Source organism: Barbus barbus (genome assembly GCF_936440315.1).
Source record: "Barbus barbus genome assembly, chromosome: 26".
Lineage (NCBI taxonomy): Eukaryota > Metazoa > Chordata > Actinopteri > Cypriniformes > Cyprinidae > Barbus > Barbus barbus.
The window spans coordinates 11,542,568-11,686,746 of NC_136754.1; the positions used below are offsets into that span (position 1 = coordinate 11,542,568).

At 37.7% G+C, this 144,179-nt stretch overlaps 1 protein-coding gene across 1 annotated transcript; it reads left to right on the plus strand.

The window, feature by feature from the left end:
• Positions 1-27,673: 27,673 nt before the first annotated feature.
• Positions 27,674-96,436, plus strand: LOC306845617 (BMP/retinoic acid-inducible neural-specific protein 3-like; the record flags this gene model as incomplete). The annotated part of the gene is made up of 7 exons (XM_079378522.1): positions 27,674-27,945; positions 36,285-36,475; positions 37,865-38,046; positions 47,474-47,579; positions 51,932-52,168; positions 93,274-93,496; positions 95,317-96,436. 7 exons carry the CDS (start codon positions 27,674-27,676, stop codon positions 96,434-96,436), a joined length of 2,331 nt encoding a protein of 776 aa, XP_079234648.1.
• Positions 96,437-144,179: the final 47,743 nt, after the last annotated feature.

The window sequence follows — 144,179 nt, forward strand, 5'->3', positions numbered from 1 at the left end:
TCTCTCTCATGCAAATGGACACTCCATCAGCTGTGTTTCCTGTGAGATGCAGGTTCATGAGCGGCAAGCAGGGTGAGCCCTCTAGTACTCAATTCTGTCTGAAATGGAAATCACTTTGTGAAAAAAACACACCAGTCGGTGCATCAAATATTGCAGAAATTGCTTAGCTGGTTGTTATCTGTATTTCCTGTTTGACATTTGAGAGAAACTATTGCTTTTTCCTCTTTCTGTCTCCACAGGAACAGCATGGTAGCACAAACACTATGCATTCTCCACTGAAATTTTTTGTTTATCTGATTTAAAGCAATACCCCCCATTAGAACCAGCCTTATGGTGTATAGAAATAGCCCGCTCACTCTTCATATACTACGCTGTAGTTGTCCCATAAGCCCAATTGGCAATTGTGTATTAGTTTTCAGTAGGTTGAATACTGGCTGAGGTGGGGTGAAATGATGTAGAGGGCCAATATTGAGGTATGGACTTCTCCATTGCTCCAGGGCACACTGTCAGCAGCATTATTCTCCTCCTTCCTTGTGCACTTTAGTCGATTCCCTCACCCCGACTGCTGAACACGCTCTTCCGCTGCACATAATTAAAGACCCAAACTTCAATCTACCATTTACTGGTATAAATTCACTCACTGGCCACAAAGTCTTCTGCAGCAATTTGCTAAACAAGGCGGTGTAGCTATTTGCAGTGTAGTTTGTCCTATTGGCCATCATTGCATTTCTGTTCATTTTTTAAAACAGGTTCAAACAAAACAATACAAAAAAACAAAAAACAAAACAAAACATTAAAAGGGCACTGGTAAAGCAAAGCGAAAAAAAAATCTAAATTCACTGACTGGCCACAAAGTCTCTTGCAGCAATTTGTGACCCTGGACCACAAAACCAGTCATAAGGTCATTTATACATCACCTGAAAGCGGAATAAATAAGCTTTCCATTGATTTATGGTTTGTTAGGATAGGACAATATTTGGCCGAGATGTAACTATTTGAAAATCTAAAAAATATTGAGAAATTAAGAAATTAATAAGGTACTTCGCATATTTGCAATGCATATTCATCAAAAATTAAATTTTGATATATTTACGGTAAGAAATTTACAAAATATATTCACGGAACATGATCTTTACTTAATATCCTTATAATTTTTGGCATAAAAGAAAAATTGGTAATTTTGACCAATACAATGTATTGTTGGCTATTGCTACAAATATACCCCTGCTACTTATGACTGGTTTTGTGGTCCAGGGTCACATTTGTTAAACAAGGTGGCGCAGCTATATGCATGTTTTCCCTATTGGCCATCATTACATTTCTGTGTATTTTTAAAACAGGTTTAAACAAAACAAAACTAAAGCAAATAAAACATTAAAAGGGCACTGGTAAAGCAATGTTTTAATTATAAATATTTCATAATAAAATATTATTAAATGTAACTTAATATGAATAATATTGATAATAAATAGAGTTACATGATATTTACGCAGCAAACTATCCAATACCATTTCTGTGTCATGGTAAGAACACAGTCATTTTTCATAAGAGAAACTTTAAAAAATAGAGAGGGTAAGAAATAGGAGACAGACACTAGTATGGGGGTCTGGATTATATTTGTGTTCAGCTCATCCAGTTAGCATCTGCTAGTCTTGGCTTTGCTCTTTGGCATGCAGTTTGTCAGAACTGTACAAGGCCCCCATGGCACACTGGGCAGAGATGATAAAATGTGTGTCTGAGAGCCAATCGGGCCATGAAGTGTGAACTGAAATGCACTGAAGAGGGTGTCAGCAGAGTTTCTGAGTGTTCTCTCAACACAAAACAAGACCACGTTTATGCAAATGTATAATTCCCAAATCTGAAAACCTTGGAAAATTTTGCAGAATCACAAACAGGCATAGCAGAGCTCACATTATATTCTTACAACAAGACCATTATAGGCATAATACATTATACAGTAATGGTACCACTACTTCATAGTGCAAGTCAGAAACTATTTCCGTCATTTGGGCTGTGTCAGCAGGGTTGAAATTGGTCCCTAATGGCTTGGCTATATTAGGGCAAATGCCCACCTCAACTATGTGCCAAAATCAACTACCATGGGTCCTTGGCACCGCATCATTTTGGATTGTTCTAGATGGAAAGTCTTTCCAATGTTTTCTTCCTTTCCTAACCCCAACCTTTGGGGGAAGTCGTGGCCTAATGGTTAGAGAGTCGGACTCGTAATCGAAAGGTTGCGGGTTCGAGTCCCCGGCCGGCAGGGATTGTAGGTGCGGGGAGTGAATGTCCAGCGCTCTCTCCACCCTCAATACCACGACTGAGGTGCCCTTGAGCAAGGCACCGAACCCCCAACTGCTCCCTGGGCGCTGCAGCATGGCTGCCCACTGCTCCGGGTGTGTGTTCACGGTGTGTGTGTGTGTGTGTGTGTGTGCATTTGTTCACTACTCACTGCTGTGTGTGTGCACTTGGATGGGTTAAACGCAGAGCACCAATTTCGAGTATGGGTCACCATACTTGACAATACGTCACGACTTACTTTAACAGAATGTCTAGTTTGATTGTTTCCCTTAGCAACTTGACATTTCATCCATATTAGATTTGTGAAGCATTCAGTCCTGAAACCCCAAAGAGAATAGCATTATATTTTCACAAATGCAGTGACAAGTTTTCTTACTTATTTCTCTTGGTACATATACATATATATGATTACATCCACTTCCATATCGCTCTGTCTTGCATAAACAAAATAAAGAAAAAAAAATCAGATGTTGTTGTTGTTATAGTACAGATATGCCCTAATTTCTCTTCTCTTTTTTAAGTTTTGAGGGGCAGAGGGTAAAGTGGCTTATGATGTATGGAGGCATGAAAGCCAGCTGCCAATATGCAAAATGGGTTGGATGTCATTATCTTTTGAGGACTAGTGATGTGAGAACTGCCAGTACGAGCTGGGAAATGGTCCATCATTCAGCCGAGTGCTCTTCCACCCCCTCAAACATCATTGCGTGCTGGTTTCTCCTTTGCATGCAGGGACCTCTTCGCTGTTTTGGCATGACGAGCAAACAGAGAGTATAGAAACAAAGCTCTGATGAGTCTACCGCCTGTCTGGAGAATTAAATATTTGGGAGGATGCATGGAAAATAACGCCCACTGATTTGTGGGTGTAACTGAATGTTAGCTGATCAGCAAACTGGAGGAGTTAACACAATAAACACAACTACAAAGACACCAATTTACATACACACTAGTGCACTCAAAAATTAAAATTCTGTTATGACTCTCTCACAAGTCATTCCGTACGCTGCTATTTTTGTTTTGTGGAACACAAAAAGAGAAGTTTCACTCTGTTTTCCTTACAACAACAGTGATCATAACTGTCAAGCTCCAAAAAGTAAAAAAAAAGTAGTAGTCCCATGTGAATCAGTAGTACCATAGTTTGCGTCATTAACAGACTGAAATCATCTAAAATGATTTGAATTCAGATGAGACAAGCAGTAAGGGCTGCTTTAATAGTACTGTTATGCTGTTTTATGCTTTGACATGATCACTATGACCTATTGTTATATGAAAAACCAATGCATGAAATTCACATAACAGCATATGGGGTTGGAATGGCATGAGGATTAAAAGAGTAAATGATGAAATTATCTTTCTTGGGTGAACTATTCCTATATGCATCACCATTTTGGACTAATCAAAGGTTTTTTTAGGGTTTCAGACACAATGGAACGGTTTTGGCCTGCGGAGTTGTCTGTGGATCCTGTGGACTAAGCAGCACTGGCTGTTGGCCCTCTGAACCGATGCAATTTAACAGTGTGCGTGTATTGAGCCAACATCGTAATATTGCAGTTAAAAGGTTTCCAGACCTGTGAATTATGAGTTAGAAGACATCCTGCATACGTGCATGGATTTAGAAAAGGCGCAAACACCAAACATCCTACACAATGCACACTTCCAGTACAACACATGTATTTACAGCCCATCCAGTACATTAGACTGGTTTTCTATAGTTGTCGATTGTTTCAAAGAATAGTCTGGGTTCAATACAAGTTAAGCTCCATTGACAGACTACAACAAAAGCTAATTTAGATTTTTCCTGCTATTTTCTGGGTTACTATGAGGCACTTACAATAGAAATGAATGGGGCCAAACTGTAAACATTAAAATACTCACTGTTTCAACAGTATAGCCACAAGGCAAAATTATTATGTGTTAACATGATTTTTGAAAAAAATCTGTATTTCTGTATATAGTTATATGCCATTTTAGAACCTAAAATTATCCCCGTGCCAAAAAAAACTTTACAGCTCAAATAACCCTAGTGAAAAATAAATATATTAAAATGTATTTGAAATACATTTATTTCATTTTTTATTTAATCAATACATTTATTACATTAATTTCAAGCACTCTACAAAGACATCTACATATTTATATACTTAATAAAGATATCCTGCAATTGCACTTTTAGTATATAAAGTGGTGTAATTAAAGTCTGCTAAATTGAAACAACTAATTTTGTTCTTAATGCATTTTAAATGTGTGGACGTAGTGCTGAAATTAGCATTGTGCACAAGTAGTACACCAAATAAAGTTGAATTATAATTTTTATATCAGTAAGATATGAAAGCAATATGTTAAGATATGTTAATATAAAGACACATATATTAAGCAATATGTCAATAAATATGAACTATACTTAGTATGAAATAAATGTATTTTAAATATATTACTTTTTTACTAGAAATGATGCACTTTACATCAAATGTGACCCTGAACCACAAAACCAGTCATAAGTAACACAGGTATATTTGTAGCAATAGCCAGCAATACATTGTATGGGTCAAAATGATCGATTTTTATTTTATGCCAAAAATCATTAGGATATTAAGTAAAGTTCATGTTCCATTAAGATATTTTGTAAATGCCCTACTGTAAATATATCAAAACTTTATTTTTGATTAGTAACATGCATTGCTAAGAACTTCATTTGGACAACTTTAAAGGCAATTTTCTCAGTATTTTGATTTTTTGCACCCTCAGATTCCAGATTTTCAAATAGTTGTATCTCAGCCAAATATTGTCCTATCCTAACAAACCATACATCAAAGCTTATTTATTCAGCGTTCGGAACATGTATAAATCTTAATTTAAAAAAAACAAACTGACTCTTATGATTGGTTTTGTGGTCCAGGGTCACAAATTATGAGCTTCTTCTTTTTAAATACTTCAATTGGCCCTGTTCACTTCAATGTAAGGACCTCACCATAACTTCAATATTTTATTATTTATACAATATTTACCAAAAAAAAAAAAGAAACCCAAAGCTCTAATTTGTTACCCATCACATACCATAGCCTACATGTCCAAATGAATGGATTCTGGTTGATCTACAGTGCATTCTCGTTTTCTGATCTACAGTCACCAATATCTGTCACGTACTGAAATCTATGTTAGCAGCTAAAGTGCTGTTCCATGATGCATACTTCACAGCTCCTTCGGTCATTAATGTTCATTGACCCTGATGGAACGATCCCCATGCAACAGAAAAAGCATTTATCCATAAACCCTCTGAAAGCCGAAAGTGCTACGCCCTCCACTCATTACAGAGCGAGAAGCCAAATAACCACTTTATTCCACTGGTCAGGGTAACGATTTTTCTATGCCAGCACAATTGTTGTTTTATGCTCCAGGACAGCTAGCCAAATGCATTCACATGGTCTACTATAAAAAAACAATACAAATGTAGAATAAATCCGCCCTTCCAGACTTGCAAATACATTCATTCACGCTATAACTGCACATTAACCGATGATATCTGAGATGCAAAGTGCTGTTGATAAACCGACCTCTCTTTGACGCTTTTGCCGTTAACCCTGGCATGCCTGCGAGGGAGATGGAAGTACAGCACCACCTATCCCTCATAAACATCAGTCACCGCATCCTCCAGAGGAATTAGCTTTCCACTGCCAGTTTTCCCCTGCGGGTACATAGTGATTTCACTGGAAAGCATGAGTGGAGAGTGGATGTTGTGCTTAGAGTGATCAAAACTGACCAGTTTAATCTTTCTAATCCATCTAGTCCTGTCAATCATCTTCTCTGACTTTCATACTTTTGACTTACGCAGTGCGCCTACGGTGTGCCCTGCGCTTGGTTGTGTGAGAAATGAGATCTGTGGTGATAGAAGTTCTGATGACAGTGGCTTTAGGCTGCTTTAAAGAAACGTACCACAGAACTGACACAGAAAAGAGTTCAGGTCGACTTTCTTTATACGTAATACAGACTGTGTGAAACTCTGCCAAATTTCATATTCCCACAGCATTGCCAATGATAGTTTGCTCGATAGACGTATTTCACCCCTGCTGCAGCTGTGCCAACAAATGATCTCAGAATTACATTCGGTGATTTACTCCGAGCTGCACCTTGGCAAACTGACTCCTTGGTCTCAGACGGACTGCCCACAGTCCAGTCACTGACCGTCTGATGCATATTGACACAAAAATGGGAAGCGTTGGTTGAAATGCCAGTTACAGTCTGAAAAAAACAACTCATAACTTTAGGTAGTTAAACTACAGTCAGTACTTAACAAGACCGGAGATTTTTACATTTTCTAACATAACTCAAGATAATTGTATGCAGAAAAAAAAGTGTTAGCTTTGCCTTTAATACTATGACAATTTTGGAAAACAATTATATAATATAACAGCACAATTTTTGTATTAAGTATATACCATAATATTTATTAATGATATTAATTAACATTATTTTTATTATTCTTTTAATTTTGTGCTATCTTGTGCTTTTATTTTGAGCTGTACGGGGTTTTTTTCTGTTTCCATTTAAACATAATTTTTTTTTTTTATTTACTTAAATATTTCTAAGCAGCTTAAATTTATTTGTATTTCAGGTTTATTTTTAGTAATTTAGTACTTCAACTTCAACTTATTTTATTTCAGTTTGCTTGCAAGGCAACATACATTTTCATCTAAGAGTTTTATTTTATTTATATTGTAGTTATATTTCAAACATTATAAATGGACCATAAATGGGCCATTACAATTTAGGAAGGGGTTCCCTAGCAATAGAATCTTCATTCATTCAAGTCATTGATAGTCAGAATAAAATGCAATTAGGACCAGGCTTTATGCCGATAAAGGTTTAGCTGTTGGATACTGGCCGACTCTTAACTACACTAGTGTTACATTCCCTGATAAGCAAGGTGAAAAATGTAGTCAGCGCAGCTGCGCCTACCACTTTAGGCCATTGGAATAGCCTCATAGACTCAAGCTAGGATAATAACATCAGCTCTTATTAAAGCTCCAAATGTAAATACACATTTGACATAAATGTCCTGAAGGACTATAACATCACAGAGTAAATCCAAAAGTGTGACACAAACTTGGCAAATTGATCAGATGCTTTCTTACTGTACACAATCTGTAGATTATGTCTAATCACTGACTATTTAGTGATGTGATTGCAAAAAAAAATAATAATAATAAAAAAAAAAACTGCATGAAAATTATGAAAAAAAAAAAAAAAGATATATTTACTAGCTTTCTGGCCTACATTTGAATATCCCCATATTGAATTGTGACACTAAAAGAGTTTGTTCAACAAAAACCTTTTATACTTATAAGCCAGATGTTGTCTTAGATCATTATTATGTGCAGAGGGAGGTTTAGGCAATAAGACTTGATAACATAACAGGCAGGGGAGAATTGTCTGATGTTTCCTCTAGATGATTGATTCATCAACTCTTTCTCACTTTCATCTCTGAGCAAGTTGGAACTTTGCATTTCAGCAATTCTAATGTTACTGCCTACTTAGGATAAATTGTTGTTGTATTCCCCATTTGCAAGTCACTTTGGATAAGTGTTTGCTAAATGAATAAATGCATATATAAATGATGATTGATGATTGATGGCGCACAAGTTTCAATGCAAACGCTGGAATCAAACCCCACTGGCCTGAGCTAATGCATCACTGCCAAAAAACAGAATGGTGTAGTGAATTAATATTCATTAAATTATGTTTCTAAAAAGTATTTACACATTCCACATTTCCAATACAGTGTTGGGAACTAACAAAGTAGCATTTTTCAGTAATGGGACAGTAACTATTGCTGTTTTCCCATTTTGTATTGTTAATAGAATGTTCAAAAGTACAATATTTATTTAAAATAGCAAACCATTATACATGTAGTTACTGTCACTTTTGATCTATTTAATTTACCAGAGCTAAATAAAAGTATTAATTTATTTTAAATATATATATTTGCATATTATGTATATACATACATACAATTTGTATATTTTGAGTTTTCATTTTAATTTTAGTTGTAAGTTTTAGCAATTTGATTGTGTTTTTGTAATTTTTATTAGTTTTTGTATGTTAAATGTTTATATGTAGATTTTTAATCATTGTTATTTCAGCTTTAGTTTAAGTAATTTAGTATTTCAACTTCACTTATTTTTATTTCAGGTGATTTTTATTTATTTATTTTGCATTTTAGGCTTTTAATCTAATAATTATATTTTATTCTCTTTTAATTAATGAAAACTACTTTTAAGAAGATTATGACTTATTACTTTTTAAAATGTCATTGCTTTGCTATTAATTTAATTATTTTAAATTATCAGCATCTTATGAATTTGTTTTACAGCTAAACAACACTCTGGAGCGTGGGGTTAGGATAAGATATAATTCAGATCCACAAACCTTTTAAAATATTTCACGGATTGGTAACCAACATAATATATGAGGTACACTGATATATAATTTATAATCAAATTAAGAGCAGACTGTATGGTGAGCAGTAATTGTGCGTACAAGTAGTCATGCTGAACAAACCAGGGATACCAATTTTCTTCATAATGGATTTTCAATTATAATTGTAAGAATCAGTTTAATAAAATGTTGTGGCTTCTAGCTTGAATGGAAAAGCAGAATAGTTTTATTACACAGTGGTATATTTATAGCTTAAGAATAACCAAGCTTCTAAATATCACATCTGTGCATTCACGTTAGCAATCGCTCTGTATATTCACTTTGGGTTTTTAGCCCTCTGTGATTCTGATTCAATCAGTGAAAGCCCAATAAACAGGGTCATGGGTCAAATTCTTTCCAGAACAATCTTTAGGGGAGGTTTTATCTGCTGCTGGAGGGTAATGGACCTCTTACAGCTCTGTGGTAGATTTATTGACTATCTGAGGACCCCGATGCCCCTGATCAGTCGCTGCACACTACATCTGTCTTTGCTCATTATCACACATGCATATGGAGCTTTGCAATCACCCTGCGCCTGCCAAAGTCCATTACCCACAAACCAATTACTCGGGCTCAATCACAAGCGAGATAACAGACAATTCGCATATACACACATGATCAATGACATACATAAGGAATAAGCTGAGTGTGCTCACACACTTAAATGTAGTGTATATTGTTTTGTGCGTGTCAACAGAATAGCTGAAGGTCAGAAGGTGTGTTTGTATTACCGTTTTACATCGATCCCCTCTTTCCTTTCATCCTTTCGTCTTTCCATCTCCTCTTCCTAGATCAAGAGTTCAAATGCTACAGAGACTATACTCGACAAACAGCAGCATTCTACAAAATAGAAATGCGCTGTTTTCAGCGATTCAAGTATGTAACAGTAAACTGAAAAGAAAAAGCACAATGCTTGAATTGAGAGAACAAGCACACTGATGTTATGACAGTCTCTACCCGAAGACATGACTCCGATAGAGCAGTGGTTATTTAAATGTGCAAAGCTTTCTAACACATTAGGTTAAATTATGGCCGTGTTATCTGGGTGTGATAAACCAACCTGTATGTTCCCATAACTGAAAAAAAAGATTCATTTGGAGAGTGTTAAGATACTAATTACATTTGTTACAATTAATAAACAGCTACAATTTTCTGGTTGACTGGACACAATTTAGAATTCCTCCATTGACAGAGGCACTGCTGTGAATTTATGATTAGAGTATGTGGAAGTTACTGTTGCTTAAATTAAGACTACAAGAACACATCTTCTGGAAAGCACACTCTGAAAAATATGAAAAATTTTCATACCAATGCGATGCATTAAATTATATAAAATTCCAAGACTTATCTGCAACAGCAGGGTCCAAAAGCAAGAGACCACTAGTAAACATTAATCCTTTTATTTTTTAATTGAATATAAATTTGAGTGAAAAGTACGGTAGCACAGCTGTGCACAACATAACGAAATCTCCACAACACAAAGGAAACAAGATGCAACACAAACGAAACAAGCCGCAACCCAATGAAATCTCCACAACACAACGAAATTAGCTCAACAAAACAGAAACAAGCTGCAACACAACAAAATTAGCATAACACAATGAAATTAGCTCAACACAACGGAAACAAGCCGCAACACAATGAAATTAGCTCAACAAAACAGAAAGCAGCTGCAACACAACGAAATTAGCACAACAGAACGGAATTAGCTCAACAAAACAGAAACAAGCTGCAACACAACAAAATTAGCACAACACAGCAAAAGTAGCTCAACAAAACGGAAACAAGCCGCAACACAATGAAATTAGCACAACACAAAGGAAACAAGCTGCAACACAATGAAATCTCCACAACACAATGAAATTAGCTCAACAAAACAGATACAAGCCGCAACACAACAAAATTAGCACAACACAAAGGAAACAAGCTGCAACACAATGAAATCTCCACAACACAATGAAATTAGCTCAACAAAACAGAAAAAAGCTGCAACACAACGAAATTAGCTCAACAAAACAGAAACAAGCTGAAACACAATGAAATTAGCTCAACAAAACAGAAACAAGCTGTAACACGACGAAATCTCCACAACACAACGAAATTAGCTCAACAAAACAGAAACAAGCTGTAACACGACGAAATCTCCACAACACAACGAAATTAGCTCAACAAAACAGAAACAAGCTGTAACACAACGAAATTAGCACAACACAGCAAAAGTAGCTCAACACAATGGAAACAAGCCGCAACACAATGAAATTAGCACAACAAAACAAGCTGCAACACAACGAAATTAGCACAACACAAAGGAAACAAGCCGCAACACAACGAAATCTCCACAACATAACAAAATTAGCTCAACAAAACAGAAAAAAGCTGTAACACAACAAAATCTCCACAACACAAAGAAATTAGCTCAACAAAACAGAAACAAGCTGCAACACAACGGAATCTCCACAACACAACGAAATTAGCTCAACACAACTAAATTAGCACAACACAACGAAATTAGCTCAGTACAACGGAAACAAGCAGCAACACAACGAAATTAGCACAACACAACGAAAGTAGCTCAATACAACGGAAACAAGCCGCAACACAACGAAATTAGCACAACACAATGAAAGTAGCTCAATACAACGGAAACAAGCAGCAACACAACGAAATTAGCACAACACAACGAAAGTAGCTCAATACAACGGAAACAAGCCGCAACACAACGAAATTAGCTCAACACAATGAAATTAGCTCAACAAAACAGAAACAAGCTGTACCACAACGAAATTAGCTCAACAAAACAGAAACAAGCTGCAACACAACGAAATCTCCACAACACAAAGAAATTAGCTCAACACAACGAAATTAGCTCAGTACAACGGAAACAAGCCGCAACACAACGAAATTAGCTCAACACAATGAAATTAGTTCAACAAAACAGAAACAAGCTGTAACACAACGAAATTAGCTCAACAAAACAGAAACAAGCTGCAACACAACGAAATCTCCACAACACAAAGAAATTAGCTCAACACAACAAAATTAGCTCAATACAACGGAAACAAGCCGCAACACAACGAAATTAGCACAACACAACGAAATTAGCTCAACCTAACGGAAGTAGCTCAGTACAACGGAAACAAGCCGCAACACAACGAAATTAGCACAACACAACGAAAGTAGCTCAATACAATGGAAACAAGCAGCAACACAACGAAATTAGCACAACACAACAAAAGTAGCTCAATACAACGGAAACAAGCAGCAACACAACGAAATTAGCACAACACAACGAAAGTAGCTCAATACAACGGAAACAAGCAGCAACACAACGAAATTAGCACAGCACAACGAAAGTAGCTCAATACAACGGAAACAAGCAGCAACACAACGAAATTAGCACAACACAACAAAAGTAGCTCAATACAACGGAAACAAGCCGCAACACAACGAAATTAGCTCAACACAATGAAATTAGCTCAACAAAACGGAAACAAGCCGCAACACAACGAAATTAGCACAACACAACGAAAGTAGCTCAATACAACGGAAACAAGCAGCAACACAACGAAATTAGCACAGCACAACGAAAGTAGCTCAATACAACGGAAACAAGCAGCAACACAACGAAATTAGCACAACACAACAAAAGTAGCTCAATACAACGGAAACAAGCCGCAACACAACGAAATTAGCTCAACACAATGAAATTAGCTCAACAAAACGGAAACAAGCCGCAACACAACGAAATTAGCACAACACAACGAAAGTAGCTCAATACAACGGAAACAAGCAGCAACACAACGAAATTAGCACAACACAATGAAAGTAGCTCAATACAACGGAAACAAGCTGCAACACAACGAAATTAGCACAACACAACGAAAGTAGCTCAATACAACGGAAACAAGCCGCAACACAACGAAATTAGCTCAACACAATGAAATTAGCTCAACAAAACAGAAACAAGCTGTACCACAACGAAATTAGCTCAACAAAACAGAAACAAGCTGCAACACAACGAAATCTCCACAACACAAAGAAATTAGCTCAACACAACGAAATTAGCTCAGTACAACGGAAACAAGCCGCAACACAACGAAATTAGCTCAACACAATGAAATTAGTTCAACAAAACAGAAACAAGCTGTAACACAACGAAATTAGCTCAACAAAACAGAAACAAGCTGCAACACAACGAAATCTCCACAACACAAAGAAATTAGCTCAACACAACAAAATTAGCTCAATACAACGGAAACAAGCCGCAACACAACGAAATTAGCACAACACAACGAAATTAGCTCAACCTAACGGAAGTAGCTCAGTACAACGGAAACAAGCCGCAACACAACGAAATTAGCACAACACAACGAAAGTAGCTCAATACAATGGAAACAAGCAGCAACACAACGAAATTAGCACAACACAACAAAAGTAGCTCAATACAACGGAAACAAGCAGCAACACAACGAAATTAGCACAACACAACGAAAGTAGCTCAATACAACGGAAACAAGCAGCAACACAACGAAATTAGCACAACACAACGAAAGTAGCTCAATACAACGGAAACAAGCCGCAACACAACGAAATTAGCTCAACACAATGAAATTAGCTCAACAAAACAGAAACAAGCTGTACCACAACGAAATTAGCTCAACAAAACAGAAACAAGCTGCAACACAACGAAATCTCCACAACACAAAGAAATTAGCTCAACACAACGAAATTAGCTCAGTACAACGGAAACAAGCCGCAACACAACGAAATTAGCTCAACACAATGAAATTAGTTCAACAAAACAGAAACAAGCTGTAACACAACGAAATTAGCTCAACAAAACAGAAACAAGCTGCAACACAACGAAATCTCCACAACACAAAGAAATTAGCTCAACACAACAAAATTAGCTCAATACAACGGAAACAAGCCGCAACACAACGAAATTAGCACAACACAACGAAATTAGCTCAACCTAACGGAAGTAGCTCAGTACAACGGAAACAAGCCGCAACACAACGAAATTAGCACAACACAACGAAAGTAGCTCAATACAATGGAAACAAGCAGCAACACAACGAAATTAGCACAACACAACAAAAGTAGCTCAATACAACGGAAACAAGCAGCAACACAACGAAATTAGCACAACACAACGAAAGTAGCTCAATACAACGGAAACAAGCAGCAACACAACGAAATTAGCACAGCACAACGAAAGTAGCTCAATACAACGGAAACAAGCAGCAACACAACGAAATTAGCACAACACAACAAAAGTAGCTCAATACAACGGAAACAAGCCGCAACACAACGAAATTAGCTCAACACAATGAAATTAGCTCAACAAAACGGAAACAAGCCGCAACACAACGAAATTAGCACAACACAACGAAAGTAGCTCAATACAACGGAAACAAGCAGCAACACAACGAAATTAGCACAGCACAACGAAAGTAGCTCAATACAACGGAAACAAGCAGCAACACAACGAAATTAGCACAACACAACAAAAGTAGCTCAATACAACGGAAACAAGCCGCAACACAACGAAATTAGCTCAACACAATGAAATTAGCTCAACAAAACGGAAACAAGCCGCAACACAACGAAATTAGCACAACACAACGAAAGTAGCTCAATACAACGGAAACAAGCAGCAACACAACGAAATTAGCACAACACAATGAAAGTAGCTCAATACAACGGAAACAAGCTGCAACACAACGAAATTAGCACAACACAACGAAAGTAGCTCAATACAACGGAAACAAGCCGCAACACAACGAAATTAGCTCAACACAATGAAATTAGCTCAACAAAACAGAAACAAGCTGTACCACAACGAAATTAGCTCAACAAAACAGAAACAAGCTGCAACACAACGAAATCTCCACAACACAAAGAAATTAGCTCAACACAACGAAATTAGCTCAGTACAACGGAAACAAGCCGCAACACAACGAAATTAGCTCAACACAATGAAATTAGTTCAACAAAACAGAAACAAGCTGTAACACAACGAAATTAGCTCAACAAAACAGAAACAAGCTGCAACACAACGAAATCTCCACAACACAAAGAAATTAGCTCAACACAACAAAATTAGCTCAATACAACGGAAACAAGCCGCAACACAACGAAATTAGCACAACACAACGAAATTAGCTCAACCTAACGGAAGTAGCTCAGTACAACGGAAACAAGCCGCAACACAACGAAATTAGCACAACACAACGAAAGTAGCTCAATACAATGGAAACAAGCAGCAACACAACGAAATTAGCACAACACAACAAAAGTAGCTCAATACAACGGAAACAAGCAGCAACACAACGAAATTAGCACAACACAACGAAAGTAGCTCAATACAACGGAAACAAGCAGCAACACAACGAAATTAGCACAGCACAACGAAAGTAGCTCAATACAACGGAAACAAGCAGCAACACAACGAAATTAGCACAACACAACAAAAGTAGCTCAATACAACGGAAACAAGCCGCAACACAACGAAATTAGCTCAACACAATGAAATTAGCTCAACAAAACGGAAACAAGCCGCAACACAACGAAATTAGCACAACACAACGAAAGTAGCTCAATACAACGGAAACAAGCAGCAACACAACGAAATTAGCACAGCACAACGAAAGTAGCTCAATACAACGGAAACAAGCAGCAACACAACGAAATTAGCACAACACAACAAAAGTAGCTCAATACAACGGAAACAAGCCGCAACACAACGAAATTAGCTCAACACAATGAAATTAGCTCAACAAAACGGAAACAAGCCGCAACACAACGAAATTAGCACAACACAACGAAAGTAGCTCAATACAACGGAAACAAGCAGCAACACAACGAAATTAGCACAACACAATGAAAGTAGCTCAATACAACGGAAACAAGCTGCAACACAACGAAATTAGCACAACACAACGAAAGTAGCTCAATACAACGGAAACAAGCTGCAACACAACGAAATTAGCACAACACAATGAAATTAGCTCAACACAAAGGAAACAAGCCGCAACACAACGAAATCTCCACAACATAAAAAAATTAGCTCAACAAAACAGAAAAAAGCTGTAACACAACAAAATCTCCACAACACAAAGAAATTAGCTCAACAAAACAGAAACAAGCTGCAACACAACGGAATCTCCACAACACAACGAAATTAGCTCAACACAACGAAATTAGCACAACACAACGAAATTAGCTCAGTACAACGGAAACAAGCCGCAACACAACGAAATTAGCACAACACAATGAAATTAGCTCAACAAAACAGAAAAAAGCTGCAACGCAACGAAATTAGCTCAACAAAACAGAAACAAGCTGAAACACAATGAAATTTCCACAACACAACGAAATTAGCTCAACAAAACAGAAACAAGCTGCAACACAACGAAATTGGCACAACACAGCAAAAGTAGCTCAACACAATGGAAACAAGCCGCAACACAATGAAATTAGCTCAACAAAACAAGCTGCAACACAACAAAATTAGCACAACACAAAGGAAACAAGCCGCAACACAACGAAATCTCCACAACATAACAAAATTAGCTCAACAAAACAGAAAAAAGCTGTAACACAACAAAATCTCCACAACACAAAGAAATTAGCTCAACAAAACAGAAACAAGCTGCAACACAACGGAATCTCCACAACACAACGAAATTAGCTCAACACAACGAAATTAGCACAACACAACGAAATTAGCTCAGTACAACGGAAACAAGCCGCATCACAACGAAATTAGCACAACACAACGAACGTAGCTCAATACAACGGAAACAAGCCGCAACACAATGAAATTACCACAACACAATGAAAGTAGCTCAATACAACGGAAACAAGCAGCAACACAACGAAATTAGCACAACACAACGAAAGTAACTCAATACAACGGAAACAAGCCGCAACACAACGACATTAGCTCAACACAATGAAATTAGCTCAACAAAACAGAAACAAGCTGCAACACAACGAAATCTCCACAACACAAAGAAATTAGCTCAACACAACGAAATTAGCTCAGTACAACGGAAACAAGCCGCAACACAACGAAATTAGCTCAACACAATGAAATTAGCTCAACAAAACAGAAACAAGCTGTAACACAACGAAATTAGCTCAACAAAACAGAAACAAGCTGCAACAAAACGAAATCTCCACAACACAAAGAAATTAGCTCAACACAACAAAATTAGCTCAGTACAACGGAAACAAGCCGCAACACAACGAAATTAGCACAACACAACGAAATTAGTTCAACCTAACGGAAGTAGCTCAGTACAACGGAAACAAGCCGCAACACAACGAAATTAGCACAACACAACGGAAGTAGCTCAACACAACGAAATCTCCACAACACAATGAAATTAGCTCAACAAAACAGAAACAAGCTGCAACACAACGAAATGATCACAACACAACGAAATTAGCACAACACAAAGGAAACAAGCTGCAACACAACGAATTCTCCACAACATTAGCTCAACACAACAGAAACATGCTGCAACACAATGAAATTAGCACAACACAAAGGAAACAAGCCACAACAAAGAAATTAGCAAAACACAAAGGAAAGAAGCTGCAACAAAACAAAATTAGTACAACACAAGGAAATTAGCTCAACACAATGAAATTAGTCCTATGCGTTCATTGTTTTGTGGAGATTTTGTTGTGTTGTGCACTACTGGGCCACCGTAGAAAAGTGACATAAACATTAAGAGCAAAAAGCTTCTTGTGCTTCAATTAAACCAGTTAAGGAGAGGTCAGAAAGATCAGATATTTGCTTATTAGTAACATAAATAGTTCAGAATCTGAAATTAATTTGACATGAAAATGTTGTTTTCTTTACATTTTGGTCTACCCTGTTACCTTGAAGAACTATTTCTACCTGATATAACCCAAATAAATTATTTTTGCTGGTATAAATTAATGTACTTAGATTGATTTTGCAATATTAAATAATATATTTGACTTGAATTAAACCAGTTAATTTGTAGAGGATGTTGCCACTTTTAGGTTACTTTTGTTTTCAATGTAAAGGCCCGTTCACACCAAGGACAACAACTATATTGTTAAAGATTTAGTTTTAAAATCATTCTACACCACAACTATAATGATAACAGCACAGAGGAATGACATCATTGGAATCATTTTCATAACAATTTAGTTTTTCAGCTAATGATTGATAAAAACATTTAATCATTTTATCAAAACAGCCAATCAGAAACCACATTGCTTTGAAGAGCATGAGCATTTAAAGCAGCAGATGACAAAACTGCAGCCTGTGGTTATAATAAACAAAATGTCATCATGGATGCTGATATAATTAGCATAATACCTATCTTTATAGTTATATTTTTGGTGTGAACAGTCCTGTTTAAAATTTATTTCCAGGTTTGAATCAGATTTTGAATCCTAGATTTCCGCTGTTGTCTCAGACTCCAACTGTATATTATACAAAATGATTTGGAGCGTGTCACGTTTAATTGACACAGTTGCCATGGCTTCATGTTTAAATTAGATGAGTTTTGCAGCCCAAACTAATGTGACATAAATTGCATGCCTCCTTTAAAACTACAACAAGCCTGCTTTTCAATTAACAACAATTTTTTCTCCTCCAGGAAGATGTTTATTATCGCTATTTTTCAGGAAACGTCCAACAGAGGTGCAAATATTAATAAGGCAGAGATAAAACATTTAGATCACACATTTTTCCTAATGTGGTCATTCCTCAAAACACTTGAGGACCTGTGGCGTATATAATCATGATTCGTGCACTTGTGGTAATTGGTTACCCATATGAGGTGACCATGGCAACGATGCTGGAATGTGTCCTGTGTGAGTTGTCCTCTGTGTGTTCAGTGTTTCTAAAGCTCATCGTCTCATTAGCAGTGAGAATGTTTTATAGGTGTGTGGGAGGTCTGTTTGCACAGGGACACGCTTTCCCCTCAATTACTAAATGAGTTTGCACAGGCTTTGGCAAGAAACTCCTGAAAACTCTGCGAGAACCCGGCAGTAAGAGTGCTAGGACATATTTAAGGATGAGGCATGGAGCTAATAGTATCAGAGCAATATGCAGATGTGTTTTTATGGAGCGTTATTAATCTAATAAACAGCCAGGGTAATTATCTTGAGTGCGAGTAGGTGTGTGTGTGTGTGTGTGTGTGTGTGTGTGTGTGTGAACGGTGTTTTTTAAAGTGTGATGTATAAGCAATTACACCCAGTAGAAGGCTGAAATGTGTTTATGGTGATACAACATCTGGACAGTCAGGTATTAAAGGGATAGTTCACCTAAAAATAAAAATTCTGTCATCATTAACTCACCCTTTAGTTGTTCCAAACCAGTTTGAGTTTCTTTCTTCTGTTGAGCACAAAAGAAGATATTTTGAAGAATGTTGTAACCAAACAGTTGACAGTAGCCACTGTCATCCGTAGTATGGAAAAAAAATATACTATGGATGTCAATGGCTACTGTCAACTGTTTGATTACCAACATTTTGAAAATATCTTATTTTGTGCTCACTAGAAGAAAGAAAGTCATACAGGTTTGGAACAAGTGGAGTATGCAAATGATTACAAAATTTTAAATTTTAGGCAAGTTATCAATCGCTTTAAGAGATCACCGTTCCCCGTGTGCGCAGATCTTTGCACTTGCACAGTATGAACCTGTTGAGCTGTGGAACTCGAGTCTGGTTTTGATGGAAATGTTGCTGTTTTTAATTATCTAGCACAGGTATAGTAAATAAGACATTGATGAGTCTTAATTTTCCATATGTTATTGTGCCTAATTCTGAAATAAACGCCAGTGATTGTGGCTGTTTGCTTTGACTCCTCATGTGAATGTTTTCCCTCTGTTGCCATTGGAGAACATCTGCTTATATTATTTCGCAAACAATGCAATTTATTAATCTGCCATAATGTCATAACACCTGCTGTAAAAGAAGCTTGCAGAATTTGAAAATCACACACATTGCACAGTATGATATATATTAGTGCATGAGACTGTTTGCTAGACCATCACAAGCACATACATAGAGAGACATTTAAAACCCCTCTGTGACAAGGTATTGTTGAAATTGCTTTCACATTAATGCTCTTCCACGCCCGCATAATTGTTTCACTAATTAACTTGCCATGCTTGCATGTTTTAATTAAACACATTTTCAGGATTTATGCCCTTTCATTTATTTATCTCCCATCTTACAAAATGGTGACCTGGGGCATATTTTTTGGTGAATTAAATGCGGTTTAATTATTTTCACAGGGTGAAATTTTTCATAAACATTCATACTTGGAGGTTTGTGGAGCTCAACTTTACTAAAAGTCTCTTGCATGCTTCTTTTTTGTTGCTTTGTCTATGACGCTCACATTCTGGCAGATCAAATGCAGTAAACAAGACAGATGCAATAACCGTGATGCAAGAATTTCAAGATAGAAATGCTCTTGTTTCAAAGGTTGGCTGTCTTTATGTGGGGAAAAAAAATAATAATTTACACCCTGAGGTCTTACTCTTTGGTTATTTCTTTTGAAAGAGTAGGAAATGTAGTTTGGGTCAGCTGGCCTTGGTTTTAATGTGGCGGAAACTGCTGTTTTACGGTTACCAGCAAAGTAAAACTCAAAACAAACAATAAATGCATAAGTGAAATCAGACAAATGTTATGAGCACAGATGCATGATGGGTTATTAGTAGTGGTTGCAAATCAAAGTATTCGTATTACTATACCTCATACTACTACTACTACTACTGTTTCTAGGCAAAATGTTATGTATTTAATGCCATACAAATCATGTGGCATAAAGAGAATCATAATAAAAGCTGTTCTTTTGAACTTTATATCATAGATTGTCTATAAAAAATATATTTTTTCTATACTATAACTAATATTCAGTTATAGTATTTTTTCTATACTCTAACTATATTCAAATAAGTAATAAAAAAAAAAAAAAACATTTTAAATTGTAATGATATTTTACAATCTTTCTGTTTTTCCTGTATTTTTGGCCAAATAAATGCAGTCTTAGTGAACATAAGAGACTTCTTTCAACTTTTGAACGGTAGTGTACCTATCTAGTCATATAATTCATATTTCCCTCTCATATTATAAGGCATCTAAACTAAAATGATTTGCAGCAGCAGCGGTAGGAAATTCACAGTATACATTTTTGCTTACGTTTGGATTTCTGTAATGGGACTGCAGGCACTCATGATGGTAAGAGTAAGGCAGGTGTTGTGGATTACTGAGTAGGTGTACCCGAGTTCAATAGGACAGCCGGCCTATTGCTGCTTCCTCTGTACACTCAGGCTAAGTAAAAGTCCACAGCTGGACCGCACTACATTTCTTGCTTTACTTTGAATAATGGATGAGAACACAGAATACTGGAGAACCAACCTAAATCCTCAACAGGTCTTCCTTGTTTTCAGGCTTACTATAAAATTGACAATATTGGGGTTTTGAATGCTTTCAGAGCCATGTAAACAGATGTTAAATCAACTTTAAATCAGGAAGAGTTTGGAGCGGCTATGTGAATGATTTCATCTGGGCCTTGTTACAGTGTCATGCGAAAGTTTGGGAACCCCTTGCAGAATCTGTGAAAATGTGGATAATTTGACCAAAATAAGAGAGATCATACAAAATGCATGTTATTTTTTATTTAGTACTGTCCTGAGTAAGATATTTTCCATAAAAGATGTTTACATATAGTCCACAAGACAAAAAAATAGCTGAAATTATTAAAATAACCACATTCAAAAGTTTGGGAACCCTTGGTTCTTAATACTGTGTGTGGTTACCTGGATGATCTACGACTGTTTTTTTGTTTTGTGATGGTTGTTCATGAGTCCCTTGTTTGTTCTGAACAGTTAAACTGAGCACTGTTCTTCAGAAAAATCCTCCAGGTCCTGCAGAATCTTCAGTTTTCCAGCATCTTTTGCATATTTTAACCCTTTCCAGCAGTAACTGTATGATTTTGAGATCCACCTTTTCACGCTGAGGATGATTGAGGGACTCAAACACAACAATTAAAAAAGGTTCAAACATTCACTGATGCTCCTGAAGGAAACACGATGCATTAAGAGCCGGGGGGTGAAAACTTTTGAACAGGATGAAGATGTCCAAATTTTTCTTATTTTGTTGAAATATCATATTTTTCCATTTAGTACTGCCCTTCTGACATGACAGAAGATACTTGCATGTTTCCTGGAAGACAAATGAAGTACAATTTACCTTGATCTTCAAATTCAAAAAGTTTTCACCCCCGGCTCTTAATGCATCATGTTTCCTTCTGGAGCATCAGTGAATGTTTGAACCTTTTTTAATTGTTGTGTTTGAGTCCCTCAATCATCCTCAGCGTGAAAAGGTGGATCTCAAAATCATACAGTTACTGCTGGAAAGGGTTAAAATATGCAAAAGATGCTGGAAAACTGAAGATTCTACAGGACCTGCAGGATTTTTCTGAAGAACAGTGCTCAGTTTAACTGTTCAGAACAAACAAGGGACTCATGAACAACCATCACAAAACAAAAAAACAGTCGTAGATCATCCAGGTAACCACACACAGTATTAAGAACCAAGGGTTCCCAAACTTTTGAATGTGGTTATTTTAATAATTTCAGCTATTTTTTTGTCTTGTGGACTATATGTAAACATCTTTTATGGAAAATATCATATTCCATTGCCACACACATACAGAAAGAGTATGAATGATAGAACTTAGATGCTTTGGAAGTATCACACTATTCTTTAGAATTTGGTGAGGAATTATGTGATGCAAGTATGTGTCCACTATGCTCTGTCTTCATTGTGTTTATGAGTTTTTTTGTTTGTTTGTTTATTTGGTGTTTTTTTTTTTTTTTTTGGTCATAAGAAATTGAAATGGCTACACCTTACAGAAAGTACTGTAGAATTGCCATCTGAATTGAAATGCCAAGGAATTTACTGAATTGCAATTCAAAGAAATGCATCCTGGGAAATTAGTGTTCTACCAATTTCTACCGATTACACCTATTTATATAATCGGTCTATTGTCCTTTCGTTCTGTAAGGTCTATAAACCTTATAATTTTCAAATGTTTCAAATGTATAATTTTCATTGTCAAGCCAACATTTTAACTATTTTGTTATTTTTATTTTTTTAGCTAAACAGTTAATTAAACAGTGAATCTATCTATCTATCTATCTATCTATCTATCTATCTATCTATCTATCTATCTATCTATCTATCTATCTATCTATCTATCTATCTATCTATCTATCTATTAACTTGCCTGAAAGACATGTATTTTTGCACATCACTACTTTAATACTGTCTTGATAGGGATTATTTTTTCTGTTCTGGCAGGTGGAAATTGCAGCTGTATATGGTATGAGTATGTTATTTGTTAAATATCTGCATAGTGTTTTACATGAAACAGCACAATAAAGCTCCAGGAAAGTTCAGATAACTCTTCTTGAATATCATGATAATTGCTCTCAAAATTGCTCTGAATTTTTCAACATTCTTTTCTTTTCAACGCATTTTCAAAAATGCTGTCATTACTATTCACCCATGTCATTCCAAATCTGTATCACTTTATTTTTTTCTGTGGAACACATGAGAAAGAAAGACATACAAGTTTGGGATGAAGTGAGGGTGAGTAAGTAATGACTAATTTTCACTTTTAGGTGAACTATACTCTTTAAGCAAGAAACGTAATCAGGTTGTTTCAAAGGAATGCACCAGTAAGTCTACTACTTTGGATGAAAGTTCCAAATAAATAACCATCTACTTTAAACACATTTTACACACAAGTTATTTTAATTGCCACATGCAACAAAGCAACAGCCTCAGCGGAGCTTCCGAGATGCTTCATAAAGTACAGTACATTAAAACCACAGAAGCTGCAGGTGCGTTATTCTACGAAAATAATGAAGTGTGATGAACAAGCATAGCAGGTTACCAAAATACTAGCAGGTGCACAGCATGAGTCATAGGATCTTTTATAAACATTGTTAAGAATGTTGAAAAATTCTGAGCAATTTTGACAGCAATTATCATGATATTCAAGAAGAGCTATCCCAAATTTCCTGGAGCTTTATTGTGTTGTTTCATGTAAAACACTGCAGCTATTTAACAAATAACATACAGCTGCAATTTCCACCTGCCAAACAGAAAAAAAAAAAAAAATCCCTATCAAGACAGTATTAAAGTAGTGATGTGCAAAAATACATGTCTTTCGGGCAAGTTAATTAATTTAGATAGATAGATAGATAGATAGATAGATAGATAGATAGATAGATAGATAGATAGATAGATAGATAGATAGATAGATAGATAGATAGATAGATAGATAGATAGATAGATAGATAGATAGATAGATAGATTTCTCTTCTGACTAGTCCTTGTTGTGAGTAGATTGTTTTGTGTTCTGTGCTCGTGTTGTGCTCTGGTGTTACACTCACATCTATTTGTCTGTACCCCAGGACGCGTAGAGAGAGAAGGACTGCTGCTCTCTGCCTCGCTCCACTCTCAGGTGGTTGGTCCTGTGTGAGCACTGGGTCTTGGGCATTGATCAGCTTGTTGGGTCCGCATCTCACTGCCAACTGTAGCTGGATTACCCCAGAGACTTGCTCGCTATTTTTGTTACAGTTTTTTTGTTTTGTTCACCTTTGGAGAATAAACCTACTGTTTGCATCTAATCCTCTGCCTTTGAGTCCCCTGTTCTCCTCGTCTCGTCATAGATAGATAGAACTGCGTTTGTGTTCTACAGGACAAAAAGTCACAGATTTGTAACAACATGAGGAGGAGTACATTTTCATTATTAGGTGATCTATTTCTGAGGACAAAATCTGCAAGAAAATTACAGCCTCCTTTTGCAATTCACTGTTCTCAGGGCTTGTTTATCCCTCAAAATCACAAAAAGCTGCGGTATCAGCATGTCCTCAAGCCAGTTCCTAAAACCACTACATAATCATTATTTGATCAATTAGATCTAAAGCCTTCAGGTGAACCTCAGGCCCTGCAATGCTGATTTCTGAACAAGTGTGCTCTGCAGAAAACTCAAGTGTTGTGGACATGTGATGTGTTCTCGGTGTCCCTATTGCCCTATGCTAAATTCTAGATGCTAGCATCTGCCTTCTCTCCTGTGTGGGAAGGGTCAATATAAAGACACCTAAATTATGCAAGGCGCGCATGAAAATGTCAGGGCTAAATTCAGTATTTCTTCCATTGTCTCCCTGGCATTTCAGTGTTTTATGCATTTTATAATTAGGTAGAGGCTCCAGAGGGAATGGAGAGGAATAAGACCGTGCATCGCTATAGCTGTCTGGGGTGTCACTACTCAGACCCTGGGTTTATTTGAAAGGCAGATTTCAAATGTGAAGCCAGTCGAGGTATTTGCGAATAAAAGAATGACCATACCTGTGTCCATCTGTTGTTGTTACTTAAACAGTATGTAATTGGTGTGTGTAATACAGCTAGCTGAAAGTTGCCCAGTTTCAACTGTGGCAATGATAGCATGTGACTGATTTAGCAATAGAATCTAAGCCATGCTGCTAAAGTGACAAGAAGGATATGTCATAATTCATAAGAAGATGGAGGGAAATAAGTAAATATATAAACCAATATATACTGTATATACAAAGACAGACAGACAGACAGACAGATAGACAGATAGATAGACATATAGATAGATAGATAGATAGATAGATAGATAGATAGATAGATAGATAGATAGATAGATAGATAGATAGATAGATAGATAGATAGATGTAAACCGACTTTATCACACACATTTAGACTTGACATGCAATGGCTAAAATCACATAAATACTTTTATCACCAACAATATTTGTGCAAAGTGCATAATTATCAAGCATAAAGCATTTTGGAAGTTGCAGTGAGCAAAGCATTCTATGAATGATAAAGGCCTGACAAAATTTTAGATGAAGCTGTTACTCTAATTTTGACAAATAGCTTGGCATTTACCTCTCTCAGAGAGCAGTTAAAACTAGACTTGAGTAAAAATGCATGCTGTAATGAATGTATTCTGTGTACAGATGTTGTTCATCATGTACTACTCTTATTTGCTCGCACTGTTAATTTAATTCATTATGGTTTGACATTTGCCATTTTTAATGTACAGTAAAATATGGGCGTATTTTTAGTGTAAAATACTTTCGATTTTTATTCTGTTGCTACATTTAAAGGTTTATCAATTTAATGAAAGAAATGAATTATTAAAAATAAATAAATAAATTGAATCTCCTGTAATTTGAATAATCAGAATCAGAATCAGAAAGAGCTTTATTGCCAAGTGTGTTTGCACACACAAGGAATTTGTCTTGGTGTTATGAGCTTCCAGTACAGAAAGTACAAACATAGTGCAGACAACATATAATTAAGGTGATAAAGAACGCTAATGAAGAGAATATACAATAATTAAGAATAACAATAGTAATAAAAATAAAAATATACAGAAAAGAGACATGACCATAGACAGAACTGTGAATGTGCATGTGTCCTATGTACAGATGAAGGTTTGATGAGTTATTTACAGATGTACAGTACCGGGGTGTGTTATGTGTTGTTCAGGTGGGATACGGCCTGGGGGAAAAAACTGTTCTTGTGTCTGGCTGTTCTGGTGCTCAGTGATCTGTAGCGCCGGCCAGAGGGCAACAGTACAAAGAGAGAGTGAGCTGGGTGTGAGGGGTCCAGAGTGACTTTCTTAGCCCTTTTCCTCACTCTGGAGGTGTAAAGTTCTTGGAGGCTGGGCAGAGGGGCACCGATAATTCTCTCAGCAGTCCTAACTCAAAGTAAATCAAAGTAATTATAGCATAACCAATTTAACATTTTAAATTAATATTTAATTAATATTTTATTTTAATTGACTGACAACACTAATATGAAGTAGTAACAGTAATATTAACAATAAATACATAGCAATAAAATACTAATATTGTATTTTCCTTTACAGAAACTGCAAGAGTTGGCCACATTATTACAAGACGAAGAAGAAGAAAATGAAACGGAAAAGAAAGACAATGAGATAAATTGCTAGAAAGAACAAAGAAACAAAATGATGAAAGAAAAAAAAAAGACGAAAAAGAAATGCAATAGCACAGAATTAGATATATCAAGATGCGGCCATGAGAGGATTGCAGAGAATAAAACAAAGGAGATGAGAGAAAAAAATTGAAGAGTAGAAGAAATACATTTTGCTGGAGGAATGGACATAATTACATTTTGTATATTAGAACTACACGACTGAATGAGGAAATAAGATGTTCTTTTAGGAAGAAATAGGGAAAAAAAACATGGGGAAATCATCTCTGGGTGACCTGATGTCCATTCCTAGTTTAATGAATTGTGCTGAAGAAGGCTATGCTGGGTAAATGGAACTTATTACTGTACATACCACGAGGTCCTATATACACTCTATATGGTTATGGGCTGTTTTGAGACCAGTTTTATATTTCATACTATCTGTTCGCCTCTAATTGCCTTTTTTTTTTAAAAATACCAATAGTCCCTTGCTGCAGTCAGAAACGAGCTCAATGTAGTTCATACATCATTAAGAATCCAAACCTGCAGTTAGTCCTTTAGAAAATTCATTTTCAGCACGCATTTGAAGAAGAGTTATAAAGGAATGTCAGGGAATGGAACTAATAATTTAACATTGTATCATATATGTGTATAATACAGCCAGCTGTGTTCACTATACTTCACTGTGGTCTCTTTTTAAAAGACTAAACTTTTGCTTCAGGATCCTAAATTGAACACACACCAAATAAATTGTTATGTAAATGTTCATCATCAAAGCCTTACTGTTCATCTTCTCTTCCTGTGTGTTCAGGTCAAAGTGATTGGCAGAAGAATGCTGGCGCCAGGTGCCCAGGGGCAGGATGGCGTTGTGTTGGCAGAGAGCTACGGTTGTTAGATGGTTCCTCTTGATGCTCCTGTGGCACTGGGCACCTCTGGGCCCACTGAGCTGGTTTCTGGCTCTGGCTGAGCGTCTGGACCAGAAGACCTCACCGTTCTCTTCTATATCTGGCCGGAGCAGCGGCCAGCTGGACTGGCTCCTGTCTGATAAAGGGCCCTTCCATCGCTGTCCAGAATACACCGAGTTCAAAGAACGCTTCCAACAAGGCTTCTCCACACGCTACAAAATCTACAGGTTTGTGCTGTGATGATTATATTATTAGATGAAAATACTGGATGGATATTCAAAATTGACTTGTGACCGAAATCGGGTCCCACGACAGATTCTGAGAAAACGTGTGAAAATTGATATAAAATTAACTCAGATTCAATAAAAAACTCTGAATCCATTCTTCTCAGATTCACTACTGGCAGACTTACTGTTTCTTGGCTTTCTGGGGCAATAGTAATGAACATCAGCAGAACAGTACTTTAGTCTTTTACACTACCATCCAAAAGTTTTGGTTTGACAATGTTTTTGACCATTGGAACTCTTATGCTCACCATTTATTTGATAAAAAATACAGTAAAAAGTAATATTGTGAAATATTATGATTTTAAAAACTGTTTCTTAAAAATAAGATTTTCTTTTGACAAAGAATTAGTTGCATGGAAAGTATTTGTGTGTAAATTGCAGCGGTGCATAAATGATTCTAAATGTACAAATCAAATTTACTCAGAATCCAAGCCATTTCTGACACAGATTTTCATTTTCCATGAATTATTTTTCATTACTTCTCTGCATGTGGGCAGAGAAAATCATGTAAAACAGTGAGATTGCTCATATTAAATGTTAGCTTGCAGAATCAGAAGGGGGAAAAAATCAGCAGAACATGGTAAAAGAGATTAAATGCACTTGACTACACTTAGTTCTAGGCGAAAACTCCATAAACTAGAAATATTTTGTGAATGAACGTTATGGATTTGGCAGCAACCAGAGGTGCTTTCTGCAGAATAGTGTGGGTGCAGATTTCGTGCAGACAAACTGACCTTTCGTCAGTCATGTGACAGATCGAATAAACCACAGTGAGAAGTTCTGAAAACAACATAGCAGGAGAAAATGAAAAAATACTGACGGTTCAGTTGAGATGAGGCATGGATTTGTTTAATCTGATGCAGTCCATGGTGTTGATATTGTTGGTGAGTGGAGAGGTGCAGTCACGTGACAGAAAAGGGCCATCGCACATACAGCAAAGACTTCATTCTATCTGATACTGCCTGCAGTTACTAAAAAAAAAACAAGACAATGGACCGACACAATGTTTACATTGTCCATTTACATTGATCCATAAATGATGATGTCCTTGCAAAGGATCCCCTTCTTAAAATTTAAAGACAGTAATAATACATTTATTTACATGTGTACTGTGGAAAAATAAAAATGATGTGTACAAAAACACACTACTGCTGTTCAAGAGTTTGTGGTCAGTAATATTTATTACCATTACTTGCATTAAATTCAATTGGATGCATTAAATTGCTCAAAAGTAAAGGCATTTATAATGTTATAAAAAAAATTACTTCAAATTTACTTTATATTTATCTTATATAGATAAATATAAATATAAAAGATATTTACTTTTATAATCTTATTATATCTTATACTTTATATTCATCCAAGAATCCAGAAAAAATTATAGCAGCACAACTGTGTTCAGCACTGATAATACTAATAAATGTTTCTTGAGCACGAAAGCAGCATATTAGAATTTTTATGTATTGCTGTATTTTATAATTAATAAATGCAGCCTTGTTGAGCATAATAGACATCATTCTCATTTTTTTTATTTTCATTTTTAGTTACCAACCCAGAACTTTTGAATGGTAATGTAAAATTATGACTGCCAATAAATTATTTGTTTTCATAAATGTATTCATACAGTTCGAAAACCCCTGCACCACACTACACTAGTGAAGTGAAGTGACATACAGCCATACATACACTATCTAGTGTGGTCTTATTTTCTATGTTCCCTCAGATTCAAACCTGTGACCTTGGCGTTGATATCGCCATGCACAGCAACACTCATCATTATTCTGAAAAGTGCAACACATCAGTAGCAACACGGTGGTGATTATTCAGCTGTTGACCTGTTTTAATTACAAGCACCCGGCATCACATCATTCATTCAGTACAGTGCATTTTAAATATCGATCGCTACAAATTCATTCCGCTCCATATCAAAGACACACACACAACAGGAGGAAAGGTGTGTTTGGTGCATTACTGTGGCTGACCTCAGATCCGCCAGGGGAGTTTGGCCTTTTTGCCTGCTTCCTTTGTCCCCCACTGGCGCGTAGCCAACTCTGTCCAACTCTCTCTGCTCGTCGAATTCAGAACCCAGCATGCCTACAGCAGCTGGGCAGAGAAAGGCCCACGGAACTGTGATGGACTCAATGAGGGGGAGACGAGCCTCTGCCAGCGCGGTTTGAAAGGCTGTCCTGCAAGCCAAAGAGTCTGTGTGGGTGTTTGGGTGTTTGGGTGTAGGCGAGTCTTCTGTATGTGCCTCACAGTTCAGAGGCATTGTGTAAACAGCATCACTGACCTCACACTGCAAAGACGGGGCTTCAGCTGGTCACTGCATTCGCCCTTTTTGATATGATAACAGATCAGGATTTCCAGAAAGAGAAACTGGGTTGCACATCACAAGAGGAGAACACCAGCAGGCACTGTACCTTTTACTGCTTCCTTGGGCACAGCTCCCCTCTGGGGGTTAACACTGCACCAAAGGATCCCCGGCAGAATGAATTCTATGGTCTTTAGTCATACTGCCAGCTCCGATGGGGATTTTTCTGTTGTGAATGGAGAGATATGTGCGCTTGCATTAGTTTTCTTTGTTCCGAGGCTTTAGGAGCAGTTGACATTTACATTCAGAAGTTATTCGATATGGAAGCATTTGTGAGCTCAATAAAAATAAATACCTGATCAAAACACAGATATCTGTTTAAAAGAGACAACTTGCATAAGTAACGTTTTTAGCTTCAGTCATTGTAGTAATGCTTTATTACTCATTTAGCATGGTTAATTTATGGTAATACTTGAGAATTATGTTCTTTAACATTTGTTCATTTATTATGTATCATGAACTAACAATGAAAAAATACAGCATTTATTAGTTCATTCTGTTTTATACATATACTAATTAATTTTATACTAATTAAAATAAGTTGTATAAATTAGTATGAGTTCATGGGTTATGAATGAACATGAATGACTAATATTATGTTTAGAAATGAACATTAATTTAGATAAATGAATGATGCAAAGTTTATATTAGCTGTATAGTATGTTCATATCACCCATCTGTATATCATACTGATAGTATTTAAAAACTTGTAAATTATGTCCATAGTACTACTGCCTTATCTGTATATTCTGTACATATGTAACATATTGTAGCCACTGTATATCCTGTACCTCTGCTTATTGCACTTCTGGTTAGATGCTAACTGCATTTCGTTGCCCTGTACCTTACATGTGCAATGACAATAAAGTTGAATCTAATCTAATCTAATCTAATTACACAATGCACTAACAAATTGAACCCGTTGTTCAATATTACCTAATTTATTCAACAAGCATAATTGTCCAGTATGTGGATTACTGAATATTTGGCTGTTCATGTGATGGCCATGTAAATAAGTCTACATTATTATTATTATTATTAATATTATTATTAATACTATTTTATAAATTATTCATATACATTTTTGATTATTAATATTATTATTTTTTTTTTATTTATTTAGTACTATCAGTACTATTTATTTAGCTGTAAAACCTTATTTGACAAGGAAAAAAATATAAAATGTACCTTTAAGAGATTGGAGTAAAGAATACTACTACAAGAAATATATTTATGATTATGGAAGAACCATGACGCACTACTCTACCCATGTGGAGCCTTGGGATGATGTAGTAGCTCCCATTCGTGCTATTATCTGTGGACCATCACACCAATGGTGCTGCACAAGGTGACGGCAGAGACGACCAGCGGGGAGCTGCTCCATAGGGATTTAGTAACCTGGTAGCAGCTGGTTTCCAAAGGCAACGAGTATCTGCAAAAGAAATCAAACATGAAGATATGTGTAAACTATAAGCAATTGAGACAGAAAGTAATTTAATATTTTCATGGGAAACACAAGAGATGAATTGTGTCATGCAGGTGACGCTGGTCCACAATGTAGAATTAATAAGCCAAATGGATGGAAAACTCGGAGATGCTTGTGTGGAATTATAATGGGGGGAAAAGCCATACAGGGGGTTGAAAAGAATCGCTTTTGTGTTCCGTTGACTTGATGTAATTTACCACTTCAATCACTCACCAAAGGATATTTCAGAATCATTTGATAAACATTGCCTGAGCTTCCACAGATTGAGTCAAATTTCATTCTTCATGTTGATGTTTGCAGTGCAAGGTTTTTGCTGAGCAGTTTCATTTTGTTTTTGCATTGTGTAGTTCTGGTTTTTGCTGAAAGCATGATTTTGTCATTTCTTATTTGCTTAACTTTGGCAACTAATCCTTCTTTAAAAATCTATAGTTGAAGCTGCTTTCGCAATACAATACAGCCCCTGGTGGGAGGTTTTCCTAAGCTTATTTTCTAGATGATGCCCTAAAAAAAAGCAGCATGTGCCAATGTTTTAGTTCACTAAACAGAAACCTTTGAAGTTTTGCATGAAACAGAGGGTTTAAAGAGAAAAATAAAAAAAGACAGAATGGGACATTCAGACAGATTGTGACATTTTAAGCTTTTGGCTGAATAGGTGAACAAACTGTTTAGACTGATTCAATCACCATCTGTTGAAAACGTGGCACCTTTTCATTTCAGGTTTATTTTCAGAAGTCAGAAATAGTTGAGACAAGCTTTGGACATACTTGTGTAAAGCCTGTTTCTTATTTGTAAGAAGTCTAAATGCACACTGGACCTATAGTTGCCATAAAGTCGATATCAGCTGTAATTCCATGCAGATTCCACGCTGAAAATGTGAAAATGTGTTGTTGTTATTACCTCAAGTAAAGTTAGTATTTCTACCTGACCTGACACTAAATTACTTTCACTTGTGTAATTTAGTATAGTCAGGTTGATTTAGTCATATTAAATAATATTTCTGATTCTAATAAAAGTGGTAAATTAAAATGTAACCACATGAAGCATATTTTAGATTATCTGACAAAACATTTTTTTTAACGGTGAAGGGAAAACACTATCTGAAATCTGCAATGCAATTTAAGAGGAAGTGAACAAGAGTAAAACATTGGACATTTCTGTGAAGGGTTCAGTAAATATCTCAGTGTCTGCAGTTGAGAAGGGAGGCGATATATCATACTTACAGTACTTTAGTTGACAAGAAGTTCCTATTTTATTTTATAGATACAAAAGTCCAGATGCACAGGGAACAAATATTTCTCAGAATCTCTGAGAGCCTGATAGTCTGTCACTCCAATCAAATTCATGTCAGTTCTGATCTGATTTCATACTGAGGTAAAGTATGAAGGTCATTAGCGTGAACATGATGTCCATGGAATTGAATGTCCAGCCACTGCAGGCAAAGAAGGCTGTAAAGGGATACAGCCTTAAAAATCACTGAAATGTTCTGTGAGGAACCCAAAAATGGTTATTCTGCCGCATTGCTCAGAAAACAGTGTAATTAACCTAGAAATACACATTCTGTCATTGACTCGCCAATGTTGCTCTAAACCAATATGACTTTCTTTGTACAAGGAGCAAAAGATTAATCTTTAGTCAAATATCCTGGCAATTATTTGCATATAATGAAAGTGAATGAGGACTAGGGTTATATAGCTCCAATTTGTCAAAGACACCATAAAACTATCATAAAAGTGATCCATACTGCTCTATAATCCAAGTCTTCTGCAGTCATTAGATAGCTTTATGAGAAATTTAAGTCGTTATTCACTGAAAATCTTGACATCCATTCTCACTGGCTTGTTCATAAGAAAAAGACTGATTCATGAGCTAATCAGTTATTTAGAAACGTAATCAATCATTTGATCCCACTGGAGGATCATCAGTGAACAACTAAAATGTCAGTCTGTTCCTCACAGCTTCAAATGAGTTTGAATATAAAGCATGAGCCATGTAAGATGTTAAATTCCCAAGAATTGTTCACTTTCATTATATGGAAAAGAATCATGATATTCTCAAAACAGAATTCATCTTCCATGAGCAAAAAAAAAAAAAAAAAAACTGTTTTAGAACAAGAAGGGAATGAACAAAAAATATGAAATTATTTTAATTTTGGGGTGAACCACCCAACATACTCTCATAACTATTTTATATTTTGGTGTTTGAATTTTGTCATCTCATTCGTTCATTTTTGTTTGATCTGCTTAACGTCTACTGTCAGTGTCTTAAATGTTAACTGTATGCACTAAGGGTCTGAGAGTAACGCAATTTTAATTCTCTGTATGTATGTGTCGTACATGTGGAAGAATTGACAATAAAGCAGACTTGACTTGACTTGACTTAAGCCCCACTGAGGCTTAGGTTCAGGGGTGAACCTTCATGTTTGCTTTTTTCAAGCTAATTCATATGAATTTGCCAAAACAAAATTAGTTACACATGAGATCTGTTTGGTACGGAGACCCTAAGAGCTCATGGTGGTGAAAAAAATTCGGGGTGGGAGGAAAAAATATTTTTAAAATCTTTTGCGTTCCCTCGCAAAACTTTGCATTATCTCGTAAAGATGTTTGCTTTGCGCGAGAACGCAAAGTTTTGCGAGGGAACGCAAAAGATTTGAAAAATATTTTTTCCTCCCACCCCGAATTTTTTTCACCCACCCCGAAATCTTTCCACCACCATGAGCTCTAAGGGGCTCCGTAGTTTGGAACTATCACTTCCACCCTTAAGCTCCCTCTCTTAAACCACCATTCCCAAAAACAAATCTTCCCAATTGTCATCACACAGCAACTTTCAATGTGTTCTTATGACATTTAAATATAGTTATTCCTGAAATTTCAGGAATTTGTATTTTCTATTAAAACTGGAAGACCTAAAGGCACCAAACTAGAAAAATCTACGTAATTAGAGCATTTAGCACCGTGCTCCTGGTAAGTAATCAAGATTCAAATTTCAATGTAAAATCAGAGCATCTGCTACTTGACTCTGAAAACAAAAAGGTAATAGTGCACAACACAATACTTCATTGCTCAATTTAAGGCAAAAAAAAAAAAACGACTTCAAAACAGCACATTAATGGCTACTTGACAAGTAATATATTTTGTTCTAGAAAATAATTTAAGGTTCTCCTTGAGGAAATGTTTAACTGTCTCAAATTAGCGAGGAAGTGTTGTGAAGCACCTATTATTGTGCTGAGCACAAACACGGCTGCAGAATGCACCGCCAGCACAGGTTCACAGGGGAAAAGAAAGAGACTCTAATTGCTATTCAGATTTCCCCTCCTTCATTCACCAAACTCTGCATAGCACTAACCACCATCCAGGAGGAATTTTAAAGTAGTAACAATGACTTTGCTATTCAGTCCACCACTGAGCAGAGGACAGAGCCTTCATTATATGCATCCGATAAAAGCTTGCATTTAATGAGTGAAAAGTTTGAGAGGTGAAGACCTATTTTCATAGAGCGCACCTGCCATCCTCCACTTGATTGGCAGGCTCATACAAACGGGCCAGAAGACCCAGTTTCAATCCAGCAGAACGAGGTGTTGCAGATCAGCAGTTCTCTCTTTCGTGTGTGTCTGTGTGTGTGTGTGTGCTATACAGATGCAGCCTGTAAGTTAAAACTCAATGCAGAAACCAGCTGAAAAGACTAAAGTTACCACTTACTATTGGCTGACAGGTACGATATAAACAAAAATACAACAAGTTAAATTACGATGAGTCTATGCAATGATACCCAGGTGCGGTGGCCCCCTAGTCAGGGAGTATTAAAAAGTTGAGCGTTTAGGGTGATAGTGTCTCACTCCCCAGCAGAGTTCCAGGTGCTATCAGCTGGTGCTAAAGCCCTTTAATTAAGACCATCTATCATTATTAGCTTATGGTCGGACAGCCACTGCTTTCGTTAATTAACTCTTAGAGATTCTCACAAACCGTATTAAGCCCAATAGGAGATTCCTTTGGGTAGTGTCTTCACAGAAGCATAAGCTTTGTTCTATGTACATAACCCCAGGAAAACAGTGACTGGGACTGTTATTGGTTTTATGAAATGCATATACGGTAGATACATAGAGTGTTCTGAATGATATATATGTAGAAATGATGTCAGAGTTACAAAAGCTGTCAAAAGTTGCATCATGTAAGCTGTATTGTGTTTATGGACCCGAATCATGTTCGCCCTGCACTACAATGAGATGCATCAATATTCAGCACCATGCAATATTTATGCACGCTTAGCCTTATTTTCTGCTGATATCAGCATTTTATTTTGCCCTCGCACCTTGCACACACATATAGATGTGCGGTTTTCTGTTCTACCAATGACCGATGAAGCATAATGGGTTCTGAAATCCGCTACGTGCATTAAAGCACTTACTGTGTTTGTTTTGTCTCGCAGGGAGTTTAGTCACTGGAAAGTGAACAGCTTGGTGACAGAGAAGAGAGACTTTTTCAAAGCCCCGCTGCCTTTGGCACCCGAGTTTTTACGCAACCTCAGACTTCTGGGGAGAAGGCCGAGCCTTCAGCAGATCCATGAAAATTTGATCAAGAAATATGGCACTCATTTCTTGGTATCAGCCACATTGGGAGGTAAGCCAATATTTCATTATATTGATGCTAAAGGTGAATTTGAAAACGTTTTAACAAGAAATTTTGGTAACATATTCTGTAAAACTTGTATATGGGTAGTTTTAATCAACATCATGATTAGAGTTCAAAATACATATGAATGTAAAAGAGAAAGCATTTATGTCTGGTCATCAGGTCTTTTACCTTTCTTTTTCTGGTTCATTTAAAATGGCCCTGTGGTGTGACAAATGATTTTTTAGGTGCAACTATTCCATGTACTTTCTTAATATTAGCTCATAAAAGCTACAGGCATAGTAAAAGGATGAGCAAAATTTTGTTTAAAATGTTTCATCAACTGCCCATATACAATACATCTATTTACAAGGCATGTTATACTGTTTTTATAAACAATTGTGAGCACAGTAATATGCAATGCAATGTATTATATAACTCCCATGTAAAAGTCACACCTTTAAAGCATCTTAAAACACAATATATTGTATATTGTCTTAAATAATGTTTTAATGTATTATACTCTTTAAATGTATTCATGTATTATAGTAGCAATTTACAAGAACATACTGAGGTATACTAAAAGTCATGATAACACATTAAGAATTCAGTGCATTAAAGGCTTCCGAGTTTCCAGCTTTAAAAAAATAAAAAAATAAAATAAAATAAAGGCACAGATTTACTATCCATACACTGAGTCTGACATACTTGGCATAAGTTTAGCCATTATCAGACAGTATTTTTCTCTTCTCCCTCTGGCACCCACATAATAAGGCAGCACATCCCAGTGGTGATTCAAACCTTTCAATGTGTCTCTAGCAAAATGTTGCACGTTACCGACACTAATTATGATGTAATTTATTGGTGGATGTATGAAGTGAAGCCGCAGAACTTCAGAGACAGGGGAGACAAATGAAGTGGTAAAGCTACAATGAATGCTGGTAATTAACGACTCAAAGCAAAGGAAATGGGGGGGCCGTGCTATTGCTTGCATACTAATCAGACTGAAATGAATAACACCACTCAAGCTCAAGGTACAGGAGATGCTCCTCAACCCAGACAACAATATTTATCTGGATTTCAGGCTTAGACTCAGATCAAAAATAGCATTAACTATAAAAAAAATCTAAAATTGATCTTCAGAAGAAATCTGTGGTTTTAACAATCTCCCCTTGGGATAAACTCTCTTTCGTGTGTGCCCTTCTCCTTCCTTCAAAATCATTTTTGCTTCTCTGCCTTAACTTCTGTGATTCATATTTAACAAATCCTTGAACAACTTGAAAGGTATATGTTAGTACACTTTGACAGTACAACCAGAACTCACTGTCATTTTGATGAACATTGTCTTCGGACATATTTTCTTCTCATGGGTTGGTTTCTGCATGTATCTTTCCTAAGGAGAGGAGTCACTCACGATCTTCTTGGACAAACAGAAGCTGAGCAAAAAGTCAGAGGGCAACGGAAACAGTTCCATGGTCTCCCTAGAAATCTTGCACCAGTTGGCGGCATCATACTTCACAGACAGAGAGAGCACCCTGCGAAGACTCCACCACCTGCAGATCGCTACATCTGCCATCAAGGTAACAGTCGACACGACTTCTTCCTGTTTGATCCAGCCTAGACTTATTGGAAAAAATTTGTCTGTAGACACATTTCTGCAAAATTATATTATGCTGCTTCTTGCTAAAATGTTCAGTTGGTGGCACTGAAAGTGCGTCTAATATTCTCCAAAACAAATGATTGTGAACCTGGCAACGTGAATTTTGTTGTACATATCAGGGCAAAATATTGGAAATAAAACGTCTGGTGAAAGGGGCTAGCAGATTAATGCTTTATCGCACTTGAAAATAGCGTACCACCTATACTAAACCTAATGCTAACAAAATCAAATGAGAGATTTGCCATGCCATTTTAGCTTGCTTCAACAATATTTGAGTTGTTTTATGGAGTGTTGCAACTCTAGACTCATAATACCGAGCGCTCCACATTGCAAGTGCAATGCTGTACCAGGTGAGCTAATGAGCAGTTTTACTGCATCAGAAAAGCTATATATACTGTATGGAACAAGTTATGTGCTGCAAATATTTTTTTCATTAATTGATAATCTGCCCCTGTAATCATAATTTGTGTATAAAAGAAATAAATGTAACAATTTACTTTAAAGCCTTTATGTATAATGCATAATAAAATGAGTTAATGCATTAATTATGCCTTGTAATGCAGCTTAAAATGCATTGCACATTATAATGCATCTCCTGAATAATTGTAATTTATTGTTACAGTATGCATTTTAAATTCTGATAATTATTTAAGACAAGAAATAATGTATTACAATGCACATTATGAATAAATATAATGCATTATACCCTTTAATAACCTTTTATAGTGCATTATACATAAAGCCTTTTGTGTTACTGAAATAAAAGTTGTTGGTGTTTTACTGCCACTGGTAATGCATTGAGAATATGCAATGCACCTATAATACTTTTTTTTGTTTTTGCACAAAAAAGCAGGTAAAGGTAGGTTTTTTTTCCAATCAACTTCTTAATACCAGCTATTAATTCAAATCTGTGTATTTTAAAAGTTTTCCTGTCCTCTGTTGTTTCTCTTTGCATGCTGATTGCAGATTATCAATTTGATTTGTACGAACTTTTACTGTTCTAGGCGTTTGAGATGTATGTTTGTTGCCATGGTAAATCTTCAGCAATTAAGGTCGCGATGACTTTTCCATGATGTGTCAAGTGGCTCTCGGTCTTACTCACAGCTGCTGAGTGGGTGTAGAAATACTGGTGACAGCAACATCATGATTCCTTCAGAGGGAGCTCTGCATGAAATTATGCTGCTGAACTAAGACAAATATCATTGACTTTCAATCAAGATAAGCACCTGCTTTTATACAATTACAGTTTTATACAATATATATTTCTGTTGGGGTAGGAGATACTTTTGCAAATTCCCTTAAAGCATATTTCTCGCTAAAAGATTCTAATATGTTTTGTATTTATGTACCGCCTTTTTAAACACTTAAGACTGCTTTACAGGATAAGCAAGAAAAAAGTGATGACAAAATGATCTTTTGTTAATTTGTTTATAAGTTTTTGCTTAGTATTTATGAACTACTAATTACATCAACACATTTTGTTTTATCACAATCGATCCAAAGCCCACTCACAATGTCGCAAAAGCTGATCATGCAATATTCCTGATGCACTATACTGTGATTGTCTTTTATCAGTCACGCTAATGCTGGCTAGTCAAAATTAAAATATGCCATTTTCAAAGCTCTGTCAAAGTCAGACATTCTACACTCTGCATTTATTCCTGTGACGAAGAGTTTCAGCCTCAAAAATATAAAAGTGTGTGAAATGAAATCAAGATGACACAGGAATAGGAGCGGTGGCTCTGTTGGAAGATAATGACTTTCTCTTTGGGCTACGATGTGCTTTTCATTAGCCTGAGCTTTCCATGTACAACATCGGCAGAGAAGTTCAATTGAACACGTACGATTTCATTTCAATATGACCACGGACATAGAGAGTAATCTGCATTTATATGCAGCAAATATGCACTTGATGTGAAGCTCTTTGGATCGGGATTACAAAATACATCACACTATTCAAATTAGCATAAATGTACAATTTTGTAAACATTATAAAATATCCTGCTTGCGCATGAGAAAAGTGTCCATGGTAACAATAAAAGGCACTTTGTGACAGACAGACCTCATCAAATCATACCGGTGAAATTGTTTTGGTGTACACCTCTGAAGTGCTTTCAGAGAGCCCTCTAGCATCGCTTTAGGGAGCAGTCTGTCCTGCCAGGTGTGTTTGTCAGGGGAGAGCTAATGAGACGTTACGGGGCTATAGGGCCCACCTTTGACTGCTTTCTTCCTGCACCCTGTGTGCAAATCAGCCTGATGAATTGGGCACCACAGCAGAAGTGGGTTATAGCGGGCTCATCAGTAATGCCATAAAGGATGATCAATTACACCCTCTGCTCAGAAACGAAGAGTTAAAGCACACCAGGAAGCAGCTTCTGGGGGACATCACTTTGCCTTTGTGTAATCAGATACCACTTAAGACCAAAAATAGCCTGAGATCCCAAGGCAGGTTTAGCAGTAATCACATTTTGCAAGAACAAACAGTCTTGAGATTAGCTGGTCTTCATGGATCAACAAGACTCTGTTGGCTCAACGGTAACATTTACACTGATTTGGAGATTCAATATCACCATTTCATAAAGTTAACCGCTCAGTCCAGATCTACAACTAGACATGAAGGACTCTCGCCCCTCTCTGTAATATAACCATTTGTCATAATGACATACTATTAACAGTCACCTCTGTGTAGGACACGGAGTTACCGCCAAAGCTACGGCAGAGTACATGAGGCGCAAATAATTGTAAAGATCATGTTAAAAGACTAGGTACATGTCATTAAAGGTGACACTTCTTTAAACATGTAAGGACATCTACTTGTCCAAAGGGTACTTGAGTGAAAATCAAAGACAATATAACATTACACAGAATCAATGCAAAACATACAAAAGTACTAGCATTTTTTCTGAATACCATGCAGAAGAGGCTAATTTTTGTTAAAATGCCAGAACTGAGTCATGCATGGTTCTGTTAACCCATATGCACCAATAGTAAAATAATCTGATAGTGTTTCCTGCACTACAAATCAGCAATACTGCAACTGTAAACATCAAACCTACAGCACAAAACACAGTGTAATTCAAACAATAAAAAATGACCCAGGTTACGTATGTAACCCAGGTTCCCTGAAGGGAACGAGAGCTGCGTCCTAAGACGCTATGGGAACGCCATCAGCGTGACCGACGCTCTGAATATTATCTACAACCAGTCTAATGGATGGGCGAGGCGTCACGGGCGGGGTGACGGCACGACCAGGAAGTATATAAGCACATGTGGCGGAGTCGGCGTCAGCTTCAAGTCATGAAGCAAGCGCGGGCAGGGATGCCGGAAGTGTGGCTCGGGACGCAGCTCTCGTTCCCTTCAGGGAACCTGGGTTACATACGTAACCTGGGTCGTTCCCTTCCAGGAACGTCGAGCTGCGTCCGAAGACGCTATGGGAACGCCATACCAACGCTGCCAGACTGACAAGTCCCTGCCTGGTGTCAGGCTGAGAGGACGGAAGAGCCTGGAGTGGCTCTGATGTCAAGATTATAGAACCGGGCAAACGTCAGGGGCGTGGACCATCCCGCAGTGTTGCAGATGTCTTGGACTGAGACACCTGCCCAGAAGGCCTTGGTGGCCACCACACCTCGCGTTGAGTGCGCTCTGACTCCCGACAGCGGGGGACGCTCAGAGGCCTCGTACACCAGATTGATGGCATCCACTATCCACCTACTAAGAGTGGGCTTCGTAACAGGAAGACCCCTCTTAGGCAGACCAAAGCACTCGAGCAGTTGGTCCGTCTTTCTCCACAGGGCAGCTCTGTGGATGTATGCGTCCAGTGCTCGCACTGGACACATACAGTTGTGCCTTTCCTGGTCGGGCTCCCTGAACCGCGCGGAGAGCTCGAGAGCGAACGAGGCCGCAAAACCTCGCCAACGCTCGTCACGTCAACCTCCTCGGAGGAAGAGAGACGAAGCGTTGAGCCCTCGTCTCGGGGGGGAAGAGTACCGCTTCCAAACCGAGAGATGGGGCGTCAGATCTGGAGGATACGGGAGGAGATAGGGACATGCCCGTCTGACTCTCGCCAGCCAGATCAGCCTTTTTTTTTTTTTTTTTTTTTGCGAGCCCCGCGAGACCGGCTTTATTTGTGCTTGTGCAAACACTGGAGCTTACAAAGCTCATCGACATCTTTCACATCCACCTCCTCGGAGGAAGACAAGTGGGGCGTCGAGCCCTCTCTCTGGGGAAGAGAACCGCTTCCGAGCACAGAGAGCGGGCGCTGGATCTGATGATCCATATGCGAGCCCCACGAGCGCAGCCACCGCTTTGCCTCGGCAAAACGGGACCGACACCGCGTGGAGAGCTCGCTTTTCTTTACTGGGGCGACAGAGGCGGCGAAACCTCCTGAACGCTCGTCACATCAACCTCCTCAGAGGAAGAAGGACGAAGCGTCGAGCCCTCGTCTCTGGGGGAAGAGACCGCTTCCGCACCGAGAGACGGGGCGCCAGATCTGGCGGATGCGGGAGGAGATAGGGACATGCCCGTCTCACTCTCGCCAGCCAGATCAGCCTGCGAGCCCCAAGAGTGCAGCCGCCGCTCTGCCTCGGCAAAAACGGGACCAGCACCCAGGCAGACCACGCAACGATTGTGTGTGTGTCCCCACTCGTAATGTAGCGAGGGCAGGGACTAACACACAACCTGAAACGCGATCTGAAATCGCCCACTGTCTCAGCCTTAGATTTAGGCATCTCCTTATTTTTTTTTTGGACAGACAACACTAAATAAGACTCACAAGACAGAAATCAGACTGACAACACACAGAACGCTTGCTGAATGACAAAAAGCTGACGCCGGCTCCGCCGCACGTGCTTATATACTTCCTGGTCGTGACGTCACCCTGCCCGTGACGCCTCGCCCATCCATTAGACTGGTTGTAGATAATATTCAGAGCGTCGGTCACGCTGATGGCATTCCCATAGCGTCTTCGAACGCAGCTCGACGTTCCTGGAAGGGAAACTAATGACTATTATACACCGGCACAGTGAGACGAGTTGAATTCCAGAAAAAATAATAATAATATCTCTTAAGCAGATCTTTTTAGTGAATCAAAAACATAGAGCATAACCAGTTTGCTATATGATTAAACAAATGGCTTTAAGCTGATTCTTTTTTTAAAGAAAAGAAAAGAAAAGAAAAGAAAAGAAAAGAAAAGAAAAGAAAAGAAAAGAAAAGAAAAGAAAAGACAAGAAAAGAAAATAAAAAACATACAGTGTGACCGGTTTACTACAATTACTATTCAGTTGACTATTATGAGCATTTTGTTTAATAGTGAATTAAAAACATGCAATGTGAACAGTTTAATACTATTACCAAACAAATGACTCTTATGAGATGGTTCTTTTAAATGAATCAAAAATATACAGCATTACCAGTTTGCTATGACTGGCAAACAAATACTTATCATTAGCTGTTTTTTTATAGTGAATTAAAAACATATGGCACAACCAGTTCATTCTACAAACTTTATTACCAAACAAATGACACCCATGAACTGTTTTTTTTTTTAACTATTATTGGCAAACAATTGACTCTTATCGTATAGGCCAGTTCTTTTTAGTGAATCAAAAACAGACAGTTTGACCAGTTTACTACAGTTGCTAAACAATTGACTCCAGTTCTTATGAACCAATTCTATTTAGTGAAAATCAAAAGCATATATTTAATGTCAATTGTTGGATTGCTTTTACAAGAGTACATTGGAGTGCCATAAAAATACTATGGTGCCTAAATATGGTGATAATTTGTAACAATCATATAAGTAATGGTGACATAACTAACATAGTATTGACCACTACAGTACTTTTTTGTAAGGGTGAATCCTATATCATTTTTCTGTCTGAGCGCAGAATGTAAATGAGCACCAGTATTTAAGGGTGGGAGCTCAGAACCCTGCACCATTTATGTCAAGAGCCGCCTCTAGATAGCTGGCACTGGTCAAGTGACCGTCTGACAGTGCCGTATAATCAACATCAGCTGTCAAATTCAATGAAGCTCAGAATCTGCACTTAAAATCCTGTCACATGTCATGAACTCCTAAACTGCTTTCAGAGCACATCTGCTGTCTTTAGCCAACTGTGCCTTCCACAGCGGAGACAGAGGCATTTTTTACAAATGAGTCAACTTGATATTCATTCCTCTAGCATCTCAATTGACAAAGAATAGGCTTCACTCTGTGGTCTCTGGGAGTTTTCAGGGCCTGTGGATGATGTGAGATTTTACAGAAATGGAGAGGCGAGTACTGTACCGCAGGCATTCATTTCCTTTGTTATACCCTTAAGAAAAGCATGCAGAGGAAGCCGTGGAAACACAGCTCTGGTAAATATAAGATCAACAACAAAACATGACACTCTCTGAGGAGCCAGAGTGGAAAATGTGGGATTTCAGTGTTATCCGGTTATTTTGTCAGGTAAGATATCATTCCTTAAATGGATGTCAATAGTAAGCACCGCTGATAAAACATACACACAATTGCTGAGGAAAAACAGTAGGGTGATAGGTAAACAAGAAATTTTGGTTAGGCATGGAATTGCTAGCTGTACTTGTTTATACATTCATACTCTGTAACCTACACACAGTATGACATTGTGTGTCCATATATATATATATATAGGTGTGTATATATATATAATATATATACATACTTTTATACAGCAAGGATGCATTAAATTTATATATAAAGGCTTATAAAAAACAAAACATGATTTCTGAAGGATCATGTGACATTAAAGACTGGAGTAACGCCTGCTGAAAATTCAACTTACCATCACAGGAGTAAATTATATATTCAAATGTATTTAATTTGAAAATAGTTATTTTAAATTATAATAATATTTAACAATATTGCTGTTTTTTACTGTAATTTGGATCAAATAAATGCAGCACTGGTGAGCTTAAGAGAACTGTGATAAATTTGATTAAATTTCATATGAATTACTATATTAATTACATTTCATATGAATTAATCAATAGTTCTCTCTCTATGTATATGTTAGGCTCAGTATAGGAAAACAACTATCACTGCAACAATATGAGCTGTTCATGCTTCAGAAAATCATTGGAATGATTTCCTCGTGAAGAATGCAGGTTTTGTGAACACTGTTATACGGATTAGTGTCTGGTTTTATGCGTGAGGTAAACAGCCTGGAGTCCTATTGGGATCAGAGCAAATGAGCTGCAGTAAGCAATCATAAATGACAAGTGATCTAATGAGATGCTGCAGTGGGACGGCGTGCAGAGGAGGGCATGTGTGCGACACTTCAGAAAAGAGACAGTAGTTTATAAATTAATGATAAATTGTGCATGTATGTGCGCATATTATGATAAATGTTGATGCTCTCTCACTAAAACTGTCATTATCATACAGACTTAATGTAATCTCCATGTTTCAAATGTTAGTTTACATTATCTAAAGAGTTTTTATATAATATTAATATGTATACATTTATGTGATAATAAATAGTGACATAAGAAAGAGAGTTAATGTGAAAAATGTGTCATTAATCAATGACAGTGTTGGGTGAGTTTCTTCAAAAACGTAGAGTGCTACTGTCTTCAACGCTGCGTATATAATCAGCTTGGCAACATATCATATTTAAAATCCAACAGAGAAAAAAACTCTCAAGATAAATAGAGGTTACTCATTTGAGGGGAAACAGAGAAGTGAAATATCCAAACTAATGATTATGGCGTTATGAGGACATGGTCCCAAATCCTTTGCATTTTTCTGTTGGACTAGTTTTGGATTAGCTACAGCATTTCATTTTGAGACAAAGACCTGACAATGATGTGTAAAATCACAAATGTTATGACAACTGCTGTCAAAACACAGGCGACACCAAGCTTCCAAAAAGCTATTTGTGCTGGTGAAATATTTGCGAGATATTTCAGGTATATCAGAACATTTTACAGGCTATAATCATGGACAACATTCTGTGAATGCAGGAAATATATGCTTTTATTTTTAATGGCATTTTTAGAGCTAGCTAAAAAGCATGTCTTCAGAACACAGTTATGGAATTCATAGACAAGTTACCCTGTAAACAGAATTAAATCTGCAGAATTAGAAAAAATAAAAACTGAATGCACTACCAATGCATTACTAAGCTGCTCATATAGTGTCTATAGTACACATAAAAAAATAAAGACCACTTTCAGTATTAAATGGCTTAGCTTACGATATAATATCCTGTTACAATCATAAATGTTTTCATTTGTGTCAATGTTTCAAGCTTTGTATTGGGCACAATTCAGTGAGCTTTGTTAAAATTTGTGAAGAGCATCAAATTGTAATTTAACAAGGTAACAGTAAATGCTTTTTTCACACTATTTGAAACCATGAATATGTTGTTTTGACATTTTGCAACACTTACTGATTTTGTGAGCTGTCAGGTTTGTAAACGAGTGTTTCTTTTGAACAAGCTCTTTGCAACGAATTGATTGAAACAAACATGTTTCAGACAATGTTGAAGTGATTAGTGAGTTGAAATTACCCTAGTCAAACTCATTCGCTAAAGCAAACATTATCACAGTCACTCATGTTTCACCAGTGAAAAATTCATACAAAATTAATAGACTAGCGAGAGAGAAAGATATATATGCATTGTATATAAAGTGTGTTTGTGTGTGTCTCTAAATTATTAAAATATATACTGCATATATACACAGTATTCACTGTATTTTGATGTATTCAATGACTTTTTTGATAGTCATTGATTTGTTCATTGTTAATGCTTCCTAATGCTTAATGTATTTATCCACCAACTTACAAGTGCTTTATTTCATTAATTAATTGATAATTGATTTTTCAAGACACACTAATGGAAAGGTTCCCCATTAAGACCATCTATTTTGTTTTGCATATACAGCCACTCAATTTAAAAAAAAACACATACACACACACACACATCACCCCAGTATCCCAAGTCCCAGCTGAAATGTCAGGTCAGATACACATTATTTTAGAATCATAAAAATATCCTTATATTTGACACTAGGGTCTGTTAACAAAACTATGCCACTGGACATGGCTCACTGCTCTCTAGATTTGAAATTAATAATGCATTGGGACCTAACACTGGAGTCAATTTACTATTTCTATGGTGCTCTGCAAAGTGAGCATTTTTGGAGAGCTCTGACATGCTGAAATGGGCTTTGGTGACATTTAGATATTGACTCTGGCTTATTGCACAGGCGTGCTGGTTTGTTTTAGACAACGGCATATGCTTAGCACTCTACCGCTTCTGAAGAGGAACAAACAGGTGCATGATTTCAACGATAATAAGGCATTAAAATATCTCCTTGTTTCCTAGGTAACGGAGACCAGAACGGGGCCTCTTGGATGCAGTAACTATGACAGCCTGGATTCCGTCAGCTCCGTCTTAGTGCACAGCCCAGAAAATAAAATCCACCTGAAAGGTATGACAGCTGATGTGGTCTTCTGAAGAACAAACCTGTACCTATGTTTGCTAGTATTTGTAACAACTGCCCTGGTGAAGATGTACAGTGAGCGTGTTTTTTTGTTGTTGTTGTTTAAAGGATAGGCAGATATATTTGACTGAAGCCATTTGAAGTCCCCTAAATTGTCTTTAACTGGCAGTGCAATGAAGCAGATTACTGCAGGCACACACAGTATCAGGAAATTCAGAATTAACTGAATAACTAAAATGGGCATTTTACCATGTAAAATAAATAAATAAACCATGGGTGCAGCAGGCTCAATGATATTACGCAGCGCCTGAAAGTAGTCCCCAGCTGTATAAAAGCCCCCAGTAGTCATTGCACCTGCTGCACCCATGGCGCGGCAGCAAAGTTCTTTGATTATTACGCCAGAATGAGAGTATAGTTCCTAGCCATATTGGCCTAGAAAATCCCAACTTTTCCTTTTCCGTCAGTCTTAGTGCACAATGTAACTACAGAAGAGTCAAGTTTTAAATAGGAAAAATATTGAAACTCTTTGCTCATTTTTGAGCACGATGCTAATGGTCTAAACGGATTCAATGATCTATGCTAAGCTACGTTAAAAGTGCTACCACCAGATACGGAGATCGGCTGAATGGATTCGTAAACGGTAAAACTCAGCTGTTTAACTCTTGGGGAGTTGGAAAAAAAGGTGGAGTGTTCCTTTAATGCATTAACTAACACTAACTAACAATGAGCAGTGCATTAGTAATGTATTAGTAAATGTTGAAATTAAGGTTAACAATACTTATTTTTGTTTTTATTGTTAGTTCTTGTAAACCAATGTAGTTTGCTAATGTTAACAAATGTTACTTTACTTATTGTAATGTGTTACCTCAGACCCTAATTGGTATAGTTATGTGCCAATCAAATTCCCTGTGGGCAGTTCTTGGCCAGAATAAACTGCAATGCGGACCAAGCCAAAAGTCTGGCTGCGACCGACCTGTTAGGAGAAACAAATCACTTGCTAATACTCATACTGTCTTCACATTTTCAACAAGCAAGTAAAGAGTTATCAGAAGACAGGCATAGACTTGCATTAATGCACCTCACACTCTCGTGACAGCAGTGTCACCAAAAGTCAGAGGTGGTCAGAGCAACAAAAAGAAGAGAGAAAGAAAAGAGCAGAACTGAACTGAAAGGAGCAAAATGGAAGGTTTTTAAGCCTCTAGCCATTGCTAATTATACACGTGGCCTGCGCCAATTTCCACTGCCTTCTTGACATTGACATTTAAATTGTCAACCCACTTAATACTGCCATCTCCTGAAGCAAGTTTCCTGCTGCCCAGATTCGTGTAACTACCTTAATGAGCTAGCCATAGGGTTCGGCACCAAAGCTTATCTTTTGCTGAGTACTTGGGGAAGAAAATGTAGGGGGAAACAGTTGGAGAGAGAGGAGTTTGGCCTATATTTGTGCATTTTTGTATCGCTTTCTGCATGCTTTCATTCACTTCTTGGGGCTTCCCTGGATATTTTCAATCAAAGTGCCATGTCCTTTTAGAGAGCAGAATGTAGACCCTTTAAAATTAGGACGTCAAGCCGTCAATACCACAGAGGACTGAAATAAGTCACAGGAAAGATTCACGTTCCTCTCGTTCACTTTAAAAAGAGAGAGACTGTGGAGGAGGGGGCACAAGAGCAGCTATTTAGCTGTCTCCGGTATGAAAGCCATCCAAGTCAGTCTCTTTTGTGAGGCTCCCCACACTGTTGGCTCTCTACCCAGCAGAAGCCAAAGCTTAAGACGAAGACTGCATCTAATTATGTCTCTTGTTTTTCACAATCCGACGAATAAATACTGAGGAACACATCATAAATATTCACAGTGGGAAGGGAATTCAAAAAGGCTGAATATGAAGGCAAAAGGCATTTTTGATTCTTTCTTGAGGGATGTCAGACCTGGTAAAGCTGTGAAGAGCATTTTCTCAGATAATATAATTAGCAGGTGTTCAGCACCCACAGCTGGGCTGAGAAATCTGAATCTTTCACTTACGTGGTGGAACGGCTGGTGGATTCATGTATTCAGCACTGAATGCTTTCATGAGTAATTCATAGGCGAATATTGATGAGGAGGCCTTAGGAGATCACACCTAAAAAAAATTATCAGAGGGGTTCTGCTCTCCAAAATATCTGGGTGGATTTTTTTTTTTTTTTTACATGCTGTTATCAAGGTTGGTTGGGAACTTTATTAGAAATTTCATCCATTATCATCCAAAACAGTTTTTTTTTTTTTTTTTTCTTTGGTAAGAAATTAATATCTTAGGCAAGGATGCATTAAATTTCTCAAAAGTGCAAGTAAAGAGATTAAGATTGTTATAAAAAAAATTCTAAAAAATGCTGTTGAAACTTCTATTCGTGAAGCAATTCTGAAAAAAAAGTATAATGTTTCCACAAATGTATTAAGGAGGTTTCATAATTGATGACAGTAATAAGAAATGTTGCATCAAATCAGCATATTAAAATGATATTAGCATCATGTGGCACTGAAGACTGGAGTAATGGCAGTTGAAAATTTAGCTTTGCCATCACAGAAATAAATTATATTTTTTATATTAAAATGGAAAACGGCATTTTAAAGTGTAATAATATTGAAGACTATTACTGTTTTTACAATATTTTTATCAAATAAATGAGAGTCCAAAATACTTGAAAATCTTACTATTCTTTTGCACAGTAAATTATATGAAGTAGATATAAAATTCAAAATACATATTCATAAAAAAAAAAAAATATATATATATGACTTATTACTGATATGTTCACCTGCCATTGGCAAGTGTGACAAAAAACTACATTTTTGACCCTGTTTACAACTGTTCCATCTTGTTACCGCTTTGTTCCAATTGCTCAAATAATCAATAATTAGTTTCCCGGGCAAATGTCAATTCTTCCTTTGCCTGCTATCAAAATATCTAATCAGGCAGGAGAATTCCGCAATAGCCGCATTGATTTCCTGTCTGCAGCATGCCTGCAGTTCATGACAGAGGTTTACGGCCGAATGACCTTGCCATGAAGATTGTTGGTCTTTATTCATCCCATTACCCCATTACTGCGCTGACATAGCAGACCTCACCATCCCAAATAGGACTCCCATCACTGATGCCGTTAGAGCAGTCAGGCTGCCTGCCTCTCTGACCCACTTTAAACGCTATCTGTTTCCCAACTCAGCCTGTCCTGTATTGCCAAGCCAAATCAGGACTGTGAAACAATAGTAATGTGTCTTTATTGCAGCGGTGTTTTGACAGTCTGGGGAAGCAGAGGTTTTGAAAGTTTTTTTAGACAGATAAAAATAAAATAAAAAAACCCTGAATGTGATAATACCCACACATACAGTATCATGTTCACATCTGGTTCACCACCTAAAGTCAAGTCTTAATTAAAATGCACCTGCACTTAAAATGCAGCTTGAACTTTGAAATGATGAACTGTTTAGTGAGTCTGTTATGAAATCAGCTAAATTAAAGATTAAAGATGTACTTGACCATCATGATACCTGAAGTAGATCTGTCGACTAATGGTATATCTGTAAATATACAGGAATATTATATGATGTTGATGTTGCTGGTAGTTTTAATGAAAAGTAATATAAACATACAAAAATATTATAGTATTATTTGCTTGTTCATTCATCTTTGCCCTCACAGGAATAAATTACATTTCAAAATATATTAGAATACAAAACAGTTACCAAAATACAAAATCTAACCAATTCTGAACTTTCGGTGTATATATTATAAATTCAGAAATAAATCAATAAAAAGCCAAAGGCAAAATACAGATTCACAAAAAGAGAGAGAGAAGGCTTGATAGTGTGAGGTAAAGTAAAAAATATCAAATGGAAGTGGAAATTACCAATTTACCACACAATAATTCCACTTTCCCTTGTCATTTCAGAGGTCCACGTCATGCCACTGCATTACTGTATTGTTCTAAATGGAGACTTAAAATAGAAAACATATTACTTTGAGAGTTAAGTGGGTAGAGAGACAGACAGAGTGCTGAGAGAAGAGAGGATATCCAGAGGGCAGATGATGGGTGGGTTCATAATGGTGTCATATGACTCAAAAATTGATTTTATTCAAGTGTCTATACGGGAATCTCAGACCTATTGGTGATTTGAGATGTTGGCCAAACATATGAAACTTTAGCACATCCAAACACCATTATGAACTTGTTTACCAACCTAGCAGCAGAAAAACAGTGCTATGTAGCTTACAAAATATCTTATCTGGTCTTGGAATCAGATTTCAGTTTAGTTCACAGAGTCTAACATGACAGTAAAGAGATTTTTCTCTCTCTTCCCACACGCACAGGTCTACAGGATGTGCTTCCTGAGTTTCTGCGGAATCGTTTTGTGGAGGCGGCCCTCAGTTACGTGGCGTGTAATTCAGAGGGCGAGCTACTGTGCCGCAACAATGACTGCTGGTGCCGCTGCTCCGCAAAGTTCCCTGATTGTAACTGCCCCTTTGCAGACATCAAAGCCATGGAGGAGAGTCTGCGTAAGAGCAAAGAGACCTGGACCAACCTCAACGATGACTTCATGGACACAGGTAGGTTAATCCAATGGCCACGAAAGTGTTAAAATCTTCTGTATAATCTCTGGGGTTATGACACCTTTCCACACACTGGATTAAATGGGAGAGTGGAACTTCTCAGGTTTAAAATGACAGGTAAATCTCACTGGTGGTGACAAATGATTGATATACTGTCATAGTCCCTCAGCAGCTCTTTCTTGCAGGGTTTCTGAGTTCACTTCAGTGTAAGCAGATGCACTTTGCGCATAAATATACTATGACCTGAAACTGAACGCAACTGAAAAAGCACAGACATAACTTTGATGGACAACCACTGCGCCACAGCTCCAGCAAAGTGTCTTTTAATCACACTTACATTGATAATGCACAGGGTAATGCAGTAGAAATGGGCAGTGGTGTAACAGTTAAGGATATGTTCTGCAAACACAAGGGCTGGAGGTACAATCCCAGGTGTCCGAGGAAATGGGAGCATTAATGAGAAAACAATCGCACTCTGTTAACATTGTGTCCATAGGCAAAGCACTTAACCCTAAAGTACACCAAGGGGATTGTCTCTGCAATTAGTGTACTCTATGCTGCTTTGGATGTAAACCATCTGATAAATGTTAAGTTCAAGAAAAATAACAACTCATACAGAGTAAATATATTAAAAAGTTAGTGTTATTAATTAATAATATTCATTTCTCTGAGTTTCAATCAGAAAAGCAGTCAGTGGGTTCCATTAAAGAAAATAAGTATTTGGACACTAAAAGCCATTTTTAGCCATGCATTACCCATTTATTCAATTACTCAAATGGTTTGAATGTTATTTAAATGCAAAATATGGAATTTATATTATTAATATATGTATATATGTTATAATTAAGAAACATAACAGTCGGCAAGGTCACATTAAATGATTAAATTCAACAAAAGTGACAGTAAAGACATTTATAATTAAAAAAATTTATTAAAAAAAAACTTTTGAAAAAAATCCACATAACATAAAAATAAGAAATGTTTCTAGAGCACCAAATCTAGCATATTAGAATGATTTGTGAAGGATCACTTAAGAGACAGCTTTCAAAAACATTTTTTTTTTTTTATAATTTTAACTTTATAAATGTGTTCTCTGGTTTGTGTGACTGGTCCATTTGTTTCTGAAAACTTTGAAAAGAACTGCAAGGGCATACAAGTCAATAACAAACGTAGGCTGCTTTGATAAATGGGCCCCACGTGTGGGGTTTAATTCTGAGTTCTTTAAACTTCACTGACTGTGATACATTTGCACCTTGGAGTAGAAATCTAAACCGACGAGGGGAGGGTTTGTCTGTTTTATTGCTCTGGTTGCGAGAAAACCAGACTGATAAAATCTTCAGTTTGAAAAATGGTGGTGTGTGTGAGAGAGAAAGGGAAAGCAAAACCAAGGTAAAGAGAGCTGAAGAGGAAGAAGCATGGAAAGATGGCACCTCAGGTTTTTCTCCTTGCTGAGCGTTTCCACATTCAAAGAATGATTCAATCAGCGAGATAAACCCTAGCTGGCTCGAAAAGCTTCTCCTGCTCAGTGATGGAGCATTAATGAAAGCCCTTTAACTGTGGCGCTGCACTCATAAGAACGCATATCTCCTTTCAGCAGGTGAAGTGCTGGGCTTGGGAAAAGGGCTCTTTGACCATAGCATATAGCTACAGCATAAGGGTTTTATTTATTCAGCCTCACAGAAACCTGCCCCTTTTGTCAGGAGGCCAGAAAGCAGAGAGAGAACATTCGTTCAGATTTAGAATGGAAAACTGATTTGTCATGCATGATTCTGATAAACAATATTAAAAATGTCTGAAAAAAAAAAAAAAAACCTGCACCAAAACAAAAAACATAAAGCATTTTAGTTTATCCTTTAGGTCAGGCACCATTATATCAAGTTTGTACTATATACATAGTGGCTCCAAAAAGTATTTAGACACTTAAATCACACTTAAAATGTATGAATTTCATAACAAAATATCGAACCATGTGGTATCTACAAACAAGTAACGCTAGAACTTTTATTTTCTCTGAATCAGAACCAACTTTTTTATAATTATTTTAATAAAATATCCTTAAAATTAAATTTTTGTGAATTTTTCTTTTTTCTTTTTTTTTCTTTTTTAAAGGTCTGTACAAACAATGTCCTTTTTAATATGTTTATTAAATTCATAAGGGAAATAAATATAAATTTAAAAAAAAATCACAGATGTTTTGGCTAAAAGCTATGGAAGCTTATTTCCACCACAGAACAAAACAATATAAAACATATATTTTTATCTCACAATTCAAACTTTTTTCTAAGATTTGTGACTTCATATCTTGTGTTTGCAAGATATAAATACATATACAATATGCATTCATATTCAACAAGGCAAAATATAATCCAATCAACTTCTTAAACAGGTGAATGACATGGAATAAAGAGCATCTGAACAAAAAAAAAAACAGTACTTGCAAAACTAGTAATTGACAAAAAACAAAAACAAAAGCAAAACAAAACAATAACCTTCTTTGGTCTTACAGCCTCCTACACTGTGCATCTCAAAAAGGACAGATAAACACAATCACACCCACACACCAATACAAACAGAGATACTTCAGGGATGTGAAATCATCTTCCCTCACAATCTGCGCCTCAGTACACTTAGTTCAACTTTGTTCGAAAGCACCACACATTGACCTTTCCTCAACCATTATCTCCTACTTGACGGCTTTCTAAGGCACAAAATGCTTGTAGCACCACCCCTGTTTGGTGCAGAATGATCCCCATGCACAGTCCGAGGTCTATTTGTACATATATTGCAAATTCGACTGCCATAAATAAAAAGGTATAAGACTTCCGCTTCAAGATCTAACCAGTGTTTTATGATAAATATCATTCAGTGACACTAATATATCAATTTGAGTCTGGCGTATGCATCAAAACATGCCAAAGCAAAGCTGGACGGTACAAACTTGTTCACTCTGGTAAATTACTAATGTCAAGCGTTCCAGTAATCCATATTTAGATGTGCATTTCAATAAATATTGATAGATTATTCTGTTTACATAACACACTTTAGAGAATTAATCCTAATTCTAGAGCATATACCATTAAATTATGCTGACCAGATGTGCATTTAGAGTGCAAATGCTCATTTATGATGCACATGTGCACTGTTAGGGCTGGGAATTGTTTCCAAAAAGAATCCATCCTGGCACGTTAGGAATCGAGAATCGATTCCAAAGGATGGTATTGGCTCCATCAAAGGGAATCAGCTCCTATTCATTGCCTTTTCAGTTCAATAGAGCTAATCATTGGGTGCTTCTCAAACGGAAGGACACATCCTAGTGAGGATGCATCTTTCCTATAGTCCCGTCCTTTTGATGCTTCAAGGTTACGGTCTTTCTATTCAATGAATGTTAGCATGAGATGGTGTAGTGCATTTGGTTTCGTCATAAATGTTTCGACCCCCGCATTCACGGCACAAAAATACTATTGGAATTACAATTTGAAGAATACTTTATATTGAACATGTTTTATACTGACTTTCTAATAATGCACTACAGCTAATAACACTCATCTGTGGTCTCCCAGTGGTTTGCATTACTCACAGTTTAGCATTATGTGATTCATTTACATGAATGACTTAACCTCAAAAATCTTTTTTTGTCTTGCATAACATAATAAAATTGAACAAGCACAGTGTCAATTCATTTTCAGCTAATTAATTTTTTTGTGATTGCGAATGTGTTCAAAGGGTTAAAAGGGTTCAAAGGGTTCAAAACCATTAACTACGACTTAATTTCTTCTAAAAACTCCTGATTTTCTACTTATTTTCAGTTAGTAAGGTAGATTGGGTATAGGGATGTAGAATATGGTTATGCAGAATATGTGCTTTGTAAGTATAGCTACTAATAAACAGCCAATATGGGGAAGTCGTGGGCTAACGGTTAGAGAGTTGGACTCGTAATCCAAAGGTTGCGGGTTCGAGTCTCGGGCCGGGATTGTAGGTGGGGCCGCATCATAAATGGCTGCCCACTGCTCCGGGTGTGTGTTCACGGTGTGTGAGTGTTCGCTGCTGTGTGTGTGTGCACGTTGGATGGGTTAAATGCAGAGCACGAATTCCGAGTATGGGTCACCATACTTGGCAGTATGTCACTTCACTCACTCACTATATGCTAATAAGCAACCAGTTAATAGTGAGAATTGGTCCCTACGAAAGTGTTACCAGTAAAGCCATATAAGTGAATGCATATTGCAGATTATTACCTTCCTTTCCTTCCCTTCACTTAAGTTAATGATGTTTGCTGTCATTATCATTCTGTTTTTCTGCATGTCGAACAGCATCTGATTGACAATATTGATTAGCCTATGTCTTGAACAAACAAACAGCCATACACACAGCTACAGGCTGTACTTAAGCTGTTCCTGCCAGAAAAGAAGAGCGATAAGCATCATATGATTCCATACTAGGATATCCCCCCTACCATTAACATATATGGACAGTAGGGCATTTTGTACTCAAAGATGAACAGAACTTCTGGCTGACTGTTGTTAGTCTTCACGGGTGTTTTTATAAGACTAAAGTGCTTTAAATGGGGAACTCTTATGCTGGTCTAGCCTTTAGCATCAAGCTACAAATAATATATTTGTCTATATTTCTATGCTTTAATGGTGTTTTCAAGTAAGTTCTGAAGAAATGTCATGTGTACTGTACATTTTGACAACACTACACACTTAAATACACCTTGAGGTGCAATTATATTTTTGGGTATTTTTGTGAAAGAATTCACATTTTGTTAACAAAAAGGCATTTGATACAGTGTCAAGAAAGAACTGATGACAGTTGTGTAAAGGTACAGAATAAAGGAAAATAATATTGATTGGTGATGTATGTGAGAAGAAGTGTGAAGTGTTTGCAGGATGGAGACAGAATTATGAATGAGCAGTTTGTAGCAAATCAGACAAGAGGCAATAAAGTGAATGGGAGCTTGTGAATGTATTTCACTTGCCCTTGGGAGTCAAATTTAGTTAATTAGAAATTGGTTGGATTGTTGTTGTTTGATTTGGATTGTTTTATTTTATTTGTTTTAAAAAAAGCATTTCTGCCCATTTTTATTTATGATTTAAATGAATTATGAGTATTATATTAGTGCTGTCAAATTATTAGTTGCGATAAGTTTTTGTTTACATAATATATGTATGTGTACTGTGTATATTTATCATGTATGTATAAATACATTGATATACAGTATGTTTTGAAAATATTTACATGTATTTTCATGTATACATTTATATAATTTATATTGTATATAAATATTTTTAATATATAAACATATTTTTCGTAAATATATACATGCATGTGTGTGTATTTATATATACATAATAAAAATACACATTACACACTAATTGCACACACAGTAATTGCGATTAATCATTTGACAGCATATATATATATATATATATATATATATATATATATATATATATATATATATATATATATATATATATATATATATTTCCAGTATTATTTTAGTAGTATTAAGCATTCACATAAGCATTTTAGTTGGAACAAAAGGTTAAACATTCCATGATTGATCATGTTTACACCAGTAAATCCAGTATTTTAAAGTTAAGAGGTCTGGCAGTATAAAACTCCTGTGTTTCTCATCTTTCAACTCACTTGATTAGCTGAACTCTTCCATTATGTTAATTAGAAACTGGCTCGAAGTTCCATGGTCTTATTTGATACATGGTACCACCAACAATCAACCTGGCAACATTTTTATCCTCATCAGAGTCTGTCAATGGAAATTTTCATTGGGGTTTTGTCCATTTATGGGCTCAATTAGTTGCTAAAGCTCCCAGCGCCTGCACTCAGATAAGGCGCTTTTGCAGTTTGAATGTGACAGATAGCAATAAACAACAAATTACGGTCTTTTTTCCAGTGAATTGATTTTTTGCTTCAATAAATGACACCCACTTACCAGGCACTAAGGGTTGTATAAAAGAGGATTACACTCTGCACACATATTCTGATATATCCTTCAGTCTCACAAAGATTCGACATTTAAACATGCTTTCTACATTTCCTACAAGGCCTTCCTTAAGAGAAAATTAAGATTTGCTTCAAACTGTTTGATTAATTACTGTATGTATTGCACATCAAATGTAGTGCAATTAATAAACACATCTCCCATTTGGCATTTGATTAACTTAATACAGGTTGTAAATGGCTTCACCATGCTTCTCATTACCTCATAAACTGAGTAAATCAAACGTAGATTAGCATGGCACATGTGGTGGATGCTGTTATTAGGATTAAAGACTGGTGTATGCCGAGTTCTCCGGCATGTGCAAGATTTTAGGAGTCCATTCACTTCGGGTTGAATCAGCTAGCAGAACGAATGGATTTGCCCAGCAACAGCACTGGTTAGTCTAAGAAGGGATTACACAAAACTGCACTACTGTCATAAACATGATACTTCTCTCCACCAAATCCCACAAGTGCTTCACTTTCCCTAAAGAAGCCAATAAACAACTCAGCGTAGGTCGACCTATCGCATATTCACAAACGGCGAAAATGCCAGTTTCTTATTTAATATTTGCATGTTGCTTGGGGGAATAATTGCGGCGGATTTAGAAAATGAATTATGCATAGCATGTCCTTCTCTTATGTTGTGCAGTTGCCTATTAACTAAGTATGTTTAACAGTTCAGATTCTAATGGGATGTTTAAGATGTCAAGCCATTTTTTAAGCAGAAGAGCAGGTTAATTATTTTTATCATCAAAATGCCATTTCAATTTTTCTAATTTTTACCTAAAAATAATGCATATAAATAAAAAATAAATAAATAAAATCCATTTATTTTGACTTGCAAAATAAATGCAAATATAGCTACTTCTAAACGTTTTGGAAAAATAAAATAATAATAATAATTTGTTTATTATTTATGAGATGTATGAGATGTGTGCACATCAAATTTTTCTGATCTGGAAAGATTTCTGAATAGTTTTTGCAGACAAAGGTTTTGATTTCTCCTCTTCATTATGGTTAAAACTAATAATAATAATCTTTTATTATTAATATATGATAACTTCTGATTGCTTATTTCTGCCGCAGGAAAAAAATAAAAATAAAAAAGGTAACTGTGACTTTTTATCTTACAATTCAGACATTGCGAGATATAAAAGTAGAATTGCAAGATACAAATGCACAGTTCTGAGAAAAAAGTTAAGAATTGCAAGATGAAAAGACTAAATTATGAGATATAAACTTGCAATTGCAATAAAAAAGTCTGAATTGTGAGATAAAAGTCACAATTACTTTTTTTATTCTGTGGTGGAAAATAAAAATCAGAGCTGGGAGATGTAAACTCAGAATTAACTCTGAGAAAATTGCAAGCTATAGAGATATAAACTCAATTATTTTCTAGAAAGTTGCAATTTCCTTTTTCCTTTTTTTGTTTTTCATTTTGGTGGAAATGGGCTTCCATAGATAACACTTGTTTTGTGATATTCCTAAAGCTCAAAATTCTTCAATCCCTGTGATTACATTCATACATTCACTATGGATTCTTTGCACTGCTCAGGGCTGCACAACTTAACTAACACATCACCATTTGTTGCACACACACACAGAGATAGAGAGAGAGAGAGAGAGAGATTTTTTGAGATTTCAAACTTCATTTTATTACAGTAAAATGTGCATACAAAAATCCCCAGAAAAACCATCCATTTTATACAAACCTAAATTCCCTCAACAGAAAAGAAAAACCCAGCTCTTCTTCCACTACTTCACAAAGAATCCCATTTAAACACCAAATAGTTTCAAACATTACAAGATCATGTATTGATTTATGATAATAGAAATCAATTAAACTCCTAGATTTAAAAGTTTATAGAAAACAGCTACTAAACTTTTGTCAATATTCATGTCAATTTTAAAACGATCACATCATCAGCATAAGCTGATAACTTAAAACTGTGACTGCAATTGGGTATATGTAATCCACGCACATCAGATCTTATTTTATTTAACAAGGGTTCTAATGTTAGGGAATATAGCATTCCCGACAGTGCACAATCTTGTCTGACACCCCTATAAACTCTAAAAGGAGAACATAAGTCACCATTAATTTTTAAAACACTCAACTTCACTATATAAGGTTTTATCATTGAAATTGGATTGGATTGGATTCAATTTATTGTCATTGCACATGTAGGTACAAGGCAACAAAATGCAATAAAGAAGAAGAATACAGCACAACATGAGGAAAGAGAGGAGAAAAAAATAGTCCTCACACTACGCTCCTGAACGAGAGTGCAGTGTGAGAACAGACAAAAACCTCAGCATAGAGCACAGTCAACACAGGAACATAACTTGCATAGTAATCCAGTTCATACGAAACAGCCATCCGGCCTGCAGCCATTACAGCGCGAACACAGACCCGTTATCAACTGACGGGATGAAGCGCCGAAGGCGTGGGATGGGGGTAGGGAGGTGTATGAGTGTGTGTATGTGTAAGTTCGTGTGAGTTTGTATGCCTTGAAATCCGTTGCGCCAGTACTCCAAACCAGTTGTCTCAGTTCTCAGGTTGTGGTGCGACATAGCAATTGCCATGGAAACGACCTTGGCCAGAGCCCAAGCGCCCGACAATAACAAGGTGTTTGATGGGGGAGGGAAGAAAGAGCGTCTCCCTGCAGTATTCACAGGAGAGTTGATTCCAGAGCGGCCTTGCCAAGCCGTTCTGTTTTGGGAAGCCGGAAAGAGATAAGATTGTTTTGTCTTTGGGCGAACAGCTGTCTTCTGGTTTCACAGCTATTCTCATTGTCCATTCTGATCTCCTTGTCCATCAATTTTCCTTTCCAAAGCCGAGAGCTTAGCCGTGATCGAATCCATATTGCGGTTAATCGTCTCTGTTTCAGAGCCGACCGCTCTGCCAACAGCCTCAATCATGACGGGCAGCCTTGAGAGGTTTTGGATAGCCAATCCCGTCTCCTTAATTTTCCGATAGTTTAGGGCAACACCTAATCCAAACAGCAGAAACCCAGTTATCATGGTTCCGAATAAGAAGATGTCTTCAATGTCCTCCACAGAGAGAGCCGCCAGACACACGACCCGCCATCTCTCCCATGCGTCCATCGTGTAGCCAGCAGCAAACGTCCCAGCAGGACATTCCGGTTCTCCAGATCCCGATCTTCTAGTCGAGAAGATGGTGTCAATTGCGTTAAGAGACCAGTTGATCAGATCCATAATTTCGGTTTTGTAAAATAGTGCAGCGAGAGTCTCTTAAGAAGGACAAGACAATACGAGAGAGCAAGCAGGGAAGTTCAGGATAGGGAGGGTAGAAAAATGCGACTGCCTTCGAACAGAGCCAAACGAGAATGCTGATGATGTGAAAGAAATAAAACCAGAATCAAAACCAAAGGCTTTCATAACGCTCCATAAATATAAATGCTCGACTCTATCAAAAGCCTTCTCTTGGTCAATCGATATTAGCCCAAAATCTAAATCAAAAAGTTTACCACCATCTAGAATATCTCTAATAAAAGAAATATTATCAGAAACTCTCCTGCCTGGCACACAATAAGATTGATCAGGATGAATCACATGTTCCATAGCTTTACCTAATCTAATTGCAAGAGCTTTAGAGAGCAATTTATAATCATTGCACAACAGGCTTACAGGCCTCCAGTTACCAATCTCATTAAGATCACCTTTTTTGGTAACAACATTATAACTGCCCTTCGGCAGCTACATGGCAAAAGTTCATTTTTCAGACTCTCGTTAAAAATTGCTACTAATTCTGGGCCTACCTCTGACCAAAAGGCTTTATAAAATTCAACCGTTATACCATCTATTCCGGGTGTTTTACCACTTTCCATCATCTTCAATGCCTCTTCAATTTCTTCTAAACTTAATGTTTTACTAATTTCCTTATTAACATCATCAGCTATCAGTGGGAAAAATAAAAAAAATGATCATCTTTTACTTCTAAAATTTCACTTTTATATAAATCATTATAAAACTGTACAGCTCTTTTCCTGACATCTACAGGACTAGTCAATAAAACTCAGTTTTCAGATCGCAAGGCATGGATAAGTTTTTTCTGGCCATTCTTTTTCTCCAGATTGATTTTTTTTTGAAGGAGCATCCATTAACTCAACACTTTGATACTGAGATCTAATTATAGCACCTTGTGTAGTCAAACCCAGCAACTCAGCTAATAAATTATTTTTCTTCTTAACATTTTTCATGACATTGCCTTCTGATTATTTTTTTTGATTATCATGAGCATGAGCCCAAGTATATTGTCTCTGTGTGCCATGAAAATTCCTCCAGACATCAGTAATGATATTCGATTTCATTAGTTGAAATAACCTCTTCCTTGATTGCATGTGAGGTTCGACATGATTCCTGTCCATACCACTTTCAGTACAATTAAAATCTCCTCCTAGTATAAAAAAATCATCATTGTTACATTCACTCAAAACTTTATCCAAAGTGTTTAAAAAAATCATTCTATCTAAAGCATTAGTTGGGGCATAAACAAACAAATACAAAAGAGCTGTTTTCAAAAAAATGCATTGATCTTCAACAATCTTCCTTTAATAACTTCAACTTTGTAAGAATGTGGAATAAAATTCCTTGAAAATAACACAGCACCACCACCACTTAACGAGGTATAATTACTTAACATTGCCAAACCATTAAATTCTCTAATCCAATCTGCAGTATTTTCTACATCACTATGAGTTTCTTGCAGAAACAACACATCAATATTCTTATATTTCATCAATTCAAATGCTTGAACTCTCTTCCTAATGTCTCTCGCTCCATTTATATTTAAAGAAGCAAAGCTTATTTCCCCCATAGAAAATAAAGGAGAAAAGCAAAAAAGACAAATAAAAGAAAAAAGATGTACCAAACTACCCATTTTAGCTGTTTTCTTTAAATTCCTCTGACTTTAACTTCGCAAGAATGTTCTTCAAACGGTACACCTCCTGGTCAGTGAAACAATTTTCACTTCTGAACGTCTTTATTTTTTCAATGAACTGCAATTATGTCTGGAAAGTAATCTTCTGTTTTCACCTACCTGTAAGGTTATTACATATAATATTAACCTCCACCAATGAAAAAATGTAGGGGTTTTATTATTATAATATTAATACGTAATTTAAACAAATAGTTTAATTTAGCTCAAAGGGAATCATTTATGATTTTATAGGGATTTGAACAGAATCAGTGTTACGGCGATTCACTGAACGAGCCGTATGACAAACTCTGTACTGGATATTAAAATCCCAAATATAGTGAAAACACTATTAAATAGCACAGTAACGAAATCGACAGATTAAGGCATTAACTTGTGAGCAGAAAACACAAGATAATTCTCTTTTAAAATATAAATCAGATTTTATTTATATAAACCTAAGACATAAACTAATCTAACACATGAACACAAGCATTCACACATTCACACGTTGCAGAAAGAGAGAAAGTGAGGAAAGGATGAGTTTAAGAGAATGGAAATGTGAAATCCCAAGTTCACAGCAATATGTGCTATTGCATAGACCTGAACAACCATCAATCACTTATTTAACCCTCGCTTTGAGTTTCTCAATGAGGCTAAAATTTATATTAAATACACCAATTAGAACCTGTTAGAATCTGGAGGTGTGTTGCTTGTTTTGCCTGTGTAAAGGGGTTGTGTCCTCGTTGCAGACAGGGGGGGTTCCCCGAAGTGTCTGATTGGCTGGAAGTTCAGTAGTCTTTGAAGTGACGTCTTTTGGGCGTTGGCTGAGGATGCGGAGTTCTTTCTGGTTGAAGTTTGAAGCGGGTCGGAGCTGGACTTACAAACTTACATTAACACACGAAACTCCACGGAAAGAAAAGAAACTGAAGTAAAATAATACAAATAAAATGATGTAACGAGACTAAGTTGTTTTCTTTCTCATTATGGCACGTGGGCCAGGGCATGCTCAAAGGGCAGCACGCGGTGAGAGGGACGAGAGTCAGAGAGAGCGTAAAAGGTAAGAGAGGGAGGAGAAAGCGGACAAGAGTTTTAAACTCGCTTCTGGACACATCCCATCTGGAGGTCTTGACCAATCAGAAACTGTCCTTGCTTAGCTAGGGTGTGTTCTTTACATCATAAATCAGCTTGTTATCAGTCACATGGTCCGAATTTTACAGGCTTTGGCAAAGCATACCTTTCTGAACATGATTTCATAATAAGACTATGATGCACTTGACAAAGAACTGATTGGAAGAAACATTCACATCATGGATTTTCAAGCTCATACATACTAAATATGCAATACTTATCTTTAAGGCTCGAGCTATTCAATAATGATTAAAAAGACATACATATTATTTGATTAAAACATGATATGTGGGTACAACATAAAAATGTACTTTTAGGATGATTTTATGTGCATATGGAGAAGAAAGTTTTGTATAGTTCTAAGGAGAACGAATTTATGTTCTTTAGAGAAGGAATGTTGGTTTGGTCTGTCTTCTATGTGGAGACACGCCCGAAAGAGTCTGTAGCTAATGATTTTCTATCACAGGTTTACGTGTGAACATCAGTCTTGATTACTTGCAACAAATTTGACAGTCTCCTTCTTGAATTGGAATTATCAATAAGTGTTTCTTTTTCTTCAGTGTTGCAAGTTGTTTGGTGACAGAGGCTTGCTAGTTGGGATTTGCTTGCTTCCAACTAGATTTATGACGTCCTGTTCCTTAAGGCCTCTCTGCATTCCAGCTCCTCAGGTTTCAATGTTATGCTGCATCTTAAAATTGTCTGATTCAGTCTCTGATATCCTACATACCTCAGATTCTTCGTTGTTTTCAAAAAAGACTTAATGTCATCAACAGTGTAAATTCGACTGGGAAAACCACCCAGAGGCAGACTAGCACCAAAACTGCACTCTGAAACATCGCTTTCACTATCCGTGTCCGTCTGACTTAAACCAAAACCATCTTTTCTTTTACCTTGTTTATGACATTCCACCAACTTCCTTTTTTGTGGAGTTTTAAAACAACATCCATCATCACTCAACACTGGAACCTCAACCTCAGGATTTTCTTCTTCAATTACCATTTCCTCCTTTTCACCATTACTATTATCTGACTCACCTAATTCTTCCGCTATCTGTTCTACTCCAGAGGAGATTCTAACTTCTTCATTCTCACTTGCAGCAATTTCATCTTTTCCAATTTCTTCTGAACTTTCCATCGGATTTTCCGGAGCAACAAGTGCCGTACTTGGACCCGGCATCTCAGCAGCAACCACTGCAACATCATTTTTGCACATTTTCAGTGACAACAATAAATCCATTCCTTTCATTTACTTTCTTTGGACACTCACGGACGAGATGACCATTTTCTCCGCAACCATAACATTTCATTATATTTGTCGTGGCATAAATGACATAATTAACATCAACATGGTGAGGGGGTGGTGATGGCGCAGTGGATAAGACACATGCCTTTGGTGTGAGAGACCTGGGTTCGAATCCACTGTGAGACACCAATGTGTCCCTGAGCAAGACACTTAACCCCCTAGTTGCTCCAGAGGCGTGCGACCTCTGACCTATAGCAATTGTAATTCGCTTTGGATAAAAGCGTCAGCTAAATGAATAAATGTAAATGTAAATGTAAACATGATGGAAATTAAGAGTCAGATCAAGTTCATCAACGTTATCCTTCAGAACTATGTATGTAAAATGCCTGAAAGACATTACATGTTTTAACTGAGCAGACTTAACTCCAATCGGAATCATCTTTAAGGGAGAAATCAATTTTCCATACCTAGAGTCTCATTCTTGATTAACGGTGGTACGTTAGATACATTTACATTTATTCATTTAGCTGACGCTTTTATCCAAAGCGACTTACAATTGCTATATATGTCAGAGGTCGCACGCCTCTGGAGCAACTAGGGGGTTAAGTGTCTTGCTCAGGGACACATTGGTGTCTCACAGTGGATTCGAACCCGGGTCTCTCACACCAAAGGCATGTGTCTTATCTACTGCGCCATCGCCACCCCATAGATAACGTTACCTTCTTAGGAGTAGAAAGAGGGCTCACTGAAATAAATATGCCATCAATCTCAATACTACTCTCTGTTAGCAAGTTCGCTAACTCAGCCGTCCTAACAAACAAAACGACAGCATTATTCATCCGTGACACCGATAAAAGATTTTCATTACCAACTACTGCACCTACCGCTATAGTGCACTGCTCTACACTCGCAGTAGTATCCACTTTTATTCCATGATGCCTCATTAGAAAATCGAAACTTCTCACACTTGGAACCGCCATGCTCCCAGTACACAGACTGGGAGCGTAAATCCTAAAAAAAAAAAACTTCCCTCTCACTACTATTACCAAAAGACACAACGCAACTACTAACAAAATTACCAAGGACAGAAAAGGAGGAAAAAAATTAATAAATCACTCGTACCTCGCACTTCAATCAAACACTCTCCATCCACGCTCCACACTCACCCGATGCATGCGCACTGCACACAGACAGAGAGAGAAAGAGAAAGAGAGAGAGAGAGAGAGAGAGAGAGAGAGTTTTCTTTGTCCTCCCTTATAGAACAGACACTCAACGAGTGGCTTTAGGGAACAGTCACTCCTGTGCATCTTAGAAAAGTCCAGAAACTTTTGAAAAGGGTTTCTAGAAACTTCAGGAAGTTGCTGTCAGGAAGTTGTTGTTGAGCAAGGGAAGAGGATGGACAGTGCAGAGCACAGTCAGGCAGATGGTTTCTAGAGAAAGGCATTGTTTGAAGCTCCTGTCAGGAGCTCTACTGACCTTCTGTCTCACTGTGGTTCCCATTGGGCCCAGACTGACAGATAGGTCCCGGCTTAGGGACATCCTCTTCAGCAAGGTCCAATGTTGGACGCTGTAGATGTTTCCAAAGGCCTCTGTGGGCGTGCAGTCAGTTCCTAGTCATGTAGGACAGCTCCATAACACACTGACAACATCTCGACACCCATTCACACTTATTTGCAGAGCGTAAGCAGACTTATACACACACCCAAGGCCATAGGAGAACCTTTTTAAGTTGCACAAAGAACTATTTTTTTCCATGTACTGAATAAACTGGTGCTCTTGAATAACCAAAGGGCTTTGTTTTTCCCTCTGTTTCCTCAACATTTTTTTTTTCTTGAAATAGCCTGATGAGTGCAGGTTTTTTTCAAATATATTTCCTTCTGAAACAGGTATTTATTTATTTTTTATTATTATTTTATATAGCTAGTAGGCTTAAACCAAGCCAAAAGCTAACCAAAGTGATAACTGTTTTAGAATTTCTCCAGGCTTCACTTTTCCCCATTTCCTTAAGACTCCATTTTCCTGAAAATAGCTTGATGAGTTCAGTTTTCTTTCATACACATTTATTTATTTAGCTAGTTAGTTGTAATATTATGTATTAAATTATATAGCTATGGACTTAAACCTACTAGCCAAAAGCTAAAGTCAAGCCAAAATGTCATTCAGCTAATTGTTTTATAATTTCTCCCACATCTAAATGTATCTTCAAATTTCAGTAAAATGAAAATTAAAGGTCAAATATATAACTCTGTGCCATGGAAAAACTGGTAAATATATTACTTTAAAAACAAGAAGCTTTATGTTTGATGAACTTAAAACCATAGTTTTAAAATGAGTTGCCATTACTTAAGAGTTCAAGTTGGAAACATGTAAAGTCTAATAGAACAAACAAGAATAAAAGGAGTTCAAAATACTCAAAAAGCTGACGCAAATAGTTGCCTATATTTTTTTACAGTGCAGTGTTGTTTTAGTATAATTGAAATACTATTCGTCTTTATTAATATTTTGAATCAGTTTTTATATTTTCTGTTTTAAGTAATTTTGTTGTTTTTGTCATTTTAGTAACCCTACTCTGTACATGATGTACAAAGTTGTATATTTGTATTTGTAGTTTTATTTACATTTTAACATACATTTAAAGTTTTGATGAAACGGATGTAGTGTCAGATCTTTTCTTCTGCATTGTGGCATACATCTAAGAAGATTGAGTTTTCATTTTGATTTTGAGGTCAGAAAGATAAACACGCACAGATGAATCCTTCAAAATAAGATCAATAATATGCATTTAGAAAACAGATTTTTTTTTTATTTCATGCTGACTTTAATGATTTTTTAATGATTGTATAATGTTAGCATCAGAATAACATAAATACAGCTAAAATGTTACACTTAGTTTTGCCATTAATAAACAGTATTATTATAACAGAATGTGTAGCAATAAGAGAAACAATCCCTTTCAACATAGAAATGCCACAATAGTTCTGATTTCAGACCCTTGTGTCTTTATGAAAAAAAAAATCAATTGCAATAATAAAACAACAATAAATTAGTTAGTAGCACTTTAAACTTTAAATATTATAGTAAACAAACCTACTCACAATTAGACAGGCATATAGGTACAGACTACTATGAAGAAGCTTTATCACATAGCGACACTCCCACTGACTGCTGAGAAACCTTGTTCCCTATCAATTGGTCACTCCGAGTCACGTCGGTGATCGACGAATTGGGATCTCGCTTAGAGAGACCAATCCACTTCGAGTGTAACTAAACGAGCCAATGCACATTGCATGCGATTATTGCATCCAGCTGCCGCTGATAACAGCGTGAGTATAAGTAGGCAGCAGGTGCAGCACATATTCAGCTTTTCGCGTCGGAGCCGAGCGGTTACATCGTTCTGCTCCTGATTTCTGCTGACGAGTAAGTTCATCGAGTTGAGCACGCTCTTTGGAAGACTCTCCTGCTGGTGGTACGGCGCTTCAGCGGCGGTGGATCTTCCTGTGTCGAGTGGATTGCACAAATCAGGTTGCACTACCCCCTGTTTGTGTTGCAGGCAACCATCTCCCCTGAGCGCTTCAGTACGCTAAAAGAGCTTTTTCCAAAAGAGCATTCACGGATGCGTCTTTTTAAAGACGACGTTGCATCTGGCAAACTCAACGTTACGTCTTTGTAAAGACGAGTTGGGTCTTGCTACAGACAACGTGTTTCTGGATGAGGTCATTAACTGGCGCCAGGTGATAGTCATGATCACTGCCTCTCGTGCCTGGCCAGTAAGCATGCTGAGGTGGCGTTTGTGGATGAGGCATCTTCTCATGGTGGGAAGATGATCATCTTGGAGTTGCGGGCCAGTCTCTGATACCTCGACAAAGGGGCAGAGCCCTGTTGCCTCTGCCTCGATCTGGTTCTCGTTCTGGCTAAAGCTGAGAACAGATGAGGACTACTTCAGGCGGTGGTATGGGTGGTCTGAGGATTATAGTGGTGGCAAACCCTCCAGGGAACCAACCCTCGAGGGACCATCGCTCCTCTTGCGCTCCGAAACCAGTTGAGCTGCCAGTGGAACGTGCTGGGCCCTCTACAAGGGGCGCACCAGCAGTTTCCTTGGCGCTCCTCCTGACGACCAGATGTCAATCACTGCATTGGAGGGTGAGCCGGAGTTTTCTGGGGAAGAAGATTTGGTTGTGCTGCTGTGGCAAGGAAGGATCGACATCTACATGGCCTGTGGCAAGGAAGGATCGACACATGGAAGTATGCGTCCTTCAGGTCGATCGCTGCAAACCAATCTCTGGGATGGATGCACCCGAAGATGCATTTCTGCGTGAGCATCTTGAATGGAAGCTTGTGAAGGGCCCGGTTCAAGATGCGCAGATCCAAGATTGGTCATTCCTGCGGTTTGCGTTTGAGGGACGGGCATCTCAGTACAAGGTCCTGCCCTTTGGGCTGTCCCTGTCGCCCCGTATCTTCACGAAAGTGGCAGAAGCAGCCCTTGTTCCCATGAGAGAACAGGTCGTTTGCCTTCTCAACTACCTCGACGACTGGCTCATACTGGCTCATACTGGCTCAGTCTCAGGACCAGTTGTGCGAACACAGGGACTTGGTGCTCTCACACCTCAGCCAGTTGGGCCTTCGGGTCAACTGGGAAAAGAGCAAACTCTCCCCGACGCAGAGGATCTCTTTTCTCGGTATGGAGTTGGATTCGGTCAATCAGACAGCATGGCTCCATGGCTGAGTCCCGAGGTGGGCATGGCAATGCGGCACTCGCCGGGTCCAAGTCACACTGGCCTACCGCTGAACCCTCACCCCGTGGTCCGACCTCTCGTTTATTCAGGTGGGGGTGCCCCTGGAACAGGTCTCCAGGCATGCTGTGGTTTACACGGATGCCTCCACCACCGGCTGGGGTGCCACGTTCAACGGGCTTGCAGTGTCGGGGGTTTGGACGGGCCCCCAACTGCGCTGGCACATCAATTGCCCAGAGTTGCTAGCAGTACGCCTGTCTCAGGAGGTGCTTACGAGGCAAGCACATACTGGTCCGCACGGACAACACAGCGACCGTTGCGTACATCAAACGACAAGGTGGTCTACGCTCCTGTCGCATGTCGCAACTCGCCTGCCACCTCCTCCTCTGGAGTCAGAAGCATCTGAGGTCGCTTCATACCATTCACATTCCGGGCTTGCTCAACCGGGCAGCCAACGAGCTGTCACGAGCTGTGCTGCCCAGAGTGGAGACTCCATCCCCAGACGGTCCAGCTGATTTGGAGACATTTCGCACCCGCTCAGGTAGACCTGTTTGCATCTCTAGAGACCTCTCATTGCCAGTTGTTTTACTCCCTGACCGAGGGAACACTCAGCACGGATGCACTGGCACACAGTTGGCCGCGGGGCCTTCGCAAGTATGCGTTCCCCCCAGTGAGCCTTCTCGCACAGACAATGTGCAAGATCAGGGAGGGCGAGGAGCAGTTCCTGTTCGTGGCACCATGCTGGCCCACTCGGACTTGGTTCCCAGAACTGATGCTCCTCGTGACAGTCCCTCCTTGGCAGATTCCTCTGAGGAAGGATCTACTGACTCAGAGACGGGGCACCTTATGGCACCCCTGTCCAGACCTCTGGAAACTTCATGTCTGGTCCCTGGACCGGACGTGGAGGTTCTAGGTAACCTACCCCAAAAGGTAGTTGACACCATCACTTCGGTGAGAGCGCTGTCTACGAGACATGCTTACGCCTTGAAGTGGAACCTGTTCGTCGAGTGGTGTTCCTCTCACCGAGAAGACCCCCGGAAGTGCCCGATCAGAGTTGTGCTGTCCTTTTTGCAGCAGGGGTTGGAGCGAAGGCTGTCTCCCTCCACCCTTAAAGTCTACATGGTTGTGATTGCTGCCAACCATGACCGCATGGAAGGGAAGTCGTTGGGTAAGCATGACTTGGTCATCAGGTTCCTTAGGGGGGCAAGAAGGTTAAATCCTCCACGGCCCCCCTCTATACCCTCTTGGGACCTGTCTCTAGTGCTCAGAGCACTACAGCAGGGCCCATTTGAGCCTTTGCAGACAGTTGAGCTGAAGTTTCTTTCAATGAATACTCTGCTCCTGCTTGCACTGGCCTCCATCAAGAGGGTAGGGGACCTGCACGCATTTTCGGTTGACGATTCATGCCTAGAGTTTGGGCCGGCTGACTCCCAGGTAATCCTGAGGCCCCAGCCTGGCTATGTGCCCAAGGTTCCCACTACTCTCTTCAGGGACCAGGTGGTGAGCCTGCAAGCGCTGCCCTCAGAGGAGGCAGACCCAGCCCTAGCTTTGCTTTGTCCCATCGAGCATTGAGATGCTACGTTGACAGGACGCAAAGCTTCAGGACCTCAGACCAGCTCTTTATCTGTCACGGAGGCCGGCAGAAGGGGAATGCCGTCTCCAAGCAGAGGATGGCCCACTGGATAGTGGACGCCATCACCCTGGCTTATCAGGCACAGGGTGTGCCCTGTCCGTTCAGGTTGAGAGCCCACTCTACTAGAAGTGTTGCATCTTCCTGGGTGTTGGCTCGTGGCACCTCGCTGGCAGATATTTGTAGAGCTGCGGGCTAGGCGACCCCTAGCACGTTCGCTAGGTTCTATAGCCTTCGTGTGGAACCGGTTTCCTCCTGTGTTCTCACCTCAAATGGGTAGAAGCACTGAGAGGCTCCGGTTTTGTGTCGGCTTGCTAAAACTGCTCCAGAGAGTCTGTACTGTAAACCCTGTCGAGCTCTTCCATTCCCTCGGCAGTGAGACGTGGCGGAGCATCTGATGCCAGGCCCTCACTCTATGAATCCATGAGAACCGGTAGAGGGCTGGGTTCCATATGTGAGACCTAATTGGATCCCATATGTGTGAAGTCCACAGTATAGCCTTAGAGCCCGTGCTTCCCCGGCAGATGTTCTGCCAAGAGGCTACAATCTCCTCTAATCTTCCATATGCACCTAAATGGTTGTTCATATGCGTAAGTGCTTCTGAACCTCCTTCGGGAAGGGTGGGCTTCCGCAGCATCCGTTTCCAAGTGGAACGGGTACGTTTTCCCAGTGTTATCCAGTCTTACTGTGTGGGTAGTGCTATAACAACAGTAACTGGTCTTCTGTGCTAAGCCCTGACCTGCGCCAAAAAATAGGGGTGCAGGAGGCTTCCACAGGACACTGGAAGGGGCAGTATCCGTGGCCCTTTGGTAGGGATCCCAATTTGTCGGTCACCGACGTGACTCGGAGTGACCGACTGATAGGGAACGTCTCGGTTACGTATGTAACCCTTGTTCCCTGAAGGAGGGAATGGAGACGTCACATCCCGTCGCCACGGCTGCTGTACCACTGCTGAGCGGTCAGGTCACCAACTCGGCTCCTCAGCGAAAACCTGAATATGTGCTGCACCTGCTACCTACTTATACTCACGCTGTGATCAGCGGCAGCTGGATGCAATAATCACATGCCAATGTGCATTGGCTCGTTTAGTTACACTCGAAGTGGATTGGTCTCTCTAAGCCAGATCCCAATTTGTCAGTCACCGACGTGACGTCTCCATTCCCTCCTTCAGGGAACGAGGGTTACATGCGTAACCGAGACGTTCTGCACAACTGCATATATTTTCTGTCTTGATAAGCAGCTGTCATTAAATCTGGCAGGTGGCCCAGGCAAAATGAGGATAGATTTGTGCGGTGCGTGCAAAATGAGTTTTCGGCTTGGAGAAAAAATGCTGTCATTGTCATCAGCGACGGTATTAGAAGTGTCACTTTCTGACTGCCTGCCACTTAGGCTTGTAGGTAGTCCGAGAACTTCCCAGTTCTCCTTCTCCTGACAAATGTGAGAGACAATGGCAGTTCATCTTGTATGTGGCCTGATCTATGTGCTCGTGTAAAGGAAAAAGGATCAAATCCACAGGGGGTAATTCAAGTAGGGTGAGATGGGCTTCAATTCAGGTCATATTTCTTGCTGAGATCACCCACTGAGCACCTCTAAATAATGTCATTTGGAGGGACCACACACACACACACACACACACACATATATAGAGCTATGAAAAGACATTACTATTCTGTGGCACTATTCACCACACAGTTTAGACGACAGTCCACGGAACTGATGCAGATATTCTGACCAGGAGCACTGCTGTCTTAGACTGAATTATCCTGAAATAAATGGAGGACATAAATGATTCTTATCTTTGAAGAAATCCAATATTCTGCTCTAAATATCTACTCTTTTAGGATCCATATGTCCTCCAATATCTTAATACAAAGAGACTTTTTTTTTTTGATAAAGTAGCAGATCATATTTTTGTCCATAAAGCTGCACTAATTACATTGTAACTTAATTACCTAAATTAAAATTATCTGAAAAATTGCACCCACACATTAAAAAAAAAGTTTGCTGCAAGATTTCTGCAAGTATACTCACTGCAAAATTTATTTTGGGTAAAATAGGGAAACAGTTCATATATCAATAGCCTAGCAAATTGCAACAATGAAACATTTCCTAAAATAATGCATTGAAAGCCAGATATTCTATACTGACGTATAAGTAAAGTGTACAGTCAGGAATGTTTTTTTTTTTTTCAACTTGCCATGCCATGTGCAAAAGTTAACAGGTAGCATAAGGGGCCATTCACACAAAACATGTTTTTGCGACAGAAAATGTTACTTGAGAACTGGAACAACAAAGTGCAAAGTCTAGTAGAATTGGCTACTGAGTTTGTAGAGTATTAATACAATAAATCAAACACAAAAGTTGAAATAAATCTGTGCTATTGTAGTAGGTTATTGAGCAGTAAAAATAGACCATACTCTATATCATAGTGTCCAACCACTGGTAAATATGAAAATTATGATAACATGACATAATATCACATATTGCATGTGTGATACCTTCCCATAGTCAAATCTCAATTCCATTTACATTTCAAAAGCATGTGCAGCTGTTTTGAAAGCATTTCAACCCTGCGAACAGTAGCTGTGTTGTTGTAAGAATCAGCCATGTCCAGATTAATTGCTCTAATTACCATAAAGTTGGTTGAGACAGTCATTGGAGAGGCACAATCAATAAATTCATTCATCTCTGGAGAATAGGCTTTGATGCATGTTATATAAATTCCTCAAAATCAAAAGGAACTCCAGCAGTAGTGGGAAAAGATTGACAGGTTAATGGTTGGTGAGAAGTATAGGCTTTTCTTGCATGTCAGAGTTACTCAGTCAACGGCTACTTATTAGATTAGATTAGATTAGATTAGATTAGATTAGATTAGATTAGATTCAACTTTATTGTCATTATGCAGAGTACAAGTACAGAGCTAATGAAATGCAGTTAGCATCTAACCAGAAGTGCAAAAATATAGTGTTTTATATACATATAAGTGCTGAGTAAATGAAGATATGATTTACAGAATGTACAGTGGAATTGCTATATACAGTATTGAGCAGAGTATATACAGAATATAAATAGGAATGCAATGTAGGGATTGTATGTACATTATGAACAGAGCAATGTGGGATTATATATACACATTATGAACAGCAGAGACGTGAGAACAGTGGTAATAAATAAATACAGCTGGATGAGTGTGTGCAAGTATTGATAGAACAATGTATTCTATGCAAAATAACAGTAGTGCAATATTTTATAGAAATAGTTTACTGTGCTTTGTACAGTAACAACTTTAGACAGTTTATATTGTAATAACTTTAACAATGTGCAGTCTGTGCAAAATATGAGTAGTGCAAATGCATGTGTGTAAAGTACTGTGACCAGTGCAGTAATAAGCAGGTGCAGGTTAGATTGGTGGTGTGGCGTTCAGAAGTGTCACAGCTTCGGGGAAGAAGCTCTTCCTGAGCCTACTAGTGCGAGAGCGTAGGCACCTGTAACGCCTGCCGGATGGAAGGAGGGTGAAAAGTCCATGGTTAGGGTGAGAGGCATCCTTGATGATGTTTCTTGCCCTGCCCAGACAGCGCTTATGATAAATGTTCTCAATGGAAGTTAACTGGGTGCCGGTGATCCGTTGAGCAGTTTTCACCACCCGCTGGAGTGCTTTGCGGTCAGATGCGGAGCAATTGCTGTACCATACCGAGATGCAGTTCGTGAGTATGCTCTCAATGGTACAGCGGTAGAATTCCACAAGGATCCTGGGATTCAGGTGAACTTTCTTAAGGCTCCTTAAGAAGTAAAGGCGCTGCTGTGCCTTTTTGACCAGAGTGGAGGTGTTATGGGACCAGGTGAGGTCATCAGAGATGTGGATGCCAAGGAACTTGAAACTCGACACACGCTCCACTACAGCTCCGTTGATGTAGATGGGTGTGTGTGCATGACTCCTAGTCCGCCTGAAGTCCACAATGATCTCCTTTGTCTTCTGGGTGTTTAGTTCTAGATTGTTGGTGGCACACCACACAGCCAGGTGCTGCACCTCATCCCGTAGGCTGATTCATCGTCATCCTTGATCAGACCTACCACCGTGGTGTCATCTGCAAATTTGATTATGGTGTTGGAGCCATAAACAGGAACACAGTCATGGGTGAAGAGGGAGTACAGGAGAGGGCTCAGTACGCAGCCCTGTGGCACGCCGGTGTTCAGGGTGATGATGGAGGAGGAGAGGTTATCTAACTTAACGGACTGAGGTCAGGGTGATGATGGAGGAGGAGAGGTTATCTAACTTAACGGACTGAGGTCTGTTAGTCAGAAAATCTAGAATCCAATTGCAGATGGGTGTGCTGATTCCAAGCTGGCTGAGCTTGGAGATCAGCTTGGAGGGGATTACAGTATTAAATGCAGAACTGAAATCTATGAACAGCATTCTCACATGTGTGTTTTGACTGTCCAGGTGGGTGAGGGCAGAGTGAAGTGCTGTTGAGATGGCGTCCTCTGTTGACCTATTGTGGCGATAGGCAAATTGGAATGGGTCTAGTGTAGCAGGGAGACAGGATTTTAAGTGGGATGCAACCAGTTTCTCAAAACACTTGGCAATGATGGGGGTGAGTGCAACAGGACGGAAGTCGTTAGGGACCGAGGCAGTGGAGTGTTTCGGTACTGGTACGATGGTGGAGGTTTTGAAGATAGTGGGGACAGTTGTTTGGGCCAGGGACAGATTGAAAATGTCCGTGAAGACCTCAGCTAGCTGCTCCGCACAGGCTTTAAGCACACGACCAGGTATTCCGTCAGGGCCAGCTGCCTTCCGTGCATTCACCTTACGCAGAGTGGAGTAAACATCTGATGTGGAGAGTGTGAGAGGTAGTTCACTGGGTTGATGCTCAGCTTTGAGTGAGATCTCCTTATTATTTTGATCAAAACGAGCATAAAAGTGGTTGAGCTCGTCTGGGAGGGAGGCAGAGCTGGAGGGGGGCACAGAGTTAGGTGGTTTGTAATCTGTGATAGATTGTATGCCTTGCCACATACGCCGGGGGTCTGAAGAATTTAAGTGATCTTCAATCTTCTGTTTGTGTGTGAGTTTGGCCTGGCAGATACCCTTCCTCAGGTTGGCCTGAAGGCTGCATCTCTTGCTTTGAGCAGGAGGCGAACCTCTCTGTTCATCCAGGGCTTCTGATTGGGGAAAATTTTTATTTTTTTGTGTGTGGTCACTCTGCTCACACAACTGTTGATGTGCTCCAGGACAGAGTTGGTATAAATGTCAATGTTAATCTGAGAGTTTGTGGTGGCCTGGGCAGCAAACTCACTCCAGTCTGTGTGCTGGAATTGATGTTGAAGAGTGGAGTCAGCACCTTCCAGCCAGATTTTAACAGTCCTTGTTGTAGGTTTCACACGTTTGATGACTGGGGTATACTTGGGGAGCAGGAACAAAGAAAGGTGATCAGACTGACCCAGGTGGGGGAGGGGTGTGACTTTGTAGGCATCACTCACATTAGTATAAACGTGGTCCAATGTTTTATGTCCCCTTGTAGTGCAGGAGACATTTTGATGAAATTTAGGGAGAACAGATCTAAAAGTGCAGTGATTGAAGTCCCCAGCAACGATAAAGGCTCCATCCGGGTGCAGGGTTTGCTAATAGCAGCACAAAGTTCTTTCATAGCCACGTTAGCATTAGCGTCCGGAGGTACATAAACTGCAGCAGCAACAATGGAAGTAAACTCACGTGGTAGATAGAATGGCCTGCACTTGATAATCAGGAACTCCAGCTCAGCAGAGCAGTAGGTATCAACAATGACAGAGTCTTTACACCATGATTTATTTACATAAATGCATACTCCACCACCCTTGTTTTTACCAGAGGTTGCTGCTACTCTGTCAGCCCTGAAGAGAGAGCGTCCATCCATATGCACCACGCTGTTTGGGACATCGTTGCAGAGCCATGTTTCAGTGAAGAACATAACATTACAGTCCATAAGCCATTTCTGTGTGAGGGTCCAGATCTTTAGTTCGTCCTCTTGTTCATCAGAGACCGTACATTGGCAAGGAAGATGCTGGGCAGAGCTGGTCGATGTGGGTTTAGCCTTAGCTTAGCACGCAGCCCTCCACGCTTTCCCCGTCTTTGTTTACGGTCTCGACGCCGACGCCGAGCACTTCCGGCCGGTACGAGTGATCCGCCTGTCCGCGGTGATCTCAGTAGCTCCGGCGGGAGTTCGCTGAAGTCGAAAGGATGATCTAAAACTATGTTGGAACACTGTTTGTTGATGTCCAAAAGTAACTGTTTAGTATAGCTGTAGTTCGCATAACTGAATCGAGTCAAATAACCAGGTAAATTAACACTATTTTCCTAAATCTGGTAAGACGCTGAGCCTCGCGATGTGTTCGCGCCGCCATCTTGGATTCATAGTTCACACTTGGATTTATCATGTCCACACTTTATCATGTCCACACTTCTTTTGTTCTGTCTTGTTTTGGATAGGAAGCTTTACAATCAAGGTTTGCAGACCTTTACTGTTCTTTTAAGTCATTTCTCATTTCTCTGGCATCAGTCCATGTAATGTTAATGTACCACTGTCAGAAAATGAACTTTTCTGTTGTGGTGTTGTATGAAAGGGTTAAGTTGATCTGGTTAGCAATTTCTTTCTTCTGACAGACCATACATTACCATACATTAGAGATATTTTTATTTATTTATCCATATTGGTCTATATTTTCAGAGAGTATTGCATATTTAATTGATGCATGTTCATTTCCCCTATTTGTCTTATCTTTGTCATATAACACACCAATTCAAGCTAAACTTCACACTGTTAAATAGTGAAAGAAAAAACATTATTTTTTCTTCCTATACATTATATTTTGATGCCTAAATTCACTGCATTTAAAATTATAATTGAGTTATTTATTTATTTATTTATTTATTTTATTACAAAATACAATATTACAAAAAACAAATATAAGAAATAGTTTATATATATAATAATCATATAATCATATAATTAGATAGATAGATAGATAGCTAGATAGATAGATAGATAGATAGATAGATAGATAGATAGATAGATAGATAGATAGATAGATAGATAGATAGATAGATAGATAGATAGATAGATAGATAGATAGATAGATAGATAGATAGATAGATAGATGTATTTCTTATCAGTGAGAAAGAGCCTCTAATGTTGTTCAATCAGTTTGTGGTTGTTGTGAATCACGTTATGTATCCTTCAGCAGAGCTTGTGGTCCTCCTAGGCGATATCTGTGAATCCAATAAAACTGTAATTGTATGGGTCAGATATTGGCCTTTCCAATATCCAACAAATGTGACCGCAACCAAAACCAGCGGATATAGGGTGATCACAAGTCACTCTGAACCCAGTAAATACAATAAATCTGGTCAGGCGGAAAATAAATAGCGGCTGCCTGCTATTTCCAGCATACTTATCTTGTGATCGTAGTCTTTGTGCAAAGCATACAGTCTGTGGACAGGTTTTCATTGACAAGCAAATACTCAAACATAAAGGATGTTTTTCTTCCTTTTTAGAGGAGGTTTCAAAATATAAATGTCAACCCTGAAAAATAAAAGTGGGGTATGTGGACATCGCACTATGACAGTTTGGTGTCACCTTGGCGCAATGACATGTGGAACAACGAGATTAGGGCAGAGTTTAAGCGCTTACTGCATGTCAGATTGTCTTTAATGTGAATAAACTAAGTTCCACACAAAAAACACACAGAATGTGGCAAAAGAAGCATAACGGTTAAATAACAACGCCGCCTGTGCTGCTTTACTGTCTGCAATTCAGGTAAAAAAAGAAAAGAAAAAAAGGAGTAGATTTACTTCACAAAGTCTAAAAAAGCAAGCAAGCAAGAAAGAGAAATACAGGCCAACAAACACCATTTAAGTTGCTAAAGGCTACAAATGCATTCTTCAAGAAGAAAGCCTGAAACGTATCCTCACGCTCCCCCACTGTCATTGCTAAGATTTATGGTTTGCCACAAGCTTTTTACAGGCTTTGAGATATTTCATGTAATTGCTGGTATATCAGAATGGAAGAGAGCACTGGTGGTATTCCCCTGCTCTTTACAGCTCTGTTGAATTATATATTTGCGTGGATCAATAAAAAACACTAATATTAGCATTCACACGTGTAGCAGTTGCTCTATAGTGGAGCTGGGAAATCAAGGTCATTTTGCTTCCTCAGATCTCTCAAAAGAAGAAAAGCAAGACAAACTAATTGGAAGTCATATGCACACTGTGATGATGATCATGATCATGAGTTTAAGCAGACATGCATCATTTTCTCTGGGACTCTGAGCAGTCCATTCACTGCCATCACTGACTGTTATAAATGAGAGAGATGCGATTCAGTGTGACACAGCAATGGCATGAGTTAAATATAGTGGAGACTGGGCTAGTTGTCACGACGCTGTCATATAAGGGCTGCTTCTCAGTAGCTATAAGTTTTGAAGTCAAAAGTCCATTTACCTAAATGTATGTTTTCTCCAGAAATGGTTTTGCAAGTATCAAAAATCTAGTTCAAATTATATATTATATTATATATGGACTAGATTTTTATATATAGATTTTTTTTTCTACAAACAAAAGTTACAGTATCATCATATTTTTTTTTCTGTAGGTAATGTCAATAATATTGCAAATAAATACAATTACAGCATTGTGCTATTTACTGGCCTATTTACCGTCCGTCCATCCATCTTTCTGTCTATCCAGCTATCCGTCTGTCTGTCTGTCCGTCTGTCTATCAATCTAGCTTTATATTCTTTATAATTTTATCTTTGTATTTAATTTTGTTTAAAAAAAATCCAATCATTATATTTTTACTGTTAATATCAGTTCATATTATAAATAAACAAATACAAATGTAATATTTTCATATTTTGAATAATATTACATAATAATATACATTTTAAATTATTATTATTATTATTATTAGGTTAATTTTAAAATGTCAAAAAAACATGCTTAGTATGCATTATTGTGTGGCAATCACACTTGCTAATATGATAGATTATTTTATTTCATGTTGTTTGTCTGGGGGTCATCATGCCACATTTTTCTTTTCTTTTGTCTTCTTTTTTCTTTTGATCTTAATTGTTTCAGTAAGTAGAAGAAACAGTTTGACAGCATTCGTTCAGCTGCAGTAGCAGTGCAACATAGCAGAGCAAATAAGTTTTGCCTTTGACATCAATTGCTCGGGGTGTGCCCCTGTCTGTAATGGTAGGAATTTAGAGTTGGTAGAGTGATTCACGACTAGAACCTCCCTTCTAGCTCACATTCTCTCCTAATAATCACAACAATAAAAACAAGGAAAATTATATCAAATGAAAGTACAGTGTGATCAGTTCGGGCATAGCACAGTGCTCATTCAACAAATGCGCAGCTAAACAGATGAGTTTTGAGTCTGGATTTAAATGTGGCTAATGTTTTAGCACATCTGATCTCTTCTGGAAGCTGGTTCCAACTGCGAGCAGCATAATAGCTAAAAGTAGACTCCCCTTGTTTTGTGTGAACCCTTGGTGTTTCTAACTGACTCAATCCTAATGATCTGAGTGGTCTGTTAGGTTTATATTCAGTGAGCATATCTGCAATGTATTTGGGTCCTAGGCCATTTAGTGATTTATAAACGAGTAAAAGAACTTTAAAATCAATCCTAAATGTAACTGGAAGCCAGTGTAAGGACCTGAGGACTGGTGTGATATGCTCAGATTTTCTGGTTCTAGTCAGAATCCTGGCAGCAACGTTCTGGATGAGCTGTAGCTGTCTAATGGTCTTCTTTGGAAGGCCTGTGAGGAGACCATAACAATAATCAACCCTGCTGGCGATAAAGGCATGGACAAGTTTCTCCAAATCTTAACTGGAAACAAAACATCTAATTCTTGCAATGTTTTTGAGATGATAGTATGCTGATTTAGTTACTGCTTTGACATGACTACTAAAATTAAGATCTGTCTCCAGAATCACCCCAAGATTTTTGACTTGATTTTTAGTTGTTTGACCACTAGAGTCAAGGTATGCATTCACCTTGAGAACTTCATCTTTGTTTCCAAATGCAATGACTTCAGTTTTCTCCTTGTTTAACTGAATAAAGTTTTGGCACATCCAACTGTTAATTTCATCAATGAATTTGCAGAGGGAGTCAATGGGGCTGTAGTCATTTGGAGATAAGGCTAGGTAAATCTGGGTATCATCAGCATAGCTGTGATAGGCAATTTGGTTCCCTTCTAGGAACTCGCGCTGCGTCGAAAACGCTAGGGGAACATCTTCAGTGTGACCGCGCTCTGAATCACATGTGTAATCTGTCCAATGGAAGGGCGAGACGTCACGGGCAGGTGACGTAATCGACCAGGAAGCATAAAAGCATGTGCGGTGGAACGTGCCTTTTTGCCATTCAGCAACTGCTACTCTGTGTGTGTGTCTGTCGATCTGTGTTGTGAGTCTTATTTAGTGTTGCTTGTCCCTACACAATCACTTGAAATAAGCTCCACAATGTGTGTAGAAGCACTTGGGCGAGAGCAGATCGCAGTACAGGCTGTATGTTCCTCCCTGCAAACGTTACATCACCGCTGGGGATACACACAGTCCGTGTGTGTTCTGCTTGAGAGCAGAGCACGCAGAGTCAGTTCTCGAGGGAGCTGACTGCCCGCTTTGTGAGCATTTGTCACTGCGTCTGCTTGCTCTCGGAAGGCTCTCTTTGAGGAGTGAGCTTTCACTAGCGTTCCTCCCGATGCCGGTCCCGCTTCTGCTGAAGTAAAAGAAAAAAAAGACGGAGCGGCGGCTGCACTCGTGGGAATCGCACATGGATCAGGTGGAGGGAATGAAGACGGGCGAGCCCCTATCTTCTTCCTTTCCCATCAGATCCAGCGCCCGCTCTCTGGGATCGGAAGCCCGTCCCGCGGTTCTTCCCCCCAGAGAGAGGGCTCGACGCTCCGCCTGTCTTCCTCCGAGGAGGTAGACGTAACGACGTCGATGAGCTTTGCAAAGCTGCAGTGTTTGCACAAGCATATTATGAATGATGACATCATTATATTCGCGCCATCAGCTCTAAAAAATGGGGCTGATTGTGCTTCTCCCCGCCGTACGATCTCGCGGTCCCGCCACTGATGAGGCACGGTGGCGAGTGAGTGAGATCACGGGGATCACAACATGGATCTGGCGGACGGGTTGGAGACGGGTTCGCCCTATCTCCTCCTGCATTCCTCAGATCTAGCGCACCTACTCAGGGCTTTGACTGAGAGCTCGCTGTTGCAGAGCTGAGGCAACGCGTGCATTACGTCATTTTCATTCATATCGTGAGCTATCTGTCCCCTGGCGCGGCATCGTCTCTGAAGGCTCTGACCTTGCCCACCAAGATGCTGCGCACAACTTCAGCGATGGTGGACAAGGGGTACGCAGCTGCAGGTCAGGCTGGTGCGTGTCTGCACACCATGGCAGTGTTACAGGCATACCAAGCCAACGTGCCTGCTTAAAAAGCTAGATGAGGGATAGAAGCTCAAATCTGCTATTTCTGAGCTCCGTAGAATCACTGGCCTCTGTGGTTTAAAGCCCTATTTGACATGAAGGGGACGCCCCGCTTGCGCTTTCTGGCCTGTTCGGCGACGCTGTCAATACCGTTGTCGACAGGTACCAGGAGGCCCGTATAAAAGTGGCGGCATTCTAGCGGTTCCTCCCTCGCCGATCTCTAGCTCTGAGGGCTGCTGGGCGGGAGCAGCCCTCGTCGTGTGCCAGCTCCTCATACAGAGAGGCACAAAACGGAGCGTTGCTACTCACGCACCCCCCCCGGGAGGGCCGAGGTGGCAAACACTCTGGGTCAGGGACCTCTAGGACTAAGCCGGATCTGCAGACCGTACTTTAGTCTAAGAGGTCCTCTGCCAAGAAGCCCTGATGAGCGTGGCCCAGGGCTTACGAGGGCAGGCCCCTCTGGGGTAGAGTGGGTTACACCTCATTATACGGGCCACCCCTGCGGGGGTCTTTAGAGCTCCTGGTTCAGCCGACCAGCAGCTCTAGGTACACCAGAGGCCAGTCTCGAGAGACTGGTTCCCTCAGTAGACACTTGGCGATATGGGAGCCCATGCCAAGCGTGTCTCATTGCGTCTTGCCTGAGCAGGTTCTATCAGCCTGGTCTTCCTAGAAATGATGCAGGTCTGAAATGATGCAGGTCCAACCCTCCGGCCAGAGAGCTTATGCTATGTGGTGGATCAGGATGCTATTCCATTTCCTCGAGTCCTCTGCTCTCCCCCTTCTTGGGGATCAAGACTCACTTCTCAGAAGTTGGCCTTTGGGGACGCAGGCCCGACCACTTTAGCCACTCGTGGCTCTTTTTCTCTCGCCCTCGCTGTGCTCCTGAGGGATACACACAGTGCAGGTTCTTGGAAGTCTGGTGGCATGGGCATCTCGTTCCCCTAGCGTTTTCGATGCAGCTCGAGTTCCTGGTAGGGAACATCTCAGGTTACGTATGTAAACCTGGTTCTCTGAAGGGAACGAGACACTGCGTCTATAGGCCATACTTCCAGCATCCCTGCCGGCGGTTGCTTCATTCCTAGAAGCTGACGCCGGTTCCACCGCACGTGCTTTTAGGCTTCCTGGTCGATTACGTCACCCGCCTGTAACGTCTCGCCCTTCCATTGGACAGATTACACATGTATTCAGAGCGCGGTCACGCTGAAGGCGTTCCCCTAGCATTTTTGACGCAGCGTCTCGTTCTGGGGAGATGTAAGCTTCTATACAGTGTAGACCTGAATTCAGCCCTGAGCCTCAAAAAGCACTGCAGGTAATGAAAAAACCTATAGGCAACTAAAGGCTTAATCTCAAGGCATCCTTAGAGTACAGAAAATAACATCAACCAGACATTTGGTAATATCTAATAAAGTTAAATTGTATATTTGTGCAACGTTATCTCTTTTAATATATGGCTGTGACTTTGAATCACTCTCCTCAGGTGATAAGTTATTTGAAAATAACTGCTCGTCCCACTTTAATTCATCTCTCTGCGTGAGGAAAACTTCAAACAGTGACTTCAAATAAGTTGCAGACCACCTAATGCTTTTGTTTTTTTTTAATCCTACTGACCTTGCGTGGAAGCCGAGAATAATATTTTATAATGGAATTCAGAGGTGTATTGAGAGCGAAGAGAGAGTTTATAACTCTCTGTAAGTGATGGAATACTGAGTGAGACCTGCTTTACTTACATACAGCAGACGAGAGGAGACATTATCTTCTATTTTTAGCTTTTCATTTTTGAGCACCAATAATTGACAAAAAGCTCTTATTCAACAAAAATACAAACAGGAATATTGTACAAATAATGAACAAAATTGGGGCAGAATACCAAACATCATTATTTATTAATTGTTTTATTATTATTTATGAATTTATTCAATAATTTTTCAAAAAATGTCAGTAAGGGGGTTCTTAACGTTCAACTAAACTAAATTTTTACCATTTTTGGGAGAAGAGTAAACCAGTTTAAAAACCTGATTTGTGTGGTTTTGTAAGTTACTATCAATAAAATTTAAATAAACATCAAAATAAATGAATTTATAAAAATTGTATAATTTACAATTGCATGTACTTTATTATAAGTTCATACAATTTTATTTTATTAAGCACCACCTTTCAATTTAATAAATAATAAAAAACAAAACAAAAAAAATAAAGTAAATTAATTGCTTTGAAATGTGTGAGGCCCAATGATGTACCTTATTTGTATGCTGCTTGTGTTTTTGTTCAAGTGTAAAAGCATATGCTGTACATTAAGCTTAATCAGTAAGGGTTAACTAATTTGGGTCCAAATGATAGCTTGTAGTTATTTTTTAACTTATATTTACACTCTTCAAACTTACTATTAAAGTAAAATATTTGTTTGTTCATTTTTCTTACAATAATTTGGGTAGCAGGGTTGAATGGTTGGGATTTATGAATGCAGAAAACAGAGTACAGTTTGTGTAAGAACTGAGAAAATGGAATGATATTATTTACTTGTCTTCCAGCCGTGCTGTAGGAAAGCTCCAGATAATGTTATTTTTTATTACCAAATTCATAGAGGATGCCAAGTATAGCCAGATCCCTGCTGAGCCTAAATAATTTACAGCTAAACAGAATCATGCAAACTACAGTACCAACAATCTCAGCCTAGAGAGAAAAAAATGTCACTTAACTTTACTTTCTAAACTCACACAAGCGTTCATATCATCTTGAGGAAATCACACATTGTAATTTCTCTCGCTTTAATGATACAGGCAGTGGCTTGTATGACAGCACAGTCCATTCGGTGTTGATGCATATGTTTTAGGTTTCAAGGGTTTCATTCATCCTGCTGGCCCATTTAAGTTCAGACCAGGCTTCAGTGCACCTCAAACTCATAATGACATGGTGGCCTGATATGCTACATGGTAATGGCCTATTAAGAAAAATAAGCAGCACTATAATTTCTGTTAACATAGAAGCATGGGGTGATTAAATTGAACATCATTTTACTTAGGCCAAGAAAACCCAGGCTGCAATATGATTATGCATGCTTTTAGAAATCTGTGCCACTTTTGATAGCATGGCACTCTATCTTTAAAGGCATGGGACAAGTCTTTTTAAAACCGACTATTTAAAAAAAAAAAAAACGCTTATATGTTTAGTGGAATGGCATACTCTACAAAGAGAACCCAAAGTATTTTCTTTCTTACAGTCTTTTTCTTTTTTCATCTCTTGTGAGTGTATACTTTGCAACTACGGACATAATTATAAATTTACGATATGTCACGCCACAATGCCCGCTGCCAATATTTTACAACTTACGAGCAAGCATTTCAAGTGTTTTATGCTCCTCTCCAGACTTTGATAGGCAAAAATTACTGTCTTAGTTAGGATTGATCTCCTTTATGAGTTTTTGGAGGCTGAGACCTCAACAACACAGCTTGGCCTTGCTGAAAGCACCCACTGGAGTACCATAAGCAGCGATCGCAGTGCACAGCACCAAGACAAAGAGGCTAAAGGCCCTATATTTATGGCTCGGGGTTCCAGCAACAGCGAAAGAAAGCAAGGAGTATATTTCAGTGACTGCTTTGGAGCTCTGATGACAGCAGGAATGAAGGAAACAGTATTTTATCAGAGACAAGCTTCTGCGACGGTTCATTCTTATGCTAAAAGATACAGACTCTTTCAACAGGTTTCCATCTATGCATTAAGATGGCATTCCAGGCCTGGCAGTTCTTGTTTAGCATTTAAGGAAAGATTTTGCATTGCGTTCTTTTTCTTTGTAGCATGGAAACATTTTTTTTTTTCTTTGGGGTTTTTATGTTGAATACACCCACAATGGCAAACCTTTATCCATATACAGTGTTATGTTTTCACAGTTTGGGTCATAGCTTCATCTTTTGAGGCAAATTTCATCTTTTAGTCAAGTTCAGTCTGACAAAAATTGTATGTTATTTTAATTTTACTTGTTGCATTTTAATATCTTGGTGTTTTTTCTCTTCATATATATATATATATATATATATATATATATATGTTAACCTGTTTTTTAATTTAAATAGTGACAGAATTTTCCTTTTTGGGTGATTAATTGACATCCTGCCCCATTTTTATGTTTTTGTTCACTGTTGACAATCTATGTTTGTTAACAAATGTTTTTGTCTGCAATTTAGCATTTCAGCCGGGTGGGGTTTGCGTTTAACTGGGTTGAAAGGAAAAATTGCGCAGTAATTTTGTTGACGAGATTAGCATTGTATATTTAGGAAGCTAAAGAAAAAATTAGTTATTTTTGTTTTCTTTGCTCACAAAAAGTATTCACGTAGCTTCATAAAATCAAGGTTGAACTACTGATGTCACATGGACTATTTTAACAATGTCCTTACTACCTTTCTGGGCCTTGAACATAGAAGTTCCACTGTTGTCTATATTTTGGATTTCATCCAAAATATCTTAATTTGTGTTCCGAAGTTGAATAAAGGTCTTATGTTTGGAACGACATGAGGATGAGTAATTAATGACAGAATTTTCATTTTTGGGTGATGTGATGTCCGTGAGTCTTCTCCGGATCCTATTGGGCAGAGTGTGGCAGGCTCTGATTGGTCTTCCCAGTGTTAATTGTTAATTAGTAGCATATATAAGTGTGTTATTTGTTATTTGAGGCAGGCACTCTGTGGGGATGTTTTCTCCAGAGTGTCACTTTCTGACTCTTTACATATTTGTTTCTTTTTGCATTTCTTATATCTTGTAGTTAATGTTTTGTTGTTATATTTATTTCTTTAGTTTCTTTATTATCCCTAGACTTCTGCTTTATAGTCATTACTGACTGCTGTTGTTTTAGTTTAGTTAAATAAAACAATTGGCATTGATATCCTTTGTTGTTTGACCTTCTTTTTTTTTTGCGGCTTTTAAACGAGCTGGTCGTAACAGTGATTCATTTTCATCCTGATGCCCCATTTTTATGTTCTTCTTCACTGTTGACAAACAATGTTTGTTAATCAAGATTTTTGTCTGTAATTTAGCATTTCACCTGGGCAGGGTTTGCATTTAACTTGTTTGAAAGGAAAAATTGTGCAGTAATTTTATTGACGACTTTAGCATTGTATATTTACAAAATCCAAACTTTTGTTTGTCAGTAATAAAGAAGGATGATTAAAAGGCTTGGGACGATGCCTGGAAATGTAACAACACATACGTATGTAATTGTCATTGGAGATGTGTTAAGTCGGTGAGTCCATGAAAATCTGTCATTGTCTGATTGCCAGGTTTATTTCACTACCTCAGCTCCTTCCACAGACTTGAAACGGTGTCTTGTTCATGTCACAAATGTCTTCTTGCACAATTACAGGGAAAACTCAATTCTTCATTAATATTCAGGGAAAAATGTTCCTGGTTGACTGATTAACAGAGCGAATATACTTAATTTCGTTCTAACACTGCAAGAAATGTCTAATCAGGACCCTGTCACAAGTCAGCATCTCCAGACAAACCGTAATTCATCCACCCTGCCGCTACCTGTGCTTTGATCAATCTGTGAATTATGCCCTGTCCTCTGGGAGCCACCAAATTTTCACCGGCTTTAAAATCATATTCCACTTGGAGATATAAATGTATAGAGTCCAGGCAGCACTGTGTTCTGCAGGGTGTCCGGTAAAGATAACACGACCACTTCCTCCCATAAAGAGGGAAAAGTGCTCACTTGAATATTTTACACAGGTGTCCTGCTTTCTCTGTGAAAAAAATAATAATAATCACAACAATAATAAGCTGAAGGGCAGAAGGTACATCCTTGTTCTTTTTTATCTTCTCTGTCCTGATTAACAATTTAATTCAATTTTAAACAGTTTGTATATTTCAAATTATTTCAGCTTGTATTTTACTTTGCATTAAATGGAACTTCTGTGGAGTTTGTGGTTGATAGTTATGTTTCTTGCTATTTAGATGCAAAACAGCTCATTCATCAGCAACATTGCCTGCATCTGCTTTCAGCCTGATATCAAAGGTTAAAGTTCTTCAGTGCATCTACTTGTGAATAGTTTGCATCGCACTGATGGTTTGCTTATAATTACAAAACTAAATCAGGCCGTACCTGCAGGGAAGCTTGGCTCGGTTAGACAGCTGTCTAAAGCACGAAAAAAGCAGATCACTGCAGCTTTATGCACAAAATGAACACATTTAGCTGAAGTGTAAGAGGCACTTTGAAACAGAATATCTGGCAGAAAGGAGAACACAAATGATTGCATGGGGGTTGTGTATTGTAAATAGTTTTCTTTTCAAGTAATCATATGGCTGTCTAAGAAAAAAAACTTTGTTGGGGATCTGCTAGTTCATTTCACCTTTTGCCAAATGGGCCAAGTTGTCACAATGAACCATGCAATTAAACCTCAGAATAAGCTCAATTTAAGCCATAAAACAATTATACATGCATAAAACAGCATGTAAGCATGAAAATATGTACCATCAGTTCATTTGTTTGTTTGCTTTTTTTTGGTCTTTCATTTGTGCATTTATTAATTTTGCTTGTTTGTCTGTTATAAGAACACTCGAATAGTGTGAAACGAAGTCTTTCTAATCTTGACTGGATAGCCAGTTTCAGTGATGTTACTCTGTGATAGTTTTGTAGTTGAGAGTCTATAGTTACATCAGCAGACATTATTGATTCCTTTTCCTCCAGCTGTCTTTGTAGTTTTCAAAGTCCATACCATGTGGAGAAGCAACACAGGATGCAATATAAGAAATAACTGTATGTCAAAGTGTTCTCCTCTTTTACAATGTTTGTTGTTTCATGGTAAAAGTGAACTTACCATGTACATACAACTAACTTTCCCAAATAGAGGGAAATTTCTGAACAAATACATTTGAGCATTGTGTTGAGTTAAATAGAAAAATTTATATGAACAAAGAAGGTCGCACTATGTAACTAATTTAGCTATTTGATTAGTAACCTAAAAATTTCTTATATTCATTTGATATTTCAAACATCATAATAACATTTATTTGATTTTAAAAATCCAAAATCAAAAAAGTAAATTTTTAGGCATAAGGTTTACTTGAATCCCATATTTTCAACATAGTCTCTGACTTTTAGACCACACTGTATAATGAGCATGAATGACATTATCTTCTTGAACGTGCATAGACAGCAGTAATTTCCCATCTCTCCTTGTTCATAGAAATTTGAAGTACTAATGTACAAAATGAGAATGTGTTTTGAGGAAAATAACCTCATCATTCCATCTGACGTTTTTAGGAATGGCTAAATAGTCCATAAATTTGAACATAGAGTCATAAATGCCAGAATAAGGCAGAAAAGGGGAGAAAAGTTCATATTGTAAATGTGCTGTTAATAATGAGATCTTCAGCAGAATGTGGGCAAGAAGGAGATAAAAAGATGGGGAAAAGATAGAGAGAAGGAGTAAACAGTGGAAGGCAAAAGAAGGAAGGTAGAGTGAGAAAGAGAGAGAGGGAGTGAGTGAGAAAATCTCATAAAAGCACTGCTGCATATGGCTACATTTTATGCTGGTATATGTGGAAAAGGGACGGCAGGTTATGATCGGGTATAGATTGAACTGCTATGGTTTTATTGGGTTATATTAGCATACCACAACCCTGATCTCAGCCCCTCTAGGTTTATGTTTGGAATTTACATGTACATATTAAATGCTCACTTTTGTTGTTATGTAATGAAAGTAAATGTGCAGCAGATCTGATTCATGGAGTGATAAAGCATCTGTTCAGATGTAAGAATCATCTGAATACAATTAATGTAAAATGAAATGTTATCGAGCTCATTCTGTCAAGGATTGCAAGGCTTTCTAACTTTTTGAAGCATTATGAGAGCCACATAAATATTTTCTGATATTACAAGAAAGCAAATGACCAAACTGAATACTTAAAGTCATTTGTTTATATATAATGCTAGTTAAATTAATCTTTTTTTAAAGTATGAGTAGTTATTAGTCTTTCATTGGCCTGTTTAAACAAGTTTTCCATAAAACAAACCAAACAACTCAAATGTGGTTTCTTGTTACAGAATGAGGTGGAAATTATTGTATTGGTGGGAATAGTATTCTATACAGTGACAAGGGCTATTTCGATTAATATTGCATTATAAATATACATTATCCTTACGAAAAATACCCGATATGGCTTGAGGAACACCATAAACCATATACTGTTGCATTTGTGTGCTATCTCATTTGTAAGTCGCTTTGGATAAAAACGTCTGCTAAATGACTAAATAAATAAATACATTTCTCCTCACGTTTCATCAGTCATACATTCCCATCTGCATGGTATTCAGCTACAGCCATAGTTGGATGCCTTTGCCCATGTAAGGGATTTCCTGGAAAGTCATTTGCTTTATTATTCCTATGAATCTTGCTTTTGGACTTTCTGTATGAGGATACATTGACTCCTCCCTCTTTTTGTGACAGGCATGTATCTTGCAGCTAGTAAGATACAATCTATTTTTTCACCTAACAAATATTAAAGTTGTGTTTTATTGTTTGAAGTCAGTGCAAAGTATTTCAAATTTTTCAAATTTCAAATCTCTTTCAAATTTTCAAATCTCTAAAGTCAGAGTATGATTGCTCAGTCTGTAGCTCATCATTTGTCTTCTTAACAGTCTTTCACTGTACTCAGATATTATATTATTGTAGTCGCTATTGCTCTATTAAGAGTAGGGCTGTCGAGATATCAGATTTTTCACTACACCATTATCATTGCCAAAAGAACGATATATTGCAATATCTATATAAATCTAAATAACACATTTTATGCCCTCGGCATCGAGTACTACTTTCATTTTGAAATCTCACGGTTATCTCATGGTTATATCACAACAGCCCTAATTAACAATTATGATTTTTTTTTTTTTTATATATATATCACGAATATAGTCAATACAGGTCTATTGCAACACCCCTACTCTCTCTCTCTCTCTCTCTCTCTCTATAAATACATTTAAATATGTATATAAATGTGTGTGCGCGTGTGTGTGTGTAAATTTTTTAAAGGAATGTGTTGAAATGCTTTCATTATATAGGTTCAACATGCACTCATTTGTCATTACTAGTTTTATGTACCCAACATCACATTAGCAAACAACATGATTATGCACTTCCAGACCTCCCTGATAATTGTAATACAATTATGTTATGACACTGGTCACTGTAGTCTTTTCTTCTGCTGTCAGAATCAAACAGAGACACATGCTTAGACAAAATGACAGGGGAAGAAAAGAAGAAAGAGGGAGTCTGAGCTAAAACTGAGCTTAACTGACAGTCTGAGCCAATGCTAATGTTATCTCTGAGATTTAGTCTTGTGTGTGGCAGCCTCTGTGCTCAGCGCTCATGGGATCATTGCACATTGTAATGCCCTGTGACACCAATGGAACTCTTTCTCCAAGGCCTTACAATTGGCTCTCATCTCCTCAGTGTTGTGCAAACCTGAGGGATGCTAATGTTTTTTTAAGTGTCCCAAATACATTTCTATATAACTTGTATTTGATCATTCCCTTAATGTGTCGCTGTTTGTAGCTTGTACGACATTTTGCAATGGAAGGTGTTGGGAAATTTTGTTAAGAAGTATGAGTTTTTCAACTAAACTGTCTGTGCTGAAGACAAATCGGCTTGTCCTTATTTCAAGTAGTGATCAATCAACAATGCACAATTATTGCTAAAGTTTTAATAAAACCTCACTTTGTTGCTGCTATATAGATGACATGTACGCATGTCATGTGATTAACGTTATTGCCTCTGCTGTTTTTTTTTTTTCTTATAACACCCACACTGAGTCGCTCAATAACTCACGCATTCATATTATGAACCATCTCATGTTCTCTCATCTCACTAGATTTGAAGCTCATTACAGCTCAATATAATTCATTCACCTTCTTCAGCATTTCACAGTAATAATAACCATAATAACTTTTCTCACTCTGCTTCTGTTTTTCAGATGAGTTCAAGGCCTTTCTCAAGAAATTGCCAACAGATCATTTTTTAAACACCTCTGCTGTCTTAAAGTTCTGGACGTCAGATCTGGTCCTGCAGAGACGTTATGGTCTGCTGGAGGCGAGCACTAAAGTGGTGCTGGGAAAAGCCATCAAGATTGTGCGCAAACTCTTCGCTCTCAGCAAGCGCTGTCCTACACAGCCAAAGATCAGCCTACCTAGAGAAAGGTACGAGGCCATATGATTTATTTTTCTTTCATTTCAAAACATGTAAGATAGTATGTAAAATGTGAGTTTCAATTAAATATATAGTTCATCCAAAACCTGAAACTACATAATTTACTCAATCTCATGCCACTTAAAATTTGAGTTTCTTCCTTGGTTTTGGTTTTTGACTCTGAAAACAAAACGTTGCCAGATATCTGAAAAGACAGATGAGAAATGAGGCTGGAGGATATTAAAGAGATATAAAAAATTTAGGCTGCATTTAAACTGTAGGTCTTGATGCCCAATTCCAGTTTGTTGACTATAGCCCCTTTTTTATTTTGACAACCATCTTTTAAAAGTGACCCATATCCAATATCTGCATTTACACAACCTAAGGTAGATGTACTGACCCAGAAAAGTGTTCACCTGAGTTGACGTCATTTGCCGCCATCACTTTTTCCAATTTGTCTGCTTACATGGCAGACACAAATGCATGTATCAGAATCTTTGTGTGTTTTTTTCCTGCTCACAGTCGAGGGTCATATCCAATCTGTGCCACATGGGAGGAAAAAGAAATCGGAATTGGGTCACTTGAACCATGTAATGTAAATGCGGCCTTAGACTTGTGGAGCCCTTATAGAGTAAAAGTTTCTGAAGAGTGGTCAGTGTGTGCCCACTATAATCAAGAGCTCCAAGCGAGTGACAGGTTGTAGTTAGCATTCTTCAGCTTGAAGACTTTCACTAGTCAAAAGTCTGTTTCGTGAAATTCTTAAGTGTCAGTATACCGAAAATAAAGATGAAAAACATGGCAGCTTTTCTTAAAAGAAAACAACTTGTGCATTCATAGTTTCTATGGTTAATTGCATTGCAAACTGTCAGTTATGTAAGCAAGATGTCCTCAAAAGAAAGTTATGAACTTCTTCACCAATGTCTGGCCAAGTCTGAGACCTGAACAAAAATAATTCCAGAAATGCAATTCTTACTAAAAGTAATTCCAGAAATGCAGTTATTCATGTTCTATTTAGTTTGTTTGAATGGTAATAAAGCAATAATCTTTTAACAGATGACTGATTTCAGAGGAGTTTATCATCTAAATAGAAGATGCACATAAGAGATAACCAGTACTAAATTATTGAACCAAGCTGAACCAAAATGCATCTGAGTCAACATTAATGTGTGAAAACTGCTTAGTGGTTTATTTAACTGCCTGAATGGCATCTTGACATCAAAGGATCTCGTGAACAAGAAGTACATGTTACATTAGTGGTTTATAAGATTATTAATAAACTCAAGAGTCCAGGACAAAAGGGATGGCTGATGAAATGAAATCCCAGAGGGAGGCAGCCAACAGAAAGGGCATGTGTTGCAAGACATTTTATTTATGTATGCATGGCATTAAGTATGCGTCAACAGTTGTGAAGTGAGTAGGAAGATAATGGAGAGCCCATGGAGTTGAAGCATTTATTTAAGTGACTTGTCTCTCGCTAAATTGGATGAAAGAGAATAAAAGGAATGCACCGTCTCCTCACATGCATCCCCAAAGGCTTTTAAGACTCACTTCCTCTACTGGTTAAGAACAATTTGCATTTGTCAAGGAACGGGCCATCAGCACTCGATTAATATTCGTATCAATCAGCAAGAGGAATAGAATGCCTCATTTACCTCAAAGAAAATAAGGCCAATGTCAAGTCTTCACTGAACAATTTTAACATGTTAGTGAACAATTTTTCACGTCAGCGAAGCCCAGATTTCTTTCAATTTCATCTTCATTTAGTAAAGCAAAGCCTGTCATTTTTTTCAGGAACTAAACTTGTCCATAATTATCACCTTCTTCCTTGCAGGACTCTGGGTTTTTGGCTCAACAAAGCACAGTCTCTGTTGTACTGCAGCGAGCATGGTGTGTATGGCACCTTCTCTGAGGAAATGCAGGGCTGCATCTGCGCCGCTGAGCAACGCACTGTCTGCCAGGGCAATGTGCCATGTAAGGTGGGTGAGGGGACCCTCTGCTCGTCCTGTGCCCCAGACAACATCACTCGCTGTGGCACATGCCTCTCAGGCAGCATCCTTCATATGGGATTCTGTCGCCCCAACATTGCCAACTCTTTGGACCACTATGTCAACTTTGACTTTGACATGCCGGACGCAGAAATGCGCTACCTCCTCCAAAGGCTCGACAGTCGCATGGAGGTCCATGCCATCTACATCAGCAACGATGTGCGTCTGGGTAGCTGGTTCAACCCGGCGTGGAGAAAGCGCATGCTGCTCACCCTCAAGAGCAACAAGAACAAGTCCAATCTCATCCACATGCTGATGGGGATCTCTTTCCAGATCTGTTCCACCAAGAACAGCACACTGGAACCTGTGCCTGCTATCTATGTCAACCCCTTCGGGGGCAGCCACTCTGAGAGCTGGTTTATGCCTGTCAACCAGCAGGACTTCCCAGACTGGGAAAGAACTAAATTGGATGCCTCGCTCCAGTGCTATAACTGGACCCTCGCTCTTGGCAGCAAATGGAAGTCCTTCTTCGAAACGGTGCACATTTACCTGCGCAGTCGCATAATCACAGACGATCCCACCGTCAACGAGACACTTTTTTATGAGCCACTGGACCTGGATGACCACTCGGCCAACCTGGGCTACATGAAAATCAATAGCCTGAAGGTCTTTGGCTACAGCATGCACTTTGATCCAGAGGGGATCAAGGACCTGATCCTGCAGTTGGACTACCCATACACACAGGGTTCACAGGATGCGGCCTTCCTAATGCTTCTAGAGATGAGGGACCGCATTAACCGGCTCTCTCCGCCGGGAGCCCAGCAGCTGGACCTCTTCTCCTGCCTGCTGAGACACAGGCTCAAGCTTTCGTCCAGCGAGGTGGTGCGCATACGGGAGGCGCTCCAGAGTTTCAACGCCAAGCTCCCCAACTCCACTGAGCCAGAACTCAGCCAGCTGTGCAGCTAGCTCAAATGAGCCTCTGTCGCTCGTTTTTGCCTGCCTGTGAGAATGTATTTGTAAATGTGATGAGAGAGAAAGCGAAAAGAAATGTATTATCAGTGTGCGTGTAAATGTTTGTGGATGAGATTGTCTTTGAATCCTCTTCCTTTGGGCAGCAATTGTAAGAAGCAGAATTTTTGATTGTGACTGATACAGGAGCATACCTTAGAAGCCGTAAGTTCCCAGAATATTCCCTTGCTGGGAAAACCTTGTTGGATCTACAGTCGAACTACTTTGAGTAAGGGTTCCTTTTGAGACGATAGGGATTTTAACTAAGTGGACTGCCTCTACATGATTCATGAAAAAGAACATTTTAAGTGAGAATATATAGCTACGATTTCTTAGCATGTATGTGCTAAAGTTGTAGTTATTCTTGGTGATGTCATTGTTCAAGAAGAATGCAGAGAATCTATCTATTCTGATGTAATTGGACAGTGGTCCAATGGTTATAACAATCAGCAAAGAATCAAATCCGTGCTTTTCTATCTTATCTCGAGTCACAAATCCTGTATTGTGAGATCTGTATATCTGTATTTAATGTGGGACTGAATTGCCAGAATGTTGAATAGAAATTCCTTTGTACTTAGAGATATGGCTAAACCAAAAGGTAAACATGAAAGCAAATTGAATGGCAAAATTTCTTTACTGTTTTTTTTTTTTTTTTATGTTCACTGAAATCTCTTTTGAGAAGGCAACCTTAAGGTTGCAGTACATACTTACAATATTGTTTTGAACAGGTTCGTGGGCCGCTTTGTAAATACTGCTCATCTCATTCAAGATGTGAAAAGCTTCACATTGCTTCTTGGATATATACAGATAAACACACATATTTGTACTTTTTTGAAAGTACAAAGACCAAAAAAACCACACACTTCAACAAAACAATTGCCTTATGAAGTGAAGTCTCTGTTCTGATATCAAAGCACACCTGGCTGTATGTCTCTCTCTTTAAGGAAAAAAAAAAGATTTTTTTCCTCTTTCTTTTTTTCCCTCAATACTAAATTCTGATTTCGATTACAGTGACCTCTAATCTGTAAATTACAGTTTTTAATTGAAGTATTATATGAGGAGTGCATTACATGTTATCTATGTGCAAATACAGAGCAACATTTACATCACCTGGTTCAATAGCTTTGTTTTCCACAACATTTCCCTGCTTTTCTATTAGACATATGATGATGTGAAGACGCGTAACTGTAATACATGAATTCATTTAGTATCTCGAAATATAGAGGCAATTATTTCCACTCAGCATTTAATAATCATACATGTATTGCTTAAGTGTTCTTGATTAAGTTACTTGGGTTGTAGGATTTGTCAGCACAAACAAACACAGAATTACAGCCTTTGACAACACAGAGCATTTATTACTGTTTTTTTTATAAAACTGGAATGTGTGGAAATGTCTCTGAAAATTGCGTATATGCATCACCATTAAAAAAACGATCAGTTTTCTGTCAAAATAAGATGGATCGCTCAATATATGGGGAGCAACTTTTACAGCGCTACATAAAAATAAAAAAACCCAGAATAAAAAAGTGCAATTTATGCGGTTGTCAAGGAGAGCTGTAGGGCCTTCACATTGTCTGTCACGATATATTTGTGACTCAACTGTGAAGGGGGAAAAACATTCTCACTAAACTCAGAAGATGGAAATCACAGGGAGTCTGTAAATATGAGTTGTTTATCTTAATGTCTAAGACAGGAATCAGTTTTTGCCCTTCAACAAATTTCCAAGACAGTGAAGGGCGTCTAATCAATCACAACAGCCCTATGTAAACTGGCATAGCCTCACTCTTGAGAAACAGAGTCTGAATATTTCTGTATTTTATGATAACTAAACTGCCTGACATTACAATGTATTTTTTTGGTAACACTTTATAATAACTTTCAGAAATTATACTTGTAAACAATACTTACACTCTAAAAAAATGGTGCTATATAGCATTAAATGTGTTTTTTTGGCTCTTGGTGTTTCAGTGGTTTTTCAGCGGTTCTTCGCCGGTTCTTTGGCACCGCTACCATATACAGAAACTGTTAAGCTCCTGTATGGTTCTTCAGTGGTTCTTTGGGGTGATTAAGGTGCTGTATAGCACCACTGCCATACAAAGAACCTGTTAAGCTCCTTTAAAGGTTCTTTACGAGCCAAAGAACCACTGTTGGTGCTGTTTAACACCATTTTTGTTGAAGAAATACAGTGCAATATGGCACCTCTTATGGTTATACATAGCACCATTTGACAAAGGTGCTGTCTAGCACCTTTAAAGATATGGTGCTATATAGCACCAAAAGTGGTTCCCCTATGATTACGAGCCAAGAACCACTTTTAGTGCTATATAGCACCATTTTTTTAGAGTGTATATATTGCATTCTACCGTCCAAAGGTTTGGGATTGGTAAGATTTTTTTTAAATAAATTTTTCAAATAATTTTTTTTTGTGTCTTTTGCTTTAACTATTTTCTATTTTAATATACTTGATATATTTTAATATTTAATTTATTCCTGTGATGGCAAAGCTGAATTTTCAGCAGCCTTTACTCCAGTCTTCAGTGTCAAACTATCTTTCAGAAATGTTTGTTCTTGTTATTATCAATGTTGAAAACAGTTGTGCTGCTTTATATTTTTGTGGAAACAGTGATATATTTTTTTTTCCTGGAATTAGCTGCATTTGTTTTAAATAGAAATCTTTTGTGACATCGTAAATGTCTTTATTGTCACTGTCAATTTGATAGTTCATTGCTGAATTAAAGTATTTGTGTTTTTGTTTTTTTTGTTTTTTTTTAAAGAAGAACTCTTACTGACCCCAAACTTCTGAACTATAGTGTATATAAAGTTATGAATATTAATTTCATATGTATAATGTAATCTATTAACAAGTGATCTTTATGCATTATGTAGGCATAATATACTGTTCAAAAATGTATTATATAAAAATATATTAAAGTTATTATATAGTGTCACCTATTTATCTCATGGACATGTGAGACATGAATCATATTTTTAGTTTGTTTGTTTTTTATCCCCCAATCTAATATATTTCTGATTAAAATCGCTCTAGCCATCATAGTCTCATTCTTGTTTATGTGCACAGTTGACTGAGAAAGCTATTACATTTTTCTGTGCAAAGGCAGAGATGAAAATTCATTATTCACAGAGGCTCTGACCATCTACTCAGATTGTGCTGTACCTATTGTAATACACTCTCATTTCAAATTTAACATACTGATGTCTAATCCAGCCAGGTTTGAGATTGTAGTTTTAGTAATTTAGCTTTCTTTTCATGTTAACTTCCACCAAATATCTAAAACTGTACTCTCTATTTCATTTGAGGTTTTTACCTTCAACACAGGCCAGGCAGCTCTCAGATACTTAACTGTAACAGTTACAAGCAGCTTTGTTTTCATTTCTTTGGGAATTCACCAAGGGTTTTATTCTGATATTGCTTCTCAGATACACAAGATTATGCTTTTCTAGAAACATGTCAAATGTGACCTACTTTCAGTCTTTTTCTGCACGCCGTTTCAGGGACTTAAAAATAAAATGTGAGGTTTTTCAGATTCCAAGAAAGCATTTGAAACCCAGTCCTTATTAGCATAGTTTGAAAAAAAATTATAAATCCTCTAATGTGCACAGTAATGATTTCAAAAAATTATTTGTAGTGAAATCATTGCATTAATTAATTTCAGCCTGTAGCATGCTCTGAGCATGCTCTGAAACAAAATGGCATGTTGTCAAGCGAATCCAGCTCCTGGAGTTTGAGGTATCTGTTGGTGTCATACTAGTTGCTGAGTCAGCTTACACATCAGGACTCCTAGCAAACCTCAGAAAGGAAGGACATTTCAGCTCTGTTCTTAATTCCAGTTGCAATCAAATTCCTCCATCCCATCTTTAAACTTAATTTCTGTGTTGTAGATAGCCAGACACACATAACTGTATATCTGTATGAACACAGCATTCCAGACAGCTTTACCATGCTGTAAACATCAAGTGACTGAAATTGTATCTCTTTATCTCTCATAAACAGCCTGTAATATATTTTTTGTAATATATTCAAATAACATTTAATCTCAGAGGGTTCAGTCCAGGGTCCTGCCTTCAGCCTCCATGCATTGCCATAGTGCAACATATGCTTCTTTTTTTTCCAATGTCCAGAACCAAAGTGCTGAATGTAAATAGTCTGACTGCATCCATTTCTATGATAGACAATATAGCTCAGTTACGAGCGTGAGGTGCCAGCTTGAAATATTGCAGAGGGGATTCTGCATGTGGTGTATGATTCTGTACAGAGTCAGATATGGGTGGTGTGGTCATGAAATGAAACATTATCTTTATACTCTTAAGATTATTTCTCTCTCTCTCTCGATGTTTTAACAAGATGTAAATGTTCTTATATGAATTAATAAAAGGATGAAACAATCCTTTCCACCCATGAAGTCTAAATAAATGCTTTACTGGGTAAGTGCCATCTCCTTTCTACCATGAAGAGCATACTCTTTGATCTATTATACAGCAACAGACGACCATTAAGAGATTAAATTTAGCCATTGTTTTCAATAGTACTAATCATTTACTTTTATAGAGACATTCATTTGTAGGCTAAATTCTAATAGCATTTTTAGAACAGCAATTTTCTATTTAAAATAAACAAGGTCTGTAGTTCACATGCAGGGTTGTCCCTTATTCGGAATTAAACTGAGAATATCTTTAAACTAAAATTTCTGAATTTAAATTGATTTTATGTATATTGCACAACATAGGCTCATTGGAAGAAAAAAAGCATAGCAATTTTTCTGAACTCCATAAAACAAACATTCAATTCACAGTATATTACAGTTTAAAACACTTATTATTTTTCACACAAATTATGTTTACAGGGGCAGATTATCGACTAATAAAGACTTATTTTCATGCAGTTCCTTGCACAATACTATGTTATGACCTCAAAACACTTTTGTCATAGCGCCTTGTTTGTAAACGAATACATTTTGTTGTTTGCAACACATAATCAGCACTAAATATGTATGGCTATTCTGACATGGTAAACTTGCTTGATAGCACACCTGATACAACATTGCACTTTCAATGCAGAGTGCTCAGTGATGAGTCCTGTGAAATGTGATTCACACACAAAAAAAAAAACTCAAAGACTTATAAAAGCAAGCTATAGTGTAGGTGGAACATTATTTTCAAACGTGATTAACCTTTTAGGGCCACTCACTGGACATTTCCGAATTCTAGTAATATGTACAACAAACTGGTAGTACGGTACCATATTTATATTCATGTGTTTCGGATAAATCTGAATGCACTTTTGATATAAGATAATTGTGATAAAAGGGGTATGAAGCAATGAAATATCATCCTGCAGAAATGTTGCATGTTTTTCAATGAGCCTGGGTTGGTATTAAAACAGCAAACAGGAAGAATAAACAGTAGAAATTCCCAGTGCAAATCCTCAGTAACAATGATAGTTCTCTTTCAGGTTTTAGGGCAACAAACGGAAAAGGTTTAAGGGGACAGAACTGCTGTGGCTGTATGTTTACAAGAGACGCCATTCTGACCTCAGTAACTCTTTCCTACCGACTCCATATGTCCCTGCTGGAACAGAAATCCTGTGAGGAAACAGGAAGATAAGCGAGTCAGGGAGTTCAAAATATAATCTGACTTCAACACACCATACCGCAGAACAAATAAATTCTTCCTGATTCTCCTCCAGTGTATGTTTGAGGATTCAAAGGCAGATAAATAGACACCACAAGCAGGTTTAACACAACAGAGAACAGGAAGAAAGTTAACAAGACAGGTTTCCATGGGCATTGACGGTGGATACACCGGCCTAGTTTATTTGTTCCATCTAAAACAGGGGTTTTAAAGAAATGAAAAGGTTGACGCTGGTAGAGGAACAGAAGGAATTGGCACACCAGCTTCCTCAGCTTCAGCAAAGATGTGTGAATCGATAAGATGGATGGGGGGTTGACAGAATGACAGCCATTGGGGGTCCTGAAGGACATCCTGTGAGGGAGAAGAGAAGAGTAGGGTAGAAGAGAATCTGACAGGCCACTTTAATGAATAGTAATTATTTTTCAAAGGAAACCGCTCTGTGGGTTGTAACAGCGAAATCTGTTTCCCACTCGAGGAATGAAGATGTGATTTGTTACGCAGGCCAACAGCAGGTTTGAAGAAGCAGAATCCTGACACAGAGGGTTAAAGTCCAGAGTAATGAGTCATTTTGAAGAAAATCTCTTTTATTGTGACTGAAACTCTAAAATATCAGAATTTTCTAATAGATTTTGTCATTAACCTCTATACATGTCTTTATACTAAAGAGACAGTTCACGCACAAATGAAAACTGTCTTCATTTATTACTTTTACTTTGTTGTTCTAAACCTATATATTGTATGTGATTAGCTAAACACAAAAAATGGCAGATCTGTTTTTTATGCATTTACAGTTTTGGTACAATTCTCAGATCAGAATGGAAATTTTCAAAACTACCTGTTCAATCTTCACATCATTGTGTCACTTGTGCACATCAAAAAAGCAGTTTCTCATTTCTTTGAACAAGTTGCAAATGCTTTGGTACATCCATGCAAATGATTATGTACAATTCTCAGCTGTTTCCTACATTATCAATTTCTTATGTCATGTTGCTCAAAATGTATTATATAGATCTCTGTGCTATTGTCTTACCCCTCAAAACATCTAGTCATTAGTTCATTATATAAGTCATTAAATGCAAAATGGTTGATCTAGTTGTCATAAACTGTCAAGCATATTTTCTACACATCTCTATTAGACTTTTTGTAAATTTGCAATGAATTGTGCAAGTGAATCTTGACTCTCACTAATGAAGAGAATATAGATCAACCAATTATAAACCAATTCTCTGAAATAGCTCAAAGGTTCATTTCATGACCCTTCAATTGAAAAGCATGTATAGACAGAGGACAGCACAACATTTACAAATTCTGACGATGGATGAACATCCAGAAAACGATCAGGGAAAACAGCCGAGAGGAAGAAGAGGAGTAAGGATGCATGGAAGTGCACAGAGGCAAAACAGAGGAAGAGGAAGAAGAGACCAAGGACAAAAGTGCATATCAGATGAAATAATGTTGTCAATCATGGCCTTACAATGGCTGAAGGGTGCAGCTAAAAATTGGGAGATCGACCATATCCTCAATAATTCAAACTTTCAATTGTCTTTCAATCAATATCCCACATATAGTAATGTGTAAATTTGTACTTTTGAAAGGAAATATTCCATACATAAGAAGTGCAGCCTTCTGCATTTCAGTACAGTAACTGTCATCCAAACTGTAGCCATAGTTTACATCAGAACATCCCTCCAGAGAACACTGTTATATTGATAACATGACTAAGCAATTTGGCTGTCTTATCCGTACACAATGACACAAGGACTTGTCATTCTGATGGCACTGATGTTCATTGACACAGATATGTATTTTTGAGAGATGAACTAAGTATTTTGAGCAAGAGACTGTCTTTTGCAGGTAATCCATGGTGTTTTGCTATTTGTACGAGTTATTTTGAGAAATGCACTTACTGTTTTGCAAATGTCAAGGATTCAAGAAATGTACCAAAGCGACTGAGAAAAACTGTAATATGACTATACATTATTATTATTATTATTATTATTTTAAAAAATGACAAAATATTATATTGTAACAATACTATTGTGCTGTAAAATAAAAATTAGTACATTCAAAATAATAATGTATTTATATTAGTGCTGGGCAACGATTAATCACATCCAAAACAAAAGATTTTATGCATATAATAAATGTGGGGGTACTGTGTATATTTATTATGTATACATAAATATACACATGCATGTATATATTTAAGAAAAATATGATATGTTTATATATTAAATATATTTATATATAATATAAATTATATGAATATAACTATATGTAAATATTTTCTAAATATATACTGTATGTGTGTGTCTTTATATATACATAATAAATATACACAGTACACACACATATTATGTACACAAAAACTTTTATTTTGGATGCGATCAATTGCGATTAATCGTTGCCCAGCACTAGTATATATTATATTTTATTTGACAGAACAAAAGTAAAATTACAAAATTAATATTTATGGTCATCTTAATTTCTTTCGAACATTAAACCATAAAGCTTTTATTTGGGTGTAAAACATACAGGAGAAGTTGAAGATTCACATTCGACAACAGGTTTATAAACAATTCTCTTTTTTGTTCCAAAGAACAAAAAGTCATACATGCTCCAAGCTACATGAAGGTGATTAAAGGATGACCAAACTTTTTATTTCTCAGTGAACTGTCCATTTAATGAGCTAAGCTGTCCTGGTATTATAATTAAGGTTATCCTCTTTGTCTCCTCGTACTTGATAACAAAAGTTATGCAAGATCTACTATAGGAAACGACTCTGTCTAATGTAATCCTAAGGCCAACAGAAAGTACAAGAACTGTGAATCCCCTCCCAAAAATAATGAAATAAAAGGTCTTTCTTGCAAGAGTCTTTCTTGATCTTCTTCTTTGCGCTCCAGGCTATGTGCAGCTGAGAAAGTGAGTGAGTAACTCTTTAATGGCTCTGGCTCATTTGAAGCTGTGCAGAAAGACAGCGACAGCAGCATTGGGAGAAACTCTTGTGTGTCTGGCCTTGAAATATGTTGTCTTTCACGTATCCAAGTGTTTAATGATGGAATAGAAAACAGAATAATTGCATTTGCTGGTGCGCTGGATGCCATACTATTTATTAGATGTTTGGTTTGGAATTCAGGGTGTACAGGTAGTGTTCATCTGAAGTTCGTTTCGCATTACGTTTTCTCATCATAAGTTGATTGGGGACTCTCTGTCCTACTATGCATTACACATGCAAATAAATGTACAGAGAATTACAATGTGCTTGATCTATTCAATAGTTTGGTTGTTGGGTTACACTTTATTTTGATAGTCCACTTTAAACATGCTACTAACTATAAGTAACTTAGCAACTACATGTCAACTAATTCTCATTATTTTGCAACGACATGTCAACTAATTCTCATTAATTTGCAACTACTAATATCTACTAACTCTCAGAGTAGGCTGTTAGGTTAGGTTTAGGGTTAGTCGAATAAGTTGACATATACTTGCAAAGATTCTTATAGTCAGGATGTTGTATGTTGTGGGCCCATCAAAGTAAAGTGTTAGAAGATATTAAGCAGACAATCTATTAATACTCTAATGACTGCTAGTTGACATGTAGTTTGGATTACAATTTGCAACTAGATGGATGCACTGTCACATCCTCTAAAGTCAAAAATCTGGGTGTTATATTAGACAGCAACTTGAAAATCATATTTCCCATGTTACAAAAACAGCATTCTTCCATCTTAGAAACATTGCCAAGCTTCAAAACATGCTACCTGTTTCTGATGCAGAAAAGCTAGTTCATGCATTCATGACCTCTAGACTGGACTATTGTAATGCACTGCTAGGTGGTTGTCCTCCATCTTCAATAAACAAGCTACAGATAGTCCAAAATGCAGCGGCTAGAGTTCTTACCAGGTCAAGAAAATATGATCATATTACCCCAATTTTACAGTCTCTGCACTGGCTACCTATTAAGTTCTGTATCATTTACAAAATATTATTACTTGCCTATAAGGCCCTAAATGGTTTAGCTCCTGCGTACCTAACTCGTCTTCTACCACGCTACAATCAAGATTCAAGAGTTTTTATTTGTCACATACACAATTATACAGAGTATAACTAGCAGTGAAATGTAGGTCAGGTCCGCTCCAAGGACAGTGCAATTATAAAGTATACAAATATTAAGAGAAGAAAAGTAGAAAGAATAAAATAAAATAAAAGATAAGATAAAAAATATAAATATAAATGTGCAGGTCAGTATGTTGTTGACTTAAATAGTAATAAGAGGAATGTGCAAAAATAACGTGCAAAAAAGTTGTACAGGGTATTTAAATAGCAGCAATATGAGGTAGAGAAAAATTATGAATAGCTTATTGATATGGTGCTATTTACATGGAGTCAAGTGATGTTATGACACAGAGTTAGAGTTTAGGAGCCTGATGGCCTGGGGGAAGAAGCTCCTCCTAAGTCTCTCAGTTTTTGCCATCAGGCTACGGAAGCGCTTACCAGATGGAAGCAAAGTGAATAGACGGTTACCAGGGTGATTAGAGTCCTTGAAGATTTTAACAACTCTATTTTTGCAGCGTTTGAGGTAGATGTCCTGCAGAGAGGGGAGAGCAGACCCTGAGATGCGCTCAGCTAAGCGCACAACTCTCTGTAGAGCTTTGCAGTCCTGATTTGAGCTGTTTCCATACCACACTGAGATGCACTTTCTATGGTCCCTGAATAGAAAGTTTTCAGGATTGCTGGTGAGACCCTGAATTTCCTCAGCTGTCGCAGATGGTACAGTCTTTGCCTGGCTTTCTTGACCTGTGTTTGGATGTGTGTAGTCCAAGTCAGGTTCTCGGAGATGTTTACACCGAGGTACTTGAAGCTACTCACCCTCTCCACAGGGGTCCCACTGATCATAAGAGGAGTGTAGGGCTGCTGCTGTCTCTTCCTAAAGTCCATGATCAGCTCTTTAGTTTTGCTCACATTCAGAGAGAGACAGTTGTCCTGGCACCATGATGTGAGACTCTCTACCTCATCCAAGTATGCGGTCTCATCGTTGTTGGAGATGAGGCCCAGAACCACAGTATCATCAGCGAATTTGACAATAGATGTGGAGCTGTGAGAGGACACGCAGTCATGCGTGTAGAGAGAGTAGAGCAGGGGACTCAGGACACAGCCCTGTGGGGTTCCTATGTTCAGAGTGATGGAGTTTGAGGTGAACTGGCCAACTTTCACCACTTGAGGTCTGCCGGTGAGGAAGTCTTGAATCCAGTCACAGAGTGAGGAGTTTAGGCCGAGGTCTGTGAGTTTAGATGCCAGCTTGATGGGGACTATAGTGTTGAAAGCTGAGCTATAGTCAATGAATAGCAGCCTTACATAATTCCCATTGTTGCTGTCCAAGTGTGTGAGGGAAGAGTGGAGGACGTGAGAAATGGCATCGTCCGTGGATCTGTTTGGGCGATAGGCAAACTGAAGAGGGTCCAGAGTATCAGGGATGGAGGAGCAAATGTGGCTCTTTACAAGTCTCTCAAAAACCTTCATGACTATAGATGTGAGGGCAACTGGGCGATAGTCATTCAGGCAAGAGGGTTTATTGTTCTTTGGCACAGGGATAATGATGGATTTTTTGAATGAGGTGGGGACCACGGAGGTAGCAAGAGACTCATTAAAGACAAACGTGAACAAACCAGCAAGCTGATCGGCGCAGGACCTCAGAACACGGCCGGTTATCCCATCAGGTCCGGCTGCTTTCCTGACGTTCACTCTCTTTAGCGCCCTCCGAACCTCATCCTCCGACACGGTGATTACAGGATCATCGCTGCTCTGCCTGCTGCATCCTGACGCGCTGGACTGCAGAGATGCGCCGCCGCCGTTGCCATCAAAGCGGCCGTAGAAGAGGTTTAACTCGTCGGCCAGCAACGGATCTGCTCTCACCTCCGCGGAGGATTTGTTTCCGAAGTCCCTGCCACATCCGTCGAGAGTCGTTGAGCTGGAAATGAGACTCAATTCTCTCTCTGTATCTGTGTTTAGCGGCTCTTACTGCACGACGGAGAGCATAGCACGATGCTTTGTACTCGCTCGAATTCCCAGACAGAAGAGCCTCATTGTAAGGGCAAGTGCGTGTGTTAACCGCTGCACGGATTGTTCTGTCCACCCACGGTTTCTGATTGGAGAATGTCCTTATCGTTATTGTTTCTGTAGTTTGCTCGGTTAGCATGTTTACGAAGCTTAATGCTACATCCGTGAACTCGCTGACGTCAGAAGAACTCGCCCGGAACATGTCCCAGTCGACGTCATCAAGCGCCGCCTGCAGCATAGTCTCTGAGTGGGAGGACCAGCGCGTCACTACTCTCTGCACCGGAGGTTCCTGAACGAGCCTTTGTTTGTATCCCGGAGTTAGAAAAATGGCGGCATGGTCCGATTTGCCAAAAGCCGGTAGTGAGCGGGCTTTGTAGGCATCCTTGAACTGAGTGTAGCAATGATCCAGTGTGTTTGGTCCTCTAGTTGGACAGGATACGTGTTGATGGAAGTTCGGCATGACCTGTCTGAGGTTGGCTTTGTTAAAGTCCCCCGCGATGATGAAGGCAGCGTCAGGATGTTTGTTAATGTAGCCGCTGAGCACATCGTGAAGTTTAGTCAAAGCCAAGCCGGTGTCCGCCTGTGGTGGAATGTACACAGCAGTAACAATGATCGATGAGAACTCCCGGGGCAGATAAAATGGGCGGCAGATAATGGAAAGATGTTCCAGATGAGGCGAGCAGGAACGTGACAGAATGGAGATATTCCTGGGATCACACCATTTCTTGTTGATCATGAAACATACTCCTCCACCCCTGGATTTACCGGCCTCTGCTGTTCTGTCCGTCCGAAAGACAGAGAAGTTATCACTTGGCATTACAGCAGTGTCCGGGACCATGGACGAAAGCCACGTTTCTGACAAACAAAGGATGTTACAGTCCCTAATGTCCCGTTGGAAACTAATCCTGGCTCTAAGATCGTCCATCTTATTCTCCAAGAATTGGACATTAGCGAGGCGAATGCTTGGAAGAGGAGGACTGTGAGCCCTTTTCCTGAGTCTGACTCGAATTCCAGCGCGCTTCCCGCGGTGTTTCTTGATCCGTCGCCTCAGGGGGTATTGTTTATCTCCGCGTTCTGAAGAATCTCCAGAGGCCATGCAGGATTCGTGGATAAAGTGTCCTGAAGCAGGTTGGTGTAGCGGTTTCCAGTGTCCAAAAGTGTTTCTATGTTGTAGGTGATCAGTGCCGACGTGAGATGTGTAAAAAGAGAAAGTAAAACTAAGCAAAAAAGAAAGTTGAAGCAAAATCTCAGTGGAGCGACCCGAACGGCGTCCGAACACAGCGGCGCCATCTTGTAAGCAATGCAATCCAACCCGCTCCCTAAGGTCGCAAAACTCTGGACTTTTGGTAGTACCTAGGATGGCAAAGTCCACTAAAGGAGGTAGAGCTTTTTCACATTTGGCTCCCAAACTCTGGAATAGCCTTCCTGATAACGTTCGGGGTTAAGACACACTCTCTCTGTTTAAATCTAGATTAAAGACACATCTCTTTAGCCAAGCATTCACATAATGCATCTTATAATCTTGTACTGCAGTTATATCTGATAAAATGTATGTTTATTATTATTCTTTAGCTTGGGTTGAACAAATAATTTTTGCTTAGATGGAACAGCAGCTACGCTAATTATGTCTCTATTTGTTTCTCTGTTTCTGTCACAGGATTAACATCCCGTGGTAACTAGGAATTACAGAAGCTTCAGTCTGGATTCAACCCTTAAATGATCTGAGATGACCGAACACCTGAGAAAGATGATGCCAACCCCTCAGAGGACCTCGGAGGATGCCAACGCTCAGACAACATACAGAATTACCAAATTTTGCCATAAGTTAAACATATTAAGGTTCTGCAATATATAAATATATTGTGGAAACCTAAATTCCTGTAGAGCTGCTTTGCAACGATTTGTATCGTAAAAAGCGCTATACAAATAAACTTGAATTGAATTGAATTTAATTTAATTGAATTTAATTGAATTTAATTTAATTGAATAGTTGCAAAGTTACTTACTGTTAGTTGAATGTCTGAAGTGGACTATCAAAATAAAGTGTTACCCAAACAGTAATTTAATTATTATCGTGCACAAGCAACAGAAAACTAGACAACAGCCGACAGCAAAGTTTATGGAGGCTTTTAAATCAAAAGCCTCAGGGTGAACTAAAAGTAAACTTGTTGTGCTCTGTATGTCACTGATAAGCATGACACAGCATCTAGAACTACAATAGCAATCATGCTCACATGTACTCCAGCAATGCTTTTGCATACTTTGAATATACTATTTCTTCCAAATTGGGGAAGAGATCTTTTCAACTGTAATTCAACTGCAATAAACATAGACAATGGATGAGCATTATATGGGGTGAGCAGAGCTCATTAGCATTTAAAGGAACATGCATTAAACGGCTTGATCAAAACACAGGTGATTTTAACAGGGTAAAAAGGGTGTTTTTTACACTACCATTGAGAAATTTTAACCAGAGTATGTTATAGACTTTTCATTAAGACCCTAAAGAATCATATCAGCTTGTGGAAAATAGACATCCGATGACCCCTTTAATGAGATCTTTAGTAAATCAAATAATAATAAAAAAAATATATTGTGCATTATTATATGTGTGTGAAAACTCAACTCAAATATTTTGGTGTAAATTGGTGTACTTTGATGTAAAACAGCTAGATGACTGCTGTTATCTAAAATTGTGCTTTATAAATAAATTAAAGAAGAGAGAACTATCAAAACAAAGTCTGCATAAAGTTACTCCTAAATACTGGCAATTTTCTTCTAATGGTACTTCAAACAAAAACGTGACCCATAATTTTTTGTTATTCTGGTTGAAAGTCTCTTCACATCCTGATAGCAATCATTAAGTTAAGTGGTCTAAATGTATTTATCTGTATTAATTTCTTGGTAAAGAGTGGGGGAACTATGACGTCACTTTGTAGGCGGATCGGCTGTTAGCATGAAACAAAAAGCCAATAGGATTTTTCCATAGGCTTTTGGATTATCGCAAAAAGTAAGCTCTGTGTTCAATCACAGTTCATGAAACTTACACGTTTTGTCCATCAAGATAATCTTCACAAAATAAATTAACTTAGATTAATTTTGAAGCCTAAATAAAAGCGCCAGAACTTAAAAGTTAAACTTAGGCTATAAACGAACTACAGCACCACGGTACTCCCCTTCAACGTCACCACAACGCGCTCCTGAAAACTTTTCAAACTTATTTTTAACATGTTCAGTGAAACATATTTACTCGGTAAATGAATTGTAATCCACGCTACATTAACCTTTTCATATAAACTGGAATAAATACAAAACTAGAGCCAAACTAAAACTGAAATGGGCCATTACTAATTAATAGTATAGTGAATACATTAAATAATCTTCACTAAAAGACATTTAAAGCACATATTTCTGTACATTTCGAAATAAGGTGCATTAAAAGTCAATAAATCTTTGATTAATATGAATATTTTAATTAAAAACGTATCTCCGCGTATTTAATCTTTTAAATAACAGTAGAGTGAGCGAGTTCTTGGATATGGTAAGATTAAACTTCAGCTCTCATTTTGTTAGGGTGGTTACACAAAATGTTATTTTATCCTTGCTCCTAGGAAATCCTCAATATATGCTTTCTAACAGCTTCATGTGGCCGTAAACATTTAATTTTAACATGGCTTTAAGCACTATGCATCATTAAAGTTTTATGTCGTAGAATAAAACGTGAAAGTATCTTGAGCTTGTGTGAACCACAGACCTTATTTAAGGGATTTAACCAAAATCCCATTCAAAAAAACTATTGACTTAGGGACGATGGAACCGGAAGTGCTAAAATGCTAACTTGCTTCTGGGTTTTCACCTACAAAGTGACATCATAGTTCCACCACTCTATTGTAGTAATTTAATGTTGTCTCTGGTATGTTGTCTCTGTCAAGTTGTCATCATGTAACTCAGCTAATCTCTGCAAACACTAACCATTTATTAACACTTTAATGTAATCTTTAGCAAATCAAATACCAATTAAAAAAAAATAAATCAGAAAATTAATGCACGTTATATGTGTGAAAACGCTACTCAGATATTTTGGTGTAAATTTAACAACAGCTGGCCAACTGCTGTTATATTAAATTTTGGTCTATAAATAAATTAAAGAGGAAAGAACTATCAAAACATAACTGCATAATTTTGCTGGTACTCTAACCAAAAAATGTGACCCATAATCCCTAATACAGGTTTTATAAGGTACCGTATGATACCATACTTCATGGTACCGTACTGGTTTTTGATATTGTTTTTAATTTATTAATATTGAATATTTAGTACTCCTAATTTGTTCATTTTCCCAATACATTCAGATCATTATCATCTGCTATCATCTAACACTCAATTAAGTTAATCTTTGAAAATACTAATACCATTAACACTTTAACAAATTAAATAATTAAATAATTAAATAATATATATATATGTTTTTATATTATACATTATACAATTGTGATGCCTAAATTCACATGTAGCATTCACTGACATTCATGAATGTATTTATTCACATGCACCAGAATTATTTATTTATTATTTATGTATTTATTTGTATACATATATATTGGTCACATCAAAATTTAAAGTAACAAACTTCAGATTATTAATTATAAGTAGATCAAGAACCAAAAACTAATACTTTCTATTAAGGGGGCAACTGAAATTAGGATCATTATGGTCACCATGTGGTAACAGGCAGCATATGATGAGGAAACATCCAGAAGCAGTGAAATAAAGGACATGAGCAGCAGTGTGTGAAAACAAATTCTCCTTTGTTACAAAGCTTCATACATGCCTGAAGAGACAGCATGTTCTGGAGAGAAGCGCTCACCATAAAGGGCAGGGTGGCCTGTTTGTCGGTCCCAGAATGAAGCGTCCCTGAAGATATCCAAAGACTGTCTCTCCCTCCAGAGTTGACATGAGAGGGTTTCTCTAATCCAGACTGTCAGTAGGAAAAGCAAGGACACCCAAAATGAGCAGTAGGCAACCGATCCATATCACTACTGTCAAAATCCCTGGGGAGGAAGAAGTACAGAATCGAGTGGATCAAGTCAAGCAGAATGTAAATTCAGACAATGAGGCAGCGTGTGTGTACTGTTATATGTGATCTTGTGTGTGTGATTCAGGATCTGCTGGGAGATGACAATGGCACAACCACACATGGGACAATAACAAGTGATGAGACAATGTAGGTGATGGCCGACTGGGTTCCTAAAGAACATTGATTTATGTAGAGAAATAATATATATAGAACTTACTAATGATGTTTGATCATTTACTACCATTTATTACTTGATCATTTATATCCGAATGGATGGCTGTAGAATACAAATACGTAAATGATGATGGTTAAAACATTAGCTTGAAAGACTTTGTCTAGTGCGAGTCACAGCACAGACTGTCTCATCTAGCAGTGAGAGAGCCATCAGTTTATGTGAGCTGCTGGTACGCTAGAATAATTCACAGTACTGTGGAAAGCATATCGCATAATTGTGATATCTCGTGGCACTTCGCTCTACACCATAGATAACTGTCATTACCATCAGTGTTTCTTTTCACACTTACATATTTACAAAATATAACCTTCACACAGTTTTGACAAGTTGGTAGTTTTCTCTAGGCATGTGTCTGATTTCCACAATAATCTACAATGCAGCACTGCCACCGTAAAAACAACTTCAGCCTGCTCTGATCAGATCACAACACAAGAACTTCTACACAGAGTGACAGAGTTTCCCCCACAAGATCAACAGTATTCACTCTGTTAGATTTCTCCAATAAAGCAGTGCAAAAAAAGCAAGTCACACATATCAAAACTTCTGCAGTTCTTAGGTTTCTCCTCCGAGTTTAGAAAAAGGATCAAAGACTTGTTTGTGTTATTTATCTGAAGTTTGTTTTATTTTATGTGGTCCCATTTAGACCTACAGTAATAAAACTCTTTCAAATTCTTAAAATGAATAATAAATAAGAAAAGATGATTGAGGTATAATATATTCCGTTGTCAAAAAAAATTGATGATTTTCTAGGTAAATCATTTAATGTTTGGGAATAATCCGCCAAACCCTTCTATTGGTAAACTAATAGGCTTTTCTAAACTTGGCAACCTAGCAAGTGAACAAAATAAGAAACATTAGAAAGTTGGTATTGTTTAGTGCCAATCTCTTTTCAGATGTTCCAGCAAAACTTTGAAAAAGTGGTCCCTATTATAAGGACAACCATTTTATAGGACTGTTCTCAGCGTATAATTAGAGTTTATTTCAGCGAATGGTACATTGTGCCCCACAGTGTGATTTCCAAATATTTTTATCTATCTACAACTTTCTACACAGAAGAATATTACGTTTTGTTGAGGTAGTTTTGCACAGTTCAAGAGTTGTCAATTATGTTTTGTTTAGGTATCAGCCAAACTTAGGAAAAAAAAAAATAGATGATATAAAACAGCAAAAGAGATATAAAAAACAATATATGGCATGAATGGTGTAATGAAGTGCAATTCAAAAATTAGATTTTTGAAGAATCTGGATATGTTCATATTGCAATCTCTGAATTTTGATTACGGACTTGATATGTAAGCAAATCTAAACAGATAACAGGAAATGTTCTCAGAATTTTGGATATTGTTCTGGCAAGTTTCTCTGAAATTGATGAACAAACGTTCTTCTAGTAACGTTAAAAGAACATTTGTTCAAAAGGCATAACATTCTCAAAACACTTGCAAAAAATCATTATTTACAAATTGTTCAAGGAAGTTTTTTTTCTAAAATATTTTAGCTGGATGTTCGTCTGACAATTTTTAAGTGTTACTAATTGTTTCAGAACATTTAGAGAACTTTCAAATATAACATTCACATATTTCCGATTTTTTTTCTTTAGCATTAAAGAAGATTATGTGAAGAATATGGGTAACTAAACAGTTGTTGGTCCCCGCTGACTTCTACAGTATGAAAAAAATACTATGGAAGTCAATGGAAACCAGAAACCTCTTTGGTTACCCCTATTTTTCAAAATATATTTTTGTGTAGAGCAGAAGAAAGAAATGCATACCGATTTGGAACAACATGAAAGTGAGTAAATGACAGAAATTCCATTTTTAGATGAACTACCCCTTTAATGTTTTTTTTTTTATAAAAAAAAACATACAAACAATGTTTCTAATATTCAAAGCACAGACAGAACTTACATTTTTAACTTTTCATAAATTGGCAAAATTTTCTTAGAACATATCTCTTGCTGGGTAAATACTGTACATAATATTACTGAGATTTTTCTCTTATACTCATTTGCTCTTTATTTATTCTACAATCTCAGAGAAACTTTGTGATTTTACTTTCCTATGGGTACATTTGTCAAATTCATGGCTTTCAAAGTCAATTCAATCATCGTCATCCCACATAAACTGTCATCATAGCCCATTTTTTAAATTATTTTTCAACCAATTTTTCAGAACTCTCATGGCCGGTGCACTAACAAATGAGCAATTATTTATTTGTCACCCTTCTCCCATACAACTGGGAGTGTCAGATCTCCAAATGAAGAAGGCTAGACTACAGCAAATGAGACACCCTGACCAAAATTGAGTTGCTGCTAGTGTGATGCTGCCTTAAGGTGGTGTTGATCTGTGGCTGTGATCAGAATGACGAGGCAACATGCGTTTTAAAGCTTCTAGAAGTTTGCTTTATGACATTTGCTTTATGTGGGTGTGAGTTTCCCGAGCTGCAAATCCCACAACGCTACTCACAGAACAGGAGCAGCTGCTCTGAGTGCATAAACACTGGCCAAACTGCAGAAAGCCACTAAGTAATGCTCAATATTTTTTCACTCAACACCAAGCATCAGTTTCTGGCATTTTTTTCAAGTAGTTGTTTGATTATAGTGGATGGTTTTGTGCCGCCCTGTTGTTTTGTGCTTTCCATGCTTTTCTCCCCAGTTAAAATTCTGCACAATGCCTCCAGAGCAATGAATGAAAGGCCTTCGCTCTCCCTAACTCTTCCACTAACCTGTTCTTACCTACCTCTGGAATTTGGGAGAGAAAATAATTAAACGTGTCCCTTTGAATTAAGTGAATTAATATGCCTGAAGTCACAAGTATTTAGTGAGATTATTAATTAATGTGCACCTGTTGCTAAGTGGGCTGGAGACACGGTAGCAATGCCTTCGGCATGTATATGTGATCAATCATTTAATGACTCACTTGTAGTTCCTGTTTTAAAGTAGACCTCTGCTCCAAGAACAAACATCCTCATGCCCAAGAAATTAAAGGCCATCAGACTGGACCCCTGAATGGGAATTAGATTTATCACATATAAGCACTGAAAGGGCACAGCTGCAGTAACACTGTGTACTGAATTTATGAACTTTTCAGAGTGAAAGGAGAAAGCAGTACACAAATGTTAGTGGCCACATTATCCAAGAGAAGGGTAAGGCTCAAAAAGACTGAAATCCATGCAAAAAAATATGAATAATAATTTTAAAAAATCTTGTTTAATCCCTCAAATGTATTACAAACTTCACATTCTTCAACAGGAAGAAATTTGCATATACTGTGTATATGAAGAGTTCATTTGCAAAAACAAACTAAATTTTTTACATTTATTTTACGTTATTTCATTATGCATTCCAGTTCCATCTCAATCAAACTAGAGTTGGGTTATTTTGATTAGGTAAAAAAAAATCTGTTTTTGTAAATAAACTCTTCATATATATATACACACACACACACACAGTGGTGTGAAAAAGTTTTTGCCCCCCTTCCATTTTTTTTTTCTCCACTATTTGCATATTTGTCACACTTGAATTTGAATGATTCAGATCATCAAACAAATTGTAATGTTACACAAAGATAACCCGAGTCAATACAAAATGCAGTTTTTAATAACAGTTTTATTTATTAAGGTAAAAAACTGTCCAAACCTACTTGGCACTACGTGAAAGAGTAATTGCCCCCTAAATCTAATAACTGGTTGTACCACCCTTTGCAGCAACAACTGCAATCAAGTGTTTGCGATAACTGGCAATGAGTCTTTCACATCGCTGTGGATGAATTTTGGCCCACTCTTCTTTGCAGAAGAATTTTTTTTTTAATCAGCCACATTGAAGAGTTTGAGCATGAAAGGACTGTTTAAGGTCATGCCACAGCATCTCAATTGTATTTAAATCCAGACTTTGACTTGGCTACTCCAAAGCTTTAATTTAGTTTTTCTTGAGTCATTCGGAGATGGACTTGCTGGTGTGTTTGAGATTATTGTCTTGCTGCATAACCCAAGTGCGTTTGAGCTTGATGTCACAAACTGATGGCCGGACATTCTCCTTCAGGTTTTTCTGATGGAGTGCAGAATTCATGGTTCCATCAATTATGGCAAGTCTGCCCGGTTCCGGAAGCTGCAAAGCAGTCCCAGACCATCACACTACCACCACCATGTTTGACTGTTGGTATGATGTTCTTTTTATTAAATCCTGTGTTGGTTTTACTGCAAATGTTATGGGACACGCACCTTCCAAAACGTTCAACTTTTGTTGCATCAGTCCACAGAATATTTGCCCAAAAGTCTTGTGGATAATCAAGATTTTTTTTACCAAATGTGAGACAAGCCTTTGTGTTCTTTTCTGATCAGCAATGGCTTTTGCCTTGGAACTCTCCCATGGATGTCATTTTTGCCCAGTCTCTTTCTTATTGTTGAATCATGAACACTGACCTTAATTGAGGCAAGTGAGGCCTGCAGTTCTTTAGATGTTGTTCTGGGTTCTTTTATGACCTCCTGGATGAGTCGTCGTTGTGCTCTTGGAGTAATTTTGGTAGGCCGGCCACTCCTGGGAAGGTTCACCACTGTTCCAAGTTTTCTCCATTTGTGGATAATGGCTCTGACCGTGGTTAACTGAAGTCCCAAAGCCTTAGAATTGGCTTTATAACCTTTTCCAGACTGATACATTTAAACTATTTTGTTTCTCATCTGTTCTTGAATTTCTTCAGATCGCACCATGATGTGTTGCTCTTTAAGCATGCTCCACTTTGTCAGACAGGTTCTATTTAAGAGATTTCTTGATTTAACAGGTCTGGCAGTAAACAGGTTTGGGTTGGCTCGTGAAACTCCACTTTCTAAAATAATGTGGTTAATCACAGTTCTTTCATGATTTAACAGAATTGTTCACGTAGGGCCAGGTAGGTTTGGACAGCTTTTTTCCCTTAATAAATGAAATAATTTAATCACGGCATTTTGTATTTACTTGCATTATCTTGGTTTAATATTAAAATTAGTTTGATGATCTGAATCTTTTAAGTGTGACAAATATGCAAAAAAATTTAAATAACAGGAGGGGGCACTGTGTGTGTGTATGTATGTATGTATGTGTGTATGTATGTATGTATGTGTGTGTGTGTATATATATATATATATATATATATATATATATATATATATATATATATATATATACATACATATATATGAATATACAGTAAAGAATAGGTGAAATAAACTTGTTTCTAATTCGAGGATGGGCTAAAATTGGTCATAAATTAACATGAGAGCAGGTTCCAGCCCGTTCTTTCTCTTTTACTGCTTCAGCTTATCATCGCTGCTCTCTTTCTATTTAGTCTCTATATCACTTTTAGACACAAATAGAAGTAAAAGAGATGGATGCCGTGGAATTTTTGGCACATGTGTGACAGTGTGAAACCCAAAATCCCTGGAGATCAGATTAAAGATGGAAGGTAAGTAAAGCTCCTGCACACTGCGACAGCTCCATGGCAATGTGGGAGGTCAGAAAGGTGGATATCTGAGAACAGAGTGATATAGTAGTTTTGCGAAGAGAGTGTTGCGGTATTGCTGCCAAACTGACTCCAGGCTGTCACATCATTTAAGAGACAAAAACAAAGAGCACTAGGAGAAGTCTTTAAAAACAAAACAAACAAAAAAAAAAACAGTATCTGGAGACATGGGTAGTAATATTTATTGCGTTCCAAATATCTTATCATCTCTGTAGATATTAAGAGCTTTCTTTGTAATCAAAGCCTAGATTAGCAAACACTGTTAAAATCAACAATGTATGAATTATGCACCATGTATAAACAAATATTTTAATATTAAAACTTCAAAATAATTTGGAACAAACATTTAATGGCAAAATGATTCTTTCAGTTTTAAATGAACAATGTTTGCTAATTAGTCTTCGATGTAGGGATGTAAGCAGGCTGTTTATAATACATTATTAAAAATTGCCTTTGAATTAACCTTTCAGGATGCTCTCTTAGACACAAATAGCTTAAATTAACTCAAATTGAAAGGTCATAACTTCACAGCCAGCAAGATGATAAACCCTTTTAGGGTCTACACTGATGAAGAATGTAATTATGTGGGAGCTGTAAGCTATTGCAATTCAAGTACAGTTAGTTCTACCAACCTCTTCCCACACAGTCTCACCTATCACACAAACAGTGACACAGGCTTGATCCTTTCCTCACTGAAACCCACACAATTGTAAAATGAAATAACACACCATTAGATGCATTGGAAAAAACATTGCAGCTATTCCTCAGTAAAAGTTTGAGACTTTGAAAGATTGTAGCACAACTCAATATGGCACGAGGGCATGTAATGCACACCTGGTCTAGTTTGGGTTTCTTCTTTTTGCACTTTCACCAATACATGCTGTTACACTTGAGGGCCAAATGTAAATAATGCTCTGTCATTTTTATATGGGGGGAAAACTACTTGACTAAAGGCCACGCAGCTGGTATGGCAAGTACTAATGTTCAAACTGTCAATATTCTATATACTAATACATGCGCCTATATTAGGTACAGGAAAACAAATCCCTTGGCAGACTTTTTCTCTCAGACTTTCCTCCTCATTTCTAAATGAATGAAAGAATGAATCAATGAATCAATAAAAAGTAATTGATTTAATTGTTTTTCCCAACTGTATATAATGCATTGTAAAAGAGACTAAATTAAAGCATCATAAATATCAATATAGTTAGCTAACAATGTACCTACAAGTATAAAACATGTCCCACCAGCGAAAAAATTATGGATCATCTTTATATTGTAACACTAGAAGACAATACACAAAATACACACACACACAAACACACTACAACGTTATGGTGAAATGGTCGGAGAGTGTGATATTGCTTAAATAAAACAGTTCAATAAACAAAATAATAATATTGAGTAACTTACATTTTAGACAAGTATTGCCAGTTTCTTGGCATATTTCTTGCTTGACAACATTATTCCAAAAAAAAGCCACAGCAGAAATGAGCATCTCTGAGCGAGAAGTGTTTACTTCCTGAATGGATTGGTGAACGAATCTTTTGAATGAATGATTCAACAGGTCTGTTGGGATACAGGCCACTTGCATCCCAACAGACCTGTAACTATGTAACCGGAAGAAATCTGAAAAATTCACTTTATCTAATATAAAGCCATTCATCAAACTTAAGTGCATCCACAAAAAGAAACACAATGTAATGCACAACAAACAGCACAAAGACAGCTGTAAATTCAGTAAAAAAAAAAATATATATTAAACTTAGCATATTGATCTTCATCCCAGTCTCTCCTGAGCATCAGGGTTTCCATCAATAAACAGTTCTAGTGGAATGCCTTGCAACAGTGAACGTCCTGAACCCAGGGGCACATGCTGACAGGAAGTTACCAAGGGGAAGCTGCTGTCTGCCTGGTAAGGACTGAAAAAGGTTATTGGAGATGCAGGGCCCTCAGGGTAATTATCATTGGCCCACAAGATGGTTTGCAGTGCAGTGTGTGAGGACATGTACCTTAACTGGATCGTGCTGCAATCTCTCAAAGCTTTACAGAGACCTGGTTGTCGAGGTAACAGAGCTCAGGAGAATGTAAAAAAGGGCGGATAACACATCCACTAGCCAATCTTTTCTATGGCTGTGACTTTCATAGTAGGCTACAGAAACTGTTTACTCAGTTTTTTTCCAAGCGGTATAACTCAAATTATGAGAGCTCAGCTGTCTCAAGTCGGAAAGTAAACTAATTTCTTCTGGATCTTCTGCAGTTTGCAGATTTAAAAAAAAAATAAAATCTAATTATTCCAGATATTGACATGACATCCGCATATTGTGCACGGTCAGCTATGTGAAATAATAAGCAGTGCCATGGATTTCTTCAAGTTTTCAAATGTTGATTCTTGTAAAACTCTAATTTTGAGAAAACACAACATGCAGATAATGAGGGCAGCCAGAGAATTACATAAGAAATGTGTGACAGTTAATCTATAAACACTTGGCTTTTGAGGACGCCTAACAAGCAAAAGAAAATAGAGCATATATGATTGGCGAGTTCATGAACTGTTTACATAGGCAAGTCAACAGCTTACAGTTTAGCTAAGAATTGCATTATAAAAATGAGCAGAGCTGCAGCACAAATTTTTAGCCATGAATTGTACGCCCTTCAGAAACATAGTGTTAGGAAATCAACATTATAATTTGATTTTACCCATACATATTCGTATTTTAGTTGCATAATGCTTATGCCTTAAAGTGCCTTCTTGATAAGAAATTCCAAGGTGAAACCTCAATATAATAAACTTTACCTTTTTTTCTCTCCACTTTTTTGAAGTTATGGAAGTGTCCTACATTGCCAAGGTTGCAGGAAGGATTTTTCTGTGCTTTGAATACCAAAGAGCATTGCTCAGATAAAAACAAATACAAACATCTGATATAGGAAAGTAACCAGTGCTTATGAAGTGCGCTAACTGCCCGAGCCATGCAGTCAGAGAGGTAAAATTGTCAAAGACGTGGAGATCAATAAAGTAATCTCACTCATCACTACAACTCTGGCCCACGATAACACAGCATGAGGCTGTAGTACAACAGCAAGGAAAGCAATTATAACTCTTCGAGGAAATTGACAAGTCCCATGTGGAGAAATGATGGCCGTTAAAAGGATGAAAAGGGCAAAAGTGTGAGGAGACCGATACCTAGCCATCATTTCCTCCCTCCCCTGCCTACTCTAGTAAGCACACTTCCCTTTGATGTAAGCCTATTACTGGGATCACAACACTAGGCTCTGTTAGTTTTATTCTTTGGACTCCGCTTATGTGTATTAAGGTCTAGCACTGCATCCTTTGACTCTCACGTATGGCAACCCATACCAGTCCAACTGGATAGTTTTATATATTTTTCTGAAAACCCTTTCTGAGGTACACTTCTCAAGACCAGACTTGACTTAAAAGCTCCAGAAACGCATTCTTTTTTGTTTTGTGATAATGAATAGGATTCAGTAGGGTAGCCAGTGTACGAATGAATGATTTTCAAGAGTCTCAGCTTTTAAAAAGAATGTCTTTTGATTTGAATGATTTTTTTCTCATCTATTTTTTAGGTATACTTTTTGTAATATCATGAAATGACAGTACTTAGTTTTATCAATGATGGATACAGACAGCAAATGGAGTAGCTTTCTGTTAGTTGGGTGAAGAACTTGAACTTCTGCATGTTTTGCTCTAGCATCTTATTGAATTGATTGGGGTGCATTTCCCTAAACCAACTATGGTTGCAAGTTCGATTGCTATCAATAGAGTTCAATGGAACTTGAGACCATGGTTAGCTAACAATGCTTTTTGAAAATGCACCCCTCAAGTTTTTGCCCACAAAATTTTAGCAAGCTATGGTAAATGTGACCGCACCTTAACACATTAAACTCTTTGGTATTTTGGCGCAAATTCATTTGGTAAAAAGGGTTCATGCAAAAGTTAATTTGCAGCCTGAATTGAATGTGATTGGTTTAAAAAGACCGTGAACTGCAAAATTGTAACGAGGGAGTCCACTGAAGGCGAGTGTAGTATGAACCCAAGTGCAGTTTATTTACAAAGTGGTTTCCAAAATCCAAACATGATCCAAACAGATTCAGACTTGACAACAGGCTTGGCGTGGCATGAGACAGACGTAGCATGAACAAACTAAACTCACCGACAGCAGGTTACAACGACAATACACAACCAAAACCAAATGCACTAACGAGCAAACTTATACGAAACTAAGCAGGTCACATGACAAGAACAACCAATGAAGACATGACACAATGAACAAGAGAACCAATCAGAACATGACAATGACTAAGAGAACCAATAGCAGGAATACATGAGGGTAAGGGAAGCATGACACAAACAGGAACCATGACCAAACTTCAAAATAAAAGAGAATGAAAACATGAAGAAACAAAACCCAAAACAGACCTTACAAAAATAATGGCAAGAAAACAAATTTTTCTGTCTCCATAGACATTAGATATATTCCAAGTTCTATCATGAAACTCTAGTTTTGTCTAGTCCTTAATGCAAACTAATTGGCACAAGCATTAAAGCTGATTGGTTCATGTTGCATATGCAGCCAATGAGCTTGTTGCTTTACATTGAAATGGGTGGTTAGCATTCACTATAGCATTTCACAGCACACTTTCAGAGTTCCTCTGAAACCTTCCCCAGCTCCACCTGTATATGTGCTACGGGTTACTATATATGCTACTTGTGCAGCTGCAGTATGTCTTAAATACTCATAGCAGTGTATCGGCATATGCACTGTATTTGCAATAGCATGTACTTGTACTTCCCATGCAGCAGCAGCAATAATCTACAACAACAGCAATAACCAGCAGCAATTTAGCAGCAGTGTAGCAGATCTGTTCCTCCAAGACCAAATACATTAACATTGTCATATCCATTACCATGCAAAAATCTTCAGAGAGTTGTCATGACAGAACTATAAATATCTACAGACACGTTAATACAAACATACGGCATAACCTAATTCACAATTTGTTTTAATGAAACACTAAAACCACCCAAAAACTCAAGAGTGCCATTTTTAATCATTTTGAGAAATCATTTCAGTTCAGTGTTTAATGAATCAAGACGTGACTCACTTACTGAACGACCAGGTTATCATTGCTTTTAGTCATGTGTTGGGTCATCATTGTAAAATGTGGGTCATGAAGCAAAACCATTTACATAAGCACAGTATGAATCATTTACATTAAACAGACCCAAAAAGAAAAAAGAAAGAGACATGATTAAGTTAATGTAGAAGAATCAAATAGTACAAGAGTACACCCCTTGTTGGGAAAAAAGAGAAAACTTTTAATCTTTTTTTTTTTCTTCCAAAATAGTCAGTGTAAAACTACAAAGACTCTTCTCTTTGAGGATGACTGGAACTTGATTTTATCTGTTCAATAGATCGGCCTACAGTACCCTTAACCACATCTTCATGCCTTCAATGACAGCTGTACACAGAGAGGTACTAACGGAATTCATACCTCATGAATAATACAATACAGGGTTTTCCTCTTATTGAGAAATTGGAAAGAACAAAATGAATACACCATGACTGATTTGGGTGAGAGTCGGAGCTGAGAACCAGGGGCCCCTGCAGCAGAAGAAGAGAGAGCCAGGAAGCCACAAAACATGTCAATCTGTGAATTATTGATTAACCTGGGGAGTTATGACAAGGCAGCAAACAGAAGTTTTGAGCAACTGAGGTATCAGATGACATTCCCGTTACCTGCCGCCCCCACCCATCCACACGCAACACAACAGCCCAAACAAGATTCCACTTATGCAACTGTGCTTTTCGCCTGAATTACCAGCTCTTCAGCACCTACACCACATTAGCATTTGAATTAGTACATCAGAAATGGCAACAGAACAGAGCATTCACTGACACAGGACAAAAGATCTCATTCATAACAAACACATTTCCAGATGGAGTCATGCCAGCTGACCTGTTCTCTACTTCTTTTGATCTTTTGGTAACTAAGCAGAGAAAAGATATGTCTCTCATGCAAAGTCAGAAGTTCTTGGTCTGAGGCCTGAACAAACACCTACTTCTGAAAGTGTATTAAAATAAAGTATCTTATAGTTCTTCACAACAACATTCGGCAGAGTGCAAATTTTATGATGACTTTCTGGAAAGGTTACACTCTTAAAAATAAAGGTGCTTAGAAGGTTCTTCACAGCAATTCCATAGAAGAACCATTTTTGGTTCCACAAAGAACCATTCAGTCAAAGGTTTTTTAAAGAACCATCTCTTTCTTCTGAATCTGAAGAAGCTTCTTGTGCCACAAAGAACCTTTTGTGAAACTTCTGTGGAATAAAAAGGAGATATTTGTAGCACGTACAAAATCCTGTTGTTATCAAAAAAAAAAAAAAAAAAAAAAAATCTCATTCACTCTGTCTCTATTCACTTTCGATGTATGGAAAAGAACAGATGTCAGGCAAGTTTTTCAGTGAATGATACATTTCATTCTGTTCTTCACACAGTTATTGTATGACTTTAGATGACTTGGAATACAGTGTATAAATAGTGCATTACTCTGAAAGTTTTCTTCCTCTTTGTAGCTGACAGTCAGATGGTCCCTATTCACTTTTATTCAAAGACAGAGAGTGGCTTGAACATTCTTCAAAACCTCTCCTTTTGTGTTCGAATAAAGTCAGTCATGGGTTTGGAACAATGTGAGGCTGAACAGCTGACAGATGTTTTTTGGTAATGCTTTAGATTACAGTACCGTGTAATTAAACAGAATTTACAGCGTACCTATAGAGTACCTCCACAGTACCTATTCGTAGGTATAAGGGAACAATATGCAACGTTTGGGGAATAAGGGTGTAATAGCCCGCGGAATTATAAAGCATTCATACTGTAAGTATTTTATAACTAAAGGGTACCTATTCTGAAATTACCTGGTATGTATGACACACAAAGCACAATTTTCCACGTGAGCATAATTTACAGCTGTACATACTTGTAGGTAAATGGAAACAATGTGCAAAGTTTGGGGGATAAGGGGGTAATGACTTGGAAAATTAAAAGTATTTATACTGTATTTCATATGTAATGTAACTATTCTAAGATTATGTGGTATGCATGACCTACTGTTTTTGGCAACAATATTATGATTTGTAACAAGTTCCCTTATTGTAATAACATAAAATATACAATGCAGTATATTTTACACTACATACTGGGTTCTTATTGTATTATTACAACATATATCTTACATGACATTGAAACAAATAGTAAACTGCAGTAGGCCTATACTATTGTATAATTTAGTAATAATAATAAAGTTAAAACCACCATAGTCGAGATTACTAAAGTATGGGGAAATTTTGTAATGAGTCTCTGCTATTGTTACGGGGTGTATGCTACAGGAGCGCACGACGAAGGCAGGTTTAATAGTATTTTAATAGTATCTCACAGAAGGAACAGGAAATCCAGGAACATGAAGTAGCAAAGCACAGAGGTAAACTTATAATAGCGGACAACGGAACAGGGGAGAACACAGGCTTTAAAGGCTGAACACAATCAAGGGGAAACAGAAACAGGTGTGGAGCTAATTAACTAATAACCAAGGAAACAAACTAGGAAGGCTGAACAAAGTCATAACTAAACAAAAACAGATCATGACTGTGACAGCTATGATTTGGTTTAAAAAATGTATATGAAAATTTACCTGATAAAATAGCATTGTATGTGGTCATGTCAGCAGCAAATCATGTCCGTTGAGGTGCAGTACAGTGGAAAACTAGATTACCTGTTTCCAGCTGCTCCCAGGATATAACAAATAAATATAACATCATAATATACATGTACATTTACCAAATGTATGGGTTTTTTTTATAGCTGTAGTGCTGTTGGTGCTTCCGTATGTGGTTTGAGGCAAGTAGAATAAAATGTACAACAATTTTATTAAGTACTATGCAAACATACACCCTTGTTACGTGTAGTTACTGTGTAAGTGTAACATCCGTGGGCTGTAATCTAAAGCTATGCCTTGTTACCCTCTTGTTACGTATAGTTACTGTGTAAGTGTAACGTCCGCAGGTTGTAATCTAAAGTGAAGCCTTGTTACCCTCTTGTTACGTGTAGTTACTGTGTAAGTGTAACATCCGCGGGCTGTAATCTAAAGCAAAGCCTTGTTACGTGTAGTTACTGTGTAAGTGTAACATCCGTGGGCTGTAATCTAAAGCAAAGCATTGTTACCCTCTTGTTACGTGTAGTTACTGTGTAAGTGTAACATCCATGGGCTGTAATCTAAAGCAAAGCATTGTTACCCTCTTGTTACGTGTAGTTACTGTGTAAGTGTAACATTAAACAATTTTATTTATGCTACAATAGATGTGTTTCAAAGTTATTAACAATGAACTGTATTCCATAGCTAAATGCAAGGTCCAAAGACCTTAAGTTAAATAAATATTTTTATTATTTAACAAAATTTTAACAGATCTTTTCCAAGAACAAAATGCAGAAAAAAAACAAATTTGCAACCACTTATACAAAATACAAAAAAACTGTAAAAATACAGACACACACACACACAAATCATGTTCTGCATTTATTTTTAATAGGCATATTATCAATTTTTCCTTTCAGCTGTGGGCAGGAGACAGTTAACAAATTTCTGGAGATCTTTTGCATATGCTTGCAAAGTTGTCCCTCCAGTATATGAGCAAGCAGAAAAGTCCTCCCCCTCTGATGCAGTTTTCACCTGTGATCACAATTAGAGAAAAATAAATTGCAAAAACATAAATAAATAAAAATAAAATTGTTAATACATGTCAAGTTTGCATAATGTAAACAAGTGTTGCACAAAGCTTATATTTAACCAAATATATAAAATAAGGACTTCTGTGAGGACTCTGTCTCACAGCAATGTTTCAAGGAAAATCTGTAAGAGTTGCCAACACTGTGATATGGTAAAGCAATAAATAAAATAACAAAGGACTACAAAAGTACACAGGTAACTGGAAAATAAAAACAAGAACTTCATAGTACAACAAAAATAGAGAATATACGACAGTAAGTAGGTCAACTCCACTCTGATGGGCTCCAATTCACCTTAAAGGAGGTGGCACAAACACAAAGGACTACAAAACTTACACAAGTAACTGGAAAATAAAGTTCAGGAGTTCAATGACAGTGAACTCCACTGTGATGGGCTCCAACTCACCTTAACCCCTAGGTATACCCTGTACCTTACGCAAAAATTTTAACTATGTTTATGCCATAGTTAAAAAAAAAAAGAAACATTGAAAAAATAGTCGAAAAAATAGTCTCTATGTACAGAAAACCCGGTCCCACTTTATATTAACTGGCCTTAACTACTATGTACTTGCATCAAAAAATAAGTACAATATACTTATTGTGTTTATATTGTATTGCAAATCACTTTTTGTGGTATTGAGGTGGGATACGGGTGAGGTTAGGGACAGGTCTGGTGGTATGGGGAGGTTTAAAGGGGGTCACACACCGAACGAGAAGCGCGGGCTGCGCTTCTCGTTCGGTGTGCGACCCCCTGAAGGGTAGGTTAAGAAGTAAGGGATGGTTCAACAGTGTAATTATAAATATAATTACAGAAATTAATTACAGATGTAATTACATGCAGGTATTTTTAAAATATAAGTACAATGTAAAAAAAAATATACACAATATGTGCATAGTACCAAATGATTAAGTTAAATGTTAAGGCCACTCAATATAAAGAGGAACCGAAAACCCTCTAAATTTTAAACTATGGTTTTAATGTATTTGTTCATAATTTTATGACAAACATAGATGAAAAAAAATTCTGACAAGTTACTCACCCGTATGTCATCTCAGATGTTCATGTCTTTCTTTCTTCAGTCGCAAAGAAATTAAGATTTTTGAGGAAAAAGATTTTTCTACAGTGGACTTTTATGGTGGCCAGCAGTGGATTGAAGATTAAAAAGGCAGTTTCAATGAAGCTTCAAAGGGCTCTACACAATCCCAGCCGAGGAAGAAGTGTCTTACCTAGCGAAACGATCGGTTATTTTCTAAAAAAACCATAGAAGTCCATTTTATGGAGAGAAATCCTGAAATGGTTTCCTCAAAAAACTATTTACTTATGACTGAAGAAAGAAAGACATGAACATCTTCGATGACAAGGGGGTGACAACATTATCTGTAAATGTTAACTACTCCTTTAAGGTGAATTGGAGCCCATCAGAGTGGAGTTGACCTACTTACTGTCGCATATTCTCTATTTTGTTGTACTATGAAGTTCTTGTTTTTATTTTCCAGTTACCTGTGTACTTTTGTAGTCCTTTGTTATTTTATTATTTATTGCTTTACCATATCACAGTGTTGGCAACTCTTACAGATTCCTCACAGAAGTCCTTATTTTATATATTTGGTTAAATATAAGCTTTGTGCAACACTTTTTACATTATGCAACTTTAACAATTTTATTTTTATTTATTTATTTATTTTGCAATGTATTTTTCTCTAATTGTGATCACAGGTGAAAACTGCATCAGAGGGGGAGGACTTTTCTGCTCCCTCATATACTGGATGTTACACTTACTTTGTAACTACACGTAACAAGAGGGTAACGAGGCTTCGCTTTAGATTGCAGCCAGAGGATGTTACACTTATTCAGTAACTACACGTAACAAGAGGGTAACAAGGTATCGCTTTAGATTACAGATTTAGATTTAGATTCAGGCAAATTTTCATATGGGAATTTCTAAACCAAATCATATCAGAAGCTCATCACATAATTGCCCCATACTTTCAGCTGAGTTGTTCAGTAATCTCCATGACCCCACATAAATAACATTAGTGAATAATATAGCTTATATTCTTTAGTAAACTGTGGTAAAATTTTATAAAGACTATTGTAGTTTTGAACTTAAGTATAATTACTAAATTATACAATAGTATACTACAGTTTACTATTTGTATCAATGTCATGTAAGATATATGTTGTAATAATACAATAAGTAGGCTAACCAGTACATAGTGTAAAAATATGTTGCATCATATATTTTGTGTTATTACAATAAAGCAACTTGTTCTAAATCATAGTATTGTTGCCTAACACAGTAGGATATAAATACCACATAATCTTCGAATAATTACACCTTACTTATGAAATACTAACAGTGTAAATACTTTTAATTTACCAAGTCATTACCCCCTTATTCCCCAAATGTTTCCGTTTACCTGCATGTACCTACAGCTTTAAGTTATGCTGACGTGGAAAATCGCGGACTCTATATACACGTAATTTCAGAATAGGTACCCTTTAGTTATAAAATAGTTACAGTATAAATGCTTTATAGTTTTGCAGGTTATTACCCACTTATTCCCCAAACGTTGCATATTGTTCCCTTATACCTACGAGTAGGTACTGTGGAGGTACTCTGTAGGTACGCTGTAAATTCTGTTTAATTACACGGTACATTGCGGGCTGTAATCTAAAGCGTTACCTGTTTTGTTTTGTTTTTTTGGCTGAACTATTACTTAATGTCCCAGTAAATCTCAAAGTTATGAGTCTATATACCAATAAACTGTTTAATAAGAACTCTACTGAAGTCAGCATTTGTCTCATTAGACAGTTACATAAGCAAGTCTGAATCGATACTGAAGAAGAAGAAAAGTGTGCATGCAAAGTAATCTAGTGGGAATAATGGGAATAGAGGCATTTTCTATCACTTAGTGCATTCAAAAGCACCTCTAGTCTTCAATTTCCCTCCGTTCATTGCTAAAGACATGGCTAAGCAAGACAGATATGTCGGGGAGTTTGAATATATTACATTAACACATCACACCAGAAATATTCCTGATGCACTCCATCCCTCTCTAGTCACCATCAAAAATTTATCTTGGAAGGTCATTGAAATCACTCTTCTTCTCTCTTTTAGACTCATCTACAGTAGTTTTTCATTTTCATCAAAAAAGTGCATGGCAGCACCCAAGGTGCATCACAGTTGGACCTCTGTAAGCCTGCAGTGATTTCAGCTTGATGACAGAATCATAAATGGCACAGAAATCTGCCTAAGTACACTAATCAATTATGCCAGTCTATAATCATAGAGAGAGGACAGTTTATTTCTTTATTAAACTAGGATTTCAAAGTTTGCTCCACAAAAGCTGAGATTCAAGCAGAAATGGGACAGAATAATAAACTTCTATTAAAAAATAAAAAAAGCTATTAAAAAAAATGAGTGATTAAAAAATGAAAATTATAAAAAAATGAAAACACACATGAATCTGTGTTTGTTGAATATCAAATTTTGGTGAGAAATACCAAGTTGAGCATTACCCAATTTTGCAACAGCTTTCCTGGTTTCAACATAATTTTAATCTATTAGGTTACAAAATGACCTAATGAATAAAGTGCACTTTCCCCATTGATGCATATGGCAAGTCCAACCTTTACTTTTTACTTTGTATCCAAATTCGATTTACAGGAACATTGCACATTAATAAACATTCCTGTAAACGTGCCAGAGAACGTGGCTATTACAGCTAATTCATAACAACTGCAAGTTATAGCTAAACTGTAGTCCTTGGGCAGGTTTTACAAACACTTATTTTGATTTATTAATTTAGCAGCTGCTTTTATTCAGAGCATCTCACATATTAATAAAATTATAAGCAAAAACATACAAAAGAGGAAATATTGGTATAAACAGTTTTAAAGGTAATTAAAAACAAGCCTGTCTCATGATGTGCACATTACTTGCAATATTCCAACATAAAGCATGTTTATTCAAGACTCACAGAAACAATAGCGCATGATCACGTTTTTTGTTTTTTCTTTTTCTTTTTCGCTATTTGAAGAGATAAAATGGACTGTCTAAAGTCTGCTCACGACCAGTCTGCTGCAATCACATGCTTCAAAAATATAGGGAAACCCTCATCATGCAAGATTTCAGACAAGAATCAGTGAATTTGATTAAGATGTCCCAGAATAGTACATTTTGATTTTTAATGGAGTGACATTGATGGTATCTATTAGCCCCCTTGTCAAGCACTTTGAGAGCCTGGTGGTACACTGACAGCAGAGGTGTAAGTGTTGCACAAGAGGACTGAAAACAGCTTAAACAACCTATATAGAATGATCACAATTAAAGTGTTGCTACCTTTTTAGTCAACTTATTTCTGATATAATGGAAGGCTGATAGATTAAATTTCACTATGTTTCTGGTTCTTTTTTTTTTTTTTTGAAGGGTGGAATCCACAGTAATACAAATATATTTGACATCTGAAAAATAATATGCAAACTTCTACCCATGAACCACCCAGAATCTTTTTTTTTTTATAATTTATGGCGAAGCTGAATTTTCTTCAGTGTCACATGATCGTTTCAAAAATCATTCTAATATGCTGATATGGTGTTCAAAACAGTATTTTTGCTTAAAAATAAATGTCTTTAAAGTCACCTTTGATCAGATTAATATGTCCATGCTGAATAAAAGTATAATGTCTTTGGAAAAAAAAGACTGCCTTACCCTATATGCTATTGTCTCGGTTCATAGAATCACGGTCTCATCCTTGCTTGTCTGTTGTGGTGTGTGGCGTGAGTGGGTGTGTCCAAGCTCGTGATCACGGGCTGATCTGCCCCAGCTGTGGCTCATTACTGGGTCTATTTAAGATCAGCTAACGTTCCTCTCATTGTCAGATCCTCAGAGATTCTCGGTGTTCCTGTTCTGCCACTCAATCTGTTTTCTGGTGTGTTCCGGTCTCTGCCCTGGCTTCGGCAGATTCCACTGCTGGACTTGGCTGCCCATTGCGTCCCTGCGCCCGGTTTCCATCCACTCTGTGCATGAGCTCTGCCCTGACTTTGTTTGTTCTCTCAATAAACTGTTGTACAGTATATCCGCAATTGAATCCTTTCTCTAGATTTCATAACAGCTATAACATAGGAACAGATACCCAATATCATATTTCATTGGACTATGAATATTGTACTAACGGAGTTAATATGGATTCAGAACTGAACACAATTACATCAAATTCACACAGCTACAGTTTCAGCCTCAAGATATGACATCTCTCAATATTGAAAAATCTGAGCAGAAATAAATGTAGCCATTCAATTGAATTTCAGTCAGAATGATAAAAGCAGTCAGAACGTGTAGAGGACGTGTTCCGATTAGCTTTCTAATTAGTTGTATAATTGACCATAACATATTAAAATTGAACATCAGCAAAATAATTGGATTTCCACTTTAACAATTACTGGTCCATGTTTAGAGCAGAGATCCCTTTTTTTGGAATATAATTTAATATGACTGTGTAGAAACACGAATACATTTCCAGCAATACTTTTGTTATCCAGTTTTATCAGTGATTCTTCCAGTCCAGTAATAAATCTCATTCATCAATATTGTTGGAACATAAACATTTGCATTTACTGCCGATCAAATGTCCAATCAGACTGCTTTCTAAAATGCATGTGCACTGCAAATATCAGACGAGACAGTTTTGATATATCTGACAATCATACCATGAATGCAAAAGCCCTGGCATTTATTTCCATTATATCATTCAATCCATTGATTTAGAGCATTTCGTTGCAATTATAATTAAGATCGTATCGTACATTTCCAGCCTGATTAATTTCATTGCATGCCTCTGCAGTGCTTCACATCTTCAGTCTTGATCCCCCTTATTATCCCACAATACTATGGGCTTTGTCAGGCCTTTTCAAGAACATAAGCCCTTTTTGTTTCTGGTCAAAGTAAAAGATTGTTTAAATCAAATTGCCTTGCAGTTCTCTCTCTCTCTTTCTCTTCCATACATCAAATGGATGTGGCAAGCTTGGCACCCCTTCTTTGAGGTGTTAATAGTAAGCAGCCTCTAGTGAGAAGGAGATAAATGAGCATTCACAGATGATATGGAGAACGAAAACACCCAAGGTCATGCCAAAACACGCTGATTCGAACAGCATCGGCAAGCAAATAGTGAACAGGATGTTGTCCTGACTGAGTCTCTATGCTGACGGTTTGCCTTCCAGAGAGTTATATGACATATGACAAAATACTTCAAAGAACTGATTACACACGATTACAGCTCGGCATGTTCACTGTCCTAATGTCCTTGATGTTTTATTACATCTGTCTGTAGTAGCCTACTTGAGAAAGTGGCTCTGGATTCAAATTTAAAATATGTAAATTTCAGAATCACCCTTGTATTATGCTAGCCATAGAGCTGCCAAAATATATCTATTAGTTATTGCTGCTGCAATACATTTGGTGTTGCTCTGTGGAACTAGCTCCCAGTGTTGGGGAGCAACTAACTAAAAATAGCAACGTGACTAGTTTAAAGAAATAGTTCACTCAAAAATTTAAAGAATTATTAATATTCATGCCAAGGATATTGCACAGGAAGTCACTTTGCATAATAGAATGTGTCGCAATGATGCTTATATCTCTGCTAATGTAAGTCCCCAGTGACTAGTAGTCTGTAGTACACTGCTAATGAAAACCAATAATTCATGCTCAGACAGTGTATGCTTTTCTGATAATATGCACAGTTGCATTATTAAGAACAATGGGTGTTTTCTTCCTCATCGACAAAGACAAATTAGCATGATTTTACCCTAGAGGGCAAATTGCCAAACAAATCTAAACATAAACTTGCAGAATGCTTGTTAGGTAAGTATTAGGGATATTTAGGACATGAAATTGCATATTTAGGCTGTGCAATTCATTGTTTTGCAACCATGACAACAGTATTTGCTCAGCCGATTCGTTAAAAAAAAGCTGATTCGCTCAGAAACAAACCACTTACTACAAGAAAAACTACTGTGTGTTGCTCAGAGATGCAATAATAATCCTGCTGATGTAATAATTATGTTGTAGCTTTTATTTTTGGAGCAAAAACACAAAATAAAATCTTTATTACATAAACTTTGATTAAAGTCCTACATAGATCATCGAATTAAAAGAATTCACAGCTGTATCAACCCAGTGCAGTGCACCATGCATTTTTCTACAGCAACACCTTGACATCTTTATTAGATTTATTAATAAAACCTTATTTTATTTAAAATCCAGCAGGTCTGTGAGCATAACTCTAGTCACATTTGTATAAATGCCTTCCTTTAATAACTAACATTTAAGGATCACATTCTGATTTAATCACATTGCCCTGAGGATCAAGGTTCCTGTTGGCTATGGTTAAACTTGTATCAACATTTTCTCCAAAACTATCAAATATACAATTTTTAAAAAACATCGAGCCTCCACACCGCCGGGTGTTTACTTCTATTTCCATAATGCTGGAAAGATAATGAAATCTGCTTTTGCAACATAACCTATTTCATTCATTGCATCAGTCTCTCATCTGCTTGGAGATGCTTCAAGGTCATTTCAAAACTGAATAAAAGAGCAGTCGAAAAAAAACAAACGGTGACCCATTACGTTAATCAGTTTGAGGAGATGTGGCGTGAGGCTTTGCCAGTTCTCCATCCATTTTCTCTGGTGCCCACTCATAACATATGCTCATGTTCAGCACATCGAACAAACACTGTATGTCAATAAAGGGGTAAGAGATCCCCTTAAGCAATGAATTAAACTGTAAATTACTCCAGCCGAGGAAAAGGACGATTCTGTTACACTTAAATGTGCACTGTCAGATGTACTTAAATATACTATTCAGTGTTGATGACCTCTCTCACACAGAGACACACCACTTTGAATGATTTTTGTCACATTATTTCACTTGGGCTGATGAAAGACAGACTAGCGCTATAAGTTTTGCTAGACCCTATTTCATTTATCTCCTCTAATAATGCACAATTAAGCTGTAATCCCCTTTAAAAACACATAATTATGTGATTTCTCTTCATATTTTCTGAAAATAGCAGCTGATATATGATGAATAGTGTGTGATTATAATTATCAAATACTAAAAGGAAAAAAACCATATATATGTAACACCGAAACTAAAAAATACAAATTTGAATTCACAGAACATCCAAAAATTAATCAAAACTAATCTAAAATTAAACATTAAAATAAAGAAAAAAACAAAGCACACACTTATCCGAATGCCCTCTATTCTAGTGAAATCACTAAATAAATTGCTTCCACACCACAGTTATTGATGCGGTTTAGATTGGTTTATTCTAAAAATGATCATTCAAACTCTTGACTTCTCACTCTTATTCCTCAGAGCCACAGCAGCTCTGATTAAACCCTGGCTTATCATCACTTCAGCTACAGTGACATGTATATGATGAACATGTTGTCACTTTTCACACTTAAAACTGGGTTCTAATTGGTTATAGAAAGAAGATAGAGAGATAACTACAGACAGGTCACAGGGCAGACGGCACAGAGCAAAACCCTGGAGAGAGCACAGCTTGTTGGGGGCAGGTGGCCGTTTGCCGACAGATGGAACATATGAAGATGCTGTGTTTCCACAGGATGCACAGAACATGTAAGCAAACACCAGATCCAAGAAAACTCCTATACACACGTCATCTGTTTTTTGGGGGGTTTTTTGTTACAGATGAATTTACACCGCTTTTTTAGGTGTCATCATTTGAGATGTATGTATCAATTACAGGATTTGTGGGTGTTGTATTTGGCAAGAAAAAGAACAGAGAGACTGCTAGACATAGACCATAGAAATCGGGTTCCCCATTTCTCTATTTTACTGTCTCTGTCTGTCATTTCCTTTTGCTCGGAGGCAGCCAATTTCAGAAGCTGAAGTCAGCCATGCAATACAGTAAATATCAGAATCACAGTGTATACGGATTCAAGCATAATTTCCTATCTAAAATCCATTAGCCACTCTCTCTGGTTAAATTAATCTTTCCCTCAAGCATAGAAAAAAAAGAAAAACAGAGAAGGAAAAAAGTAAGCTCGGGCTGCAAAGTCTCATTCATAACAGGACCAGCTATAGCTGATAAAGAAAGTCGGGCTGATTTGGAGAATATGGGCTGTTTTTGCTAGCGGATATTTTTGTGGAACGTTACAATTCCATTGGAGATTCCTGTCTGAGGGGATGGATGTAATTGCAGAGCCACATATCCACACGGTAATAACTGGACTCAGAAAACATTAGTCTTGAATCAGTCAGCTCTGATTCTCTGTCCACAAGAATGCAGGGTCGGGTGACGGAGTGCAACGTGACAGAGCAAAGAATGATAGACTGTCAAAGTCACGCTGAGGCTGAGCCCTTCTGCAGTAAAGCAATGGAGCAAAGTGTAGATTTATTAGACCAGCTGAGGAAAACGGGTTTGTTGAACATTGTTCAGACGATCCACAGACATGCTAAATTAAACTTGTCATAGCCCAGATAAGGAATCGTATTGAACTTAAAGGGACAGTTCACATGTCATTATTTACTAACCCTCACATCGTTCCAAATCTGTGTAGCAGACAGCACATTCCAGGACCCAGTTTAGGGGCCCCTCTCTGACCACTATAGTGAACAAAGGTTTGCTACATTTTGATTGGATCTTGGTGGACTAACATAAGCAAACTGTCCAAAGCCATCAGATGAAGATGCCAGGACAACAGCCAGACCTCTTAGAGGGCAAAAAGAAGACCTTTGGTACAAAGCCCTGGAAAGACAGGACTTCTCATTGGTCAAAATGCAGTTTCTGCTCTTCACCCACCAACAGACTGATTGCTAAGGTTTTGGCCGGTGACCGCCATAAAAATTCCTTAGGACCTCTGGATGCAGCAGCAGGGGGTGAAACAAAGAGAGATCACAAAGTTCCATCCAAATCCATTCATAACTATATTCTCAAAACTTAAACTTATGCAAACTACAACACGCACATCTTATACTTATTCAGAGAAATAAGTATTCTCAATGACAGTGACGTGTAGTGCAACATCTTACACAAACTCAGCTGTTGATGGACAAATGAATGCACGTGTGACACCATGTGAGTTTGATCACATGTATTTATATGTATATATGTTGGATGTGTATGTTTATTCCTTGCAACTGATTATATTAATGTATTTATGCATGTTATATCTATCTATCTTTGCTTATGATTTTCTTTATGACCGCAACAACTAACTTGTTAGATGAAATATCCTAGAAGGTCATTATTAGAGCGGCTCAACTTTTAATAACAACTCATGTTATTTGTCATGTCATTATTTGTCAAATAGATTTAACTGCAGTACTGACAGTTCAATCTTCTTCCATCATGTTTGGATTTAATATGTTCGTAACGTTGCCAAAGGTATTCTGGTAGTGGTTTGGTAAGTGAACAATGCATTGGTAAAACTTTAGTGACACTAGGGGTGTGTGATATTGAAAAAAAAAAATGATATTTCAATATTTTTTCGATTTTTTCGATAATGGTATTTAGATGATATTTTGTAGAGTGTGTTATTGTACTGATATCTGACTGCTGTGGACAGCTGCAGTTTTTGATATTCTTCATATTCTGTGTGGTCAGTTCACATCAGTGATTAATTAATCTTTTCATTGAAGTTTAAATTGATTTTTACCTTTAATAAATCAATTTTTTTCTAAAGGTGTACATCTTTTGAGTCAAATTTTTACATTGAATCAGTCATTTAAGATAATACACATTTAGGCTGTTACCAAACAAATGAAACCAGTATTATCAAAATTAATCTTTGCAGAAGTTGCATCTGAGGTGGCATTTAGATGTATTTACACACTATTTAATGCAGCTCCGAGGGACATGGGGTGCTTTAACCAATTAAAAATGCATAATTTTTTGACATTCTAAACATAAAACACTGAATACTCATATTTAAAATTATTTTAAAAATGAAAATGAAAATGTGAAATTAAATCCGCCAGTAGGTGGCAGAAAGTCACTGGTAATAAGTGAGAATCATTTAATGGTTGATTCATTCAGGAACGAAACACTGTCATGTTGCTCAGAGACGCAAAACAGTGCTGTAGCCGTTTGGAATTATATTTTGTTGGCAAAATGGAGCAAAAACAGGCAATATGGTGTATAAAACGTAAGTCTCTTAATATTAACTTATTGTTTATTGAACTGTTGTATAAAATCAATATCACATTTGTAATCATGCTTATTTTTGAAGAAAGAATGGCACTCTTCGTGTGATTCTAACTATATGAAACGTAAATATATACATTTTCTGGCCCCATATCTTGAATTTTGCAATCATTCTAAATGTATTTTAATAGACTGAATCATGCAGTGAAAGAACACACTCTAAATGCGCATGTGCACTGTTTAACCTGCTTCATCGCCACGTAGGCTAATGCATGCGTGCACTCTGTAGGTATTTTGTTTGGTTTTTGCAAAATACTCGATATTGTCAAATTGCACATCGTTAAAACAATCATTACGATATTATCGCAGACGATATATATCGCACACCCCTAAGTGACATTTTTCTAAATGTGTGTTTGGACTATGCAAATAAGTTCCACAGGAGGAAAGAAGGGAGGGCCACACTGTGTCCCCCCACTCTGATGGAAATAGCCAATCACAGCCTCAAAATGGAGAAGCGCCTCATCGGAAAGGGATAAAGGTACCTTCCCAAAAGACAGTCCTTGTTCTGAGTCTGAGTCCCAAAAGGGAGAGACACAGAAACACTGAAACCTCTGGCCGTGAGGGAAGAGGCAACAACAGATACCAAGTCCTGAGTCTCCACCTTTGAGGCAGCAACAGATACGACCATGTTCTGAGCCTCCAGCCTGCGAGGAAAGAGATAATCCATGTTCAGACTTCAGAGTCTTACAACAAAAGATGCAGCATGTCCTGAGTCTCCATCCTAGAGAGACAAAGCGTATCGACCAAATTCTAGCCCAGGAAGGCAGAAGACGTACAGATACTTGAACAAGGTTAAGCTCCGTCAAGCAAACCTTCACTCCAAGGTACATTTGCTTGCATGTTCCAGGCTAAGGACCTTCTGCACCTACTCCAGGGCCCCATCTGCATGTTCCCGATTTTAGGACCCTTTGGTGCTCCAGGAGATGAGCATCCTCCAGCGATTCGTGTTCAAGGCTGTTGAATCGGATTCCTGCTCTTTTCATCACTGCATTGTTACCAGCACAACCAGTGGATGAAGTCACCACCACCGGACTGCTCACTCGATCCCAGAGAACGTAAATATCACTTATCCAAACCTCTTCCAGATACCTTGGAATTGTTGTAATTTATCAGTATATGATTGTCTAATTTACATTAGATATTATACAGCTGATTGCAGTTGATAACAAATAATCGTTCAGGTATTTGTTTGATGCATAAAAAGGCTCTTCACTTTTTGTCTCATTTGTTTCAGAGTAGCAACACTTTATCTTTCCGGATAACATAGCTCTGACATAGCAACATCCAACATAATCACTTGCATTTTATGCATCTTATGCACTTTATTCCTTTCCCATTCATGGTGTTCATTTAGTAGTTGTTGATTACTCTTTTGTTAATAAAATGTATTTTATTACCCTTGTGTCTTCCTCGTGTTGATAATGCAGTAAAGGTTCTACAAGTTAGATATCCCACAAATCTTTCTTATGTAATGTACTCATAACCACACCTTAAGTGACACGTGATCTAAAAATCATAACGTCACCCGTGACGTGACTACCCATCACTACACTATTTCGCCTCCTTAGGTTGGCGAAAGCAAAATTCACTACATCTGACTTTTTTTTCATACAAATGGACAAAAACAGTTCAAATGTTCTTTAAAATATATTATTTTATGTTTGGAACATCATGAGAGTGAGTAGCCTAAATAATTACAGAATTTTATTTTTTAGTCAACTATCCCTTTAAATATGTTTTGCGAACTTAGACCTTTATTATTATGTAAATAAGATTCAGCATTTGATTTTCAGTCTTTTTCAAAATACAGCCATGGATGGAAACTAAATAATGGTATGCATCAAACAAAAAGTATTGAGAGAATAAATTAATATTTAACATTACAAATTGAGCTAATAGAGCAGAGATTACCCATTAACAGTCTCTGGCTCAGATATGAACCCTGTGATCAAATCATTTGTCATAAATTAATATAATTATGAACAAAGAGTTAGTTGACAATGTACAGTGGATGGAAAACAATATGCACATGATTGCCATGACAACAGAGAGCCACTTCTTAATTTTTCTCAATTTACAATAAACATTACTGAAATATACATTCCTTACTTCATTTCATAGGCATATTTACCTGTGCCAGGCAAGAAATGTAGAGACTAAACCTCTTGGAATTGTAAGGCTCCACCCATCTGGTCCAAGGAAGGTATCCAATTGTGGATGAAGGTTTCCTGCGTGTTCGGTCTTTCCAGTGTGCAAAGTTCTTCAATTTAAGTTAAACTCTAATCTGACTCCATTTTAGCTTGAAATACAAATTGATTGCTTGTCTATTTCTAATTTGTATTCTTCTGATATTTGATTATTCCAGTTAACTCTTGACTTTATATTTACTCGTTCATTCGGTTGCTCATGTCTTTAACAAGGATGCAACGTAATCTACTAGAGTCAATAATTACAGAGTAAAACAGAATAAGGTCAAATGTAACAATTTATTCTCAGTCAGGTAAATACTGTATGTATTATCTCAATTCCACAGCAATTCAAAGAGATCAAATCATATCAATACAAAACATCGAATTCTCAAAGGTAAATCTATGAGTAAAGAATGCAAACCTGACTTTATAGAAATACGTAGTGTGAGTATTCAGACATACCACACTACGGGCTTCTCGCTACAGAAATCGCCCTGATCCTTTTGCCAAATTTCCTTAAGTACCTCAGACCAGAATAAACATCCCCCAAATGTAGGCAGGAACTCACAATTTGAATTTGCTTTGATCAAGCCGAGTTAGCACCTTTTTGGGACAGAAGGTAATTTGCATGAAAACCACTGGGAACTGACCCGCCCTCTACAGTATGCAAAATATCTCTGAACTCTTGGGATTTGTATTACCTTTTAGTTTACTTCTTATAAGAATGAGACCATTGTACCAGTCGCCCTGAGACAATTCAAATGATACCAAACATGACTGTAAATAACACTTGCATTAATGCAGAGCATTACATTTCTGCTATTGACCATTCTGAGTGAGCTGAGTGAGTGAAGGATGGGGGAAGGAAGGGGATGAAAGGAACTGATGCATATGTGAGAGAGGCATTTTCTTGTATTCTCTCTCAGTGGGATGTGGAGACAGATGTCTGTATGTTAATGCACTGTGTGTGTGTGTTGTCCATCTCAGGAGTTCAAAGTGTCTGAGTTTCTGTAATTCTTACAGAATGTTAATTGAATATCCCTGTAATAAAGTAAACGTCAGCTCTGAATTAAAAGATAAGCATTACAGGTTGCATTGGCACCTTTAAGAAAGTGTAGTCATGAACATAAATGAAGTTTAATTGATATTATAACTTGAATGAGAAGCTACAGACACATAATGATACAGCATTAGGGAGCAGAAACGTGCATTAGCCTACTAAAGGTCGCTGTGACAATAGCAGTGATTAAACTCATCTGCGTCACCAGATGGCTTACTGAAATAGCCTCTATAATTGCTCACATGATGATGATTTCAATTTCACTGAAATTATAACTTCTATATTCTATTACCCAATCCAAGAGCTGGATCATATTTGTGTTTAATTGTAGCATCCAGTGTCATTGAAACTAGACTGCCTGCTAGATACGGTTGGACACATATGTTAGCCTAAATTGAAATATTAAACCTCAGTGTCAAATTTTAGTGTGCATTTGTATTGCCCAGTTGTATCTTAACTGTAGAAAGTGAAAATAATGCAAAAAATTAAAATAAAATAATGTATATATCCTGATATGGATCCTTTTCACAAGACTGTGATGACGTGTTTAACGGTCATCAGCATTGTAAATCCTCAAAAGTTTTTCATTATTGTATTTTTTTTATGTATTTATAACACTATTCTTTGTATTATATTACCTTTGCATCAAATTACAAAACAATTAGTTAACGCTAATGCGAGGGTGTTTCTAATGCAGCGTCTATGGGAGGGACAGTATATTTGACATTGTTCTCTCTTCTGACTTTTTTCTTTAATTGAAAGTCATGAAAACACTGTTGTAGAGCAAATGGGATTGCAAAAAATATATTTGTATACATTTTCCAATTCACTGGTATTCAAAGGTGTCATCGGATGCCCATTTTCCACAAGTTAATATGATTCTTTATGGTCTTAATGAAAAGTCTAACATACTTTGGTTAAAATTTCTCAGTGGTTGTATAGAAAACACCTTTTTTTACCATGTCAATATCAGCTCTGTTTTTAGAAAACCATTCTAGTCCATGTTGCTTTAAATGCTAATAAGCTCTGATGACACTGCCCCTCTCGTCCATGGGATGATGAGCAGTACTGTTTACTTTAGCCAAAGAACTTCTATACTCTTTGCTTTAGCCGCAAAACTGGCTAACTAGCACATTATTAGGAAAGGCGATTTACAAAGATTCATAAAAAAACCCTTATACTCACTTCTTCTGTAGATGAAGCTGGATCAAGAATGATTTGCGCGAACATAGATGCATTTATAGATCCGGATCGGCGAATTCCCGAATGCAGCAAAAACTGAAAGCTAACAATGAATTCAATTTTTTACCTATTAGATTGTGTTTTATTAATGCACCTACCCCAACCCTAAACCTACCCCTTACAATAATGCAAAAACAGTAATTATAGTTGTACAATGTGAGAAAAATTACGCTACGTTCATGTGCACATGCCCAGTATTTTTTCTTTATCCCTTCGAGCCTCTGTGGTTACGACAATGAAATATTTACGGCAGTGAATTCCAGTCGCTTTAAGGTAGAGGGCTCTAAAATCAAAGAAAGAAAGAAACTACATACGGTTGCTTTAATCCAGATTTCTGTAAAAAACTATATATATTGTGACTTAGTGTTTGCTACTTAAAACATAAACTAATACTAACTTATAGAAACTTGTCTTAGTCAATGTTACCTAATTCAACAACCATTTTTAACCAGGATGAAATCAAGATAAAAAATAAGGATAAAAATCATATCACCTTAAAATCCCACACAGAAAATCATGGCATGAAAAAAAAAAAGGTGTGAAAAATTAAAAGATTGCACCTTTCTTGAAATGTGACTCATTTTCAAGAAAACAGGCACAAACATATATGCCACATGCATCACAGAATTGTGGGTGGCAAGTGTTGCTGAC